This window comes from Cannabis sativa, chromosome 4, assembly GCF_029168945.1.
Source record: "Cannabis sativa cultivar Pink pepper isolate KNU-18-1 chromosome 4, ASM2916894v1, whole genome shotgun sequence".
Lineage (NCBI taxonomy): Eukaryota > Viridiplantae > Streptophyta > Magnoliopsida > Rosales > Cannabaceae > Cannabis > Cannabis sativa.
This window is the reverse complement of record NC_083604.1, coordinates 5,138,320-5,251,557: the sequence shown is the minus strand read 5'-3', so window position 1 is coordinate 5,251,557 and position 113,238 is coordinate 5,138,320. Positions and strand designations below refer to the sequence as shown.

The following is a 113,238-nucleotide window of genomic DNA, read 5'->3' as shown; positions in this document are numbered from 1 at the left end:
ATAATAAATACAACTAACAAATAAACTAAACAAAAAAGGACTTGCTTTTTTTTTTTTTACTAAAAGAGTAAAGAATAATAATAATGATATATAATGATTTTTTTTTTTGAATCTATATATAACTTAAAAAAAAAACTAAATTATATTATACTAACTAAAAAGTTTTTTTTTTTATATAAACAAATAAAGAGAGACAAAAAAAAAATAAAATAAAACTACTATACTAACCTCTTGTAGCGCAGAAACCTCCCCGGCAACGGCGCCAAAAATTGATGTCGCCCAATTAGTTACACTGCGGTCGCGGTAGTAAACGGGCTATATGTCGTATCCACAGGGAGGAAAAATACACTCAAAAGGACAATTAGTAATTTTACAAGAATAAAATATGAACCTTGAATGTGATGAGAATATTGAGAAATGATTTTTAAAAAAAATTAAACAAGTAATTAAAATGAGAAGTGATCAGAAAATGATTATGGAAGACACAAGCTTTGTACATGCAATTATATTTTCCTAATAAAATTGATTCTTTAACCTCAACTATAATTCTACACCATTAATTATAGTTGGAAAATATGTATGATTAAGCTCACTAGAAAAATATGTTCTCTAATTAAATTAAAACTACTTCTAAAAATACTATCACATTATATAATTTAAATCGACAAAATACCATTGGCAGAATGCAGTAAAAATCATATAATATAATAAACACTCTAATAATTAATAGCCTAACTTACATAAGAAAAGCATGACTGAACTTATATAAAAGGTACTATTAAATTTAAAGTGCAATTAAGAAGAAGAGAAATTTAATATAACAAATGTGAAAATGAAGAACAAAGAAAATCAATATATTAGAAGAATAAAAATTGCATGAACTTACACTTGAGTCTTGCCAAAGAAATTAGCCTAGAAAAGGCATTGTCTTTACACCAAAATTAATAAAGTAAAATAAAGAAGAAGGAAAGAAAAAGATAAAATTTTGGTATAATAACTCTAGGTAAAATCTGATGCTTTTGGTTTCCTAAATGGTCCTATTTATAGAGCCTAACAAGTCCCATAACTAGCCAAACGTACACGGTTTAGTGGGAAAGAAAATGACTCCTAAAATGGGCAAAGAACGTGAGTCATTTTTATTGTTCGTGTGCTGAGAAAATGGATGACGTCGTGTGTGTACGTGGATAATCTGTTATGAGGGTGAATTTGACTCTACCAAGGAATTAATCATCTTGGATTGCACGGAAATTGGAGTCCCACGATTGATGCTTCAACAATGAGTTATTCACTTAAATTTGGATTGGGCCGATTGAAGCTTGCATGGGAAGTGATAATTTTCTTGGTGGGCCTTGACAAAAGAATCACATTAATTGTGTACAATAAGTTCACGCCAGCCACATATATTTCTATATGGATTGGAGAATAGAAATGCTTGGTCTTTGTTGTAGTTGGAGTTGATGTAATATGAAAATGGTCTTCAAATTTACATCACTTGGAACTTAATATTGTGGGCTTTGCATTTTAATTTTCCTTTTATCACTTTATCCAAATCTGAAAAATAACACAACAATTAAAACAAATTAAATATCTGCAACTAAAATAAATTTATCATTAAAACTATAAAATATTCAATTTGTATTAATCATATGTGCATAATTAAAGACATGAAATGTATAAATTTGAGCCTTAATCAGAAGTCAAAACACATTGACATCAAGTTCCTTGTTGTAAAAGAAAGGGTACAAAGTGGACAGATTTGTATAGAACACTTAGGTACAAACTCCATGATCGCAGACCCCCTTACTAAGGGTTTGCCACCCAAGGTCTTTCATGAGCACACTGCTCGTATGGGTGTTTTAGATTATGAGGATATCTAGATTCGGTGGGAGTTTGTCTTTAGTGTGTTTTATTTGTTTTATGAAACATGTGTATTTGGATATTTTTCTGATCAGAAATTATGTTATTCAGTTTATTTCACTTTGTACATTTAAGTTAAAGTTTTGATCTCCATAAAGTAAAGTAGGACCAATTGAAAATTGACATGAATAGATCACCATGCATGTAATTTTCATACCACATTATCATGATTGATCTATGTCATTTGGCTATGTTGATATATGTGACCATTGATGGGTTTAGTTGTGATTGATACAACGAAAATCGCTTTGATCCTATGTTGATATAGTTAATGGACGAGATTGCACATGCATATGGTTATGATGACAAAGTTATGAGCTCAATAAGGTTAACACATTTATATGTATACATATGTGACCAGTGGGAGATTGTTAGAATTTATTGGGGTCACAATTGTATATATAAAATGTGTGTTGGGTCATCAAATAAATAAGTCAAATTTATGTGGTCTATTTTGGAATAAAGTTTATGACTTAAGGGCATGATTGTCATGATTTTAATATGTGGATACCAATTAGACAATTTCTATATTGATGAGGGGCCAAATAGAAATAGTCAATAAATATTACCAACAGGTTTGTCTGTTGGTAATATAACGGGTAATGGTCCCCATTTGCATCGTATCTTTTCACTCTTGTATCCCCATCACCAAGAGAAAAACTTTCAGAGAAAGGTTTTGATGCAAATTGGAAGATCATACCAATAAAGATCATTTAAAGGTCGATTCTATGGACTCCGGTACGCTTCCGTTATTCCTTAATTTTATTGTTTGATTCTCTTGAATTAATTAGGGCTATATACAGATTTACAGTATTTCTAACACTTATACTTTTCGAAACAGTGAAGGAAGAGAGAGAGAGAGAGGGTGGCGGCTCAGAGAGAATTTTCTGAGAGAAAATTCTTTCAGAATAATGCTGGGAAAAGGTTGTACAGTTGTATGCAACTCTGAAGCCTTTGCCTTCTATTTATAGAAGACCACCAAGGGCTATGATTGACATTTGGAATTGAAAAAATCAAAGAGGAAAGGAAGCTAAGTGGTCGGCCTAGGCATTGTGGAAACAAGGCTTGCCACTTTTCCAACTTTCCTTTTCCTATACTGATAGTTTCCTGTTTTGTGAAAAACTGCCAATTCCATTGTTCAACCACATTAATGACAAATCTAATTATTTAATAATTAAAATTAATTATCAAATAATATATTATAATTTATTTTATTAATAATGAAACTAATTAAAGTTTCCTAATTAATAAATATGCCCTTCAAAATCTCTATTTACTGTTTTGCCCTTAATAAGTGATAAATTCTCAAATAGACAAGTCCATCTTGAGAATTTTTAATTGATTAATTAAAATCAATTAAATGAGTCTTACAAGTAATATCATCTCAACTAGTGAGGGGACCATGGGTCTATATATCCGAGCTTCCAATAAGCAGATCTAGAATTTACCACTTAAATTCACTGACTTATTAATTCTTCGTTGAATCCACACATAGAACTCAGAATTGCACTCTCAGTATATAGAATGCTCTATATGTTCCACCATATAGACACATTATTAGTTATCCATTGTTATAATCCTAATGTGATCAATGATCCTCTATATGGATGATCTACACTGTAAAGGGACTTAAATTACCGTAACACCCTACAATGTATTTTATCCTTAAAACACTTAACCCTGTATAAATGATATTTCAACTAAGTGAAATGAGTACTCAATCATTTATCTCGTTTGGTTAAGCTCGAAGGAAATCACCCTTTGCTTACTATTCGCCAGATAGAAGCTATAGATTCCATATTTATGTTAGCGCTCCCACTCAATCGCACTACCGTGTTCCCAAAATGTATGTATTGCCCAGACTAAAGATTTAGGCTTAACTAACAAATCAAAGAACACGAATAACACTCTTGAAATTAAGCTTAACCATATCAGGATTTCGATCGTGTGATCTAGGATCAACTTATGATATTGAATTGAATAGATGTTTACGGTAAGTTTCAAAATCTAATTCAAAGTTCAATATCGGTCCATTCCAATGCATACTCCATGCATCCAACCTGAGCTTTACTTTAACCTATGTTCTGGAAAGAACATAACATTTCTCCAAATGTAAGTAAACTCTGTTGTAGATTGTCATATCAGTGAAACCCAGTGTTCTGATAAATCTAGGAATACTTTATTCACATAGTCATGTTTATTTTCCACTGTGTTGACAACACAATAAACATGTTCAAGTATGTGAAAGGGGTTTGGATGAATTTATAAATCAAATAGACGAGCAATTGATTAAGTGAACCAAAACATACACAAGTGAATGAAAAATTACTTCTGCTACTTTATTGATATTGAATAATCTGGATTACATTGAAACAGAGTTTTATTTAGGGCATAAAACCCAACAGTTGCACCATCCTAATTGAGGTTGGGGTAAGATTCCCACTGTGAGACCGACTTTAGCCTTGCTTGGGTGGGATATCCTCCTTTCTTCTTTCATCTCTGGGAAGGTCTTGGAACTGGTTGGTCCCACCATATGCCCTTTCAGACAATATTTACTCATCGTTAAGATGATTGGGAGGCGATCTTGTTTGAGAAATAGTTAGGCCCACTAGGCGCAAAGTTTACCCACAGTCCCTGGGGCGTTGAGTCTCCTCTAAGACATGGGGACCTTTTCCCCGAAGTGGGTCATTTATGAGTGGCGATTCTTCCATTCTGGACCACCTCTTTCGTTGAACCTCCTAATCAGGTCATTCACCTCCCTATTGTAGTGGTTTAATTCTACTTGATGGGCTCGGAGGATCGCGACGTGCTGATCCATCCATTCCTAGAATTCGCATCTATGCTGGGCGAAAACATTGCCAACAACATCACGTGTTTCTTCTTTCTTGCGATGGAGGATGTTTTTATGATCATGGACTAGCCTTGTGACCTCTCTTAGCATGGCTAGCTCGGAATCATCTCCTAAGTCAACATAGGGCTCGTTGACACTAGGTTGGCCAACTCCAAGCTCAGTTTTTCCAGTGTATACTTGAGGCTAGTTCTTGTTAAAGGAACCCCTGTGGTACTTTGGGCAGGTTGTCTAGCATTGACCGGGATTTACCTGGTATTTATTGGATCTTGCCCGATATTAACTGGGCCTTCTGGTTAGAACCTCATAGACGGGTTTGCCCGAGGTGGTTGGGCAGGGTTGGCAGGATTGTCACTAGTGGGTGGAGCACGAACATTGGGGTCCACTATCATCAAATCTTGGGGTTCGGTGGACACGCTTCTCCCTGTCAAGACCATGGTAATCATCAGGTCAAAAGAGGTGAGATCTTCGTAAGAATATTGAAGCTTTCAATGAAAGCACCAAAATATTGACTAGAAAAATTGCCAATTGACTCAGAATCTAACAAACGTAGAGTAATCACCAATAAAGAGTTAGAAATAATAAATAAATAAAAAGAACACACAAAATTATAGAGGTTCGACCCCTTTAAATTTGGGTAATGACCTGCTCCCCTTTTTGTTGTATTAATTATGAGATAATACTGTGCAGATCACTAAGGAAGACAGAGGGAATTCCAACTATGGCTCTCAAGATGTTTACAGAGAATATTCAACAAAGTGCTCTTCGTGCGAGATTATGATTTCAGGTCCTTTCTCCTGTAAATTCATTCATTATTTATAGGGGAATGTTGTTACAATTGGCTCCATAAAAGGAGTGATCAAAAAGTAAATATTCCTATATTTTAGGAAGCAGATACGATCTCTTGAAACTCCTACAATCTCGGGTAGATTAGTCAAATTCGCATTTGTAGGACACAGTTAGAGATATTTGTGAAAGTTGTTTGAGGGAGAAATCAAGGCTTGTGTAGCTTTGTCCGACATTCCTGACGTTGTTTCTCCTGGTCAACATATTGGCTACACAACCAGGTCCTTTTCGAGACTTGTCTTTCCTGTGGGATTACTTGTGAAATATTCTTGCAAGGTGAGTCAATCTTCCCTCCTCTGGCTGGCATGTTAATGTCCCGGCCAAATGCTTCTTGGAAGGCAATCTTCAGACCATGGATACCAACCTCATATGGGATCTGCCAGGCATATTTCTGCTTAGAAATCTCCTGTCATATTAAGGGTCGGTTAAATTATGTCACATGTAAGTGTCACGTCAGATATGCAAACTTTAGGATAACAATACTGCTAATTTCTAGAGAAGTAGCATTAACGTAGGAAGGTGAAGCAGAAATAAGATGTTAAAAATGAGATAGAAACCTACTCTAAAGCGTAGAAACATAAATGTTTAATCGTTTATTAAGCCAGAGGTGAATAGAAATGTTAAAATATATTAGATAAGTTAAAATTTATAAATAGTTATATAGTTTGTAATACTTATATTTTTGTATATTTTTATACTACTAGTTGGGGTCTAACGTACTTCGCATGTCAGCTCGTAGTTCAAATAATTTTTTTTAAAAAAAAAAATCGTAGCATGATTTTATGTATTGGTCTTTATTTTATTTTTTGGTATTTTCTAGAAGTAAATAATAGCTTAATCATAGTAAATTAAGAGTCTAGTTATTGGAAATTTATGCAGAGACTAACTATGTTAGACACCACTCAAAGTGTTTTATCACTATTGATACAATTAAATATCAAATTCAATATGATTTAATATAAATTATATAATAATTTTTTTTCGTTAAATTGATTTAATATAATAATTGTTATAAAATATTCCTAACATGAATTATTACATAGAAAATATAAATTGATATTTTATTTACAAAAATACATCGATAAGGTAAAGACAACATTTATACCTTTTATGTGATTTTAATTACCAAAATACCATTTACACTATCATCACTTACACAATCAGACGATGGTTGCAGGGTGGTTGCGCGGTGGTTGCATCAGACGATAGTTGCAAGGTGGTTGGCCGAAGGTTGCACCAGACGAAGGTTTCAATTAGACGAAAGTTTCTGGGTGGTTGGCTGAAGGTTGCATTAGACGAAGGTTTCAATCAGACGAAATAACTGTTAGCAAAATGTTTAGGCAACTGTAATGCAACTGTTGTGAAACATTAAAAATCAGAACAGTGTTTCCACGTACATAACTCTATCAACATGTCTCTTAATGATTTAATATGAATAAATTCACCATTAGAAATTTAGAAAACAACAAAAATACACCAGGATAAATATTTTACTATAGTATTGATGCAATTTTTTTCGGATTATACTTGAGTTGGATTGTTTGGGAACTCCATTTCAATTTTTTGAGATATGTCTTTCATGGATCTAAAAATCGAAGTCAGGACATTAGTTTTATGCAAATTAAATTAGATTTTCAGTTGAATTTTAGTTTCGTAGTAGTTTTTCTACACATTTTTTATGAATTCGAAGCAGTCCCTGTTTTGATTGATTCTGGTCGTCTTCTTAGGTGAAGTCGCTGGAATTAATGGTGGTTCTCTTTCTGATTGAATTTTTTATTTCAGTTGCATTGGGTTGCTACGTAGTTGCACGATGGTTGCGCGATAGTTGCCCAGGAAGCATGGATCCTGGGTTGAAGGTGTGTGTAAGTGGTATTTGTGTAAAAAAATTTATTTGGGTTGTATATTTGTTTATTTGGCCAGCATAAAGTATTTTTGTAATACTGTTATTTTTTTTTGTTAAAACTGAAAAAAAAAAAAAAAAACCTTCTTAAAATGTCACCTCATAGTGGTGTTTAACGTGCTTAAAAATAATATTTTTTATCAAATTATCAAACAATGAATACATGTTAAGGATTTATGTTGGCTTCAACTATTATTAGCTATGTTTTCTTTAAGAAGAGATTTTTAGTTTTGGTTGTATTTTAATTGTTCTAAAATAAAAGGTACATTGTTCTTAAGTAATACACATTAATTTATTCTATTTGAGTGTCTACAAAAAAATACTTTCTATCAATATATATAAATACCAATAAATTGATAATGATCTTTCATTTTTTTTTAAATAATGAAAAATATAATTATTATAATTAAGTATTGGCCATGGTGGCCTGGTGGGGCTTATGCTTTGTCATATAGGTTCAAAAATTTGATCGAACTAATATATAGCATAGGTTTACCTGGTTGGGCTATGTCAAATTATAAATTGTAAATAGAGTTAATATTTATTTATTTACTTTTGATAAATTAAACAGAGTTGATAATCATCCTCATAATATATGAGCTGAAATTGTAGTAATCATCATCATCATGTGTCGACATTGGTAAATAGAGTTGATAATCGCTTAAAATTGAACTCATCGTGTCAATTAGTAGTCTGATAATAGAGTTAGTATGATTTAAAGTTTTGTGAAATTTACAGTAGTTTCACCCATATTTTCTCCTAGCTGTCGATAAAACTTAGTACACATAAATGAAAATTAAAATTTAAAAGGGTTGAAAAAATAAAGGAACTGTAACAGTGAATTCTATACACCCCTTTGAAAGTATTTCTTACATGGGTCAGCAGAAGGGGCTGAAAAATATGCATGAATTTCTATATCTGATTCTGATTGCAATAGATCAGAAAAAGAATAATAATTATATTAAAAAATAATGGTGTGTGTGTTTTGTTTTAATAATTTACTTGTAATTTTTTGTGGGGCTAAATAATAGGTGATAGACATGATAAAAACTCATGCCACAACATCGACTTGTCTTCTTGTCAATCGTGCATACAGGCCATCCTTGTGAAGAAGCTCCTTGTGATTGCCCATCTGTATGTGAAGCCACAACAGAATTAAGCCATTTTTTTGAAAATGAAAAAACTTATTTTCAAAATAATAATAATAATAAAGAAGGATAGAGAAACAAACCTCGACTACTTTACCGCTATCCATTACTATTATCCGATCAGCAGCTTGTATAGTTGAAAGCCTGTAGATTTGGGTGTGGAGTTGAGAGGAAATGTAAGCAAAAATTAGGACACAAAATAGATTATTAAAAACATACCTGTGAGCTATAATTATGACAGTCCTCTTTGATGCCATGTCACTTCTCATGGAGCGAAGAACACCCTAAAATACATTTGCAGGTAGGAATTAGTAGTGAAAAGAAAATGTGGAAGGTCACATACTAAATATGACTGGTCTCTTGCCAAGTTAGTATTGTACCTTGACATTGTGCTCACTTTCTGCATCGAGTGCACTGGTAGCTTCATCAAGGATTAATATGGATGGGTCCCTAAGAACTGCTCGCGCTATGGCTATTCGCTGCTTTTGCCCCCCACTTAGTAAATCATCATCAACTAATGTTTTGTAACCATTTGGTAGTGCTGAAATAAAATCATGTGCATATGCCTGCTTCGCGGCCAATTCAATGTCCTCCTGTGTTACATTTCTTGTACATCCATATCGAATGTTTGAACTGATATCCATACGGAATAGTTTGGGTTCCTGTTAAGGTCTTGCTGTAAGATAACAGCGAGATGCCAAATAATAAAATTCCATTAATGCTGGAAGCAAAATACAAACCTGTCCCACATATCCAATTCTTTCCCTCCACCACTTGACATCCAACTTTCGCAGGGAAATACCATCAATTAAAATCTGCGGTTAAAATAGCATAAATACTAATAATTATCTACACAAGCTGAATTAAAATGCATAAAAATATAGATAGTGGTTGATGATCATCCTTCTCATACTCTACATTGAGGTCTCGCATTAGGCCATAGTTGCAAAATTTTATCTCATTAAATTAAAGGAAGGAAACTTGAGAATTATATATTGTAATAACTAGCAGAGCTCTTGACTCCTCTTTTTTTTATTTAAATACTCCATATATATATATAGGTATATCACGATCTGCACTGCACAGAATCTTTATGCGGACCAATATTAATTTATTTGTTTGAAAATCATACAAATTTGCTCATGTACCAGGGACCAGATTCATATGCCAGAAATAACTTCATACATTCTTTTTGATATTATAGGCGTACAGGGCCTGAACAAAAATTACCTCACCACTTGTTGGCTCATAAAGACGGAGCAAAAGATTCACCAGAGTGCTTTTCCCACTTCCACTAAGACCAACCTAATAAATTGTGGACAAGCAGTCAGTGCTTATAGTCAGCAAAGAAGCACGTGACATTGACAATGTACCCAGAGAATACGCATTTTCTTACCAATGCAATCACTTCATTAGGTTTGACTGATATGTTGACATGTTGTAGTACAGGAACCTATTCAAACAACAGTTTGTTAGTTCTTTCACCATAAGAATCATTAAGGTTATGTTTGGAAGTTGGATTTTAGTGGGAAAAAAAAGTTAGAAAAATGTAGGGAAAGAAAAGTGAGGATGTGGAATATTAAAAAAAAAAATCAATATTTAATGTTTAGTATGGAAAATTGATTTTATTTTGATTTTTATTCTCCACACTTCTTTTCTCCTACATTTTTCCTACCTTTCTCTTTTCCCACCAAAATCCAACTTCCAAACATAGCCTAGAAAAAAATTCACAATCATACATCAAAGATGGAATCAGCTTGCCAGTAACACTATCATGTTCAAACAAACCATGCTATTACTTGCAAAGGTATGATCTTATCAAATTATGTTCTAAGCCCGCCCCAGTAAACTAGCTCTAAAGTGATAAAAATATAATAATCATTGCAACAGAAAGAATATGCTTAGGGAGGAAAAGAGCAAAGTCGTTACTAATTGCTCCCAATAAAATATTCCAATCACTTCAATAGAATGTTGATGGACCAGAGGTTTAGAAAGAAACAGTCAAGACTCAACTCCAGCTTAATAATTGCAATCTACCAGCATTCACGCACTTCATTTTGGTGGTAAAACATTTGCAACGACATCAAAAGTATGTGACAAATCAAAATTAAGATAGTGTAATTTTCTTCAAGTACTAAGACAGGAAAATTACCGTTGGCCTTGAAGCGTAATGAAAAGATACATTTGTAAAATCAATACACCCGATTAGCTTTTCCAGCGTTACACCTGTATTGTTTTGTTTATTAAACCAAATAAATCATAGAATATTTTTAATGAAAGAAAATATATGCACACACACACAAAATGTCTCTGTCTTGGCCAAGTAGATGTTCATATATCAAGAAAGAATGGAAAACAGGTAATTCAAAGTAACATGTCTAACAGGTAAGAGGTGAAATATCCACAAAGGTAGAATCACATTCTGGACAAAAGTTAACGAAAAGAAGAACAAAGATAAAAAGAGAAATCAAAGAAAACAATGAAGTTATAAGTTCAAGATGAAATTATATAACTGCAAGAGAATTTGCGATGAGTTTACAAATTGGTTACCTTCAGATATAAATTGGTCACTAGGTGATAGATCCATCAACTGGAAGACTTTTTCACTTGCACCAACAGATTGCATCAAAGAAGATAGATTATCACCCACCCACCATGTTGAATAAATCAACCATTCGCTGTATAATATAAACTTTGTAAGTTGCTCTGCTGTAATATGACCAGCTAGAATAGACATGCCTCCTACCAGCACAGCAATAACCTATAAAATTAAGTTTATTCAGTTAAAATTTAAAAGATGAGTCAACTGCTATAAATTTCAGATTTCAAACCAATTTTCAGCAAAGAACAACGGGTTCCCATGATACCGCATTTTGGTCCTAAGACATCACAGTGTCACACTGTTTCATCAGAACTGTCCTCTTGTGAGTGTATTTTTACAAAGCTTGTTTCTATTGAAGGTGCTCTTCCTCCATCTTATGAGTCTATTTGGAAATAAAGTGCTCCTATAAAGATTAAACTCTTTAGTTGGCCGCTGGTTTTGGACAAGCTGAACATCAAAAGGTTCTACAAGGTGTAAACCATCATTTACAATGTCTCCAACTTAGTGTTTTCTATATACTAATTTTGGCCTCACAATTGTTGAGTGTCAACATTTCTCAGGAAGGTTTGGGGTTTAATGGCACTGACGGAATAAAGAAGAAGCTGTTGGAATGTTACTGCTTTGATTGTTTATTGGTTATTATGACTAGGAGAAGCCCGGATACAGAAACACTCTAGAATATGATTAAATACCAGCTCACCCTTTGGATCCTTGCAATTCTAGTTCAATTTCTGAATAATGTAGCGATTGGATTACGCGGATGAAGCTAAGATGATACCTTGCCATCATCTGTAGTCTTTTTACATCATAATATTTTTTTTTTTAAAAAAAAAAGTATATAAAAGTGCTATCCATTAATTGATAGCAGCATAGTATAATTGATAGCAGCATAGTACCTAATATCCAATGGCTCTTAAAAATGTAGGAACGTATGGAATCATTGATGCACTCAACTTTAATTGACTATTTAACTTGGAAACTGTTAGCATATCCAAATTACACTATAATATACATTGCTAATTATCTTGAGGAGAATTTTGAAAACAAAAAGCAATCTTTCTAGTTTTGAGAGACAATAAATAGTCTATACCTGAGTTGAATGATAAAGAGTGTTGAAGCTCAAGTTCCAAATGCCATATGCAGCACTTTGCCGAAAGCTTATATCAGCCAACCTCCCAAGCCACTTATCATATCTATATGCATATATAAACAGTATATCTATGAGGACCTCCTTAAAATACTTGTAACATCTTGTTTAAGCTACATTCTGGCACACACTGTCTCATAGAAAGTACACTGACAAAAGCAAATCAACAAAAGGGCGAGATTATTATAGTATTTATTACCTTCCAAGTTCTTCTTTCTCTGTCCCATAAACACGAACAGTTCTCATCAAAGAAATTGTTTCTTGAGCAACCTGCAACAAAAAATGAAAAGAGGTGTTTTTGAGTCTCAAAGAGGTGCTCAAGCGTGCAATAATATTTAACAATAACCATTAATCAAACATGCCACAGTCATACCTCATTAGCAGAAGCAGTATATTCCTGAGTCAATTTCGCTGCCTTCTTCTGGTACCTACAAAAAAGGGCGTAGTTAATTTCGAAAAACTCAAAAATCCCTACTTGTTGAAAGAAACATAATTCACTTAAAAAATAAATAGAAGAGCATTTAATAAATTGGGAAAGAATTGCTACACAAGTGTGCACGCAATGGGGCTTTTTTTCCCCCTTCAAAATGTAAGTTCAATTTCTTCCCCAGCCTCATTCTCATAACCACAACTCAAAAAATATAAGAAAAACATATCTCACCGGCCATAAAGTAACATAACGGCTGCCAAAGTACAACATATCACCAATGTACATAAACCAAGAGGCCATGACAAGATTAGTAAGTAGATCATCGCACCTGCACCCTAACAGAGTATAATCGAAATTAATAATATGCATCTCAAACTAAATACAAACAAAAAAGATATAAATTGGAAGAAGGATAGAAACCTGAAGAACATTGCGAAAGATCAAATTGAGATCATATCCAATGACCCGTGATACTTGCTGACAATCTGCTCCAAGCCTACTTGTCAAATCACCGACTGTTTCAGAGTCAAAAAAGGATATATCCTACAATAGAGATACTAATCAAATAAATAAGAAAATGAATAACAAATCTAAACATAAATAGCTTATAGACAAGAAACTTGAATTTGGAATATTTTAGAACCTGACGAAGAAGAGCTGAATATAATGTTTCCCTCATTCTCTTAACCTACAGATGACATAGAAGCTCAACTTAATTAGAGAACGCAAAAGTAACTTATCATATGAACTTTCATAATAAGCCATGCCAACAGACTAATCATAAGAATTGTATTTGATCTTTGAAGTAATTTTACATTTATGTTAAATCATAAGAGAATAATCTACTATTCACAAATTTAATCAGACCAAGAGACAGAAACTCACGAGTATCATATTTGCAATGCCAAAAAAGCAACCTCGGAGACCGCTGGGGTTCGAATAAACAGAGCATAGTGTCAGCAGCTATGTCAGACATAAATTCATAGAGATGGCTAATGACTCAAATTCAAAATTTATATGCTGAACTATTAAAAAAGATCAACTCCATAACTACTTTTAGTGTAACTGATCTTTCAATTATTAACTAGATAGAAGAAAGAACGATTCCTAATTGCATAAAACAATGCGTAATGTAAATTAAGAAGTGAGATTTTGAGTTTCGACCATACAAGATCTTGACCTGCAAATTCCGGCAGTGACACATAACACAACCAAGAGCTTCACATTACGGTGGAACACCGGGATTTGGCCGCTCTGTGCGGTGAATATTGATGCCGTCAAGTAATGCGGTATTGAAATCTCCGAAAGCTGACCCAAAAGATATTCATACACAAAAATTAAAATAAAACCAATGAAGAAAAACACACAAACACAAAAGTGTGCTTGAAACTCACCGCCGCCACAATTAGGGTAGCAAAAGCCGCAAATATAACCCACCGGTCTTTCGAAACCAGCTCCCACATTCGTATGAGTGCCCGAGTCACAGTCACCGGCTCGGCCAACATCCTAATTTCGACATCATCATCATCCAACCTCCACCAGTTTCCACCGGGCAAGATTGACCTCACAAAATCCGTCCACCTCTGAAGCCACTCATTCCGGCTAACCACCTCTGTTTCCCGAAGTCCCTGCACATACTCGTCGGAGCCTTCGTGAACTGAGTAACCGTTGATCGATGCCGACTTAGTAAGCAGCAAGGGAACGCGTCTTCGATGAGATGAATGGATAGAGAGAATCAGTCGGAGCTTGGTAGTAGCAGAGGTGAAATGGAGATCTTTCTTCTGATGATTTCGAAAGAACGGTCTCGTGCAATGGAAAGAGGAGAGTAGGCGAGGTTGTGGATTGTATAGAACTAACGCCATTGTTGAAACTATTAAGCTTTGTTGTGAGAGAATAGGGTAAAAGAAAGCTAGGAGGTGGAACTGGCTTTGGGTTCGTCCATTGGCGAACCGGAGAGATTCTTGGGCGGAGCGTGAACCTAGTTTTGCTTATCGCTTTGCGAAACAAAGCTCCAAAAGACAAGGGAAGGAAGAGGACGTGTCTTTGAATTGGGCGCGTGGCAAAACTGGGACGACACGAGTACACGACGCCGCTTCTTGTATATCGGGGAAACGACATGTCGTTTTCCACCTAGTTTTGTTTGTTTGACCTTATCATGTTACAGAGACGAATACATATCGTGGCCGCAATAGATAACCAAACGAATACATTAATGACGCCACGCTTTCACTCTTAAGGAACTATTTTCTATTTATTTTAGAGATTATTTCACAAAAATATAAAAATAACAAAAAAAAATTATAAAAATACGTTTTTACGGAATTTTAAACAATTTTACGATTTTTTTGATTTTATTTACAGAAAATACAGTCTTTTTTTGTTGTAATCTTGTTAATTTGTTGTTGATTTTTTGTTATATGTATGTTATTTTTTGTTGTTATATGTAGTTTTCTTGTTTATTTTATGTTGTTTTCGTATTACTTTTTAAAAAGTCGTAAAAATGTAAAAAAAAACATTCTTTGAACGTAAAAATATAAATATTTTACAAAAAAATGATGCCTTATGTAATTATTCCTTTATTTTATGAGCATCAACACTTTTTATAAGTAAAGCCTTATGATTAACGATATTTTTTAAAGTTACTTTTTTAAATTATATAAGATTAAATTTATAATTGTACCGATAGTGATATAATAATAAGAAGAGTGCTAAGCACCATTGATGTCTTTTAGCACTTTTATTATTCCATTTTTGTTTTTTAAAAGGTATTTGTAACGCTCTAACAATTAGGCATGCTACGACAGTCAGTAATACAACCTAATCCGGCTAAACCGGAATGACTAGAAAGTAAGAACGGAAAAATTTAAACTTTTATTACAATGAAGTAAAAACTAACTTGTAATGATTTAAACTTTACAAACAATCCAAATATACAGGATCCCATAAAACTTTTCGTAAAATATTATAAATTATTTTACACGCCGGCCTAAGCGGCAAATTCGAGAATACAAAATATATCCACAGGGACCCAACTCGCTTAGTCTAGTCTGGCTCGAACATGTACAATACATCGCCAAGCTCCCGCACTCATGGCTGATTACTAACAGATTTACCATTTCCTGCATAGTAGAGCACTCGTGAGCCAAGCCCAGCAAAACAGTTAAATATCAATATACACGATAAAACATATAACAAGTATATCAATGCTACTGTACTTCTTGTCTATTTAGCATAAACCTTCATGTTACGCTCACACGCATATTTATGTCTGTGTGGCATAGACCCACGTGTTACGCTCACACGTTTATTTACAATAAGGCCTTATAATAGTTTATCTCGGTTCTGATTACAAAGTCTAACCTAATTATGCATTGCACGCATAATTCTTCATTTCAATATATATAACATGGCATAGTGTTCAAAATCATCTAATCACTAGAGTAATAATCCTAGGCCATATAACCACTCACTATAGGGTAATAACCCTAAGTCATATAACCGCTCACTTTAGGGTAATAACCATAATCTCGGTTCTCATTTAATCACAATCATAATATCAAACATGAGCGCCAACGCGCTTAACTTTACATGTTAACTACTGTCTTACCTGATGTTACAAGTACGTGGAGATTCCAAATCTGCGGGTGCTCCTGAACAAGTGTCGGTAATCATAGTCACAGTTTTTGAGACTCACAAATAGGGTTAATCCCTAAATTTATTTTCACATAATCATATAATTGGCATTCAAATACAAATAAACATATATAGCTCGGAACGAGCTTTCCAACGATATACAGAATATCATGAACGGAGTTCGGGTTGAAAAGTTATGAACAACTAAAGTTTAACAAGTAATCTCCCCAGAAAATATCCAGGCGGGCTACGGCACTCACCTAGCATGTCGCGGCTTCTAGGTAGAAAAACCCAGAATTCACACGAGCCGGCCATGGTGCCTGGGTTAAAAACCCAGAAATGCCAATGCAGCAACTCGAATTTCAAGCCCAAAACACACCAAACTCTTACCAAAGCATGCTCAACTCAAATAAACATTTCAATAATTCCAACCCACAATATGAGAGAACTAAAAGCAAAAAATCAAACTTTAACAACATCAATATATACAATTCAACCAACAAGTTGTTCTCAAAATCCATGGTATAGAACTCAAAAATCAAGCTCTAAAAATTCATAACCCAAACCTATAGCTTCAAATAAAAATTCCAGAAATTAAATCACAACTTCACTCTTAAAAAATCCTAGATAGTCTAGATGTAAAACACAAGTACATCTACAGACTCAATCAACCAAGAAATCATTATTTTACTCCAATTCACACCAACATGCATCTACATCACAAATGAACATCAAAACACATATAACATTTCAATATATTCAGCCCTTAAACTTTGAATTAAAACATTGGAATAACTAGGTAAGAAGCTTACCACAATTTCCAAGCTTCTAAGACCAACTCACACCAAAACCAACTCTAATTCAAGCAAAATTCCAAGATTGATAAAATTGAAGAAAGATGAGTAAAGAGAAAGAGAGAGAATCCGTTATGGGGCTGAAGAAACCAGAAAATACATATCAATTCTAATAAAATCTACTTTTGTTGAAAATATGGTAAAATGGTCAAATGACCATAGTGCCCTCCAAGGCCAAAATAAGCTTACACATGCATCAAGGGTATAATTGTCATAAATTATATACACACACAATATTTTTAGATTATTCCTTTATCAAATAAATGCCAAAATAAAATCCCAAAAATATATTTCGGGCCCCGAACCCGGTTCGGCCTAAAATACTTTATTGTGACTCTACAGCGTAGACTTGTCAAATAATACCTGTAGATGGACAGAACAAATATACTATATAATAATATAGTCCATAAACACGATATAACATTAAAATTACGGTTTTACCCTTATCTGGTCATAAATACGGAAATATCCCTGACTCACCAATGGGGTCTTAAAATGTCACCAATCAATATAATTCCATATATTAAATTATATAATAATATAATTATATATTAGGCTAATTAGCAATTTTTTTCCTTGAATTTTGACATGTACTAAATTATGCCCCCTGAACTTTTTTGGCCGTTAAGAATTTCCCTCGAACTATTAAGATTGTTAAATTTAGGCTAATTAGTAATTTCCCCCCCCCCCCCCGAACTTTGACATGTACTAAATCGTGCCCCCTGAACTTTTTTGGCTGTAAAAATTCCCCTTGAACTATTGAAATTGTTAAATTTAATGACTTTTGTCTAATTTTAGTAAAAAAAATTCTAACATGGATGAAAGTTCAAGGGGCATTATTTAGTATCAAAGTTTGAGGGGCATGATTTGGTAGATATCAAAGTCTGGGGAGCATGGTTTAGTACATAAACAATCACTGAAACAGTAAAATTGAATGAAATTAGACAAGGGTCCTTAAATTTAACAATCTCAATAGTTCAGGGGGAATTTCAAACGGCCAAAAAAGTTCAGGGGCACGATTTAGTACATGTCAAAGTTCGGGGGGAAAAATTACTAATTAGCCTTAAATTTAAGGACTTTTATCTAGTTTTAGTATAGAAATTCTAACATGGATGAAAGTTCATGGGGCATGATTTAGTACATATCAAAATTTGAGGGGCATGATTCGGTAGATATCAAAGTTTGGGGAGCATGGTTTAGCACATAACAATCACTGAAACAGTAAAATTGAATGAAATTAGATAAAATACCTTAAATTTAACAATCTTAATTGTTCAGGGGGAATTTTTGACGGCCAAAAAAGTTCAGGGGGCATGATTTAGTACATGTCAAAGTTCGGGGGGAAAAATTACTAATTAGCCTATATATTAATACACATTTAACTAGTTAGGGTTTGCTAATTTGATTTCTTAACCTTAAGGTATTACAATATTGTCAAGGATTAATTTTGGTTGTTGACCTCACTTTTAGTCAATGACAGTTAGTCAAGTTAAAACAATTAGATAAAGTAAATAATAGAAAGCAAAAAACAATAAGTAAATAGAATACTAGAATTTCTAGAGGTTCGGCCCGTGATAATGGTAATATCCTACTCTCCTTTAGTTGTATTGACTTGAGTGACAAAGAATGAAAGATTCTCTCTCAAACTAAAATTCAGTATTTTTTTTTTCTTTTAAATAATCCTAAACACCACTTTCGTAAGGCCCAAAACTTAGAGAAAATTAGAGCATGTTTGGTATTGTTTTTTGTTTTTTGTTTTCAAAAAATTATTTTTAGAAATGAGAACTAAAAATAGTTTTTGAAGTTTTTAAAAAGGAATAATTACATAAGACACTATTTTTTGTAAAATATTTACATTTTTACGTTCAAAGAATGTTTTTTTACATTTTTACGGTTTTTCAAAAAATAACACGAAAACAACATAAAATCAACAAGAAAACAACATAAAAGTAACATGAAAATAACATGAAAATAACAACAAAAAAACAACAAAAAATAACATACATATAACAAAGAATTAACAACAAATGAACAAAATTTCAACATAAAAAGACCGTATTTTATGTAAATAAAATCAGAAAAATCGTAAAAATATTTAAAATTCCGTGAAACTGCATTTTTGTTATTTTTTTATTGTTTTTGTGCATTTGTGAAATTTACCCTTTTAAAAACAAGTCATATTTGGTTAGTGTTTTTCAAAAACAATATTGACCAAAAGTGAATTGGTTTTTAAAACAGAAAACAACATTTTGTTGTTTTCAAAATTCTTGTTTTTTGTAACTTTGTTTTCTGAAAACTGTTTTAAAAAAACAAGGCCAAACAAGTCAAATTGATTTCAAAAAATAATTTTCTGTTTTTAAAAACAAAAAACAGTTTTTTAGTTATGATGACAAACATGCACTTACATTGTATACCAATTTTACTTTACTTGTTTTAATTTTTACCTTCATTTTTATATTTTTTTAGATATACTCACTTTTATGGATAATGTCCCCATTAGACCCATTAGGTTATGTAAATTATATGCTATACTTAAGTAGATAGTGATGGTATATTAAGCAATCCACTCAAAAAAATGGATATATTTTAATAATAAAACAATATGAAAGTATTTTTGATTAATGGATAAAAAAAAGAGAAAATTACATCTAGAAACGAAAATTTGAAAAATATATTACAAGTAACGTTAACGGTTTTAAGTGTTAAATATACCTTTAGTTTTACAATTTTTTTTGGCAGGTATATACTTAGGTACGCTGCCCTTCTTTTTTTTTTTTCATTTTGTATGTATAAGCTAGCTTTTTTTTTTATTATCTAAACATTCATCTACCTCATTTATATTATTTTTCTTTTTATTTATTTATTTATTTTTTTTACTTTTTCTTTTAATGACATGACATTAACATATCTTTTTTATTTCATTCTAGTGTATTTTTTATTTTTAATGTGTATGTTATTAACAGTTTATGATTTAATAGTATTTTTAGCTATAGTTTTGGTTGGTATACTAATTAGTTTCTGTTGTATTAACAGTTTATGATTTAGTAGTATTTTTTACTATAGTTTTGGTTGGTATACTAATTAGTTTCTGTTGTATTTGTTTTTTATTAAGTAGATTTTTTCTAGGTTTGTGCTTGATCAATGTAATACTGTTGTATTACTTTTTATTCTTATGTTAACTATTTCAGAATAAAATTTACTTGTTAGTTTCTTTTTAGTTGCTTGGGAGTATATCTATGATTAGGTGTTTTTGATTCGATTAAGCACTTATATATATTATTTTCTGAGTTTTGTGCCTTAATGCTCCTTTTCTTGACCACCATAAAAACTATGTTGGATTTAATTTAATAAAGAAATAAACAAAAGAGATTCTATTTTGATAGAATATTCACCAACATAATGATGGTTTCCTATTTGTTGCAATTAATTGTTTTTTCTATTTTGATTTCATCATTCTTTTTTATCTAGCTTTATATTAAAATAAAGAAACTGTTTTATTGTTTTTAATATTATGAAAGTAATACCGATGCATTACTTTTTATTTTTAAGTTCATTATTTCAGAATACAGTTTACTTGTTAGTTTCTTTTTAAATGTTTAATTTCAGAGAATTGAAGTTTTTGTGTAGCTTTAATGGTGGAGAGCTTCGACGAATTTTAATGGCAGTCCAGTAGCTTCGACTGAGTTGTTAGAAGAGCTTCAACGGTGGAGATTCGAATAGTGAAAAATTCTAATTTGAGATTGTTTAAATTTGTTTGATTTCAGAGAATTGAAGCTTTTGAGTAGCTTTAATGGTGGATTTAGTTGCCATGTTCCACAGACATGATTGGAGAGCTTTGATGATCTAGTTATGATTTCGAAGCTTCGACGATAGAGTTTGGATTTGGTTGATTGAAGCTTTTCTTTCTTTTTTTTTTTTTTTTTGTTATGTGATGAATATATATTGCTCGGTAAGAGTGTGATGCACACCGTTTTGGGCAAACGATGGTTGCCTGAAAATTCTGGGCTGCCATTTTTTTCAGTTGGTTTTGAGTTTTTTTCGAATTTTCGGTAAGCATATACATATATAGGATGTTTTATTTTTTTATCGTTATATGTAAGATATTTTTGATAATTACGTATATAACTAAAAATTTACCCTAAAGAAAAAGGTATTATTCAATTTATTCCCACAACTTATCCAAATACAAGAGAATCAGAAGCCCAAACTTTAAAGAGGCCAGCCCAAGAAGCCTAATTCCTTCGTTGCACCCGTCTCAATAGAACGAAACCCCAAACCCTAAGGGCAAAACGGTAAACTCATATCAGTCCATGCTCCTCAAATCCCATCTTCACACATAAATCTCTCCATTGCTCCATCTTCTCTCAGCCGCCGAAACCCTAGGAGAGAAGGTTCAGAGAGAGAGTTCAGAAATGACTACCCGATTCAAGAAGAACAGGAAGAAGCGTGGTCACGTCAGTGCCGGTCATGGAAGAGTAGGCAAGCACAGAAAGCATCCTGGAGGTCGTGGTAACGCTGGAGGTATGCACCACCACCGGATCCTCTTCGACAAGTACCATCCTGGTTACTTCGGTAAGGTCGGTATGAGATACTTCCACAAGCTTCGCAACAAATTCTACTCTCCAATCGTCAACATCGACAGGCTCTGGTCTATGGTGCCTCAGGAGGTGAAGGACAAGGCTACCAAGGATAACGTTCCCTTGATCGATGTGACTCAGTTTGGTTACTTCAAGGTTTTGGGAAAGGGTGCTTTGCCTGAGAATCAACCTGTTGTAGTCAAGGCCAAGCTCATTTCCAAGATCGCCGAGAAGAAGATTAAGGCTGCCGGCGGCGCTGTCCTTCTCACTGCTTAGGTTTGCATAATTATTTTTCTCCAGAGTAGAAGTTTTGGGTTTTATCTGTTTTTATTTTATTTTTTTTCGTTGTAATTTTTGGTTTTATAAGACTTATTTTGTCTACATTTTAAATTATATCTTGAAGAGCTTTTAACAATGGATATTTCTTGCTTATGCAATCGTTACAATTGATCTTTTTCATCGATGCAGTAGATAACCCAATTCGTGATATTTAGTTTTCTTTAACAATAATTATTGTTTGTCTTTGAAAATGGGTTCGATAATAATTGTTTTTTGATGATAAACTTTTGAACTTTGGTAGAATAGAGTTTTTCTAGTAATATGTTCATATGAATTAAAATAGAATCATTTCTGTTAGACAGTCATGTTATTTCCAATTGAAGATTTAGCAATGCTACAACTTTTAATTTTCAGAAATATAAGTTAATATGGATGAGTTTATGCGTTCGTTTGGAATATTAGGTATTAAATTGAATTGTATTTTATGCAATATTTTTATGTAAAACTATATGTGGTATTAATTTTTATGGACACCTAAATATATAATATTTTATTATAAATTAAATTTTAACATAGTATTATATAAAAATATGATATATAATCCAATTCAATATAATACAATACAATACGACCTAATACGGCGTTCCAAACGAGCCCTATATAAACGTTTGTTATTCTTTCTTGGAATTAAGGTGGCTTTTGATTTGATGGAATGGAATGTTAAGAAAATATTTTTCATTCCTTTCTTTGGTTGCATGTTAAAGTATTGGAATCTCTAGAATGACACTAGAGAGGAAATACCATTCCAATACCTGATAAAATCTAATAATTTTTTTTATACATTTTAAATTTTATTTTATTTCTATTCTTATTTTTATTTTATAATTGATGACAATCCAATAACGGATTATATGTGCTGTGAAGTTCTCAATTGGAAAGAGTGTTGAAAATTTACTATACCAGGCCATCTTCTATAGGATTTCAAGCTTGGTTTTTGGTAGGGTAAATGTTTAGTTAATATTTTTCTATCCGAGTACGCTGTTATAGTTTAGATACTTATAGCAAGTTTTGTATAGTGTTTTAAAAACATTACTTTAAAATAAACATAAACAATTTTAAAAGAGTTAGTCTTTGAAATACAGTTTCCTAAAATAATCTATTGGAAGAAATGAGAGTAAAAACTGTTTGGAAAGCTATTTAGTTGGATTTAAGTGTAATTACTTAATTTTTTTAAAGGAATGAAATATTTATTAATAGTCAACTGTATAAAGCAGAGTCAAGAACTCATAGCATACCAAGGGAAGAGCTAATCTAGTGAGATCATGAACTATAAACTATAGTGTTGGTAGACTTGTTACAATGATAAAATCCATAAACATTAAAATTACTACATAGGGATAAAAAGGGGTGTTTTATGTCAAAGGAAGGCAAGCTAATAGGGGTAATTGGTGCAATTGAGCTGCCATGGAAGAATCATGGAAGAAAGCAGAAAAGGTTTTCAAGAGTTGATGAGAGAGGGAGATAGAAAATTAAACCTAGGTCAATTTGATACCAGTTGAGAAATTGAGAGAATGAGTTTTTAGGTGGCGTTTGGTTGGAGGTAACAAAATGGGAAAAAAACAATTTTTATTCTATTATTTTGTTTGGTTGCAATTTAAAGTATTAGAATGTCATTCTATTAAAATGATTTTTTCATCATTGTAGTAGAATGACTATTTTATTTTGAAATAGAAGAAAAGATCATTTCAATGCTTCAAAAGCATAGGATCAAACCATGTAAGACAACAATAGCTTCAACAGCAGGAGGAGAAATCAATGCTTGAACGGGATTTGCTATGGACACCAAGCGAACATGAAGGTGGTCGTGAACCACTGCCCCACAACCCACCCGATGGTGACCCACAAAGAAACATGTAAAAATCAATGTTTTCGTAAAAGAATAATAATGTACCAAACGAGGCCTTGAATATTGAGGCTAGAACAACCCAAAGTATATGAAATGTAGTCTCAAGGCTGCATTACACAACAAACAACTACCATTAGACTTAGACAGAGAGAAAGAGAGAGTGAGAGAGAGTAAGAAGATCAAGGTTATGGTGTCATGATGGGTTGAGGAGCTCAAGTATTGAGTGTTGAAGAGTCATTGTGTCTTAGATCGTTCTTTGTGATTAAGAGTCATTGTGTCTTAGATCGTTCTTTGTGATTCTGTACATTAATTGGTGTTTGTAATTAGTTGATTCATAGTAAAGAAACTTCTTAGTGAAAACTGGAGTAGGACTCAAATTGAGATCCAAACCAAAATAAATTTATTGTGTTTTCTCTCTTATTTTTCTGATTTTTATTGATTTAAGTTTCTATTGATTTTGGCCAACTTATTTGCAATGTGTTTGATCATTGTTCTTGTTTGAGTTGGGGTTGTTTAATCACAACAAAAGGGAATACTACTTTTATATATATATATATATATATATATCTATTCTATATAAAGTGTGCATATATAACTGAATACTTGGTTTATGAGAAATTCATAGGTGATTTTTTATTTATATTAAAAATAAAATAGTTTATTATTAATGTTGACCGAGGTTTTCGGCAACTAATAAAATATGAATATAATAATGAGCTGTAAGAAAGCGAGATGAAGACTTTTTACGTGGTTGGGGCGTTAATGAGCCTTAGTCCACGAGCCACTGATATTTATGGATGTCTTTAATACAGATCTTACACTTGGGAGAATGTTTCTCTCTTTAATACAAAGAATGTTCTTGGTGAGTTTTTTCTCTGTTTGCTCTTAAGCAGCCAAGATTCTCCGACCCCATTAAATGAGCTTTGAGGGGGTATTTATAGTGTTTTAGTGGGGCAATCCCTAGAATTGTACTTACACATGTGTCTGTAAGTATCCATAAAGTTGGGCATTTCCGATGAATATACCATGGGTGATGCATGGTCAAATCCCTAGGTGCTGTAGGGTTTTTATGGAGAATGTCCTTTTTGTCTTATGATTGACGTGACTCTTCGCAGAGTAGCCGTCGCTAGACTTAAATGATCATTACTGTAGCGCTGCGGTTTGGGGGATGTGCCGTCAGACTTTATTGCGTGTACAGTCCCAACACGCTTCCTCCCATGCAGCATTAAATGCGACTTGATGTCTCGGGAAAGACCTGACACATCCCGGAGTGCCCTAGAGCTATGCTCTCTTCCGGGAGTACCTTGTACTCCGGGTGTATCTTCCGGGACCCATGCGAATAATGCTTTCCTGGTGTCATTCAAAGACTTAACAGTTCTTCTCAAGTAATTTGATCCACGTGTCCCTTCCTGACTGGTCCACGTATATTGGGCGATTTTAGGAGCAACATTTACCCCCCAAGCCTTGTTTGCTTAGTAAAAAGAAACCAAGGCTTGTCAAAGTGTCTCCAGTTGACTCCTCGTTTCCCCAGCTCGAGTCTCGAGCGCGTGGGGGGCACATTAAATGATGGTATTTAATGCGACAATACGTTTGTTCGTAGGAATGTTTCCAGCCGCCTCCTCGGTCTTACGATACGACGTGGGGCGCGTGAAGGTGTGCCTAATAATGGCATTAAATGCAGTGATTCACTTTTGCAGAGGTCGATTCGTTTCACGCCCCATGTTTGATGCGGCGCATTGATGGTGTCAGACGGATACTCAAACGTTTGCACCGCCTTAATGGCGGATTGATCTGGCCCGTTGATCTGTTGGGAATTCGAATCGTGCGCTTCCCCAACCGTACGATTGGTAGGTGAAGACGCCTGTTCCTCATGCATTTTTGCCTATAAAAGCCACCACCTTTCCTTCATTTCGGTTACTTTCCATTCCTTACCATTTTTGCTTGAATTTCTCAGAGAGAAAATTTCCTCAAAGTAGCACAAACCGTCTTAACACTTGAACATTTTCTGTAATCTTCCAGTGTTCGATTTCGCCAGTGCTTCTCAACTCTCGCTCAACCATACCCAGTACCCCCAGTTCAACAATCATCTGTAAGTTTTTCGCATCTTTAGACACTAGCATGCTTACATTTATTTTGTTTGTTTTCTGGGTTCGTACTCAGAGATTTCTGGAGTGTGAGTGTTTGAGCTCTTTGAGTTCTGCTCTTACGTTTCACTGTATTAGTTGTAGTTGTGCAGTTTTGTTTGAAGAAGGCCGTGTATCCTTCGTTTAGCATTTGCTTAGGGCATAGGAAGACCTTTTCTTTTCCTTTTTGCAAAACCACTTTTACTGTGATTTTACTGCACCCGACACTTGTTCAGGGATTCTCTTTCGAGTTTCCCAGGTGACACGTGTCCGGAGGGGGCCTCTTTCCAGCGGTTAGGGGACCCCCACTCCCTTTTTTTCTGGTTTAGGGTTTGATATGGGGCCTAACTGCTGGGTTTTTTCTTTTCGCTTTTCTCAGAGCATATCATGTCTGCTTCTGGCTCAAAGTCCTCGAAGAAGAAGGGGAAGAGTATTGCCACCCTGGAGGAGGTTTCTCTGGGACCTGTTGCCCAGGAAGGGTACAAGTCCCGCGCCACTGGCTGGGAGGCGGCCGAGCTTCGATCGACCCTGACCTGCCCTCACCAGCTGGAGAACATCATTAACGTAGCTGGAATCAAACCCTCTACTTCAGGGACCTTCCACCGGCCTCCCCGTGACTCGGAGACACCCAACCTCAACTATGATGGCTTCGGGGCTTGGAGTCAGACCCATCTGATGGCCGGTGCTATGCTCCCGCTCCAGGACTATTTTGTTGATTTTCTTGTATTTGTCGGCCTTGCGCCATACCAACTTATTCCTCAAGCATACCGCCTGCTCTCAGGCTTATTTATTTTTTATGCCGCACGCGGCTGGGGGTCTCCCAGCCCGGCGGAGATTTTGTATTTTTACGAACTTGTATCCGTCCCCAAGAAAGGGGACAAACTTAAGGACGGTTTTTATGGGTTCCGGATCCACCCTGCTAACGAAGGGGTGGTTCCGTATAATAGGCAGACTCATGTTAAGGAGTACCGCCACCGATTCTTCTTCTCCTCCGGTTTTAGGGCCGTGGACCATCCGGAGCTGCTCACGGAGTGGGTGCGGATCCCACCTTACCAGCGGACGCTCACCACTCAGGCGTTCCTTCGAAGGGCCCAAGCCTTCGCCTCTTACGACCATGCCGATCTTGACGTCGGGGGCTTGGTCACCACGGAGAATTGTAGAAAGGCCAAACTTATCCTTTCTCACCAATCCGTGGATGACTCCAACCTTTCCAAGGTTATCTGCCCTAACGTGAGGGCGCCAGTCGCGGAGAAGGCCTTCCGGGATGAGCTTATTGCTACGGCAGAGAAGAAGTACCAAGATTATCTCTACCGGAAGGCCCAGGAGAAGGCGTATTCCAGTGCCCAGGCTGCCTCTGGGAGAGGGCTCCGTGTGGGGAGCCCGGTGGTGCGGAGGAGCCAAGCCATCGGCGGGAAGTCCGAGGCAAAATTTTTTGACAAGATTCTTCAAGAAGAGATTGGAGGTCCTTCCGCCGGGGGACCTCTTCGTCTTGAAGGTTCTTCCGAGAACCAGACTTCCCGGCCTCAGCCTTCAGTCCCCGAACCAAACTCGGCGCTCCCCGGGTGCTAGCACTTCGAGTGGCCGGTGGTAAGTCTCCTTTGATAATTCAATATGTCCCTTCAGTTGATGAATATACCAGTCGTAGGCCCATAGGGTTCGACGAGCGTCTCCGTAGGTTTAAGATGCCGTCGACCCGGTGGGGGGATCATTTGAAGGAGTTTTATTTTACAAACTTAGGAGATTACCTAGGTCGGTCCCGGATGGGCCCCGGCCCTCCGGAACCTATTCCCTTAAGTCCGTCGGCTTACATAGCATCCAGCTGGTTTCGGCCCTCGGACAGTTATCTTGGAGATGATGCTGCCAGCATTAAAGTTCAGGACTTTGCTAGGGCCGAACTAGGGAGTCCGGGTAGGAGTAGTTTATTTGCTGCACCTCTTTGTAAGTAGCTTCTCACGGACTTTTAACACTTGCTTGCTTTATTGGAACAGGTACCTCCATGGATGCCATCCTGGAACGGCTGGCTGGGGTCCATACTCCGGTGGCTCCTCCGGCCTTCACCCCCTCTCCCCCGGCCCCTTCCTTGAAGGTTTCTTCCGGCGCACCTCCCGAAACCATCGACTTGGTGGATGACGAGGAGGTGCTTCCGGGAGAAGGCCAGGGGAAAGGGTGGGACTTCTCGGAGGAAGCCGCCGGGGGTGCTGGAGACCCTCAAGCTCTCCCAGTGGTAGCAGAGGAGGACGAGGAGGAGTCTGAAGTGGCTCTGATCCGCAAGCGCAAGGGCAAGATGATCGCCCAAGACGAACCGAAGAGGCCTCGGAGGGCCGATACTCCCGCTCATGGCCTAGACGGCGGGGTGTCTCCGATGGAGGAAAATCCTGCTCCTCCTCGCATTGAGCTTACCCCGATTCCGGGGGATGAGGCAAGGCAGGAGCTTCGCATAGCCAAGCACAACTACGCTATGGACGAGTACTCCCGGGGATATGCCGATGTGGAGGCCCTTAGGAGAATTCTGCGAGCGGAGGTTGAGGCGAGCATTAACCATCCGGACTATCATGATCCGTGGAACCTCAACCTGGATCCTTTGGCAGACTGGTTCCGTCCCCTCCTAGGGCCCACTCTGGCTCCTTTTGCTGCGGAAATGACCGGGGAGTTCGCCTCTCAGCTTACACGCTGTGCGCCCAAGCGGTTTGCCACTTGTGCTTCCCTGAACTCTATCTTCCAAGTCCAGGACCTCAGCCATTCCCTCACAGTGGTAAGTACTTTGCCACTCCTTACGTTTCCTTTTTGGTGTTTGTATTTTGTTTTCTTCCTTTGAGGAATTTTTCCTTACATCCCGTTATGGTTCAGCTTGCAGCTGAGGCTGGTCGCCTCTCCAAGAACATCATAAGCCATGGCTTCGCTCTGTCCGATTTTGGGGACATGAACGACGTCAAGAAGGTCCTCCAAGACCTTACTGCGGAGAGGCAGATCTACCAGGAGGCCGCCGAGCGCCAGGAAGCAGCGGCCAAGGCTAAGGAAGAGAGGGCCAAGGCCAGGGAGGAGGAGGCCACCCGGAGGGAGGCTCAGGCGGAGGACATGATCCAGGCCGAGGCCCAGCGGAGAGGTAGGATGGAGGCCCATCATCAGGAGGAGTTAAGGGCTCAAACCGAGGCTGCCGAGAAGGCTAGGCGGGACCTTCGGGAGGCCAGGGAGGCTTTGGACGAAATGGCCGCTAAGGTGAGGTCTCTAGAGGAGACTCACCAGTCGGATATTGAATCCAAGGCCGCTCTGGCTGCGGAGTTGAAGGAGCTTCGGGACTATAAAGATCAGTCTATTAGGAAGGCCAAGAGGGCCGAGCTCCTTTCTCCCGTCTCCTGTGCCCGGTGCCCGAAGCGCTTTGATGATGGTGTCTACATGGCTTGGGCCACCAACGATCAGAGTATCAAGCTTTCTTTCTATCCCAAACCCGAGGACATGATTGCCAAATTTCGGGAGAAGAAGAAGAGACTTGATGCCGAGCTTGAGGCACGGATCGGACCTCGTCTTCCGCCGCGGGCTGACTGAGCTGCCCTATTATTGACCCAGATTGTACCCGTTCTTTTCATAACTCTTTTTTTTTTCTTTGTACATACTTGCTGCTGCCTTAGAACAGTTTACTTACAGGCGGCAGCCTTTATTTAAAGGGGAGACAATTTAAGGCCTGTCCCCGGGCCATTTATATGTGTATGACCTAACCTTCGGGTTAGGATATTTTATTATATTCTTTTTTTTTATATATATATATGTGCGCTCTTTTTTCCACACTTTATATATTTCAACCTGTCCTTTGGCTCAGGATTTCATACTTACGCCTTTTATTTTTTGCGCATGTTTTTGACCTGCCCTTTGGGTCAGGATATTTTACTTAGCTTAACCTGCCCTTTGGGTCAGGATGTTTTACTTAGCTTGACCTGCCCTTTGGGTCAGGATGTTTTACTTAGCTTGTTTTTGTTTGTCCGTGCGGTATACCCTAGTACCCCCCTGAGTGGCATAGAAACTTTGTTTTTAAGGCACTCAGTTTTATTTAATATAGAGGAGGCATACATTTGGACGGTACAAACCCTTTGAACAAAAGCTAAGTTTAATTCGCTACTGGTAGTATTTTCTGAGGTGATCGGCATTCCAGGCTCTTGGGACAGTAGTTCCGTCCATTCTTTTCAGTTTGTAAGTGCCAGAGCCGATCTCGTCCTCGATTTCATATGGTCCTTCCCAATTTGGTCCAAGTACCCCCACTCCGGGTTCTTGGGTGGCTGGGAAGACCCTTCTTAGGACCATGTCACCGATAGCAAATTTTCTGTTTTTAACCTTGGAGTTAAAATATTTGGTCACCTTCTTTTGATAAGCGGCCATCCGTATTTGGGACTCATCCCGGAGTTCTTCGACTTGATCCAGAGCTTCTTGGAGCAGGGCCTGATTGGTGGCCGGATCATAAGTCGTTCTCCTGTGGGATGGGAATAATGTTTCCACCGGGACCATTGCTTCACACCCGTATGCCATTGAGAACGGCGAGTGACCGGTTGTGGTTCGGGGTCGTCCGTAGGCCCACAATACCCTTGGCAATTCTTCGGGCCGGTTATTTTTACGGACGGCGGCTTCTTTTTCAAGGTGACCTTTAGGATCTTATTGACTGCCTCCGCCTGGCCGTTTGTTTGAGGCCGGGCTACCGCGGAGAAGCTTTTCACTACTCCGTGTCGGTTGCAGAAGTCAGTAAATTCCTCGCAATCAAATTGCTTTCCATTGTCTGAGACTATTTTGTGAGGTAAGCCGTATCGACACACTATGTTTTTGACAACAAAGTCCAACGCCTTCTTAGCGGTTATTGTCTTCATAGGCTCAGCCTCTGTCCATTTGGTGAAGTAGTCTACTGCTACTATTGCATACTTTACTCCTCCTTTTCCCGTAGGTAGAGACCCGATGAGATCTATGCCCCGCACCGCGAAGGGCCGGGGGCTTGTCATCGCCGTGATCTCATTTGGAGGAGCTCTCGGTATGTTCGCGTACCTTTGGCACGAGTCACACTTTTGGACATAGTCTATACAATCTTTTTTCATTGTTGGCCGAAGTATCCCTGCCTCAATATTTTCTTTGAGAGGCCGGGTCCTCCCGTATGATCTCCACAGAACCCTTCGTGGACCTCCAGCATGATTTGTCTAGCTTCAGGGTCCGATACACACCTTAAATAAGGCATGCTGAGTCCTCTCCGGTAGAGAATTTGGTCCATCATTACATAACGGTGAGCCTGATACTGAATTTTTCGAGACAGTGCCCTCTCTTGGGGCAACTCACCTGTGGTTATGTATTTTATGATGGGGACCATCCAGCTGGGTTCTTGCCCAACCGTTTGTGTGGTCTCTTTTATTTTGATGCTTGGCTCTGCCAAGCGTTCCACGGGTACTACCCCTAGCTCTTCGATCTCACTATCCGAGGCTAACTTAGCCAGACAGTCCGCATGAGCGTTCTTTTCTCGGGGGATTCTTTCTATTTTATAGTCCGTGAACTCGTGGAGCAGTTCTCGGACTATTGTTACGTACGCGACCATTCTTTCGCCGCGGGTTTGGTATTCTCCGGATACTTGGTTTACGACCAGCTGAGAATCGCTGTAGACTTCCACCCTTTTGGCTCCTACAGCTTTAGCCAATTTTAGCCCTGCTATTAGGGCCTCATACTCGGCTTCATTATTCGAAGCTGTGAAGTTGAATCGGAGTGCTGCCTGGAGCCGCAACCCAGTGGGTGATATCATAGCTACTCCGGCTCCCGAACCGTTTTCGTTTGAAGCTCCATCCACGAATACTCTCCAAGTGGGAATGGGTGGCTCCGGGGTATTGGCTGTTGCCTCGGCTTCATTACATTCGGTGATGAAGTCTGCCAAGGCTTGGCCTTTTACAGAAATCCGAGGCACGTAATGCAAGTCAAACTGACTCAGTTCCATTGCCCATTTGAGGAGTCTTCCGGAGGCTTCAGGTTTCTGGAGGACTTGCCGGAGTGGATGATTGGTCAAAACTCTGATTGGATGGGCTTGGAAGTATGGTCTCAACTTCCGTGATGCCATCAGGAGGCAGAATACTAGCTTTTCGATGACCGAGTACCTTGTCTCGGCCCCTATCATGCGTTTACTTACATAGTACACGGGATGCTGGATCTTTTCTTCCTCCCGGACCAATGCAGCACTGACCGCATGTTCGGAGACGGCCAAGTAAAGGAACAGGTCTTCTCCAAGGACGGGCTTTGATAGGATAGGAGGTTTGGCCATATGGTCTTTTAACCTTTTGAATGCCTCTTCGCATTCGTCCGTCCATTCGAACTTTTGGCATTTCTTCAGTATATTGAAGAAGGGTATGCACTTGTCCGTGGATCGTGAGATAAAACGGCTCAACGCGGCCACCTTTCCGGTCAAACTTTGCACGTCCTTATGCTTCTTGGGGGACGGCATGTCCAAGAGAGCTTGGATTTTCTCCGGGTTCGCCTCGATCCCCCTTTGGCTAACTATGAAGCCCAGGAATTTTCCCGACTTGACTCCGAAGGTACACTTCTTCGGATTGAGCTTCATGCCGTATCTCCGGACGACTTCGAAACATTCTTCTAAGTCGTCTGCATGGCTATTGCATGCTTTGGATTTGACGAGCATGTCGTCTACATATACTTCCATGTTTCGTCCCAGGAGGCTTTTAAACATCCGGTTAACCATTCTTTGATAGGTTGCTCCGGCGTTTTTCAGTCCGAAAGGCATGACTAGGTAACAGTATACCCCCTTATCGGTCCTGAAGCTAGTGCACTCCTGGTCTGCCGTATGCATCTTTATTTGATTGTACCCAGCATAGGCATCCATGAAAGATAGCAGTTTAAATCCGGAGGTGGCGTCCACCATCTGGTCAATCCTGGGCAGCGGAAAGCAGTCCTTTGGGCAGGCTTTGTTTAGATCTGTGAAATCTATGCAAACCCGCCAAGTTCCGTTCGGCTTGGGCACCAGGACCGGATTGGCCAGCCATTCCGGATAGTATACGTCGCGGATCATGCTGTTGGACAAAAGTTTATCCACCTCTTTCTCTAAGGCCTCGGCTTTCGCCGAGTCGAGCGGGCGTCTCTTTTGTTGTATAGGAGGCATGTCCGGGTTGACGTTGAGGACATGGGTGATGACATGAGGGCTGATGCCGGTCATGTCCTCTTGGCGCCATGCAAAAACATCAATGGCGCCCTTCAGTGTTTTTATTATTTTATCCTTTTCCTCCGGATCTAGGCCTCTCCCTATCCGGAGTACTTTGGTGGAGTCGTCGTCGCACACTGGTATCTCTTCGACGTCCTCCATTGGTTCTACGACCCTTTCGGATCCTATACGAGGATCCAACTCGTCTTCTTCAGCCTTCTCTACTTCAGGGGGCCCCCGGACCATGAGCACTGGCAAGTGGGTGGCAACGTTGTAACATTGCCTGGCCTCTCCTTGGTTTCCCCTCACCGTTCCGACTCCGGCTTCCTGGGTAGGAAATTTTAGGCATAGGTGTCGGATAGAAGTTATTGCACCAAAGTCGACGAGGGCCGGTCGGCCTAAGATTGCGTTGTAAGCTGTTGGACAGTCTACCACCACGAAGGTGCAATACTTAAACGTGCTCTGTGGAGTGTCCGGGCACAGGGTAACTGGGAGCCTGACTTTTCCCATCGGGATTAGAGTTGTCCCGTTAAACCCTGTGAGCTGCGATCCGCTAGGAGAGAGGTCCCGGTCGGTCAACCCTATCGCAGTGAAGGCCTCTTTGAAGAGCAAGTTCACGGAGCTTCCATTATCAATCAGGACCCTGGCCACCACTTTATTTGCAATGGGGGTCTCTATGACCAGCGGGTCGTGATGAGGAAAACGCACCGTCTTGGCGTCTTCTTCCGTGAACGTTATGGGTTGGTCCATTAGCCGAGGCCTTTGAGCTGGGAGTTGAGTGACCTCCCATACTTCACTGTGCCTTGCGGCCTCGGCATATCTCTTTCGCTCCTTTCGAGTGTTTCCTCCGATATGGGGACCTCCGGAGATCATGGCTACCCGTCCATTAGGCCGGGGCGGTAGTCCGGGTATATGCTGGGTGTCACCTGCGGGAGCAGCTGGAGGCAATACTCCTGCTGTACCCCCTGGTGTTCCCGAAGGCATGCCCCCGGTCACCTGCCCCGGGTTAAGGTGGGGTAACCTATTCTTGATCCACTCATAGAGGTGGCCCAACCGGATCAGATTCTCAATCTCATCTTTGAGATTTTTACACTCGTTGGTGCTGTGGCCAATGTCGTTATGATATTCGCACCTCTTGCTCGGATCTCTCCGGGAGCTGTCCCTGTACAATGGCTGGGGTCTCCGGTAATGCGTATTCTGCCTTGTGGCAAAATAGACACGTTCCTGAGAGTCCGTGAGCTCTGTGTACTGGGTGTATTGGGGTGTGTACCCCTTCTTTTGGCGCTTCTCTCCCGTTCGGGTGCTGCCCTTGGAAGACCTCTTGCTTCTAGACCCTTGAGTAGGGCCTGTTAAGCTGGCGGTTGGGGCAGCCTGTGAAGGAGCCCGTCCATTCACCCCGGACGGATTGCCGTAATGGGAAGATGCCGGGGGCAGAGCTTGGCCTTGGCTGTACCCGGGAGTGGCAGAAAACTGTATGCCACTAACCGGAGGGGTCGCGGTCGGGACAGTACCCGAGGGCGATACTCCTGGCATGTATCCTGCCATCCCGGTTGGATAATAGCCTCCGTAAGCCACGATCTGGGCTTCTTCGAGGTTAATATATTTTTGGACTCGCTTCTGGAAGTCCTGAAGGCTAGCAGCGCCTTCTTGCTGTAATTCGTTCCAGAAGGGAGTCCCAGTACGGATTCCTGCTTGGAGAAGCGCAAGCTGTTGTCCGTCGTCAACCTTCTTGGTCTTCGAGGCTTCCTCTCGGAACCTCTTGATGTAATTTTTCAAAGTCTCGGTGGGTAGTTGCTTGATGTTAGTCAAGGCACTAACTTCCAAATTGACCTTCCTGGCGGCGACAAATTGTCTCCGGAAGTTGGTTTGGAGTTTGTTCCAACATCCCACCGATCCTGGTTCTAGTTTCTTGAACCACTCCTCCGCCGAACCGCTCAGAGTGAGGGGGAAGCATAGGCACTTGGCGTCATTGCTGACCCGCATGACTGTCATGACTCGGTTGAATCGTGACAGGTGATCACTGGGGTCGGAGTTCCCAGTATATGCCGCCATTTCGGGCATTTTGAAGTTTTTAGGGAGCTCCGCCTCCAGGATATGCTTGGCGCAGGGCTCCCGGTCCTCACTGTCCGAGTCGGAGTCATCTCCCTTCTGCCTTCGGGAGACTCGGGCAATATCTTTTCGAAGGCTGGCAAGCTCTGCCATAATCCCTTCGTTTACAGTACCCGAGGAGACTTCGGGTCTGTACCTTTTTTGATCAAGGTGATCCCGGAGGTCACCTTGATTCCCATTGATTTGATTTCTCAAATCAACGGGTGGACATCTCTGTCCTCCTCTTCCTCTACCCCCCGGTTCCTGGTGCACGGAAACGCTCTTTCGGTCCCCTCGATCCTGAGGGCCAAGACTCCCTCTTTGGGGCTTGCCCCTCTGCGGACCTTTCCCTTTAGGGAAATCTGAGCGGACCTTGCGCGGATCCTGCGCCTTTTTCTTCCGACCAGGGGCAGAAGTAGGGTTCTTTGTTTGGTTTTCCTCAGCGGGGTGCCTTATAGGGCTAGGTTCCCTAGGCCTTTGTTGCTGGGAATTGGGCGAAGACGTAGCTGGCTCCCCATCGAGTCCAGCGGCCATTGCCTTGGGGTGTACGTGAATGCCAGCTGCCTCCATGGCTTTTTGCATGGCTAGCATCACCTCATGCATCTTTTGATTTTGCACTTTTTGAGCCTCGATCTCAGCTTCGTGATCGATGGCTTTTTGTCTGAGGAGCACCAGCTCTTGGTAGCTTCCATCATCGTAAGCGTATTCGTCGAGGTGTTCCTCATGGTTTTCATCTGGAACTTCTTCCTCGGACTCCTCTGCTGCCCTTGAGGCTACATCCTCTTCGTTGGGATCTTGAGCGTCTTCTAGAGGGCGAGGGTGACGTGTAGCTCTTGTCTCCACCATTGTTGTGAAGTTAAATGCTTGTTGCGAAGCAGCTTTCCTCAGCTCTCAATGAAAGCACCAAAATGTTGACCGAGGTTTTCGGCAACTAATAAAATATGAATATAATAATGAGCTGTAAGAAAGCGAGATGAAGACTTTTTACGTGGTTGGGGCGTTAATGAGCCTTAGTCCACGAGCCACTGATATTTATGGATGTCTTTAATACAGATCTTACACTTGGGAGAATGTTTCTCTCTTTAATACAAAGAATGTCCTTGGTGAGTTTTTTCTCTGTTTGCTCTTAAGCAGCCAAGATTCTCCGACCCCATTAAATGAGCTTTGAGGGGGTATTTATAGTGTTTTAGTGGGGCAATCCCTAGAATTGTACTTACACATGTGTCTGTAAGTATCCATAAAGTTGGGCATTTCCGATGAATATACCATGGGTGATGCATGGTCAAATCCCTAGGTGCTGTAGGGTTTTTATGGAGAATGTCCTTTTTGTCTTATGATTGACGTGACTCTTCGCAGAGTAGCCGTCGCTAGACTTAAATGATCATTACTGTAGCGCTGCGGTTTGGGGGATGTGCCGTCAGACTTTATTGCGTGTACAGTCCCAACACGCTTCCTCCCATGCAGCATTAAATGCGACTTGATGTCTCGGGAAAGACCTGACACATCCCGGAGTGCCCTAGAGCTATGCTCTCTTCCGGGAGTACCTTGTACTCCGGGTGTATCTTCCGGGACCCATGCGAATAATGCTTTCCTGGTGTCATTCAAAGACTTAACAGTTCTTCTCAAGTAATTTGATCCACGTGTCCCTTCCTGACTGGTCCACGTATATTGGGCGATTTTAGGAGCAACAATTAAAAATAAAATAGTTTATGAGATAAAAGATCCATGTACTTGAAATATACAATTAATGAGCATTACTCTTTGATCATAATGTGTTTTCATGGCTGAAAACCTCACTAATCTCTATCATTTGATATCAAATAAAATAAAATTATCATGATGTATACATTATGGTTATTTAATGAGTAATTAGTGTGTTAAAATTGTCAAGCTGATATTTAGAATTGTTTATAATTGAATTATTTTTTTGTCAAAATTAATATTAAGTATATTTATATGTTTATAGGTTTATCTATTTTCTCTTAGATCAATCATGCTCATATAGCAAAAAAATCATACTCATATAGACATGTTATTTTCATTTTGTAATTTAGATCTTCTTAGTCATTATTTAGTTCACTTAACCTTTTCCGATTATGGTAACTGAAATTTTGTTTCTTTTAGGTACTCTATTACAAAGATTTGTATTACATGTATTATTTATTTTGGACTATGAGGAGGTGGATTTCTTTATTGGGAAACATATAGCGTGACAAATTATTGTTCATATATTGAATAATTATTTTTGATTAATGAGATTCATAAATATAACTGTGTATATTGAATTCTTTATTCAAATAATTATTTTTGATTTTTACGTGATTATTTATTGCTCATATATCTAGAACCCTATTGGATTAAAGTTAAGATTATAAGATTAATTAATTTGTGATTTCTTCCTATACACATAATAATAATAATCTCACCTAATAACTAATAATATTTTTTCTTTAATTTTTAATTGTATCACTTTCAAATAACATAAAAAAAAAACTAGCATAAAATTTAATATACGTGCCTCGCACGTAGCTTTTTGCTAGTATTAATATATATATGTATATAAAGTTACGTGTGAGGCACGTATACTAAATTTTATGCTAGGTTTTTTAGTGTTATTTGAAAGTGATACGATTAAAAATTAAAAAAAAATATTATTAGTTATTAGGTGAGATTATTATTATATTTATCTAAATATTATAGTTTATAATGTTGTCAATTAAAAGTGAATACCGAATGCAATATATTAGTATTTAAGAAAGCTTGATGATTTAAATATGTTCTTAAGTTAATCCAAAAATAAACTAAAAATTAATGTTCCAATTATGTTGTGAGGATGTAGGAGCATTGAATACACACTGATCTAGCTCAGCATCTTCTCTTGCTTGAATTATTTGTGTTTCCAAATCTGGCAAATCTCCAAGTGAACGAAAGAATATAGAATACGGATTGATTCGAAGGATATTCATAAGTTGAGTTGTAACAGATGGATCCAGTCTGCATTTTGAATCATTAAGTCGGTTCTCCAATTCATTCTCGGTGTCGTAAAAATATAGTTGCAGATTAGAGGGACGTCCATCATGTGGTAGTAAATTATTGATTGTGTGATAGATTTGCCCTTGGCTTCGGAAAGTATATATTCCTTTATTCCTTCGACACATCGATTTGTCGTAAGTAACTCCCATTGATGTAAAAGCAAATTTATTGTTGTAAGTTCGAATGTATGTTCGAAAATGTGTAGATTCTTTGCTACTGGAAGTAAACAATTCATAAAGTTCATTCGGCACATCGTTTGTTGCGAGATAAATTTTTCCATCGGCACAACAAAAGCCTGTTGTTTCATAAATGAAACGCTTTGCTTTGCAATGTTTGCATCAAGGGACGGATGGTAGAGAAAATGCTTCAGATGGCACCTCTTTTAGCAATTGACGAAATCGAGTTGAGGAATGAAGATGGAGACCTTTTTTATTGTAAAAAAATAATTAGGTATCAAATTCCAACTCACATAACATATTGATTTTAATTATAAATTGAAAGTGTCCCTTACCCCTACGAGGTCTTGTTATTCTTTTATTGTAGGTTGGTCCCACAACAAATTCATTTGGGTTCTGATTATATATATTAATATTAATCAAAACAACATCCAAAATAATCATATGGAGTTTCATCGCGTGAAGGAAGTAGCAAAGTTTTGAAAAAAAAAATATGGGTCAAACGCAAATCTGATTGAAATTGACATTGCCCGAAGATGATGAATTTACAAATGAATTAGTTTCACAATCGACATTGGAAGAAACATTATCTCCACAAGAAGATTCATCTTCATTAATGGTGGTGTGAGTAGTATCATTTCGCAGTCTTTTTGATGATTGTTGAAGAATATCTTCTTCAACAATACTTTCATAGTCAGAAAGAAAATTTGGATGTTGTTGACTTGACGTTGCCGTATTCTCGACAATATATGTGTGAAGATCAATATGATTGGGATTACTACTTACACTAATCGAATTGATCTTCAATGCTTTTTGTTTAGCATATCTCTCTTTATTTTTTTTACATATTTCTTTCTTTTTTTCGATTGGAAAATCTTTATATGGAATCCTCTTTGAAGGTTCTCTGTCACGATCTTGTAAAATTAAATTATGAACATTAATTTCATATGTATTAGTTTCTCTTAAACAAAACACATTTTTAAGTTTTAGGTATTTTGTGTATGTCATCTTACCATGTGTCATTATGCTAATGCAGAAAATATATGTTTAAATTGTAAGAATCCAATCTACACAAGTAAAAAAAGATGGTGTAATAAAGTAATTGCAGACATTAAATTTAAATAATAATAATTCAGAAAATCCATACTTACATGAAACGGTTAGATCAAAAAAGAAAAACTCTATATGATTAAATATAGTATAGAGTTTTATTTTTGAATAAAGATAAATATCACTTACTGCTAGAGAGATGCATGATGAAGATATATTCTTCTTACAAGAAACAAATGAAGAAGCGATGAATATTAACATTAAAATTTCATATTTATCTTTATTCAAAAAAAAAAAAATTGATAAAAAAAATATGATATTAAAGTGATGAATATTAACATTACTGGGAGAATAAGCAGAGAGAAAAATCTAGAGAAGAATAGAAGTGGTGTAACGGCCAACAAAAAAAATTAGAGGGTATATGATTCTGTTATATATATTGGGATGGAAAAGAAGAGAGAAGAGATGAGATATAAATGGGTTTTGGGTTGATGAGATATTCTCAGCTAGCTCTAATATAAATTAGAATAGGAATGTCCAAATTGTAATAGAAAAATCAATACATTACAACAGTAAAAACCCAATCGTATTGATATAGTAAATGTACAACAGCGAAAATCCAATCTTATTTTTTGGATTTAATGGGATTCAAAAACCCAATTGTTATTTGGGTTTTCAAGATTTGATAATTCGACCCATAAATTGAAATGCTTTCTTTATTTTCCACGTAAAAAGATTTGCGGAAGAAGTAATCAAACATCAAGAAAAGAAATTAAATCCAATAAAAAGACAATACAATAATCGTGTTAATGTTCATGTAAATATCCCTAATAAAGAAATTGATCGATAAATATCCTTCTGGCCACTCTGAAAACCCATCTGATCGATAAACATCAATCAAACATGTGAATTTTTGTTTATTTTATCTAGAGTATAATATTCTATAATATTTATTGTGAGTTTGGGACTAATAGTTACATATATCATACATAAATATTCTATAGAATATTATTATAGATTATTATACTTTAGATAAACAAAAGTGGAAACTAAAAAGTTGGTAATTACAAAAATACCGGCTGAGAAAACGGAAACCACCATTCTCAACCATTTTTCTTCGTGACCAGCCGCAGCTTGTTCGTGACCCAGCGATCCAACCCCAACAACCCATTCTCAACCATTTTTCTTCCAAATCCAGCAAAATCAAAATCTAAAAAAATGTAGAACTCCTAGGAAACCAGCTGAATCCCGAAAATCCAAAATCAAAAACGAAAAGGGAAAAAAAAAAAACCAGGAAACCTCCATTGATGTACAAAAAAAACTCAAAAACAACAATCATTCAACAAAGAAATCGCGATCAGAGGAGAAGAACCGAGTAGAAGGAGAGCTGGAAATCAAAGAAACTCACCCATGATTGAATCAGAAGGACAATTGAAGGTAAACAAATTTTTTCATGAACGTGGAAAAAAAATTTTAGTGTAGATGAATAGAAATTTGATATTAATTGATGAAAACCGGATTAAATTGAAAAAATAATGAAATATTGATGAATCTGAGAAAAAAACAACAACGGTTTGCATGAAAATAAACATTAAGGCATATAAATAGTTGCTACAGTGTTTTATTCTGAAACTGTTGTTTACAAGTTGTTTTACAGTGGAATAATAGTTGTTTGGGATCTAGAAACTGGAAAATATGAATCTACTGTTATTAATTGGTGATCAGTTTTGAAATAGTTGTTTGATAGTTGATTTAACCTATATAAATAGTCGGTCAGATGAAAGTGTTAGATGCATAAGTTATTGTTGGAAATAGTTGTTTATTGGTTGTTTTGACAGATTAAAATAGTTGTTTGCAACTACAAAAACTGAACCAAGTAAATAATTTACATTATTTCAGGAAACGGAACCATTACAAATATTGGTGCAGAGCAATGGGCATTGGGATGACAACAGAAACTATGTTGATTATGAATCAAGTGGAGAATTAATTTCGACCAAGTGCACTTTTGAGGAACTAAAGAGAATAATGATGGAAGAACTCCAATGCAACCATGAATCAACACAACTACAACTGAAATATCAACTGAAGGAAGGAGGCCAACCACTACACATCAAGGATGACAAAAGTCTGTTGTTCTACATAAAGCTATTAACGAAGGAGGTTGATTTCACAAGGTACCCATTGTGTGTGAACAAAACCAGTAACACGGCACCACCTAACCAAACAATGGTGTGGAACAATATGATCATGGAATCGTATGAGAACAACGCAGCACAGGAAGACTTGCAGCAACCTGGAAACAACACGGCAACAACTTCCAAGCAACAACTATCTGCGCAGACGATGGGATCTGGTGAAGTTGATGCATTTTTCCTAGAAACAGTAACAGTGTCATCAGAATCAACCATACAACAACCAGACAACAACAGAGAAAAAACTACAGCAGTAGATGAATATTTTGACTTCACCGACTATGCAAAGCTTGTGGCTGCAGAAATGGTACAGCAACTAGAAAACAACCAGGAAGAAGAAGAGGAAGTGGACAACACAGAAATGATGATCATCAATGACAAACGACATGAAACAATAGAGAAGGGGCAAATTTACAAGGACAAAGAAACATTGATAAGTACACTATGCTACTTTGCAATCAAGAAGACATTTCAATACAAAGTAGTGAAATCTTGCACAAAAGAATACAACATAGTGTGTTTGGACACAAACTGCAAATGGAGTTTAAAGGCTACAAAAATGGAAACACAGAAACATTCATAATAAGGAGCTACGAAGAAGAACACACATGTGCAGTTACAATTAGATTTGGAGATCAACGACAAGCTACATCAAAGTTGATAGCAGACTTTGTAAAACCAAAATTCTTGAACTCCGAAAACAAAGTGCAGCCACTGCGTACATAAAGACAGAAATGAAAGACAAATACGGAATAAAGATGAATTACATGAAAGCATGGCGTAGTAAAGAGCGAGCACAAACCCAGCTACATGGAAATGCTAAAGAGTCGTACAATCTCTTGCCTAGATACCTGTACATGCTACAGAAAACAAATCCAGGTAAAAAAAAATTTAAAAATTTTACTTTGATAATATTTGTGGAAAAACAAGCTTGTTTTTGAGTTGTTATTTCGTTGAGTACATGTTGTGTGAAACAATCCTGTTTGATTAAAATTCAGGAACATTAATAGACATAGAGAAAGATGATGATGACAGTTTCAAATATGCATTTGTTGCATTAAATGCTGCTATAAAAGGTTGGCCAAACTGCAAACCAATCATCGTGGTAGACGGTACATTCCTAAAGGCCGCGTATGGAGGCACGTTGCTCACTGCCAACACACAAGATGCAATCTAAAATTTTTCCACTAGCATACTGCATAGTTGATTCTGAGAACGATAAATCGTGGGAGTGGTTCTTAAAAAAAATAAGAGAAGCATTCGGGGTTCGAGAATGTCAATGCCTAATATCAGACAGACATGAAAGCATCATCAAAGCAACTAGGAAAGTTGTTCCCCGAAATAACACATGGCTACTGCATCTTCCACCTCTTGTCGAACCTCAAAACAAAATTCAAGAAAAATGCAAAGCATTTCGTAGTGCCATTCTTTGCACCGCAAAAGCTTACACGAAATGGAGTTTGAATTCCATATGAGGGAGCTAGACAACTTGGATAAGCGCATAAGACCGTACCTGGAGAAAATTGGCCATGAAAAATGGTCAAGGTATCATTCAGAAAACAACAGGTGAAAACTAATAAGGAGGATAAAATTAATGATATGTTCACCTATTTATAGCGTTGTATTTGCGTTGTTTTTGCGTTGCGTTTGAGTTTTTTTCCAAAAGTAGAACTATGACAGAAACTGTCCAAATTGTAGGTACTCTACCATGACATCAAACATAGCTGAGGCACTGAACTCAGCAAATTTAGCAAAGAAGGGAAACACCGGTGACAACATTAATGGAGTGCTTCGAGGGCACAAATGCAAGAGTGGACATACAATAATAGAAAGGAGGCACAAAAATGCACAACAAGGCTGACACCATCATCTGAGAAAAAACTCATAGGGAACTATGTACAGTCATTGCGACTAACAGTAAGTTCAGATTATCGTTCGCATAAAGCAAAATTAAAACAGTTGTGTTTGCATAGTTTTTTGGTTGTTTTAAAGTTGGTTTAAAACTTGCAGGTGAAACCAGCAAACCAGAACCTGTTTGATGTGATAGATGAAGACAGAACAAGAATAGTAAACTTGAAGGAGAAGACGTGCACATGCAATAGATTTCAAAAAGATGAAATGCCATGTAACCATGCAGTCGCCGTCATGAAGGACTTGAACATAAACACATACAACTACTGTGCACAATACTACACATCAAAAGCATGGCTGCAAACATATGAAGAAACAGTATACCCAGTTGGAAACGTAAGAGAATGGGAACTTCCAGATTTTTTTGAAGAAATCATAGTGTTGCCTCCAAAGGAGAGAATCAAGTCTGGAAGGCCGAGGAAAAGAAGAATGGCAGCAGCTTGGGAAACAAAGAAACAAAACAAGTGTGGCAAGTGTGGACAAAAGGGACATAACAAAAAGACCTGCAGAAGAATTACAGCATAGAAGTGGAAACAACTACACATCAACCAAAAAACAACTATATTAAAACATTTAGAAAACACATACTGCATATTACGATTGGTTGTTACATACATTTTTTTATTGTGATTTTTTATGTGGAGAGATATTGATAATAGGAAATTGGTATTATTATCATTAATATACAAAAGAACATCAAATATTATAGATAACTAATTAAATGAGTGGAAGAAGGTTGAAATTAATAAGAAGGAAAAATAAACTACATAAAGTGATTACAAATGCAATTTAGTTGTTTATCAGATGGTTGTAATAAGGTTGTTAATAGTATGCTGTCATGAGTAAGAGTAAATATAAAGATTAAAAATCCAAAAATATGAACAAATTAAAAACCAATTCCAATTAAGAAAAAAACATGATAGAAACAACAACTTGTCTATGATTATGAACATAATCTGGTAATAGAAAAAACAAAAGCTACATAAAAAAAGTAGTATTTCCAACAACAACCGATAGATAACTAAGACAAATTCTTCTTTGGACCCTTTGGAGGAGCCTCATCTTCACTATCAATAAATTCCACTTCTTTCATGCGAGCATACTTATAGAACAACACAGCAAGCCTATCACGGTGTTTCTCAACATCAAATATGGGAGGAATCGGTTTCATATCAATAAAGTATTCGGCGAACGATGCAACGAAACAACCACAAATCAACTGCAAAACAACCAAAAAACAACAGCAGAAAAACTTAGAAAAGGAAAATAACATTACAAATTTTAAAAACATTTGAAAATAAAAAATAAAAACAACTTACTTAGAGGTTTGTTGAGGCAAACCATCAACCTTAACAACTTCGAAAGGGTCTAAACAAATCGGTTTGTTTTCCTTTTTGAACTCATCAAACAAAGCAAAAAAGTGGGGCAACAACACCGCAAATGGCTGACAAGCTTTGATAGCAGCACTATCTTTCATAGCAGTCGACAAGGAGTTGTACATGTACACACGCCTTTCCTCAATATTCAATCGACCAAGAATCCAATGTGATTCAGTCTCCATATGGATGATAAAGAAAACATGATCGCACAAATGCCAAGGGGAACCACATAACATTTTTCTACCTCTTATATAATCAGCAATGGCATGCTGGGCAGTTATCAAAGAAAGATTTTTTTTCTGTGCAATAAATTTTTCATACAAAGCATGAATGGTTTTGAAGAATAAGCAATCGGTGGTTGTGAACTTAACCTTTGGCTCCTTTGCATACTTTCCTTTTTTACGTAGATAGTAAAAAATGATGTCCAGATGCTGAACAAAAAAAAATGATAAATGTTGGAAAATCAGAAAATGAATTATATTTCAACAACTTAAAAACAACCAACAAACAACATGAATAAAACTATAGACTGAAATTTTTGAAAAAAATCAAAAGAAAAAATAAATTAACTTACAGAATTAGTCAAACATTGGCCAGGATATGCAAGCTTGTGGAACCACATCTTGGTTGCAACATCTTCCACGCCAAAACGAAAAGGGGGAACAATCTTATCCTTACCCTTCAAGTAAACCTTCTCCTTATCATGCCTAACATTTTTAAAAAAAAAAGTGAAACATAAATAGTAAAGTAAAAAACAAAAAATACAAAAAAACAACAAAGGTGCTGAAAATAAACACTTACGGATCTTTCTTCGATCGGCGTCCTTCACCAAGCCACAAGTCAAAATCAATCTCGTCTTTATGTTCTACATCTTCACCAATCTTATCATCGAGAGGACACAACCCAGCCACATACTTAACAACTCCATAACCAGAACCATCTTTAGAACTAGAAATGGAAGAGTCATACTCCATAAACGGAGACGTCAGCGCTATGGGTTTCTTAGATTTCCTCTTGTCAACAAGAGGAGTTTCTTCAACGGGAATTGGGTCATCTTCAAGTTCAATGTTAGAATCAACATTGAGACCTGTTGCACCCATCTAATATATTTTTTCCACAAAAATGAAAGAAAATAGACAGTGTTAAACACAAAAAGTATGAAGAAACTAAAAAACAACCAAAAAAAAAAAATATACCTCAAAACAAACAAGACGACGATCCGTAACCTCAACATTTTCAGAAACTGAAATCTGTTTACAAGGATCACCACCAATTCCATCTGAAGACATCTGTTTATATATGGTATTAAAAAGGAATTAGAGCATGGTTAAAAAATAACAACCTTTACACAACCGAAAAACAACACAAAAGCAACATTACCATAAGCTCAACTGCTTTTACCCCGGATGAACAAATAGCCTCAACATCTATTTGAGTAGGGCCGTCATTGAAATCAACGAAATTCTTTATACAGAAAATAAAGGAAAAAGAAAATGGAAAAAAGTGAAGTTATTTTTTGTGAAATACTTGAACAACGAAAAAAAAACTACATAACAAAATAAAAACAACAAGTAAAATAATAAGACCAACAATAAATTCCGAACAACAAAATCTACAAACACAGCCATATAAATAACATAATAAATACAAATAAATAGTCTGAAAATAGTTGCAAATTTCTGAAAAATAAAACATAACAAGAGACATAACAATAACATAGAATTACAAGAGCACTACCTAAAACGGACTTACAACAAAATAAACCACACAAAGTAACTAAAACCTAGTTACATTGTCTACTTATCTACCTTCTCCTCACTATCAGTGGCATCATCATCACTGCCATTATCATTTTTTTCTTTTGAGTCAGAATCTTCATCGGGTTGATCATCCTTCTCTTCACCTTCACTACCCTCCCCTTCGTCATCACCCATAACATTCTCTTCTTCATTTTCATCAGTTTCTTCAGATTCATTTAAATCAAAATCTGCTTCATCACCACCTCCATCATCATCATTGGAAGAGTCACTGCCTTTTTCCTATATTGAAATTACATATTAAATTAGTATGAAACAACTTAAAAAAAACAGAAAAACAACTATTGAAAAACTAAAATACCTTGGCATAGGAATCGGCAAAAACAGTAGAAAACTGTGTCTGCATTGAAGCCATCTGAGCACCAAAAGAAACAAACTGTGCAGACACAAACTCTTTCAACTCAACCAAATCAGATGAAATCTTCGTCGGGAAGTATGCAACGAATCGATCTTGACCTCCAACCCATGAAATTTCTCAGAAAAGGCCTCAAGCTTGACAGAAATGTCACTCTGAGCAACAGTTGGCTCTTCGGGGACAGGAAGACTCTTGTAAGAGTTGAAGTCGGTGTCGAACTTGAAACTGCCCAGTTTCAAAGCTTTGAACTCACCAGCCGTGGGCCTCATATTTGAAAGTTGCAGCTGACCAAAAAACACCAAAATTAAAATTTCAATTATAAAGATTAATAATAATAAAAAACAACACAAAAACAACTACTGAAAAACCAAATTACAACAAACAGATATACCTTATCTTTGGAAACATCAAAGATAGTAGTCTTCAAAACTTTGAAAGTAGGTTGACTATTGCATGTCCACTGAGTGATCCTTGGAATACGAGAGCTTTCCTTTTGGCAGTACTTACCTTTCATGTACTTACAACACTCGTAGAACCAAACTTGTAGAACATGAGGACAACCAATCAGAGTGTAAAAAACACTCGGCCTCTTTCCCGAACTCTTTGCCTTCCTAACCCCGTCAACCCAACTATCAAGCTTACCCTTCAATGAGGAAATAGTCAATTCAAAAGAACTCCGGCCCCAAGCAAATTCATTGTACCTCCCACTATCTACAACATCTAAAATAGACTTGGGTACATTTTTATGCTTAGTGCCACTAAGCAAGAACCACTCCACGAAATACAAAACTGCCAACTTCACAAAGATCCTCATCGAATCACCCCACCTCTTGGTGGTAAAACATTCCCTAACAGATTCCTTAGTGATGAGGACGAAGTTGGCCAATATCTTTCACAAAGACTATTAACATCTTGCTTAAAATCTAAGACACTACAATCACCTTCACAAGCCTAACCCGGAATCAATGCAAATTCCTCAATGCTAAACCTAAGCCTAACACCGCGTATCATAACCCACAACTCAGCATCATTAGGTTGCTGAACCTCTCGGAGCAACAACCCATGAAACACTTGGGGTTGAACTTTAAACTCGGGAAGGTCAAGGAAATGACCAAAACAGGTTTTTGAAAAGATTTCAAGCTGTACATCTGAAAGACAAGATTTAATGTTCTCTATCACCTGGAAAGTAGCAGTGGAAAAGGCTTTAGCAATGAACAGATTCTTCTGGTCATATATATAATCCCATTCCTGTAGCAATATAAACAAAATAAATCAGGACAAAAACAAAAAAAACTAAAAAAAAATAGAAAACAAATAATAAAAATAATATTTTTTTTTTTAAAAAAAGACACCTTAGCAGGATTTTTCTTTGGTAGGTCAAATCCTTCAACCTTCACTGAGGTCCTAGCATGGACCTGCAACAAAAAAGAAAAACAAAAGCAACAAATCTTAGATACAATAACAATGAATATATGAAAATGTAGTAACCAAATTACAGCCAATAAAAAACCTAAAAACAACGTTTTCCTAAACCCTTACAGTATGATAAATGTAAGAGATAAACAACTTTCAAAAAAACATAAACAACTAAAATAAAACAACACTGTACAAACTCGTTGTTATGAAATTTCGAAAATGGTAGTCGAAAATAGTAGTGTGACAAACAACCGAGAAAAAACTGACAATAAACATATACAAAACTAAAGAATAAACTGAAAGATCTGGTTGCAATTGAAATTAGTAAAATGCTTTTCAATACCAATAGTGTGTAAAACAACCGAAAACAAATTCACAAAAAACATATAACCAACGAATGGGGAAAAGCAACTCAAAACTGTGACAAAATACGAATTGAACTGGGTTTTTTTTCAACAACCAAACAACAAGTGAATAAAAACAACAAAACAACATCAACCACAATACAGGACAGAAATACATAAAGAACACAAAAAAAACATAAAAACATCCTAATAAACACCTAAACCAGTGACCTAAAAAGCTCATGTAAAAATTAACACAATAAAATGAAACCAAGCAAATTTAAATTACCTTTGATTTAACTTTGGGCTTTTGGTCCTCACCATGCACTTCATCCTCAAAATCGGAATCTGAGGAAACCTAGAACAAAAAATGGGGAAAACTTTAAATCATCAAATGAAACACCAGAAATAAAACAACCAGAAAAAAACTAAAGAAAAATTTAAAAACAACAAAGAGAAACTTACATCGCGTGCAGACTTGGAAATTTTTGCTCTCTTAGTCTTAGGAGCATCTACTTTAACAGGAAGGGCTCTTTTCTTAGAGGCCGATGTCTCTGGAACATCAGCCACTAAATTTTTAGCAATTTTTTTTAACCCCATTTTAGGTTCGACTTTGGAAGTAACAGCTGGAGCCTTCTTCGATTTTTTAGAAACTTTCTTCGCCGGAGATGGTGATTTCGAACCACTTCTAGTGGTTGCCATTTATATAGAGAAAAAATAGAGGAGGAAGACAATGTAGGTTGAGGAAAACGTGGGTGAGGGCTTGGAGAAGGTGATCGTGGGAAGAAAAAAATGGTTAGGGCTTGATAATGGTGATCGTGGGAAGCTCTGTTTGAAGAGTGGCTGAATAAGATAGATGAAAAATTCAAAAAAAAAAAAAAAGAAAGGATTTATGAGGTGGCGTGCGTGTACGTGTGTAAGGAAGAAGGGAAAGGTAAAATTGTAATTATTAAACTTTTTGAAAAGTAAAATTGAAAAATGTAAAAGTTAAAAATGTTTAAAAAACCGGGTAAGGATAAAAATGTAAAAAAGGTGTCAATTTTGACATGAGGTGTAAAAATCTCTAGAATATTATTATAGATTATTATACTTTAGATAAATATCTTTCTGGCCGTTTGAAGTTAGATATTTATGTTCATGTAAATATTCATATTAAGTGTATCCTCGTTTGTTTTACTAACTCATCTGATCGTTTCGTAATCAAATATTAATGGGATTTCTTTTATTTTTATTTTATTATTTTATTATATATAAATAATATTTTATTATTTTATTATATATAAATAAAAAACTACTTTTGAATTTCTCATAAACCAAGAATTCAATTATATAGGCACACTTTATATAGAATAGATATATATTATTATTATTATTATTATTTTTTATCTCTCATCACCTTAGTTGCTCATCCTCTTTTAGTTAATGTATTGCAGCAACAAATTATACTCAATAAATTAAATTTTATCATGATTTCTTTTTTAAGAATGTATTTTAATTATTTTATTTCATATAACTTTTTAAAATTATAGACATTACTTATATAATCAAAATGTATTTTATTTTTTTATTGTCTCCACGTGCAACCTTCCTAGTATTTAGATAAAGGTATACCAATTATTTAGGACATTTTGTATAATTTCAAAAGTTTTGCATTAGTTTATAATATTAAAAAAGTTAATTAAGATTTTTTTTTTCTGCTTTTGACCCATATAAAATCATGTCTCCTAAATTTTCAGCCTATTATTTTTTTTAATTATTGAAATCATTAAATTCAAGGGCTTATATTCAACTTTACTAATAAATGCTAACGTTGTGATTATCTATGTACCAAATTATACCCTTAAACTTTTATATATACTAAATCATATTCTTGAACTTTAATATATATCAAATTGTGTCTTCTAAATTTCTATCCATGCTACACGCTTGTTAGTAAAATTAAATAAAAATCTTTGAATTTAATAATGTCAATTATTTGGGTTTTTATCACCTGAAAAGTTAAATGGAGCATAATTTAATACATGTCAAAGTTCGAGTGAGAAAATTAAATTAAATTAATATTCTAAGACCATTTCTAATAAATAGTGTAAATATTTTATTAAATTTAATTCAAAAAATAAGTCAATACTATTTGATTTACAATTAGGCTTTAATACATTAAATATAAAATTAATTTAGAAAGTAAAAAAAAACTTTTTATTGAAGGGCAATTGTAAAATTTAGATGAAACATAATATTAATTTATTTTGTGGAATAGGATCTCATGTTAAAAAGTTGTGTGTCACATTGTGTTAAACCAATCTAAATTTTACACTTTAACTAATTTTTCATTTATTAAAATATGAATGTTCTCTATACAATATTTTTTTCCATTAAAAATCTCAAAATAATTAATGTCTCACAATAAAATTGGTTTAATATACTATGAAACACAATCTTCTACCAGAACATCTTATTCGACACAAATTTATAAATATAATTTTGAATGGTTAAGCGTGTACGACACATAATACATCGTCGTTCGGGAATTAAATAGTTAAGTGACGAAAATGTCCCTGGTTAGATGATTGGCAGAAGCTTTGATAAAAGAGCGGCACGAGTTGTTTTAGTCATTTTAGTGCCAACAAATTTGAATTGAAATTAGTATTTAGGGTTCCAAATTTCATTCTTTTATTTTTGGGATTTCATACTCTGTCTGGTTCGAGAGTTACAGTTCCAGTTCGAGTTCCAAAACTTGGTGCAGATCATTTTTGGGAGGGGAAAATCGCAATCCTTAATCAATTAACCTAGAAAGCCTTAGCTTCTACTGTGTTACCTGTACCGTATCTTTCAATCTCCGGTAAGTTCTCTCTCTCTCTACTGCGTTCAATTACTGATGAATGGAGGAAATGTGAGATGCATTGGATTTTAGTTGCTCAGCGAATTAGTTCCAATATTTCAGCTTTAACGTTTTATTGTTATGATGTAAACTGCGAAATCTAGATTCTTGCTTGACAGGTTGTTTAGCTCGGACTGTCTATTTGTTATTTATTATTGTTCTGTTTAATTTCCTTTTATTTTCGTATCGATTTCCCTGTGCAGTAAGTTGTTGATGTTTGAAACTTCCTTTGGCTGGAGGTGGATTCTTTTTCTTTTCTTTTTTTTTTTGAAATGTTTTAAGCATATACTCTTGGTGGGTTTTAGTTTTAGCTTAAATAATACAGCTCTTAATTTATTTGTTTTGGCCGAAATTTGTTCTTCATTTTTGGGGATGCTGTCAGGATTTCTTTCTTAAGCTTTCTGTTTTGGATTTGTTTAATCACTTCTATTAGTATGTGTTTGGTAAGAACCAAGTAACCAAGTTCAAGAAAATCAATAACACAGTAGCACACAGTAGTCAACCAGTAGCAACAACAATAGCAACAGTAGCAAATTAGTAGCCAAACAGTAGGAAAGTTATAGAAGATTGATATTGAATGTAAGAGAAAACATTACTCAATACATTGCATACCTTTTCTTTTTAGAAGATTGATATTTTCTCCTTTAAGACTACCCTCCCACACAAAGACCCATATACCTTTTTTATTTAATATATGCTAGCACTCCTAGGGCCTAACAGTCTTCTTTTTCCGTTTGTTTAGGATTAGTTTGATCCTTGACACTTAAATGGAAGGGAATTATAATCCGGATTTTTGCTATAATTTTAGAGTCTGGTTGGTAAGATGGAGAAATGGAAGGAGCAAGTGAGATGATGGAATTAAAGGATGGATTTGGAATAGAGTAGTTGTTTCATTTTATTGGTTTTTATGAGGGGGAGTCGGGATTGATCAGTTTAATCTTTTCTGTCTTCATATTTGAATTGATTATCTAAATCTTCTTATACCGAAACATAACAAAGAAAGAGTTCTCCCCTTGACTCTCCTTTAGTCCTCCCCTTCACTCTCCTTTTGTCCTCCCTTAGGCTTTGTAGCTCTTTCCCTAATCCTTATCTTCTCTCCTTTTTACTGAGTTTAATCTTAGTTTGGGATTGTTTACTCGCTAAACTAACGTTTTTGGTTCTTTTCTTATTGTCTATGGAAGTGCTGCAATGAATACTGAAACGAAATAAAATATCTAGATTTCTGGATTGTTTATTAAGTACTCTCTTAAAGCATACATCCGAAAATTGGATGTCATACTCATAGTCATAATTATGCCTTCTTCTTCTTTCTTTTTTTGGTCACTTATTTTTCAAAAAAAAAAATTCATTCCTTTTTTGTGGAAACTTGAAGGTGGGCTTAATCTTTTGTATTTGCTTCGCAGACAAAGTTTCCTCAAAGTAATAGAATGAGTACCACAGTACACAGAACTCCTAAATCAGGGAGGCAGTCATTGTTTTTCCAAGATTTGGCTTCACCTATTTCATCCCGGAGAGGAAAATTTTCAAGTTCAGGTCAGGCAGCTGCAGTATCTGCTTTGTGGCGTGAGAATTTTGGGGGCTCAGATCTTCCACCTCCTCCGAATTTCACCTTGGAAGACCGCTCAGATTTTTCTCCTGAATCAGGAATTCCAGATTATCCAGTTTCTCCTGAAGTCAGATCAGATCCCAGATCTCCTGGCCAAAGTTCTAGCCACGAGTATTTAACTCCAGTAAAAAACAAATCAGAGGCAAGCACTTCTGGTGCTTTGATGAGTGTACAGCAAAACCAACAGGGTTCAGGAGGTTTTAGTTGGTGGTCACCTTCAAAGAGTGGCAGTGAGCAAGATGGGAAAGGAAAGAGTTCACCTGTTGAGGGTGTTGTCCAGCCTGGTGCTTTGATCACCCTTCCACCCCCTAGGGAAGTTGCAAGGCCAGAGATGCAGAGAAATACTCTGCCAACTGCTAATCTCAATGAAGAAGAATGGGTTACTGTTTACGGGTATTGTTTTAGTTTCACCGTTTTGTCTTGATTTGATTGTTTGTTGCTTTACTTATCTATATTAGCACTATCCATTTTATCTTGGTGCCCATCTTCCTAAATAGTGAGAATTTTATTGACGCTACGCCATTGTGTATGCCTTGATTATCAATGTTCCCAGTTGATAATATACATGGGTATATTTATATATTTGACACACTAACGTATAGGCTTCTTATTCTTTATTCTCTTTCCAGATTTTCTCCAGCCGACACTAATTTTGTTCTTAGGGAGTTTGAGAAATGTGGCGTGATCTTAAAACATGTTCCCGGTCCTAGAGATGCTAACTGGATACACATCCTATATCAGGTTGTTCTTCTTTCTCATGCTATCCGTGTATACCAACATTTATATATTTTTACGAGTTTATACCATGGGCACGTAAGTGCAATTGATTTACTCTGAGATTCTCTTTATCTGCCTAAGCATTTATTTTTACTGAAGCTCGCCAATTGCTTACTTTGTTGTTTGAACAGAACCGATCTGATGCTCAGAAGGCACTCAGCAAGAACGGAATGCAAATTAATGGGATACTAATAGTAGGTGTTAAGCCATTGGATCCAATGCAGCGTCAGGCTTTGAATGATAGACTCAACACCCAAGGATTTATGACTCTACCCCCTCAGTCTTCTATCAAATCTGCAGAACTAAATTCATCCGGCAACCCTCCCAGGCCGTACTATCTTCAAAATGGTAATACCAGTGTGCGGCAGACTGGAGGCGCCATTGCTTCCCCGACAAAATCATTGGCAAACAAAATCATGGATTTGATGTTTGGAGTATAGCTACTCCTGTCACAAAATTTCATTTATATCAAGAGAACATATCGAATTTAATCGTTCCGGCTAATATGTTTCGGTAGGCAGTTTGGCTACTCACTGGATCCCGATTCTGTTCATCAGATCTTCACCTTTAATTTTTACACCTCCACCTTGGGGTTGCTGTTTGTTTGCGAGACATTACTGCCTGATATGATTGTTTCTATTATAAAACATTGATTGAGTTGAGTGGTTTTGTAGAATGTTATTGATATCCTAAAAAGTAGGAGCAATTTTTAAAAAGAAAAAAAAAAGTGCCATCAACAGAAAGCATATATGATTATTGTAACGGTTTGCTTTATTACAATCTTAAGAATTTAAATAAACATATGAGCCATAACATTTGGCTTTGGAAATTGACTACAACATCTTACGATTTTTCATTCATTTTTTTTGAAATGAAACTACTAGGCCATTTTAGCAAGTAAATGTGCAGCAGGGGCATTGCCCTCCCTCATGCCTAACATGTAAAAAACCAGTAAAATTCAAACTCTCACCAGCTGCAGAGACTATCTCTGATTTAAGTTCAAAGTGGGAGACATTGAGAGTTCTTGCAAGCCAAGCACCTAGAAGCCATTGCATTCACTGATAATGGGAGAGGCCACCACTCAGCCCCCACAAATCGATTGATTCTCATCTCTACCAATGGCACCAATGGCGTTGTTCTCCATATCCGGGGCAGCATCGGTATTGATGTTGGCTCTCTTTAGGGGTGCCCCATTTAAAGTTCCTCTCGTGCTTCTTCTCATAGAGATAGTCATTAGCCCATTCAGGGAGAAGAAAACTGGGCGCAATGCAATTTTTAAATTTACCTTTTCTTATTTTTCCCAAACAATTTTTCACAACAATCAATAGCAAGATAATCCTCCCACAATATTATCGTTTAATTACTGAAATGATCAATCTTCATAAGTTTGATTAAGTAAACAGCAGGATCCCAAAGTTTTGAAGTTTTCTTGCATCACAATTTCATTCATCACCTCTGTTCGTGTTTTCATTGCTAAAGTTGAAATGAGAACTCAGGCACCAGACCAGTAAAATTGGTCCAAGCATATAGGCTGTGTTCAAAGAGTTTGAATAATATTGTCCATTAGACAAATTAACATTCATTTTGTGTATTATACTAAATATTTGAATCAATAAAACTACTTCTCCTGCAATACCAAGAAAATAGTTTGACAAAGAAATTACAAAACTATAGCAATTCTGCTAATGGTAACTTCTACGGGTCAAATTCACACATTCTAAACATGTAAACACTTCAAGCAAAGTAGGCGCAATCACCTCAACAAGATTGACCCCCAAGAGCAAGTTACAATACATACCTATACTCTAGAAAATAACTTCCTAGTTTTCTTCTCTGAATCATCACAGTGTACTACTACGATAATCATCAATGGTTTGTTTCATTTGATCCAACTGCAACACCACATAATCCAGTTTCTTGCAACAAATCTCATTGGCTATTCTCGAACTGTAATCACACTTCTCAAATGGACGATAATCACATGCGCTCTTGATTTCTTCTCTCAATGCCACTTGGATATCCTGATTTAAAAACCAACAAAAATGTCATAATTTTCGTTCTCGATTTTGAAGCAATCAGCCTACACCAGAGCTCAAAGCATATATGAAATACTATAAACTCAACTGGTTTATACTCACTTTCTTCTTCTACGTTAAAAACTAAATCACAGAGACCAAATGATCGAAACAAAACATAGTCTATCAACATTACAAACAAGTATAGGTCATGTTATCTGACATGGTAGCTACAATGGGACATTCAGAATTCAGGGGTTTCACTTCTTCTACAGCTAATCTATAATGAGATGTACAATGAATAAAGATAAGAAAAGAGTCTCCACGATTCATGTGTCTACTTATACAGTTTGATTCCTACTCTGTAGTACTTCAACCAATACCCCTCACTTAAAAATAGTGATACAAATTATGAGGCAAAATGTCAAACAGTTTGCAGACTCATCAAACATTCCATAAAAACATCTACTTGTTTTGCAAAATCTCAAAATTATGATTTTTTTTTTTCAAATTATAATGCAACCCGTTTTTCACCCCCTCAAATCCCAATCCCCAACCTCAATTTCAGAAAAAATCCCAAATCATTACGATTTCAAAAAAAAAAAAAATAAATAAATAAAAAGATGAAATATGGACAAACCTTGATCATTTGCATGAACTCGCGGCAATGGTTGTTGACGAACTCCTTTCTGGGACCGGTGGGGTTGGAAAGCTCGTCCATGACTCCGGCAGCAAGTTCCAAAACCCTAACGATTCTCTGTACAAATAGAGTCAAATTAATAAAAATCAATTGTTAAAATTCTGTGCCCTAAAAAAACAATTTAAGCTTGATTTTGATATTAGAAGGATCATGGAATTATTTGAATACCTTCTCCACATTTTGAAGTCTCTGCAACGACGTGTTCTGTGTCTGGGAATCCATGTGTGAAGTTGATTGGGTTTGATACTGATTCCAAATTGAAACCAAAACGAGATAGCAAAGAGAAACACTGACGAGACGAGATTAGTAAATTCCGGTCACTACAAGAACGACAACTATTTGTTAAAAACGACATCCATTTGCTAAACGACCTAAAATATGTTTTAGAGATTTTTTCATTTATACATTTTGAATTATTTGAAGTAGTTTATAGTGTCCAAAATCTTGCCGGCATCATCTGCATTTGATAAGATAAGTTTTCTCTTTTCATATAAAATGAATATTATTAATTTATCTTTTCTCAGTTTGTTGGGAATTGATGTTATTTTGTTAGTATTTTTTTGCAGGTTGTTTTTCAGTTGTTCAGGCAGAATGTTTGATATTACTTGTAGCATTGGATTGGACTCTTACTGTGAGATTTTCTTTACATTTTGATGATTATGATTGTTTAGTGATTGTATATGCGTTTTCTAAACGTTCTTCTTTCCTCAATGAACTTGGTTTCTTATTTGAGGATTTAACTAGTTTGATGTCCAATTTTCCTAGAGTATCCCTAATCCATGTTCGTTGAACAGCCAATAGGGTTGCCCATAGATTAGCTCGGCATGCTCTTTGGATGGATAGAGAACTAGTATGGTTTTTTGAGATTCCTTCTTTTATTGGGATTTCTTAAAACTTAAAGTTTGTATGACATTATGATTTTTTTTTTTCAATGAAGTTATTCATTGCTACAAAAAAATAGAACAATTCAACTCAAATCGTAAATATATATATAGAGTGATTCTCTAAATATTAAAACGATAACAAATGATATCAACCAACAATCTGTCACTTAATGTAATTAGTTATAATGATAGTTAAGTGAGGTGTCTTGTTAGTTATTTTTCTGTTATATTAGTTTGTATCGTTTTAGTTCGTTTTTGTATAACTAAAACTTAGTATAAATAAAGGTCTCTAGCTAACCATATTGGTTAAGTTTTTCTTAGCATTTTTCTTATTAGGCTTTGTCTCTGACTCTGCTTTTGTCTCTGTTTTTTTTTTTATTCTGTTTTTGCCATTGATAAGCTTCTACCAATGATAATTTATATATAAATACAAAGGAAAGCACAAAATAAGTTTAGGTGGCATCTTTGATTTTTTTTATTCTACTTTTAAAATTTTTAAAATTTTTTCTATTTTATTTAGAAAACAACTACAAAAATACATGGAACTAAATGTCCCACATTGTTTATAAATGATGTAGGCATCATCCATGTAGCTTATAAATATTATTCAATTTATGCCATATTAATTCATCGAAAAGTATACCCTAATTTTATTTATGGGTGGTTGATTAATTTCTTACCCTATAAGTTTTTATTATTTTATTTTTAATGTCTTATAATTTTTTATCTTTCATCTAATATATATTTCATTATTTATATTTTTAAAAGTAATTATTTAATAAATATTTAATTTATACGTTTTTTTTTTATATTTGATGTAATATATAATAATAATAATAATAATAATAATAATAATAATAATAATAATAATATACAATATATTATAAGTTAATTTTATTTTAAGATTTTATATATATAATTCTATATTTTTATTAGCCCAACAAAAATTCAAACTAAATTATTTTAAATGAAATTAAACATTATTTTTTTTTCTCAATATATAAAGAAAAAATATAAATCAAATGAGATGTCATGAACATTTTATTATTATTTATCTATTAATATTTTATCTATTTTATAAGGAAAATTTCACTATTTGACCCTAATAAAACATCCCATATCAAAATTTATACCCTCCTTTAATTTGTACAAAATAATTCTACTATTCCTCATTTCTACCCAAAATACCCCTCAAATTTAATTTTCCTATTCTCTATCTCTCTTTCTGTCCTTCCCTCTCTTTCCCTCTCTCTCTCTCTCTCTCTCTCTCTCTCTCTCTCTCTCTCTCTCTCTCTCTCTCTCTCTCTCTCTGTCGTTCCCTTTCTCTCTCTGTCGTTCCCTCTTCCCTCTTCGACTTCGACCCAACAACGCACGACGACGACCAAATGACCCAACAACGCACCACCACGACCACGACCCCACTCCGTCCATCCACCCACGACCCCGACCCAACCCTCATTTTCTCTTTCTCTCTCTCTCTCTCGGTCAGTAGCCAAATCGACCCATGCCCGTCGAAACCACCATGAACCACCACAGAACGTCGCCACCACCACCACCTGTGATCGTCGACACCGAACAGAGGCCATCGCCACCACTACGAGCAGGACCCGTGACCACCACCACGAATTGCATTCAAAGGTAAGTGTTTTTTTTGAAAAAAAAATATATTTTTCATAGATTTGGATGCCAATTATTGCATGTTATTGAGATTAGTGGAATTTATGTAGATTTTGTGCTCTTTAGGTTGTAGATGTTGGTGTTTCAATGGTATATGTGATTGTTACAGGGGTTATCGATGATATGTCGATAGAATATCGATAGGATGTCAATGGTTTTGGTGTTTGTGCTGTATTGCTGTTGTTGTATGTCGATAGGATATCGCTTGTATGTCGATAGGATGTTAAGAGAATTGGTGTCTGTTTGTATTGTATTGATGTTTTCGTATGTCGATAGAATTCGTGTGTATGTCGATAGGATGTCGACTAAGGGTTGAGTTTATTTTTTGCCCTTAATTGTCGACAACTTGTCGACAGTATGTCGATGTGTTGTCGACAGTTTTAGGAAATTGCGTATAAGTTTGTATTGTCGACTGAATGTCGACAGGATGTCGATATTTTATCGACATGCTGTGAAATTGTTGCCCGATTAAAATTGTCGACTGAATGTCGATAGGATGTCGATATTTTGTCGACATAATTGAATTGTGTTTGCTTTTGATAATGTCGACATAATGTCGACGGCATGTCGATATAATGTCGACATGTTTTTAAATTTTTTTGGCAACTTTATTTATTTGTTTTTTGTTTTTTCAGATGGCTTCCAGACTCATAATTCCAGCACCCGAGCATTTTACTGGCCGCGTGACATATAGAGGCACCGGAATTTTTGCAAAAATCAAAGCTCGGTTTGAGGAGTTCAATCTGAATAAAACGGTGAAGGAAAGCCGTTTCAGCAACTTTTGGAATGCCGTACCCTTGACATTCTCGTCGGTGTTATTTCACCAGCTGATGCTCCACAAAATGAAAGTTGATGCTCAGGAAGAGTTGAGGATGCGGTTTTACGTTGGTCGGAAGGAGGTCAGATTCGTAGTGCTTGAGTTTGCACTCATTACAGGCCTGGACTTCTCCTCGGGGCCAACAGAAGAGGAGAAGGCTACGCAGGTTGCTCACTCAGGGTTAGACCGATTGATCAACAAATATTTCAACCGGTCTGATAGTGTGAAGACAGAAGCACTCCAAGATAGGTTCACAAACTGTCAGAACCCGGGAGACTTGTACAAGCTTGGCTTGTGCTTGTTTGTGGAGTCAGTGCTTCTGGGCCGCGAGGCAAACACGCTGATTACGCCTCACATACTTAGATATGTTGAAGACCTCGAGTTCTTCTTCCGGATTCCTTGGGGGAAGCACTCATTCGCCAGACTCATGCACTCGCTTCAAAAAGACATGTTGAAACAGAAGGCCAACTACGAGAAGAAGCTGAGTTCGGATGTTCAGCATGAGTGCAAATACACAACTTATGGTGTTTCACCTGCAGTACAATATTGGGCGTATGAGGCCATTTTGGAGGTTGGGAAGAGGTATGACACGAATCACGGGATTTGGTTTCCCAGAATGCTTAGCTGGACGAGCAAGGGCGATATTGGGAAGAAAGACGTCAGTGCATTATTTTCTAGACGGGTATGAATTTCACTTATGTTCAGAATAATTATTTAGCATAAATGCTTATAATAAATGCTAAATGGTTTTATTCTGACATTTTTTGAACCATAAACAGAATCTTGAAGTGGTGAAGGGGCTACTTCCACGGACAGAGGAGGAGGCATTTGTGAGGACCATATCTTACGATGGTGTAGAGAACTTGGTTGATGATGGTGTGGATGACACAGAGGCTGAGGCAGGTAGTCAGGTACCAGAGACTCAGGTACCAGACACTCAGGAAACACACTCAGGTACCAATTTTCGGAACTTTTTTTTTTTATGACTTGATTTTTTATTGTTTTTGTTCTGTGATATTTGTTACATTGTGGAATTATCGTATGCTTACCGTATTTTTTTGGTATATATTTTTTCAGGCCACTGGTTCAGACCCTCAGCCCAGTGCACCATCTTCATCAGGCGTTCGTGGTGCCGAGTACACTGATTTAGTGGCGAGGTTGGATAGGATTGAGGCTGACACTCAGGGTCTGTACGCTGCTCATGTCGAGCTGAAGAAGGCATACGAGACCAGCCATGTAGAGCTGAAGGGTGGTCAGAACGTAATTATGGAGCAACTCAGAAACATATTGGCCATGTTGAATCGTCCGCCAACGACAGCTTCAGCACCGGAGGCCCCAGCAGATCCATCTACCCCATCACCAGCTGCATCACCCCCACTAGAAGAGGAGGAGGTCCCCCCTGACGGGTACGATCCTTATGAGGGAGCTCCAGCGACTCCCATCGATACAGGTGTTATCCATGTACATGACACCGAGTCCCAGGGTGAGATTCTGTCGATAGAGGCACAACCTGCAGTGGTTAAGAGTCGGAAGAGGAAGAGAAATCCTCCTGTATAGTTCCGTGACTACACGGAGACGAAGAAGAGACATAGGCCATCTTCGACGTTTGATCCCTTGGCGCCACCAGATGAGCAATTGTTAGTTACTTTCCGAAAGTGGTGTGTTGGACTCATTCCGAACCACCGACTTCGGGATTTGAGAAGTGGTGATTACGGTCCATCATTCTTTTGGAAGCTGCTGACACCAAAGGAATGGCTTACAGATGACGTAAGTAAAGTATTTTATAATATTACTTCACTTTACAACTTTATGTGCAATTAATATATTTTTTTGTCTAACTGACTTTTCCCTTTATATGCGGCATATAGATGCAGCAATGCATATGCTGAGGAGGCGACGCACCGACTATCCACTGACATTTTCTCAGAAGGGTATCATTCTCTCCACATTCGTGACCACCATGATCAGCAGTGCATGGACGAACCACAGGGGTCTGAGGAGAAACTTTATGTGGGAGGATTATATCCTGGAGTACTGCAGAGGGGTTCATAAGGTATTGTTTTAGTAAGATTTTAAATGTTGAACTATGATTATAACTTCGATTGTTAATTGTTTGGGAGGATTATTATGGTTTGTTAATTGTTTCATTGTTCTCCGTAATTACAGAACTAGTTCTTTTCGAGATGGATGGGTAACGAGTATATTTACTTCATTCTGCATCTTCCTGAGGCAAGGCACTAGGTCACAGTTGAAGTTGACATGGAGCTGTGGAAAATTAATGTCTACGACTATGATTCCAGCGTCTGTCATTGGACCGCCATGGAACCTGTCCTGAAGACTTGGGAAGAACTGCTGCCCTCGCTAATCCTTGCAACCGGGGAATTTCCACGTAACAACCACATCATGGCGTTAACTAACAGGGACATCACGGTGCTTCCAAAAATGCATTCGACTGGAGCCACTCACGACTTAGTTCCGAAGGCAACAACCAGGTACATAGCGATAAAAAAGTACTATAGTATTAAAATATGTTTTACGTTAGACTAACTTTACATTTTATTTTGCATTTAGTGGTGATTGTGGCGTCTATTGTATTGAGTATGTGGAGCATCTCATGATGCAACGTAGATTGACCGATGTGACGCCAGGCCGGATTAATATGTTTCGTGAACGGTGGTGTGTTGATTTATTTTACCAAAATGTCGGCTGATTATATGTGTAATTATTGGGACATTGTATATTTTGTGTAATTAACATTACAGTTATGTATATATAGACTTTCTCTTCGTTCAAATTTTGATAATTATTCGTGGTTTCAAATATAAAATATCGATATTATTCAACAAAAATAACTATTAAACCTAAAAATAATTAAAATATTAAAAAAATATTCAACCTCGACATTATTTTAAAGCAGTTTCGAACCTTGAATAGAAAACATGTTATTACAACGAATAAGTACACTACGCCTCAAATGCGGGCTTTGCATGTTGCTCTGTTGTGGCCTGAACTGCCACAGCGGCTGCAATTTCGAGGTACAGAACCTTTTTTATCACCAGACGGGAAACGGTTCTCCCGTCTTCTTCCAGCATTGCTTTTTCTTGGACGACCTACAAGCTTTTTTTCCACAGGTACCCCAACTTTCATATTTTTGATGTATTCTGGGAGAACCCAATCATCCTCGTCACCAGCAAGATTGATGGTATCATCGTAAATCTTCTTCCACGTTTCTTTTGAATAATAAGGTGAGCAAAGCGTGTACACACTTGTGTTCGTTTTCAATGCCGCGGCACATGCATGAAGGCAAGGGAGTTTCAATAACGTGAACACGCCGCAGGTGCATGTTCTTTCAACTAGATTCACATCACCACCTCTTTCATCGTTAGGTCCCCTACCAACGTTATACAAATTGGCTCCATTTCGTTGGACGCGCCTGTACCTTGCATTTTCATGAATTTTTACCAAGTTTTTTTCAAAGAGCGTGGCCAAAGGGGTGGTACATTTGTCAGCATTTTTGAGGCAATCAGCGAACCACGATTGCAGTGTGAACATGATAAATTTAACCAAAGTAGTTATTGGATATTTCCTGAACTCTTCTGTGACACTATTGAAGCTTTCAGCAGCGTTGCTCGTCATGATGTTGTATCTATCGCCCAAACAATAAGGGTGAGCCCACTTCTCAAACCCTATACTCTCCACATATGCAGCAATGGCCGGATTCATCTTTCTAAGCTTCTCGAACTCTCTATCACATTCAGTCTTCGACCATGCGTAAGCAACATTATATATTTGGTTGTGAAAAGCATTAGTCTTGAACTTGGCGTTCACGTTCATAACAATGTGGTGATAGCATGCACAGTGGACTGCTTCGGGAAAAACGAGTTCAACAGCATGATCAATGCTTTGATGCCTATCTGACACAAACACTAAGTTCTCAACCACGCCAAATGCTACCCTCAACTTCTGTATGCCACAACAACTAACATTATACCGCCGTACTTCGTCTTCAAGAAGGTGCCATCGATACTCAAAACAGGACGACAAAAAGAAAAGCCCCTTCTACATGCACCGAGTGATATAAAACAATACTTGAACCGCTCATCCTCTAAGTACAAGTCAGTAATGGTACCTGGATTCTTCTATTCCAGCATGTACAAGTACCCAGGAAGCTTCATGTATGAAAACTCAGGCGTACCCCTAGCATACGTAAATCCCATCTCCCTGCACCTCCACGGCTTCACATAACTCATCTGGATACCATAGTTGTCAAACATGTCCCTCTGTATGTCTTTAGCCTTGTACTTAGTTCCATATTGGGTGTACTTCCCCTTAATAAGGTGGCCAACTACCCATGATGCTGCTTGACGGTGATCTGAACGTCTCGCATTCAAGTTACATGTGTGTTCATTGTGAAATACAGTGACCTCAAAGTTGTCAGAATGCATCTTCTTCCTCCCCCTCAATCTCCATTTACAATCTGAAGCCTTGCATGTAACGTACAACATATCAGGGGATGACTTCTTCACCATCCACTCAAAATTGTTATTAAGTGCAAACCTACCCACTACTTGTCTCAGTTCTTCCTTGTTTTCATAAAAATTACCAAGCTCTATCACCCCTGCTTCCTTACTTTGTAAACAAGTAGTTAGCTCATGATTTTCCATTATATCTTCCTTTGTCCACATAGGAGCTTTGAACTTGGTACAAACTTCAAAAGAGGAGAACGTTGAGAAGGTTGCATGACGAGCATGAGCATGTTCTTCAGTTCTGCCTTGTCGACTACTGCTAGTTCCAGGTGTAGTGCGATTTTCACTACGAGGTTGTCGTTCTCGCTGTGTACCTTGGTTACTTGGTACACACTCTAACCTCAACGAAGGTCCTGCTACGACTTCATCGACTGCCAAATCATGTTCATCGTCCATATTCAAATCTACAATAGGATCGTTATTGTAGAAGGTTGTATCGAACTCTTCAAATTGATGAAATCCTGTCGCTTCTTGTTCTTGCTCTACATTGGTCGGAACCTCCTCATTCACACCAATCCCAACATCTGTTTCGGGAACGCAAGACCCTACCACACTCCGAGGGAGAGGATTAGTAGGCGGCGTAGGCTCCGAATTCCCAACTTTTCTCACCTTGGTCACGAATAATGGCATAAACTCTGTATTTGACATTGTTGCCCTCATCTCTAAGAACGTTCTCAGTTGGCGTTCTCTCTTAATAACCTCTGGCGCAACCATTTGTCCCTTCATTTACAAGGAACAAATCTCCAACTTTAAATCATACGCTACCGGATCAACTTCCAACTCTTCATATAAAATTTGTCGCAGTTCTTGTAGGGTTGTCTCAGTTGTAACTGTCAACGTCAAGCTGCTATTTGCTTTGTAAATCCAATTATAATTCTCACATAACCAAACACCATCGTACGATACAACAAGAAACACTTTTTCTCGTGCAATTGCAAACCAAACAAACAAGATGAGTAAAGGAAAAAACACCAAAAAAAAAATCGACATCACATCGATATTAATCGACATAATGTCGATAACAACAACAACAGAAAATATGACACTAATTGTCGACATAATATCGACATAACGTCGACAACTATACCAAGCATGCTCGTCATCGATATATCATCGACATCATATCGATATATTCTCCCAAAGGAATTTGCATGACAGACGCGTGTACAATGGTAATTAATCCATTCCTATGTCGACAAACAATCGACATAGTATCGACATTCAATCGACAAACACACACTGCATGCGTTTCATGTTTTACGGTTACACATTTAATGTTAATAAATTTTACCTACGTTCCCAATAACCCTTCCCAACTGCCACGTTGCATGTCAGACACGTGTCCTATCGACAAGCTATCGACATGACGTCGACATGGTATCGACAAATAAGTTAGTCGTGCCATTAAATTGGCATGTTGTCGACATCATATCGACATAGTGTCGATATTCAGTTGATAAATCCACCATTTCATGCGTTTCACCTGTACAGTTACACATTTAATGACCATTCAATTTTCCTACATGCCCAACATGTATACTGCTCTATAAAAGCAAATCCCTTTCTTATTCATAAGTGCTCTTGTCTTCTACTTCTCTCTTACTCTTAAATTTTTTTCTTATTCTTAAGTTCTAAATATGGCACCAAGAAAGAACAAGGGCAAATTCCCCATCTTAACTCCTGAAGAGCTGAAGCAGGCGGATGATGGCATAATTACTCCTGAAATGCAGAAAGTTTTTGACGCCGATTGAGCTTTCGAAAGAGAACGAAATCGTAACGAGTTCAGGTTCATGCAACTTGAAAGAGCATTTTGCAAAACTGGTGTATGGCCGGCTCCACCACCAGGGTTCCCCGAAGGATGCCGTCGTTGCAAACTAGGCATCTTTAACGGTAAACCGGTGAAGCCTGGAACATTATGCAAGTATTGCAAGGCTCACCCACAAGCCAAAGAATTTTTTTAAAAATAATTTGTTATGTTATGGCTTGTGGTGAGTTTTATTTAATGTTTGTTTTTTTTTTATGTACTTTATTTTCTGTTTTTTTTAATGTTTTTTTATGTTACGTTTTTATGTTATTTTAATGTTATGTTATGTTTTATTTATGGCTTTTTTCATTTGCATCGATATAATGTCGACATGGTGTCGACAAAATATCGACAATTTCTGAAGAAAAGATGAATGCTTTTTGTCGACATGCTATCGACAAACTGTCGACAAAATGTCGATAAATTGTAAGTAATATGTTGGTTGCTTAAGGTCGACATGCTATCGACATACTGTCGACATCACGTCGATAATGGTCATCACTGACCTTTCCTCGTGTAATCATCGACAAACCATCGATAAGTGATCGATGTATCATCGATAACAACTGGAAAACTAAAATTTCGACTGAAAACCAGATCTGCCAGATCTCAACAATTTCAGACCAAAAAATAACAGTTGCAACAAATACGACACATATAACAATTTTAAACTACATAAAGTCTAACAAAATGCTTAAAACACAACTTACCCATTATAATGGTGTAAGATTCTTGAGTGATATTGGGTTGTGCTTTGGTTTTCCACCAACACCCACCGAGAAACAACCATTCAAGAGGGAAAAGAGAAAGGGACGAGAGAGTGGGACGGACAGAGAGAAATTTTTTGAGAAGTTTTTTCAGTTTTTTCTAGAGAGAGAGTGGTGCACGAGAGAGAGGGAAGAGAGAGAGAAAGACCAATTTTATTTTATTTTTTTTGAAAAAAAAGGGTAAAATGGAAAGTTCATGTAATCAATGGACTAAATTTGTACAAATTTAGGGAGGGTATAAATTTTGATATGGCTTGTATTATTAAGGCTAAAAAGTGAAATTTCCCTTTTATAATGTGTCTTCTAAGTAATATATATATTTTGTAAAAGTTTCACATTGTTTACATATGTGAGTATTATACTTATTAACTACAAGTAAACACAATATATATTATATTTCATTAAAAAATACTACAAGTAAAATATTTCTTCATTCACACTGATTTGTCCAAAAATTAATATTGTTTCTCTTTTGTAAAGGCAATTGAATACCTTACCCAATTAATTTTATATATTTATATATAAATATATATTCAATTGATCAACTTTATATAAATATCCAAAAATTAATTTTTTTTTTCTATAGATTTGATTATTTTTTTCTATTTACTTATAATATTTGTGATTTTTTTTATTTCATAATTACTTTGAATATGCATCTTAATTAGTTTATGTATATATACATCTTAATTGAGTTTAAAAAATGTGGCACTAAGAAAGAGAAGAAACAAAAATATTCATCAATTAAAATAATAATATTAGTCTAACTTAAAAAAATTGATACAAACAATTAATATTATAAATAATAATAGTAATAAAAAGGATAACAAATTATGATTCATTAATTTAATGAATTGTTGCAACAAAAAATTAATAAATAATATTTTAAAATATCTACCTCTCATTCAATAAAAACGTTAAAAATTTACAATGTTTAAATTATTAATACTTAAATTAATATTATTATATAAGTAAAAAAACTATAAAAATATTTAATTTAAATATATATGAACAAAAAATTAAGTTTTGCTATAAATGAATAAATAAAAAATTGATAATTATTTTAATTACAGAAAAATTTATACCATTATAACATTTGATTCATTTAAAAAAATTATATTTTTAATAGCTTTTAATTATTATAAATAACGTTATTCGAAATGTGCTTTTATTTTTATTGTATTATGATTAATATTTGTGCTAATCACAAATAAAAGAAATTTTACGTAAATATATTATATAGTTTTATATTATTCATAAAAATTATAAAATAGTATCAGACTGAATTGAGATTTTATTCGTAACTAAAAATTAATTTTTTTAACGTAAAATTTTAAACAAATTATTAAAACCGCGCGAAGCGCAGATCTATTCCCTAGTTTCACAATAAAAGAAATGTAAACTACAATAAATAATGAAAACGACACAGTAATAACATTTATAGTTCATTCAATATATTTTAATTAATAATTATTATAGAAGATCACAAAAATATTTACAACGAGATAATACTAAACACTAATATCTAAGAATATTAGTATTCTTTTTTCTTTCTTTAAATGAAAAAGGGAAATTTGCGACAAAAGTCTCCAAAAAGATCACTTTGATGCACATTAGTCTCCTACCTTCAAAAATAGCGGTCTCAAGGTCACACTTTTTATTTGTCTGTTAGTCTTAATTTTAAAAGAGCCGTTTATTTTTTTTTTTAAATTGCCACGTGTCAAAATATTATTGGTCCAAATTATTATTTTAATTTTAAAAAATAAAAATAAATAAATTATTTAAAAATATTTTTTTCCTTTTTCTTTTTCTTTTCTTCTTTATTCTTCTTCGTCTGTCTTCTTCATCTCCACTCCAGCACCGATTCACCCCAACCTGCTTCCATGTGTTACGGTCCTTCAGATTTTATTTGGCCATGTGTTACGGTCAGCAGCGATCGTTCTCCAGAGACGAAAACCTAACCCCTTCTCGGACCCTTCAATCGCCCACCGATAATGCCCTAATTGTCCAGAATCTACGAGATCGTCTTGCCGAGACTGAGGCGCGCCTGGCAAGGGCCAGGGCTCGAGAGGCCGAGCTGAGCCGCTGCCTCAATGAGATGAAGCGCTTCGTCTCCGTCATGGAGATCCTTGAGATCTACCTCAAGCGACGTTTCCGAGAGCAACAAGATGACGTTGTCTGCTTATTCTCTCCGCCAGTGCCGCATTCTTGAAATTGCATTTATCTCCTCGGTGATTTCCTTACTAAACCCTCGTTCACATCATAAATATATTTTCTTTTTCTAATGCCATTTTGATTTTTTTTTTCATTTGTTTATTTTTATTCACTATATAGTTTAATGGGGTCTTTTTTTTTGTTTTGACATAAATTGGTAGAAACTTGTGCTTGATTTGATTATACTACTTTGGTGATTCAGTTTGAACATAATTTTATAGGTTTTAGTTCTATTCTATAGTGAATTGATCATGGAGTCATATATTCCTGACAAGGAAATCTGAGATTTAGGGTTTAGGTCGAAAGGGAGAGACGGCATAATTTTTGTTGCAGGCCGGAGGGGAGAGGGATGACACGTAGGTGGAGAGAGAATTTCTGGGCTTGGACGCTTAGGAATGGTTGAGTTGAGGTTTAGCTAGTGGCTCAGAGTGATTTTCGGCGAAGAAGATGGATGTTTAAGATTGAGATGGTGCGGCTGAGAGATCAAGAGGGTGGCTGGTGAGTTTTGGTGGTTGGTTGACAAGATGGGAGCAGGTTGGGGGTGAATCGGTGCTGGAGTGGAGATGAAGAAGACAGACGAAGAAGAATAAAGAAGAAAAGAAAAAAAAGAAAAAAAAATCATTTTTAAATAATTTATTTATTTATTTTTATTTTTTAAAATTAAAATAATAATTTGGACCAATAATATTTTGACACGTGGCAATTAAAAAAAAGTAAACGGCTCAGTTGAAATTAGGACTAACAGACAAATAAAAAGTGTGACCTTGAGGACTATTGCCGCTATTTTTGAAGGTTGTGGACTAATCTGCATCAAAGTGATATTTTTAGAGACTTTTACCGCAAATTTCCTAATAAAAAATAACAATTCGTTTTTCAACAGAGAAATAAAATCAGTTAGTAAACTAGTTGCTACTAGTTTTTTTTTTTTTAATAATAAATATGCAAAGCATTGATTCTTATAAACAAACCAATAATGAAATGAAACCAGCATACAATTCGTACAATTTTAGGGATTGTTGGCTTCGTAACTTAAAAAAATGTTTTCAGTTTTAAAAATAGAAAACAAATTTTAAAAGTAATAAAAGTTATTTGGCCATTTTTTTTAAAAATTAATAAGCGTTGCTTGGTCAAATTTTTTAAAAAGTGAGTTTTAAAAAACTAGAAAATAAAAAGAATTAAAATGTTATTTTTTATTTTCAAAAATATTTTTTTTTGTCTGACATATTATATTTTATATTTTGACTCACACACACGGACCCTAGTACCGAAACCAGATTCGAACTTCGACTTGGACCCCGAACCCCAAACCCTAACTCGGACCCTGGGCCCCAGACCCCGGCCTGTAACCGGACCCCGACCTGTACTCGAACCCCAACCCAGCTCCCAGATCCCAACTCGGACCAGGACACCGAACCTCGACCCGAACCCTGATCCGAAATTGGACCCCAGACCTCGAACCCCGAATTGGATCTCACCCAGACTCGGACCCAAGACCCCCGACTCGGACCCGGATCCAGACCTTGACCCGGATCCAGACCTTGACCCGGACCCAAGACCCCTGACTTGGACCCAAACCCCTAACTTGGACCTAGACCCCAGACCTCGAATCGGATCCCGAAACAAGACCCGAACTCGAACCTACACTCGGACAACGAACCCAGACCCAGACCCCGGACCCTGAACCTCGAACCCCAGACTCGAACCCAATACCCGGACCCGGACCTGGACCTGGACCCAAGATCCCAGACCACGACCCAAACTCGAACCTCGGACCTGAACCCAAACCGGGACCTAGATCCTAGACCCTGACCTAGATCGGGACCTAGATCTCAGACCCTAGACCCGGACCTAAACCCATACTTGGATCCCGGACCCAGACTCGGCCAAGGACCTTGGACCTAGCCTCGGGTTTTGGATCCACGTTTAGGTTCAGGTCCGGGTTTGGGTCCGAGGTTAGGGTTCGGGGTCCGGGTCCAAGGTTGGGGTCCGGGTCCAAGGTTAGGGTCCGGGTCTGAGTTTGGGTTTGGGGTCGGTGTCCAAGTTTGGTGTCTGAGTCCGGGTCTGGGGTCGGGGTCCAAGTCTGGGGCCGGGTCTGAGTTCAGGCTGGGGTCTAAGTTCAGTTCGAGTCGAGTCCGGGGTAGGATGGGTTCATGTCATGGAATGGTGTAGAATATTAAGTTTTTTTTTAGTAAGAAAAAAATCTAAAAATAGTTTTAAAAAATTTGTGCCAAACACTATTAAAATTTTAAAATGACAAAAAAATATTTTTTGTTTTCACTTTTGTAAACATAATTCTAAAAACTAAAAACACAGTCAAACAATCTCTTAGTTTTCATGTATTCATTATCTACATAATTTGCTATAGCTTGGTAAAGTGTTTTGATTTGAACCGAGGATTGAAAAACTGAAACTGAAAACACAGTCAAACAATCTCTTAGTTGAACCGAGGATTGAAATTAACTCAATCATTCACCTTTGTTCTAAGTTTCCATAATGTATGATATATATTCTTTGGTAGTTGCATTTGTGAATTGGCATCAAGAAGGACCTTTTGGAAGTCTTATTTTGATTAAAGCACTCTAAATACTCTCTACTTTTAAAGTAATGTTACTTTGAGTCTTAAATTCCCATGGATCACATTTAAATACTCACTACCTTTAAATAAAGCATTGGCTATTTTCAATGACAAATTCACAATAATCATTTGAGTGAATGCTCAACTCTTCTCTTTAGGCTTTAGTACTTGTTACTTTGTGGCACCAAAACCTTCACCAAGCTGTGTGATAGATCTCATGTGATGAAACTCACAAAATAAATTTGTGGGGTAGTGTAAGAAAAATTGTAGTAAGACAAACAACTTAATCTTTTGCTTGGAGAGGTTAAGAAACAGATTGTTTTTCATTTCTTTCATTTAAATCATTTGTAAAATTGTTGCAGAAAATTGGCTCAAGCAAATTGGCCAGACTGCCCATATAATAAAATACTCTCCCTAGCAAATTGATAAAACTGCCTATAGTCATATCTTTTTCACTTGATCTGCATTGCTCTGTAACTAGCCTCCCCACTTTTTTATTCTGTCTCCAGCTAAAGATGCCTGCATTTCATTAGTCTCAAGTTATATCTGCATGTTTTTATTACTATTTTTTTACAATTGAAGTATCTAAATCATCCATTATTCATTGTGAGTAAAGAGCCCTCTTTAAACAATGAAAATAACTAACCTCTTTGTTCCAATTGGTTCTATACACAATCCAGAATATAACAGCAGTCTGTAGTACAGTCCCTGCCAACATTCCATACCAAATTCCCTGGGAAGTTATACACGAGATCAAGAAAAATGAGAGCGTTGATCAGTTCTTCTACTCGAGAAAGATAAAACTAATATAATTATAAGGTATATGACTTTCAAGTTTCAAGCAACATTGAGAAAAATATAAGTTACTTATACCGTGATACCCATGTTGAGTTTGTAGCCTAATATTAGGCCCAAAGGGATTCCAAACACATAATAGCAAGCAATATTCACATAAGCCACTGCAGCTTGCCAACCAGCTCCAATGGCAACCCCTGAGTTTGCATGATCAAAATGAAAAAAGCTAATAAGGGGTGTATGTTGATATACAGTTCTCATCTAAATGAACAGTGACAAATGAAATATATGATGGTAACTAGACAAGCAACTTACCAGAGAGTGTGGGTTGAATGTTGTTGATAACAATAGAAAAAGCAAGCACTGGTGTGAGATCCTTGACTACATTCTGAACCTCAGTGTCAATGGAAAATATGGTGGGGTATTGATTCCGTGAGACCATGAGGAGAAGTGCTAAGAGAAGACCACAGATAAATGAGGTTATTACTGCCACCACCACTGAGAATTTCGCTGTTCTTGGGTGAGCTGCCCCTAACTCGTTTGATACCCTCACACTATAGTATAAACCATTTTAAAGTACCCAACATCACAATTTATAATTAATTAACAATTTTTCATATTATTTATTAAATCAAAATATATAAAATTTAATATTAAAATACATCAATAAATGTGGTGCGGTCTAGTATTTGGCACCTTTGAAGTGCCTCAAGCATTTCTCATCACTAATATGTAGTTTTGTTCAGGAGGAAAGTAATTATGTGATTCTTTTTTAATGCATGAAAATCCAAGTCACTAATCATCCTAGTTCTGTATAAATTTACCTAATGGCTGCATTCACGCCTACGGATACCATGATTGTCCAGTCCAATATGTTCATGCTGCAAATTAGCCATTAATTAGTTTGAAGAACATAATTTTATGCAAGAATAATCCATGAATATTGTGAAAAGAACAATAAATATGAAGATAAAGATACAAATTACAAGATTGTTACATGTTTGTGGTATTATTCCTTAAACTCGTCAACAATGATTCGGTTAGTTAGTTATTCTTTAACTAACTTAACAGTCAATTATGACAGCTTGCATATTGGGTTCTTTGGCCAATATAAAGTGAACTACCCCTCTCATTTTAAGAGAGAGAATCACAAAAGAAGAAACACAAGAATAAGGGCAAGAAGTAGAGAGACACAACACATTAGAGAGAGAAGTTAGAGTGAGAAATGGAGAGAGAAAGCTGGGATTGGAAAATTGTATTGAGCAACATTGTTGATTATGTTGGCTCGGGTTAGTGAGTTAATGAGTGTTGAGGGATTGTAATTTCCTTGTAGTTCCTGAGATTGATATTTCTAATTCTCATTATCAATAAAGATTGGTAGCAATGCTTTCAAACAGGAATATGACCAAGTTTACATTGAACTTAAGATCGGAACTAGTATAAATCTCTTGTGTTATTGTGTCTGACAGCTATTTAGATTCATCTGTGTTATATTTTTCTAGTTTAATGTGTTTGCTGGTTTTTTGTTCTTGATTTGTTTGTTTTGATTTAAATTTTATTTATTTAAGTAAGATTTTGAATTTAGAATTACAAAGATTAATTTCTATAGTGAAATTTCTTACAAAATGGATATAGAGACTTAATAGTAAATTGCTAGTAGCTAATGTCTATTTAGTATAAATTTATAGTGTCATTGATGATTCATTTGTGAGAATGACACTACAAATTTATATTAAATTAGACACTATTATAAATTTACTATTAAAGCCCTATACCCTTTGATGTAGCAGAGATGGTGAATGTTGATAAACTCGTCTTTAAGCAATCGCCCTTCAAAACATGGTAACAAACAATCATGCTCTTTTATAACTCGTCAATTTGATTGCGTAATTCTTTTATTGAAAAAAAGTATATATCACTCATCAATTTGCACTTATTTTAAACAAAAATTATAATAAGTAAAAGAGTAATTTACGGAAAAAATACTTAAGTTTAATTCTCACTTAAATAAATATTTAAGTTTATTTTTTAGGGGTAATAATACTTAAATTATATTAGTATATTTATATTAATTTTTTAATTAATAATACTTAGGTAAATTATTATTAAATGTTAAGTTATTATTCACGTGTCATTTTTTTATTAGTATATTTAAATTATTTTTTTAAAAAAATAAACATTCATGACCTGGACCAATTAAAAATTGTCATGTGACAATTTACTTAATATTTAACAATCAGGTTTTAGAAATATAATTGCCGTCAAAAATTAAATTTATTTATTTATTTATAACTATAAGTTAAAATTAAATATTTATACTACAAATTAGTCTAAATAAAAAAGATAAAATATTTAAATTTTATTTTAAATATTGTAAATTATTCATAATTTTTTAAAATTTTAAAAAAGATTCTAATTAACTACATTTAACCATAAAAAATATAAAAAATAAGATTTAAACTAAAAAGTCTTTTGGATGGTGAAATGTATAGTAGATGTACCCAAACACGTTTTTAGTGTGTACTATAAATTTTTGTAAAAATATTTGTGAGTTCTTTTTATTATTATTATTTTTGTGTATATCATTAAATAAAAAAAATATTTAATTTTTTAAGTGGGGGCTTTAGCTAGTGTCCATATTTGTCAAGGTTGTTTTTGGAAACGATCAAAAATCCAAGAGAAGTAATATATTTAATTGGTATTATATATTTTTTCTTTGAGGGCTTTAATTGGTATTATATTAGGAGGCGTTTGGTTAGGAGGAATGAAAATATATGAATAAGAATGAGAATGGGAATAGAAATAGGAATGGAATAAAATTTAAAATACATAAAAAAAATTGATAAAAAAATCATTAAATTTTTTTTCTTGTTACATTGGAATGGTCATTCCTTTCTTTTTAAAATGGAATAGCCATTCTACCAAAATGGTGGAAAGAGCATTCCATTAGAATGTCATTCTAATACTTTAAAATACAACCAAACAAAGAAATGGAATAAAAATTATTTCCATTCCATTTTAGTACCTCCAATCAAACGCCACCTTAGTTCTTTAAAATTTATATTTCATATAGTAATTGTAACTTGTGTGCACTATCTTATAAATTATATATATAAATTATATATATGATAAAAGAAATGTGGTAGGTATAAGAATACCCACGTGGTATTTGATACTCCACATGTCTTTTTCTTTGCTCCTAAAAAAACTTGCGTGTACTCGTTTGCTCCTATTTTTTTTTATAAGTGACACTTGAAGCTTAATTAGTCGTATTTTTTAATATTTTTTTTAAATTATATAGAATTTATTATTTTAATTATATCAATTTAATTACACTAATTATAATATAACACTAAATAAAATATTAAACGCCCATAATATATTTTTAACCATTCTCATAAAATAAATATTGATTCCTTTGTCTGCGCGTCAATCGGTCACATACTGATACCCGGACATATTATTATTATTTGTCATCTTAAGTTACTTAATATTAATTATATTATATATTAAATAAAAATGTAATAACAATTTGTTATCTCACTTAAGATACCCTTAAATATATCAGCTAAGTATTATTATTTGACACCTATTTAGGACGCTCAAAACGGCCCCCATCTAGACTAGTTTTGATGACTTATCTAAATCTAATGCATTGAAAGTTTTTAATCATTTCTAATAAATTAATTAAGGGTAAATAGCAGCATAAGTACTTAAAGTTTTGAGTTTGTAGACAGCATAAACTCAATAATTTTTTTTAGTAGCATAAGTACCTAATGTTTGTAATTTTCTCTATTTTTGTTAGTACAGACTCCGTTTTAAATTTATTAAAAAAAAATTTGAAAGTAACTGATATTACATATTTTTCGTCCCCGCCAAATAATTTAAAATTTAAGTCTTATATGTGTCATGTTTAAGACAATAACAGAATCTGTACGGTTGAAACTTTAAAAAAATTACAGTTTTATAAATATTTGGTACTTATTCTACTAAAAAAATTATTAAGTTTATGCCGCTTACAAGTTTAATACTTATTGAAAAGCATTCAGAAGGTAGGTCCATTATCCATATATTTTATGTTTGACTATGTTGATTATTAGTAAAATCCAGTCAAAGGGTGTGATATACATGATAATATATTGTAATAAGTAAGTGCAAGGCAAGAATTACCATATCGACATCGCATCCACGGAAACTTGTGCGTTCTTGAGATACCCAGCAAACACAATAAGCACCATAAAATACCACAGCTCCAAACTGCCCAAGTATTCTAAATATCAGAATTACAAATAGTTATATTTATTTTGTGTATAATATTGAAAAAATAAATAAACATGTTGTTTTTCTTTTAAACCATCACATTTTCGCCTCATTTCTTTATTCAATTGCATTTCATTTAACCTAAATTCCAAGAGTATATTACCTTAAACATTTAAATATTAATTTTAAAATTACATATTAGACATGTAATCTAAAAAAAAAACAATTTACAGAAATGAATGAAATGCAACAAATGAAGAAATTTATAATTAAAAAATAATTTAGCAGGAAAAAATGGCATAATAGAATTTGACTAACCAAAGCATTACGGCAGAAGCGAATGAAAGTTTAACAAAACCCCAAAGATTGTGAAAAGCCTTCCATGAAAAACCAGACCAAGCTTCACCACAAGTCCCACTAAGGATGTAAATGAACTGAGCCACCACTATGAACCACCACGACGTGTTCATAACCACGGCGGCTCCCACCAAACCCCACCCGAGCTTCAGCATAAAAAGCCAGCTGAAAAACGTGTGGAGAACCAGAGCAATCGCCGCAATTGCCGACATGACCAGTATTTTGCTCTGCGACTGTAAGAACTTGGTAATCGGAAAGTTCAACGCGTAGGCGAAGATCTCCGGAAGCACATACAGACAATAAAGACCAGTCGCCTTCGAAATCTCCGGCGTTTGTCCTATCAGTAACAAAATCGGCTCTGCAAATATGTAGAACAGACTCAATATCAAACCTGTTACGAATAAGACGATCCATGATCTCTGCATATAGATCCCCAACATATTCAGCTGACCGGCCCCAAATGCTTGCCCGCATAGCGTTTCCAATGCGCTACCCATTCCGAGCTTAATCAATTCAATCAATACTCAAATTCAAATTCAAAATCAATTTTATGTTAATTTTTTTTATCTATACATAAATAAATTCGCGTACCAATACTCCAAAAGTGAAGCCGGAGATGACGAAATTCTGGACAGAAACGGCGGCAAGTTCAAGGGTGCCGAGTTGGCCGGAAAATATTTGAGTGATAGCTCCAAGGGAGTATTGACAAACGGAGGTGAAAATGGCGGGACCGGCGATGTACCATAGCTTCTTCGTTTCGATAGTAAATTCTTTGAAGAAACTAGGAACGTCATTAATGGGCTGGATGTCGTCAACGTCGGCGATGAATGAGGAAGTGAAAGAAGCAGAGGTAGGTCTACTTCCATGGCCTCCGCCGCCTAAGCTATGGAGAAGAGGATTCCTGTTATCCTCCATTAATGACTTCTGAAAGAATAGTCTGTTTTCAGAATCGCCAAAACAGTATTTATAATAATTCATATTTAATGCAATATTTGTACTTAAAATTATATAAGGTATTAAAATAATAATAATATTTTAATATAAATTTAAATTGAAAATAATATTATATAAAATAATACGACAGCTTACCTATCCAATCCATATATTATATTATATAATTAAATGTACTAGCTAAAAAATTAATTATATGAAGTTGTTGATGAAATAAATGTGACCTGCACTTGATTGTTGATTTGATACCCATTGCTTTGAATTTATTATGAAGTTGGTAATTAATAATGAAGATTGATAACATCTCTTTACACTTTTTACACGTTACACCAAAATTTTATGAGATGATGATAAATTCTTGTTAATTTTATTTTTTACATTTTTTTATTTGATAAAAATATTTTATTTTATTCTTTAATTAATTTCAGTTATAATTTATAATAGGGGCTTTTTCATTTTTACACTTCAAAACAGTTTTTTTTTTTTTTTTTGGCATTTTTACAAAATTTTACATAGAAATCCCTATTGCAACTAGCGCTACAACCTAAATTGCAACAAAAAATCGTACAGAAACTCCTATTGCAACTAGCGCTGCAACCACTTTAGAAACCTAAACCGTAAATTTTAAAAAAAAAAAAAATTAAAAAAAATAGTATATAAGGTAGTTTCCCTTTATAATATATATTTTTTATTTAATTTAAAATAATAAAAGTAAAATATGTGTCAATCTTTTTCTATTTTTAGAAAGTTTGACAATATATTCTTCTTTTAAGTTTTAAATAAAATTATTTATTTATTTCTTTTCTAACTTATTATTTTTAATTATTTCTGATTAAATATTGAAGCTTTATTGTGTGATGAGGCTTAAAGAGGAAAAAATGAAAGTGATCCTCATTAAAATCAAAGAAAGGATCTTGCTTTTATAGTCTACAGATAAAGAACCACTTAAGGCTTGCTCAAGTGGTCATAGGAGGGTGTGTGTGTTGAAAGTCCTGGTTCGAGTCCCAAGTAATGCATTGTAATGTATAAACGCTTAATTCAAAGAAAAAGTCTACAAACAATGCAAATTGAATGTTTATTTTACAAAACCTTATTATATGGGCTTAGGTCGGTTTACACCGTGTATTAGAAAAAGAGTAGGGTCGATTTAGACCGTATTGGCTACTAGGATTAGATTAACTCTTTCTCCTTTGATCATATGTTGTAAATCTTTTAAAAAAAAAGTCTTTATTCCGTAGAAAATAAGGTGTTCACCTATTTTACTATATTCAATGTCTTTGTAATTGTTTTGAGTCATCAAACAAGTCTACAAGAAGGAAGAACGAAGTGCATAGAAGGTTTTTCAAGTCTTGCTTTGGGACTCTTCAAGCATATCGAAGGGAGTTCCAGTTCTTGGAGTTTCAGCAATGTTTATTTTCAAGGTGGAATACAACAAGTTTGCGACATATAATTCGAGAGAGAGTCTATTTTTGAGATATTACTAATGAATCTTATCTCTCTGCGGTGCTCCATGAACTACTAGCAATATGTGAAGATTACTGATACCACGTATAAAAACTTTATATTTTTTAATTTACTACACTTTAGTAATTCTTTACTAGTTTGATGGTTTGTAGTTACACAATCTTGATTTGTAACTATAGAATATCTGTTAGAGTATATTAATTTTATTATTCCACATTTAATTAATTGATCGATTAAATAATAAGTTAGCAATTATAAAATACGAAATTTTAATGCTAAAGGCAAAGGAAGAAAATAGAAATGCCAATGGAAATAAGAGTTTTTTTATTAATACATTTCAAAGTTTTTTTTTTTATTATTACGGAAATTCACATAGCAATTTACTAAGAAATTAACAGAGTAATTTAAATCGCAATTCAAATCCACATAGAAATAACCTAAACTGAAAAAATAAAAAAAAAATAGAAAATATTATATGAAATGATTCTCCATAAAAATATTAGTATTAAAAATTTATAAATATATTTTTTGATATTTTTCATGAAAATTTAAGAAAATTTAGGTTTGATTATTGAAGTTGCCCTTACTCATTAAGTCATTAATGTAGAGTTCAACTTGAACATAACACCAAAAACTTGTTTGCTTGAGTCTATTGATAATTTACACTTCTTTAATAAGTAATAATAAATAATATAATTCATATGATAATAATTTAGATAGCAAAATCAATAGTGTGTTAGGTTGATTTTGACATAGATATAAGACAGATATTTTATTTTAATATTTAATATTATATATATTTGGGAGTTGAATGAGGTCATGAGATTGGGGGAGTTGTGTTTGTTGGGTTTTATGCCCTAAATAAAACTCATTTCAGTATAATCAGATTTACTTATTAATAAATTAGATCAGAAATAACATTTAATGTTGCATAGTTCACATGATTTATTTCATGATTATTTACATAATGTATGAATTCTATTTAAGTCCAGAACATATCAATTTGTTAATGATTATAGTGTTGTCAACACAGTGGAATATAATCTTAATTATATGTTCGAAAGTTTATTCCCTGATTTGTCAGTTCACTGGATTTAGACTGACATGATAATCAGCGATAGGTATTCTTACACCTTAGATAAGTGTTATGTCCTTTCCAGGGCATTGGCAAAGTTTACAGCATCGGATGTATGGAGTATACATCAGAAGGGGCCGATATTGAACTTTGATTAGATTTGTTAAAATTTACCGTAATATCTATTCAATTCAATATCACCTGTTGATCCTAGATCAAATGATCTTAATCCTGATATGTTTAGGTTCGATCTCAAGAGTATTATACATGTTCTTTGATTTGTTAGTTAAGCCTACTTTTAGGTCAGGGTGATACGTACATTTTGGGAACATGATAGTATAATTGAGTGGGAGCGCTAACATAAATATGGAATCTATAACTTCTATAGGAATTTAGAAGTGAAACGATGATATCCTTCGAGCTTGGCTAAACAGAGATAAATGGTGGAGGTCTCATTTCACTTCGCTGAAATATCATTTATACGGAGCTAAGTGTTTTAAGGATAAAATACATTGAAGGTGTAACGGTAACTTAGTGCCTATTCAATGTAGATCATCTATTAGAGGGTCATTGATCACATTAGGATTATAACAATGGATAACTAATGACGCATCTATATCGTGGAACATATAGATCGTTTTATATACTGAGAGTGCAATTCTAAGTTCTATGCGTGGATTCAACGAAGAATTAATAAGTCAGTAAATTTAAGATATAAATTCTTGATCTGCTTATTGGAAGCTCGGATATATAGACCCATGGTCCCCATACTAGTTGAGACCATACTGCTTGTAAGACTCAGTTAATTGATTTTGATTAATCAATTATAATTCTAAAGTTAGACTATGTCTAGTTTATGAATTTTCACTAAGCAAGGGCGAAATTGTAAAGAAAAGAGATTCTAAGTTTATTTATTAATTAAGAGACTTTATATGTCTAATTAATAAATATATTAAATGACAATATTATTTAATAATTAATTTTTAGTTATTAAATAATTAGAATTGGCATTTAAATGGTTGAATTAGAAAATTAGCGTTTTTGAGAAAATGAGATGCAGAAATGATAAAACAGCAAAATTGCATAAGTGAGGCCCATTATCCAAAGCCCAGGCCGGTCACTATTGTAGAATTTTATCATTTATTTTTCCATTATTTCAATGCCAAATAATTCTAACTTAAACCTAGGTGGTTACCTATTAAAAAATAATGATGGCTCTCATTCACACTTAACTCTGTCAGATGAAAGTTGAGCCTCCTATTCTATACATAGCCGCCACTTCCCTTCTCTCTTCTTTTCTTCTCTAAATTTCAAAATCCTTGAGTGAATGAGTGAGTGCCCACACACATCAAGTGGTATCTCAATCATAGTATGTAAGACTATAGGAGATTTCAACCAACAAGAAGGAGATTCAGCATCAAAGGAAGGAGAGAAAGAGATCTAGGTTCAAATCTTGGTGATGCTCTGCTACAGAAAGGAATCAAGGGCTAGAGATCTGAACAGAAGGAGTCATTATATTTCGCTGCACCCAATGTAAGGTAAACTAAACTTTATATGTGTTTATTTCATTGTTTTAGAATTCATATTAGGATGTTAATAAAACATACTTGTTAATAAATCTAAATCCTGGTAAAATATTTCCAACAGTGTTATATATTAATATCACTTTACAATATTTATCAAAAAAAATATCACTTCACAATATGGTACTAATTTTTTTTTTTTTAAGAAAAATGAATAATTCCATTAAAAAAGGCACGAAGCTAAAGAGATCCTGAGATCAATACAAGTATAAACAATTTAAAATAAGTTGGACGGAAGACCCGGCATCAAACTTGAGAAGTTTTTGATGTAAGAGCAAATTTAACTAAAGAATGAGCAAGAACATTACTAGCTCGGTTACAATGAAGAATTTATTCTACTTTTTGAACATAATTCCCACTTTTTGAATAGAAGTCCAACGTGTAACAACTAGGAGTGTTCATCAAACCGCCCGCACCGCACCACATCACAAAAAAAATGCGGTTTGAAATTCTTTGCGGTGTGGTCGCAGTTTGAATTTTTCCTAAACTGCGCGGTGCGGTTTGCGGTTTTGAATTGTTAATATACGGTTCAAACTGCACCGCACCGCATATTATAAAAATACCAATTTTTATATTTATTTAGGTCCAATATATGAATGCCTAACCTAAGTCCACTAATTATTGTATTGTTAAAACTTGAAACTTTTTTTTTTCATATTTATTTTCAAGCCTTATGGTATTTTTGACAAGTGTTGCTCAAACTTTGTTGTATTTGTGATAGTTTAATTATTTAATGATAGTCCAAACTGCAAAAACTGCATAAACTACACCGCACCATTTTTTGCGGTTTTTTAATTTCGCGGTGTGGGTGCAGTTTGAGAAATTAAAAAAACCGCATGTGCGGGTTGGTTTGAAAAAATTGTTAAAAACTACACCACTCGCACCGCGAACACCCCTAGTAATAACCACTCATTATCTTCCAGTAACACTAAGGCCTTAGTGTCGCGACCTGTGTTTGCGAGTAGATATTTTTATGATTTTTGTGTAAACACGGGCCTCGACCCTAACTTCTAATGTCGAGGCATCAACCCCCTTATTTTGGCCAGTGAGCTCTTTATGAATTTCTGCCTCAACTCTAAGGTCCAGTGTTGAGACGCGCCCATGCCTTGATCAAAATTGACCTTCTCTATCAAATTTTGGCATTTTAATACCCTGACATGAAATTTTAGCGGTGAGGCGCTCCTCTACAATTTTTAATTTCTTCACCTCAAGACTTCCAATCGCACTGAAATTTTTGAATTTTTTTCTTGAATGAATTTTCTGGTGCTCTTGCCCTGATAGTTATTTATTTGACATTTTCTCATATTCTTTTCAATATTTCTCAATTTTTCTTCTACATTAAACCTGAAAAATAACATTTACCAAAAGCATAAAATTACACAAAACAAGAGTAAACTTACTTAAAAACACCCTAAAATTAACCTAAAAATAATACTAATAAAAACCTAACATTAACATATCAATAAGAGAGGTATTAGTGTACATGGAGCTACATTGAATACCGACGAATATAAGTTTGGCAACATAGTTAAGTATGGATTGACTCTATCACATCGGTATAATTAAAATACTAGTATAGGCAAATATTATGGTCAATCATATTGTCGTAAGAAAGTTCCAGACTTAGTATGCGTTGGATGCGGGATAGGATCGTGATTAGGTGTATGAGCGCCTGGTTACGATCCGGTTATATGTTTATGTTATTTCTTTTTTACTGAGTCTGTCGACTCACATATATTATTTACATGTGTAAGTAAAGGCAAGACAAAAGCTAAACAACAGTGAATTCTGACGGATTGGATCTGCCTTAGGGTCTTTGTTTAAAACATGACAAATTACATGATGACTGATTTGATTCACATCAGAATGGCTCTATGCCAACACATCACTGTTCTTCTTCACAATTGATAAGATTTTCTCTCTTACAACAAGAGGCAAATTCTTCCTTATTTTGATAATTTGGTAGGATCTTCATCGTTGATGCACACTTTTTCTACCTCTTCCATTGGTTCGATAATTCTTTTCACCTTGACTCATGCGTGGATCTAATTCATCTTCGTCCTAGATTACCTCCTCCATTATTTTAATTAGTATGTTTTTAATTATTCAAAATTTTATAGCTAAAATTAATAATAAATTAGTTTACAAAATCACACACATTGACATTCCTAAGTAGCTAATGTGTTATATCATAGTCTGAAATTGAACTTATTATGATAAGCTAATTTACCAAATCATACACATGACATTCTTAGGTAGTTAATGCATTATATCATAGTTTAAAATCGAGTTTATTATTATAAGCTAGTTTACAAAATTACACACATGACATTTCTAAGTAGTTAATGCGTTATATCATACTCTAAAATTGAACTTATTATTATAAGCTAGTTTACAAAATCACACACATGACATCCCTTATTCCTAAGTAATTAATGTGTTATATCAGTCGTTGTAGAAGTGTATAGGGTCTCTAAATTTGCATCCAAGGAACAACCTGATGCTCTGAAAAGCGTCTGATGGTGCTTTACCTACTCATGATAAACTTATTTTCTCTCTTATAAGGATTGCTTGTTGTGCAGTGAATCAGAAGAAAGTGTTGATCATCACTTTTGGCGATGCCCTCTGGCTTGTGCAGTGTGGTATGGAGGATATGGTGAGGACGGATGACTTGGATGAGCAAGATACTTCTACGATTCTGAGAAAGTTGGTGAATTCGATCCCCACATAGAAGGGAAGATAATTTTTTTACTTACACTATGTTTGGTAGAGGGGAGAGAAGGATGGAGGGAGAAGGGTGGAGGGAGAGGGATAGAGGGGTTGGAGAATTCTTTTGTTTGGCAAGAGAGAGAAGAAGGGAGAGGAGAGATGGAAGGAGAGGGTCTCTCTCCAAACATATTATTTTTAATCCCTCTTAACATGGGGGAATTCAAGAAAAAGACAAAAGAAATTATACAAAATATCTTTTCTACCTTTGAAAAAAGGGTAAATACCATTTTGGACCCTGTATTTTGCAAAAGTTACAGATTGGACCCTGTGTTTTGTTAAATGACAAAATGGACCCTGTATTTTCTAAAATAGTAAAAATAGGACCCTGAGCTTAATTTTTGACAACTTTTTTTTTAATACAACCAACTTGAAGACAATGCTTAATACGAACAGATACAAAAAATGTAAACAGTTTTGTCATAGCACTTTTAGATCGGATTATAATTAAATTTTATTTTAACAAAAAATCAATTCAGGGTCCTATTTGTACTATTTTAGAAAATACAAGGTCCATTTTATCATTTAACAAAACACAGGGTCCAATTGGTAACTTTTGCAAAACAGAGGGTCCAAAATGGTATTTACCCTTGAAAAAATAATATATAATTGTATTAAAAATGATAAAATAGTAATTTTAATATTTATTTTACTCTCCATCCTTCCACATATACTCCTAACACCAAACAACACAAAGGAGAACAAATATCTTCTCCATCCCTCCTACTTCCCATCCTTTCTACACTCTCCATCCATCCTACTCTCTCCTTCCTACCAAACATAGCCTTATACTTCTCGTGTGACGGAATTCATATGGAGAGTAGAAACCAGACGTTAATTAAGGATGATAGAGTTGATCCTTATGGTTTGATTGCTCAGACTGAATAAAGATCCTTCAAATTTTCCAAACCGGATGACATTGATTAAGGCTTGCTCCCTAGTGATATGTGTTGTTGGCACTACTTCAAAAATACATGATTTGTGTTTATTTGTGGATGCTTCTTTCAAGAGAGTTATATGGGGTTGGTTGTTGTGCCTTTGGCCAAATGTCTAGTGGCAGAGGTCTTAACTCTACAAAGTTTCCTCATTGGACTATTGATGGCTCTTTGTTCTCTGTTCCTTAAGATTGTTGTGAGTTTTAGATTTGCAATTTCAGTTTTGTTAAGAGACATCTCTTGTATTTTGTGAACAATCTAGTTGGTGAAGCTAAAATCAACATATCAAGTTTGAGGACTTCAGTGGGGAGGGGAGGGATCATATCTTTGGATTCCCTTTAGTTCTAGTTTGTTAATGAAAGTGTTAGAGAATAATGAATGATGAAAAAATAAAATTAAAACCTCTTTAATTTTCTTTTTCAACTCTAATATTCAAGCCAAAGAAATAAAAACAATAATAATAATAATGATAACTTATTGGGAGAAATAAATATGACATAAAGCAGAGTAGTGTAGACTTTATTTTTCAACATCATGAGATTCAGAATGGGCTCCTCCTCCCCATCTCCTTATCCTGTTTTCAGCTTTAGAAGCCTGTATTTTTCATTCATACCACACATTTGAGCTAAATGATTTACTATCTTTTGATTATATTATTTTCTCCACACACACACATATATATATATTCATAAATAGTTGATTTTGATATAAAATTATATTAAATAATAATATTTTTTTAAAAAAAGAAACAATATAAATATTATATAGGATTACCTCTTTGCTCCAATTGGTTTTGTAAACCATCCAAAAGAGAATACAAGTTTGGAGCACTGTTCCAGACAGCATTCCATACCAAATTCCCTGAAATTTATATACGAAATTATAGGCAACAAAATGCTTCAATATTATTTTAGACTTTAACAATGTCAAAATAATATACATCTTCAATAAAATAATAAAAAGAGAAAAATCTAATCATACAATTTTTAAGAACGCTATAGAAAATTAGATGATATATAATGCTCACTTTGCTTTTTTTTTAGAAACTAGAAAAAGTGCATAGTATAAACTGGGATTCCCAATTCGTGCATGTATCTATTGTTACATTTGGAATATATTAAGTCATTATTTTTTTTAACATGATTCAGGGTACGTAATAAAATTGAACAATTTTTGTTCCAAACAATTATTGAGTTGATAACCATGTTGCAAGATTAATATATTAAGGAATTGTCATAAATATTTACATAGTTTTAGTAAATCCTTATAGGTTATGTGTAGTGATATTTAATAAATTTGTAATATAATTAGTATCAGATGTAGAGATTATAATTTTGTTTATAATAAAATTCTAAACATGATTACTTACCCTCACACCCATGTCGAGCTTGTAGCCCAATAAGAGGCCCAATGGGATTCCAAAAATATAGTAACAAGCAACGTTGACATAAGCCACAACTGCTTGCCACCCAGCTCCAATTGCAACCCCTGATTTTCCATTAAAATTAGTATATTCATATATTTAAAAGGGTCAAATTATATACTATATTGTAGAATATTAGATTAATTATTATTATAATTACCAGATAAAACAGGTTGAATGTCGTTGATGATAATACAAGTGGCTAGGACAGGTGTGAGTTGCCTCACAAGAGCTTTAACATCATTATCAGTTGAAAATAAAGAAGGATATTGATTTCGTGTGAGTATGAGAATTAGTGATAGCACCAATCCAAATATGAAGGAAGTTACTACTGCCACCACCATTGATATCTTTGCTCTTCTTGGATGAGCTGCTCCTAGCTCATTTGAAACTCTCACACTGCATTTATTTACTTTATAATTAATGTTAGAATAATGTGCAAGATTGAGCATTGTTATTAGGTACTAGTGGTGCCTAACACCTTTGCGACATGTCGTGTTGCGATTGGCTAGCGATACTCTCTAAAAGCTATTGTATTAAATTATATGGGACCCGATACTTAGTTGGACCAATAGCGATATTGACACATAGATACCACTAGTGCCCTTTAGCATTTCTCAATAGGCTAATTAGCAATTTCTTCCCCTGAACTTTGACATGTACTAAATCATGCCTCTTGAACTTTTTTGATTGTTAAAAATTCCTCATGAACTTTGACATGTACTAAATCATGCCTCTTGAACTTTTTTGGCTGTTAAAAATTCCCCCTGAACTATTAAGATTGTTAGATTTAAGGACTTTTATCTAATTTTAGTAAAAAAAATTCTAACATGGATGAAAGTTCAGGGGGCATGATTTAGTACATATTAAAGTTTGAGGGAAATGATTTGGTAGATATCAAAGTCTTGGGAGCATGGTTTAGTACATAAACAATCACTGAAACAGTAAAATTGACTGAAATTAACAAAAGTCCTTAAATTTAATAATCTCAATAGTTCAGGGAGAATTTTTAACGGCCAAAAAAATTCAGGGAGCATAATTTAGTATATGTCAAAGTTCGAGAAAAAAAATTGCTAATTAACCTTCTCAATATGATTAATATATGGCGGAGTGTATAATATAGAGTGTAGGGTTCTATTCTATAGCAGAACAAATTAGGCAGTCTTTCAAAGTAATTGTGTGAAAAAGAGAATATTTTTATAAATATTTAAAATGGCAAAAAATTGAAAAAAAAAATACAGATATGTTAACATAAAAGCAACGTGAAAGAAAAAAAAAATACAAATAAAAAACATGTAAAAAAAAGCAAAATCTGTACGAAAAAGTAAAAGAAAAATAATATATTTTTAGATACTTCGCGTAAAGATTATAAAAAAAAATTAATTATTGAGCTCCTGTTCTAACGATATTTTTGAAAATTACTAATTTTTTTTTTATATTTTCTTAATTATTTTTTATTTTTTTTGGATTTTAAATTGGGTGGATCTTAAGTACAAGCTTGACCCATCTTAACTCAAAACAAGCCTAAAAATTAATAATAAATAAAGGAATTCATAGTAGGTTTCTACCATTACTATTTTTTTTGGATAGATACATTTACACTTTTGATCTTATTTTTCCTTGAAATGTTGTTAAAGCTGATATTAAAAAAATAACAATTTAGAACTAAAAACTAAATCTCAAAGAACAATCAAAAGTGTGTTAGACTTTTATTTGGGCCTACATTAAATTTTATTGGTTTTATTAAAACTTGGGTTGATTGGATAGTTCTTTGCTGTGTTAGCCCATATTGTTGGTGATCAATTGCTAATGGGCTTAGCATCTGTGTGTAAAATCTAGGTGAAGCAGAAGTGTGGGCTTTTCTAGTTGACTGATGCCTTTGATGAGCAGGCCCAGCCCAACTAGGGTTTTGTAGCTAAGTCCCCTCCCTAACTCTATAAATACATATTGTCTCATCACAATTGTATCCCTTTTGATAATCAGATAAATAAACTGCTTCTGATTTAGAGATCTAGGGAGGAAGACTTAGTTGATAGTATTGCACTATCAAATTGGAGTAACTGCTGTGGATCAAACAGAGATAATTACTATGGATTAATCAGGTACACATACCTAATTATTATATATTATACTATTGTGTTCTATGTTATATACAAATAGATCTTGGGTATATTATTAATTTTCTAACACGTGGTATCAGATTGCTATTGTATATGATTTAGAACCTATAATTTTTATAACAATTAATACGTATATGTTACTTTTTTTTTTTTCAATTACATATTAATTTCGTTATTATTTTATGTTGAATTTTTTATTTTTCGATCTTAAAAGTTTAGGAATTTATTCCTCATTAAATTCTCTTTCTTTTGATATATTACTTGCATAAAATCATTGAGTAAATTATGAGAATTTTAAGATTAAACTTTTAGGGTTTATATATTTTCTTTATGAAATTAATTTTGTGTTTTTCAATTCTATTGATTATAATCTGAAATTAATTGTACATATCTCATCAATCATTGATTTAAAATGTTTCTAAAAGTTTAATTTCCGAATTGGATCAAATTTTCGGGTTACTTTGCTTCTTTAGTTTTTGGATTAGTTTTAATTTAGATCTACTTAAGTTTATGTGTTGTTACATGAAATTAATACCATAGATCTATTAGAAATCGTAAACCAATCAAAATCCCTCTTTTTCCCGTCCGTTTCGTCACTTTTTTGGCCGGAATTTCGTCCCGACCCGCTCGGGTCTGAACCGGGTCGCACAAAACCCATTTTTTCAGCCATGGAGGTTGCTGGAGGTTGAAGACAACCTGCTGGGACGAAGCCCACTCGCGGCTGCCGGAGAGTGAGAGAGAGTGAGGTAGTTTCGTGACTCCGTTTTCGACGATTCTTTTTTTCAACATTATTAGAATTTGATTTCTGAATTTTTGGTGATTTTTAATTAATTTTTTGACGCCGTTTAATAATTATTATTATTTTAATGATAATTATGCAGTTAAAAAATTATTAAAAATATTTTTTGATGATTTTTCGAAATCTGTCGATCATAGAAAATTTTTTGGGTTTCTTCTTGTTCCGTATGACATAGTCACTCTCTTATTTGATTTATCTTGACTATGTAATCTCCACCAATATTCTTTATTTCACATTTTTCCATTATTTGTTGTTCTAAAATTTTAAAACTTGATTGTTTGATGTAAAAATAATGTGTTATGGTGGACACTTTATTTTTTATTATCAATATATTACAAGCAATTTATATATAACTTTTTGAAATTTGGTTGAAAATTATTAAATTTTTAATGATTATTTTATCACCAAATTTGATATGTTATAGAAAATATTTATTTTGGTTGGCTATATGTGTAATTACTTGCCCAAAGGTAGTAGTTATATATATTAGTTCACATTCCATGAAGTGAGTTAATATTAAATGTGTATATTTTAATTATTTGCCCAAAGGTAATAATTTAAATATATAAATTTATTATTATTTTTTGCTTGAATTAATACATATTTTTAAGAAATTTATTTGCCCAAAGGTAATAAAATTCTTAAATGATATGTATTTTTTTCTTTGTTGTTAACTTCATGAAGGTAGATCATGTGTGTGTTATATTCTAACCCCAAAGGGGAGTTTATAATGGCCAGTTGACTCTACAATATTTTCTAATGCATTGCTCATATTGCTTATTCAAGTTTTAATTTTTGGATTTTTTGGTCTCCTTTCTGAGAACATTAATAACGTTTTCATCTGAATTCTGAATGCTTCAACTTTAAGACATGGAAACGAGATGTGAAAATTGCTTTAGGCATAATAGATTTGGACTTATGCCTTCGAGAAGAAAAATCTGCTGATCTTATACTAATATCAGAATTGTTGCCCAAAAAATTCTTCATGCACAATGGAAAAATTCAAATCATTTTAGTCTCATTGCTATGAAACGTTTAATTCCTGAACATCTTTTGGTGGTTTGCCAAACACCACAAATGCTAATGAGTTTTTCAATGCTGTAGAAAAACTATATGACACTGGTGAAAACGCTGAAGTTGGACATCTTATGGATAAAATGACAACCATTCAGTTTGATAAATCAAAGGAGTGCTAGATTTTATTTTGAAAATTATTATTCTTCAATCCGAGTTGAAAGATCATAATATTTCTTTTCCCGACTTTTACACTATTCTTCAAGTTCTTCATGCACTTCCTGCCTCTTTTAGATTTATCAAGACACCCTAAACACTTATAGTAAAACATGGAGTTTTAGTGATCTAATTTCTCATTGTGTAGCTGAAACAAGCAAGCTAACAAAATGAAAAGAATGAGTCTTCTCACTTTGTTTCTCAACTCAAGCCCAACAAAGGATAAAGAAAATATGAAAAGAAGCAACCACAACCAGAGGCTAAGGGATCTCAGAAGATAAGTGAGAGGAAGTCAAAGCTTAAAGTGGCACTTATGTTGGAGTTGATGTTATCTATATTGGCACACTTATTCTTGAATTACAGTTTAGTGTTCAGATTGTTTTGACCAGTACTTTCTTGATTCCTACTTTTAAAGTAATTCAGTTTCGCTTCCGCTTTTAGTTAAACAATGATTTTCTTTTCGTTTTACCAATTATAGTGTTAATATTATGTTTGACTCCGAATAATTGGAAACTGTTTTTACTTTGATAGTCTTTTCAAATTATCATTAACTTCATTAGCTTCCTTTTTCAATGCTGTGACTATTGTGGGTAAGAAATCTTATATTAAGATAACATCCTTATTATTATGGCACGATATATCGGGTCATATTTCTAAAGAAAGAATTGATCGATTCCTTCTAGCTAAAATTCTTCCTCCTGTTGAAGTTTCTGGTTGGAATACTTGTGCTGATTGTACTTGTGAAAAATTGACTAAAATAAGAAAGCAGACTGCTAACTATAGTCACTCTTTATAAGAGATTATCCACAATGACATCAGTGGACCTTATTCCACCACGTTGTGTAGAAACAAGTATTTTATAACTTTTATCGATATTTTTTTTCTTCTTTCTTCTTATGGTCTCACTTACCTGATCAAAAACGATCCAACGCTTTTGATAAAGTCAAAATCTTTCGAAATGTTCTTGAGAAATAATTGGGTAGAGTCATAAAATTTGTTCATTTTCATCGCGGAGGAGAATATTCTGGTTGTTATTCAGAATCTAAACAACACATGAGGCCTTTTGCTGAATATTTTCCAAAAAAAATTGTGTAGTTTCTCAATACAATATGTCAGCTTCACTGAGCAAAATGGCGTTGCTAAAAGGAAAAATCGCACTCTCATGGATATGGTTAGAAGTATGATGCGTAGATCAAATCTTCCAGAGTTTTTTATGGGGTGAAGCACTTATGACTGCAACTTATATTTTAAATCGTGTTCCGAGTAAATCTGTTCTCAAAACCCCTTTTAAGTTGTGGACTGGGCAGAAGCCTAGTCTGAATCATCTTCGTGTATGGGGTTGTCCAGCTGAAGTAAAGATTTATGATCCTAATTTGAAAAAGTTAGATCCGAGAACAAATCGTTGTTATTTCATTAGTTATCCAATGCGCTCAAAAGGCTATCGATTTTACTGTCCTACTCGTGGTACGCGAATTCCTTCAACATCTGTTGAAATGGGGGAGTCATCTAAAGGAATTTGTATTCCTATGTCATTTTCAAGAGATGATAATAGTAGTCTCAATCCTACTCCAATTGGTAATGCTCCCATTGTTGATGAATTCATTGCTCCCGATATCGAAGATGATGAGGGTTCTATTATTGATGAAGGGTCTATTAATGAAGAAGCTCCTGTTGTTAATGAAGATCCTGTTATTGAAGAAGTTCCAATTGTGGAATATGTCATTCAAAATGATGGTCAACAAATAGAGGTTATTCTAGAAGTACCTCCTATATGGAGATCTCAAAGACAAAAGATGTCAATAAGGTGTGATGATAATTTTATTTACCTTGGAGAAGGTGAATGTGATCTTGGTCATTTTGTGGAACCTCTTACTTATAGTGAAGAACTTAATTGTCCACATTCTTCAAAATGGATAGAAGCTATGGATGATGAGATTAAGTTCATGGACAAAAATAATGTATATGTGAAAGTTAGTTCTATTACCTGATGGTTTCAAACCAATAGGTTGTAAGTGGATTTTAAAAACTAAAAGGGATAAAAAGGGACAGATTGAAAGGTTTAAAGCGTGTTTAGTGGCTAAAGGTTTACTCAAAGAGAAGGTATTGATTACACTGAAACTTTCTCACCTGTTTCCACTAAAGATTCATTCAGAATTATTATGGCCTTAGTTGCGCATTTTGATTTAGAGTTGCATCAAATGGATGTTAAAACTGCTTTTCTGAATGGAGAATTGAATGAGGAAGTCTATATGTCTCAACCTGAAGGCTTCGAGGAAAATGGAAATGAAAACTTGGTTTGCAAGTTAAAACGATCCATTTATGGTCTCAAACAGGCATCTCGCCAGTGGTACTTGAAGTTTGACAAGGTTGTGACATCGTTTGGTTTTGTAGAGAACAAGTTTGAGTAGTGTATTTATATGAAGATCAGTGGGAGTCATCATATTTTTCTTGTTCTTTATGTAGACGATATTTTACTTGCCAGCAGTGATTTGTCATTAGTAAATGAGACCAAAAGTTTTCTGTCTACTAATTTTGATATGAAAGATCTTGGAGAGGCATCTTATGTTTTGGGGATTGAGATCCATCGTGACAGGAATCGAAAAGTTCTTGGCTTAGCTCAAGAAGCTTACGTTAATCGTGTGCTCAAAAGGTTCAACATGGATTTGTGTAAAGCTGGTTTCGTTCCTATTCTGAAAGGGATAAATTTACTAAGCAACATTGTCCCAAGAACGACTTAAAAAGAGAAGAAATGAAGAATATCCCATATGCAAGTGCAGTAGGGAGTTTGATGTATGCTTAGGTTTGCACTAGACCTGATATTGCTTTTATGGTCGATGTTCTTAGGAGATATTTATCTGATCCTGGCCATGATCATTAGGTTGCAGCCAATAAAGTTTTGAGATATTTGCATAGAACGAAGAGTTTTATGCTTGTGTATAAGCATGTCAACAATCTTTAAGTTGTTGGTTATTCAGATTCAGATTTTGGTGGTTATGTAGATGATTTAAAGTCAACTTCTTGCTATATTTTCACTTTTGTTGGTGCTGCTATTTCTTGAAAAAATGTTAAATAGACTTTAATCGTATCATCTACTATGTATGTTAAATTTGTTGCATGTTATGGAGCATCTTTGCAAGCTTTATGGTTAAAGAATTTGATTTTAGAGATACGACTAGTTGATCCTATTTCCTCTCCTATACTAATCTATTGTGATAATAGTATTGTTGTTTTCTTTTCAAAGAATAATGAGATTAGTAGTGCTTCCAAATATAAGGAAATAAAGTATCTCACTATTAAAGACTTGGTTAAGAAAGGAGACATTATGATAGAATATTGAAAGACCAAGTTGATGTTTGCAGATCCTCTAACCAAAGGATTAAGTGCCATATTGTTTGATAAACATGTTTTTGATATAGGCATTTTATAATCTTTTGTTCCTCTGGGTTAGTGGGAGTTTCTTGCTTTATCTTTTGAGGTTACATTTATATGTAATTTACTTGTTGATGTTATGAACTACTTTGTGGGCCAATACTTTTTTTTATTATTGGATGTTTATGCTTTCAGTTAGGCTTTGTTATATTCTCGAGAATAATTGAATTGAAAGCATGTAGTTCATATCTTGTTGTGATCATTGTATTTTAAGTATATTTGCTTAATAACAATGATATGTTGTTGGCTTAATTTTTTAAGCAAGTTTAGTGACACTTACTTATTTTAAGTGGTGTATGATGAATTTCACTGACTTATTTATTAAGCATCACGGTATCAGTGAAATTGAGGACTGATAAGGATATTATGTTATTTTAAATTGATCACATGTTGAACATAAATCCTTACCACACTACTAGACTTATTGACCATGTCGATTTAATACTTTGGTATTTGTGATTATGAATGTCTTTTGTTGAGTTAAAAACAATATGACTGTCATAGTTCATTATCAAAGGTTAAATTGGACCGGTATGTTGAGATGCTATCAGAGAACTATCATTTTTAAAGTGGCCACAAATGTTTTCCTGTTGTTCAACCCATGAGTCGTTTTCAAACAAAATTATTTTAATATAATATATATATATATATGTATTAAAATTAATGTAGCTCAAGTGGGAGAATGTTAGACTTTTATTTGGGCTTACATTAAATTTTATTGGTTTTATTAAAACTTGGGTTGATTGGATAGTTCTTTGCTGTGTTAGCCCATATTGTTGGTGATCAATTGCTAATGGGCTTAGCATCTGTGTGTAAAATCTAGGTGAAGCAGAAGTGTGGGCTTTTCTAGTTGACCGATGCCTGAGCAGGCCCAGCCCAACTAGGGTTTTGTAGCTAAGTCCCCTCCCTAACTCTATAAATACATATTGTCTCATCACAATTGTATACCTTTTGATAATCAGATAAATAAACTGCTTCTGATTTAGAGATCTAGGGAGGAAGACTTAGTTGATAGTATTGCACTATCAAATTGGAGTAACTGCTGTGGATCAAACAGAGATAATTACTATGGATTAATCAGGTACACATACCTAATTATTATATATTATACTATTGTGTTCTATGTTATATACAAATAGATCTTGGATATATTATTAATTTTCTAACAAAGTGTGGTTTAGTATGCAAGATTGATTAGATTGGACTGGATTATAAATTATAATTGGAATATTGAATTATATTAGATTGAATTAAATATATTAATAATATAGGAAGGCTTAGTGGTGTGTCGACATATTCTAATTTTAACTTCAACAATTTTGGTATGAATAATATAAGAAGGCTTAGAACATGTTTGGTATTGTTTTCTGTTTTTTGTTTTAAAAAATTGTTTTTAGAAATGAGAACAAAAAATAGTTTTTGAAGTTTTTAAAACATAAGTCACGTTTGGTTAGTGATTTTTAAAAACAATATTGACCAAAAGTGAATTGGTTTTTAAAACAGAAAACAACATTTTTGTTGTTTTCAAAATTCTTGTTTTTTGTAACTTTGTTTTTTGAAAACTATTTTTAAAAAACAAGGCCAAACAAGCCAAATTATTTTTAAAAACAAAAAACAATTTTTTAGTTATGATGTCAAACATGCACTTAGTGAGTGGTGTGTCATTTAAATTTTAAATAATAGATTGAGGGGATATGAAAAATTGGAGACAAAAATGTGACCGACCTTATTGCTGCGTTAAACCCAAACGCTACCATTATGGTCCATCCTAATATATTCATGCTGCAAATGTAACCAAACAAAATTATTACTATATAATAAAATGATTTATTTATTAGGCACACACATAACATATTAATTTTAATTAGAATTATAATTAAGTTGTTTACCATATGGAGAGGGCATCCACTGAAACTTTTGCATTCTTTAGATATCCAGCAAAGAGGATGAGTGCCATAAAGTACCACACTTCCAAACTGAGTCAATTTAATGGTAAAAAGAAATAATCTTTATTAATTTTGATAATTAAATAAATTAACATAAAGTAGTGTACTATTTAGAAATGGGATAATATATTGATATTAGGCTTAAGATACCCACAACCATTTGTGACATGAGTGGTTATCCTTTTTTTTTAATATTTATAAAACTAAAATATGTGAGATTTAATAATAATTTGTATCAATCATGATATATTATTTTTAATGGAAAATTTGAATTTTCATACTTAAAATACCCTATAATTTTTCCCTTAAACGCATAGTTATTAAAATTGGTCATATATGACCACTTTACTAATTTCCCAAAACTACCCCTCACATTTCAAATCTCATCTCAGCCTCTCTCTTCCTCTCTCTCAACTAACCTACACTCACGTCAACCAACCCACGAAATCCCCAACCCGCAGCAGACGTCGTCGCTCAACCCACGACCGTCCACGGTGAACCCAGGACCATCGATGCTCAACCCCGGCCGTCAACGCTCAACCGACGACCACTCCGAGGCAACTCGAAGCGAAAATGGAATTCGGATCCGTCCGTGAATGGAGAAGAGGCGTTTCAGATCTGGGGAAGAAGATGGTGAAGGTCCGATGGTCCGACTTAGGGTCCGATGGTCCGATTGATAGTGTGCATCGGGCCAATGCATCGGACCCCTAAGTCAGTCCAATAAAGTCAGATCATCGGACCATCGGACCCCTAAGTCGGACAATCGGACCTTCACCATCTTCTTCACCATCGGATTAGGAGTTGGGTTCAATTGTTGTTCTGTGGTTATATACTTTTTCAGTATTAATCATAGAGAGAGACATCGATTAAGAATCAAACTGAGTTGTTTTTTTTTTCTTTGAGATTTCAATCTTAATCTCTGTGTTTTTAATTTTCCTTTAATATTGGTAGTGCGACTGTGTGGCTATAGCGTGTTGTATATTGCTTTCAGTGTTGTATATTTTGATAATTATAATATCTTTTCATTCATAAAAAACTTTGGAACCTGTTTCTAATATTTAAAAGTTATAATATCTTGTGAAAATTTAATCATTCTTTTTAAGAAAAAAAAATCAATAAATATCTCATCTTTACTTTGAATTGTATGGTTTTGATTTTATTTTGTCAAGGTTCCAACTAACAAATAATTCATCTATTTTTTCAGTGTTTAACAATTCAATGGAACTGAGTTGCAAAAAGAGAAAGATGAGAAAATATTATAAGCTAAAAAAGAAACGAAAACAGAGGAATGATAAGATTTGTTTGTTAAATATAATGTTTAACGATGATATTATGGTGGAAATATTTATTAAACTCCAAGATTGTGCCACTCAATTTCGATGTAGCATTGTTTGCAATCGTTGGTTCTCAATCATTAATTCTAATTATTATCGTCAACAACAAATAGTAAGACATCACTCTTTGTCCCAATGCATCGGACCAATCAATTTTTTTGGGGTCCGATGGTCCGATTGATAGTGTGCATCGGGCCAATGCATCGGACCCCTAAGTCGGACTATCGGACCATACAATCGGACCATCGGACGGACACCATCGGACCCCTAAGTCGGACCATTGGACCTTCACCATCTTTTTCCCAAGATCCGAAACGCCTCTTCTCCATTCAAGGACGGATCCGAATCCCATTTTCGCTTCGGGTCGCCTCGATCGCCGGTTGAGCGTTGACGGTTGGGGTTGAGCGTCGACGGTCCTAGGTTCACCGTGGACGGTCGTGGGTTGAGCGACGATGTCTGTTGCGGGTTGGGGATTTCGTGGGTTGGTTGCCGTGAGTGTAGGTAAGTTGTGAGAGAGGAAGAGAGATGCTGAGATGGGATTTGAAATGTGAGGGGTAGTTTTGGGAAATTAGTAAAGTGGTCATATATGACCAATTTTAATAACTATGCATTTAGGGAAAAAATTATAAGGTATTTTAAGTATGGAAATTCAAATTTCCCTTTTTAATTTGTAGTGATTAATTTGTACAATTTATGTGGAGGCACAAAATTAGTTGCCACTTGCGACTTGAAAATAAACCTCTCAAGTAGTTCAGTCCCCACTTCCCCACCCAACATAATAATGAGAACAATAGTATTTGTCAATAAAGTAAAATGATTATTTTATTGTATTTTAATATATAAATTTTTCAAAATTTTGTTTGGTCACGAGTTGACTGATTGTTATTATTATTATTATTATTATTATTATTATTATTATTATTATTATTCCCTTGGGGCTACACCACGATTGGATTAGACGAAGTAAAAGAGAAAATGATTTTCGCTTTATATAAAATCTTTTACAAATAAAAGAGAGAAATTGAATAAATGTTACATTTTTCGAATAAAGATAATGTGTATACAATTAAGCAATAATAATAATAATAATAATAATAATAATGTGTGTACGTACGTATTGTATTTTAGAAGTGGAAATTTTCCATGCACCCTATAAAAATACTAAAAGGTACACTTTGGTGCAAGTATTAATAAGAATACTTGATGACATAAGAAATATTTTAGCCCTGGTGCTAATGGTTCGATAAGGTGGCTGCGCTTCTGATAGACAATGGCGGTTGGAATATTAAAAAGTTAAACAATCTCTTTGATAAGAAGACTGTTTTTGCAATTCTAAAAGGGGGCAATCTGTCTGGCCAGAGAGATGATGGATGGATTTGAACTTTAGAAAGTAATGGTAAATTCTCGTGCAAGTTAGCATACCTGGCCCAAGCTGTTGATAGGGCTCCCCCTTGTGACGTTGCTCCTTCACATTGGAATAGGCTTTGGAATTGTAAGATCACAAAAAGGATGAAGACACTCTGGTGGTGTCTCCTGTCTAAGGCAATCCCAGTGCGAACTGAGATCTGTAAAATGTTTCCTATTGAAAATGTTACTTTTCCTCATTATGGGACAGAGAATGAATCTATTGAACATCTATTTCTCTCCTGTAACGTGGCTTTTCACTTGTGGAGGTCTTCTCCTTGGGGAATTTACCTAGTTTGTTGTACTGGAATTCGATTATGGGATTGGGTCAAATTCATTTAGGACCTTAAAAACAAGGGCATTAATGCAGATGAGGTGTTCCTTTATGCATCGCTAAACCGTGGACACTATCTGGCGGACCCGAAACGAAAAAGGTACATAATAATGGTCTGGTTGATGTTTATGAGTGTATAGACAATATTCGCTCCTCTTTTGCAGTTCACCATGCTTCTTTGTTCCCTTGCGTTCCACCGCGTTGGCTGGATGCCTGAAGTCCTCCCCCCAGGTAGGGTGATCTGGCCGGGTGCATACTTCTAAGCTGGATTTTGCTGATGCTTTATGTGGAGAAGCGGCGACTTGCTATCTTGCTTTGGATGTCGCAAAGCATAATGGAGTTAAGTTTATTATTGTCGAGAGTGAGTCGAGGGTAGTGATCAATGCTCTCAATAGAGAGGTTACCCGTTGGGAGATTGAGACCTATGTCTCTTTTTGTCTTAGATCTTCTCCTTATTTTGTTAGTTGTATTTTTAAGAATATTAGCAGAAACTATAATTTTGTTGTCCATCATGTGGCTCAGTGGGCGTTTACCCACCAAAGATTCGGTTGTATTCCGATTTCCTCTATCCTGGAACACCTATTTTGTAATGACCGTGAGGTCTAAATGCGTTTGATTTTAATATAAGTACGTTTTTCTTAAAAAAAAAATGACATAGATGTATTTTTAGTATTTTTTTAATTGATGTTTATTATTGGAATGAAAAATAATGTCAGAATGTCATGTCATATTATAGAATTCTTTACATCTTTTCTTTCTTATTTTTTATTATTATTTTATCATAAAGTAAGAAAATTTATTTATTTAATATATATATTTATAATATAAAGTAATTTAGGTCATAAATACTTAAGTTTAACTCTATGCTGTAAATAAGTACTTAAATTTAATTTTTGGCGACAATAATACCTAAGTCATAGTTCTGAAACTCTATAGGTATTTGATAAGATCATATCCAGCACACTATTTTTGGCAGGTATGAAGTCCATGTTCATAGTCGGGCACATTTTTGGCAAGTTTCCTTTCTAGTCTGATTTGCTGCTATAGAAACTCGATTCTGATGCTGCAAACAAGATTTTTTTTTAGAAAAGTTTGTACGTTATCGATTTTATAACTATTTCTAAGGTTACCATAATCTATAAATAGAACCTAGAGAACAACCAATCAGATCATCTCTTCAAGTTTTCACTTTTGTATATTTCTTATTTGTGAGGAGAGTGTTTTATGTGAGAACTTAGTTGTTCAGCTAGGTTTTAGTATTTTCTTAGTATGGTCTTAGGATCGATTTGAACAACTTGACTGAACAAGTGGAAAGTCTTCGAAAGAAGACTTGTTCAAGCCTTACTTCGAGAGGAAGTAAGCACTCACACATCAAAGTCGAAGGAAGTTCGCTGTTTGATGGTGTTTCAGAAATCAGATTCGTGAAGTGAATTACAAAGGATTACGACAAAGATTTAGAGGAAGTCTAAATTTGTTAAAGTCAATTGTCTTTGTAATTATTTAAGACTTTACTAATTAATTCCATTCTTTGGGTGTGACTCCGTGGACTAGGAGCGTTCGAAAGGACACTAATACCACGTATAATTCTCTTGTGTCAAGTGATTTTATTTTCTAGTGTTATTTTATTTCTAGTTTTGTTTCTGCAAAACTGTGTTCTATAATGATAGAATTATATTTTGCTGTTGCAGACTATTATAGTTGTATTTATACTGTTATTTTGTAAAAATTTATTGCCTTTCGCAAAAACAAGATTTTCAATTATTATTATTATTATTATTATTATTATTATTATTATTATTATTATTATTATTATTATTATTATTATTATTATTATTAGGCTAATTAGTAATTTTTCCCCCTGAACTTTGACATGTACTAAATCGTGCCCCCTGAACTTTTTTGATCGTTAAAAATTGGGTTTTTTTTTCATAAATGTACAACAAAAACAAAATAATTACAAAAAATGTGCAAAAAAAAATTATTTTAAAAATTTATACATTTTGAAAACTTATTACATGAAACCATACATTTTTAATATGTTTATTAAACCTCAAAATAAACAATTTCGTAAAATTAATTAAACAGATTTATAAAAATAAACAAGTTAAATATTTTTTTATTAAAAGATAAATGTTTATTATCTATTTTAGTATGAATTATTATAATTTAATAAGATTTTTTGTAATAAAATACAATATCAAAATTATAAACATTAATGTATATAAATATAAATCAATACTTAAAATTACTGAAAATAAACATGACACGTAGAGTAATATAATAAACATATGTGAATATTATTATTTTGTTTATTAAAGTAGTATGTTTAATAAATATAAAACAAAATAAACATATACATACAAAGTATTTTATATTATTAGTATGTTTATTATAATTGTAAGCATAAAGATAGATATAGTCAATTTATACTATACTAAAATAAGTATATTTTATTTCTATTGTTTCTATATATTGATTATTTACTAATGAGTTAGTGAACGAGTTTTCTATTGAAGTATAATTCTTACATCAAAAAATAAATAAACAAACGTAACTTTATAAATTCTAAAAATTATTTAATTAAAAAAAATAAACACGACACAATTAATAAACAAAGAAAAAGATAAAAATAAACAATTTTTTATATATATATTATTTATTTTCTAAAAAATTACTAAAAAAATAAACATAACACTCGTAGATACAATAAACTAATGTGAATATTATTATTTTGTTTATTGAATTAGTATGTTTAATTAATAGAAAATAAAATAAACACATATATAAAATATTTTATATTATTAGTATGTTTATTATAATTGTAAACATAAAAATAAACATAGCCAATAAACACATATATAAAATATTTTATATTATTAGTATGTTTATTATAATTGTAAACATAAAAATAAACATAACCAATATTACCATATATATACTAATCAATAATTATTACCATATATATATTATAAAAAAAATTGAAAAAAAGTTTTTAATTATATATAAAAGTGTATGAGAAAATGATAATAAATTTTTTTGCACATATTTTGTAATTAATTAAAATAATATATACAAAATTGTAAAATGCCCTTAAAAATTCCCCTCGAACTATTGAGATTGTTAAATTTAAGGACTTTTGTCTAATTTTAGTAAAAAATTCTAACATGGATGAAAGTTCAAGGAGCGTGATTTAGTACATATCAAAGTTTGAGGGGCATGATTTGGTAGATATTAAAGTATGGAGAGCATGATTTAGTACATAAATAATTAATGAAACAGTAAAATTGAATAAAATTAGACAAAAGTCCTTAAATTTAACAATCTCAATAATTCGAGGGGAATTTTTAACGGCCAAAAAAGTTCGCGGGCACAATTTACTACATGTCAAAGTTCAGAGGAAAAAATTACTAATTAGCCTTATTATTCTTATTATTATCATGATAAAATTACAGTAAAGTAGGCACACTAGACGACTTTTCATGTACTATGTTGTTTTTTCATATCAATCTATTATTATATCATATCATATGATGATGTTTTTTTTTGTTTAACTATCATATGATGATGTCGAGGATTACTATAATATTTTTATTTATTTATTTGGATTTTAACTAAATAACTTGAAAAATATGAAGAAAATAAATAATAAAAAAAAATCATTACCAGAGCATGACTGCCGAAGCCAGAGACAACCTAACAAAGCCCCATATATTCTGAAAAGCCAGCCATGAAAATCCAGACCAAGCTCCACCACAACTCCCACTAAACACATAAACCATCTGAGCCACCACAATGAACCACCACGAAAAATTCAACACCACGGCGGCTCCAACCAGTCCCCACCCAAGCTTCAACATTAAAAGCCAGCTAAAAAAGGTGTGAAGAACCAGAGCAACTGCAGCTATAACAGCCATCACCATGATCTTGCTCTGTGCCTGTAAAAACTTAGCTATAGGAAAATTCATAGCGTAAGCAAACAGCTGAGGAATCATCCAAAGAGCAAATCTCCCAGCTGCCTCTGAAATTTCCTCTGTTTGGCCAATTAATCTCAAAAGTTTCCCAGCAAATACATAAACAGAGCTCAATAAAGCTCCAGTAGTTAAAAGAATAACCCAAGATCTTTGAAGATAAACGCCCAACATATCAATCTGACCAGCCCCGAAAGCTTGCCCGCATAGAGTTTCAAGGGCGCTTCCCATTCCAAGCTGAGATCATCAATTCAATTAAATATCATAATTAATAATTAATTAACTCAAAGTTTGGTTTTTTATTTTTTATTTTTTGTAATTACCATGACGCCGAAGGAGAAGCCGGCGATGACGGAGTTTTCGACGGAGACGGCGGCGAGGGCGAGGGTGCTGACGTGTCCGGCGAAGAGTTGGGTGACGGCGCCGAGGGAGTAACGGCATACGGAGGTGAAAACTGCTGGGCCTGCTAAGTACCATAACTTCTTTGATTCGTAACAAAATTGTTTGAAGAATTCAGTGGCTCCGTCGATCGGAAGGGCATCGTTGGTTTTGTTAATGGTGTTTTGAGATTCTTCTTGGATTGTTCTGGAAGAGATAATCAATGGCTGTTCATTCTCATTCTCCATTTTATTGTATATGTTTTGTTTTTTCTTTCTGCTGAAAAGTACGTTGGTCGGGATTAGCTTAAATATATATAGTTAGTTATATACACTCAAGTAAAAAAAACTTTATTAATATATATGGGATGTTTGAATAATCTTGAATGAAAACAATTTACTTTATTTGTATTATTTTTATAACTTATAAATATAATTTTTTTTTTTATGGAATAGTATTTTAATAAGTGGCCAATATGTAATTAAAAAAAGTGTTATTTTTTAGGCTAAAATTTGACATGTGTTATCTTTTGTGCTAAATTTGATACAATTTTTAGCTTTAGTCAAATTTGACACACATTTCACATTATCATTAGAGTTAACTTTTAGCAAATCATTTAAAAAAAAATAGTAATACACCATATTTATAGCTCTCTATTGAAAATGCTCTAACTCACTTTGTGAAAAGTTATTCTAATAGTGTGCTAAAAGTTGAGCTAAATTTTTCACATAATAAAAATTAATCTAAATTTAGTTCAAAATATGGCATGATACAAAATTTGCGTTAGAATAAAAGCACTACTTCTATATTTATTTTTAATATTTTATTATTAAATTTACTTATTGCATTAAATTATAAACCTTTTATATTTATTTTTTATTATTTTATATAATAAAATTAATGATAAATATATTATTATTGTATATTTTTAATGAAATATATTGAACATCAAATTTTACACCAAGTTTTATAATTGTGCATTTGAGCACAATATTAAAAATTATGTAAATATATTACAAAGTCACTTTTTGTGTCAAATATAACATAATTTTTATATCTTTTATTGGAGATAGTCTTAGTGAATGAGTTGAATGATTGCTCCTCACTTCTATGTGGGTCTGCTCATGGCCAAATACCACAAAAAGAGTCATATCCTTATTATTTAGACTTTAAAGAACAATGTGAAAGAATGAGTTCTATATTATTGATTAAGCAACTGAATTACATATATACATGATTTAGCGGCTTAATTATTGTTAATCAAGAAAACAAACAATTTAATTCACCACTTGCTTAATGAATTTAACGAATGAACAAAAGCTAGCTAATTGAATGTAAAGCTTTTTTTTTTTTTTTTTGGAAGAACGATTAGTTCATTAAGAAGAGCTAAAGATGGGAACCACAGGGAAAATTCCCTCCCCTTGGACTACAGAGGCATTCACACTAGAAATTCTAGCATTTTTCGCCAATCCATCGACAAAAGATAGTTCACTACGATTAACATGAAAAAAAACTACACGAAACAAAGCTTTTAATTAAGTCTAAAATTGATAGAGACAAATTCAAAAAACGCCAATCCGGAATGCATCTCCCTTGATTTAAAACCTGTGTAACCATCAAAGAATCTGATAGCACATGAATCTCCTGCCACCCTTCAGAAGACGCCCATTGAAGTGCCCAAAAAACTGCTTTAGCTTCCGCCTCCAGGGCAGAGAAGGCAGTAGTGATTCAGAACTCATAGCCCATCTACCCGTTTCACCGTTAACTACCACCGCAGCAAGACCAGCTGCTCCTTCCTTCCAAGAGGCATCAGTCATCAAGACGATCGAGGCATTGCTGACTTTCCTGCAAGGATTAATAACAGTCGAAACAGGAACATCTGCAACAGAGGCCGAACTACAGAAGTCTTTCCATTGAGCAGCAACCTGTTGAAGGATTAAAGGGAGGAAAGCAGAGCTTCCTTTATAAAACAACTTGTTCCTTTCAGCCCAAACTGCACTAAAAAGACAGCCCATGTAATTGATTGCAGAACTTCGGTCAGAACTGGGAAATATGGCTATTAAGTTCTCCACATACTCCTGCATTGTCTCACCAGGAACATTAGTACAATAGATAGGAAACTCTCCCATTAACCAGAGAGTTTTGATCACATTACAGTCTCTAAATAAGTGGATACAGCTCTCCGTTTCATCACCACACAAGAGGCACTCCTTTTCATGAATGAACCCCAACTCGTCTCTAGTGGGAATTGCTCCGTTAAGCACTCTCCACATGAAAATAGAATTTCTCGGATGTATTCCTGGTTTCCAAATCATCTTCCATAAGTCTCTTGATGGATTAAATCTATACTTCTGGTTTGCAAAATAGGCACACTTGACTGAAAACCTTCCATTCTGAGTATCCCTCCAAACAATCTGATCCGAATGATTAATGGAAATCCTAGGAATGTCCAGGATTCGCCCCCCCAAGTCTTCACCAAAAATTTGAAGAACTAATTCCCTATGCCACACACCATCAGTGGAGATATCTGCAATAGTTCTTACTGTAATATGTCTTCTATTTAAACCATTCATCAAGTGATTGAACTCCATATAACTCATCCAAGGAATCCAAGGTTGAGTCCACAAATCTATGGATTGTCCACTAGCTGCAATTGCCATCGAACTAGGAAGGATAACGCTTCGAACCTCCAATAAATTCTTCCACAAGAACGAATCCGAACTTTTCAAAGGCACTGTCCAAAAGTTTTGAAGGTGACAATACTTACTTAAAAGGCATTGAACCCAAGGCTTTTTTTCCTTCTGCCCCAAGGCCCAAGCTAATTTAGCAAGTAACGCTTTATTCATGTCTTCGAAACGCCTCAATCCTAAACCCCCGGAGCTCTTAGGCTGACAAATCGCATCCCATGATTTCAAGGCCAAAAACCGAGACTTCTCCGAGTTACCAATCCACCAAAATCTTCTAACAAGGGCATCCAAATCTCTACAAACAGAAATGGGAATCTTGGTGGTAGACATATTGTAAATTGGCATAGAAGCCACCACCGATTTGATCAACACCAATCTCCCTGCATAAGACAAAAGTTTCATCCTCCAACCTTCTAATCTTTTCTTCATATTTGACTTTAGCTGCTGGTAGTCTTCCTTCTTCCTTCTTTTGAAAACAAAATGATTTCCCAAGTGTTTCTCATCCCCCTTGAGTTTGGCAATTTCAAGAGCATCTAAAGTTTCTTTCATTTTCTCAGGGGGCATATTCTTAGAAAAAAGAACACTCGATTTGGCTTTACTACAAGACTGACCTGACCACGCTTCATATTTTGAGAGACATCGAATGATAGTCTTCGCTTCCTCCACATTCGCACGGGTGAATAGAATCGTATCGTCAGCAAACATCAAATGAGAGATTGCAGGAGCCTCCCGAGAAATTTTAATACCATGAATTCTCCCAGCTTGTTGTTCCCGAATGATGAGTTTAGACAACACCTCTTGGCACAAAAGGAAAATAAAGGGAGATAGTGGATCGCCCTGACGAAGACCCCGTTGAGGAAAAAACTTTTTTAACGGGCTACCATTCAAGAGAACCGAGTAAGAAACACTGGTTATACACTCCATGATCAACTTCCGAAATCTCATATCAAAGCCATTTTGCTTAAGGACTTCATCAATGAACCCCCATTCCATTTTATCATATGCTTTATGCATATCCAACTTGATGGCCATAAGACCTCCTTTTCCACGCTTCTTCTTGATACAGTGAACCAGTTCTTGAGTTAGAATTGATGACTCCGCTATCCACCGGCCCGGAATAAAGGCCGATTGAAGAGGAGACACCAACTCATCCATCAAGGGGCGGAGCCGATTAGCCAAAATCTTTGCAATTACCTTATAATATAAATTACATAGACTAATAGGACGGAACTGCTCCATCTTAACCGGTTTGTCAATCTTCGGAATCAAGCAGAGGAAGGTGTGATTAAATCTAGGATCCATTGTACCCTTCTCAAAGAAATCCTTAACCATCGCAACCAAATTTGGACCAACAATATCCCAATACTTCCTATAAAAGCACCCCGAGAAACCATCCGGCCCTGGAGCTTTCAAAGGATGGAGGCTAAAAACCACTTGTTTAATCTCTTCACTAGAGGGAATGTCAACTAGCATATCATTACTTTCTCTAGTAACTCCATTCTCAATTAAACCCTCCAAATTGTCAAACAAAGTACTACCAGTAGATGAGAATAAATTCATGAAATAAGTGTTTGCAATCTCATTTACCTTCCTCCTTTGATCCCAAAGTCTCCCCTGATTGTCCTGAATCGCCCAAATCTGATTTCTTCTTCTTCTAATAGAGGCCGCAGCATGGAAAAACTTCGAGTTCCTGTCTCCAAGCTTTAACCAAATCTCTCTTGATTTTTGTCTCCAAACCTCTTCTTTTTTCTTCCAAACTTCCTCTAGTCTAAGTTGAATCTCTCTTTCCTCCATACACAAGTCAATAGAAGAGGGTTGGCATTGAATCCATTGAAGCCGTTTTTCCAGAGACTTAATAATCGATTCAAGTTCATTGAAATGCTTCTTCTTCCAAGATTGAAGACTTCTTCTAGTGTTGTCGAGATTCCGTAAGAGGTTTATATTTGAATCTGAACCCACTGAACACCAGGCATCTTCAATTGTTTCCTTACACGAATCAATCTTTGACCACGCCTCATAGAATCTGAAGGGAATAAAGCCTTTGGATCTGAACATTGAAGAGTCCAATAAGATGGGAGCATGATCCGAAACCGAAATGGGAAAATTAAGAACCCCTGCATTAGGATAGTTAATAACCCAATCAGTAGCTGCAATTGCTCTATCCAATCTTTCACGAATTAGGCCTCCATTGAATCTCTTGTTGTGCCATGTAAATTTACAACCCGTACATCGTAAATCCACACCTCCTGAGTTATCCAGAAAATCATTTAGCCATCTAAGATCACCATGAGTAACTCGACGCCCTCCCTGTTTTTCATCTCCATTAGCATTACAGTTTAAATCCCCAATGACAACCCAAGGTTCCACGCTATTGTCCACCAATGAATTCAACTTATTCCAAAAACTTCCTCTTTCATGTTCATACGGTGGACCATAAACAGAAAAAAAATTCCACCATTTGCTCTCCTGATCATCCCAAACTAGAGCTTCAAACATACCATTAAAGACATTAACAACATTCAAACGAACATCCCATTTCCACATCAAGCAAAAACCCCCATCAAGATTCACTGCTGGGATACTTTCCACATGACTAAAACCCAGTGTATTAGCTATATTCACCATCCTCTCCCTACCCAGCTTCGTTTCCATCAAGAAAATACAATCGGGGTTGTATTTTCGAACCCAAGCCCTTAAGGCTTGGACTGTCGAGTCCCTCGCGAGACCACGGCAGTTCCAAGATATGATTTTCATTGGGACGAGGGGGGCTTGATAAGGGCCGCCTCCTCGCCCATTGGAAAATTTTCCACAGTTTCTACTCTAACATCCACAAGATTCATCTCACCTTCTAAGTTTCTGATAGTACCCTGCAAATTCACCCCTGTCAAAGCCCTTGTCTGTCGTCTGCTTCCATTGTGATTGGAGGATTTCCTTCTTCTTTTATCCTTTTTCGTAGAGGAAGATGAAGCCTCTCCTTTACCCATTTTGAAAGTCGAAGTTGATGGATTAGGAGAGAAGGGATCCATCTTTGGTAATTCTTGAGAAAATTCCTTAGAGAGAATAGAATTCTTTGGATAATAAGGAATTAAAGTCAAACTTGCCTTCCTTTTACGTGGCTGGGGCAAGGGTGCACTTCATTAGTAACATCAAGAGGATCATGAAAAAGGGTTGGGCTGGGCTCAAACTTATCCACTTGGATTGGGCCCATCAATTCCTCTGCAAGACCAATCTCCTCTGCATAATCGGGCCAAGGGAAGTGAGTAACTTCAGGATGACAATGGGGTTGTCTTGATTTACAAACTTTCTCATGTGGGCCTTCAATCATTTGTTTGTAGGTTGGCCCATTGTTAGACATAATAGTAGTAATGACATTTCTGTCCCTCTCATTAGGAAGGGGCCTTGAAGAGTATTTCTTTATTATTTCTTCCTCTGTCAACTTCAAATTGATACCCTGAATAGGTCTCCTCCAGAAATTTAGGGATATGGAACGTGCACGCCTATCCCATTTTAGAGTTGCAGATTTCAAAATCAAATTTTCTGAAGGAGCATCCCTATTATCCCCTGGTTTAGAGATCTGATTGACTACTTTCAAATTCTTTCTAGAATTGGCACCTGAGTTGTTTTCCTGGATCCTGACCACTTTCCTCATCGGTTTGCTACGCCGGAGCTGCGATTCCTCTCGCTGGTGTGGCGGATGGGACGTGATCAGACTCTTCCCTTTCCCTTTATCCTGCTTCCCCCACTCCGTCGACTTCAAATGGCTATTAGCCATGGGGCCTGAAGCATTCCTAAAAACATTTAGTTGATTCATCGTATTGAAACAGCTAATGACCGCTGATTCTACTTTGATCCATGGTCCAAATGCTCTAACAGCTTTGCCTTCAGGAGGGAAAACATAGACTGTATCCCTAGCACAACTCTTTGCTTCATGACCGATTCTCCCACAGTTATAGCAAAAACAGGGAAGTTTGTAATATTTAAACTGAATCCATTCCTTTCTCCCTCTCATGATGTCCAAATAGAAACTGTACGAAAGCTGATTATACACATCAATCTCCACCTAAAACTTGAGAAAGCCTCTCCTTATAACCAGCTTTTGATCGATTGTATCACTGCCTTTGAACGTCCCAGCTTTGGCACCAATAGTCCGAACATTTGCCAAGTTCAGATAAGGTGTGGGTAGGCCTATGGCTTGTACCCAAAAAACAGTCTTACTCATATCAGCATTATACCAATCTCCGTCCTCCGGCCACTCCTTGATAATCAAAAGCTTACCATTGATTAACCAAGGCCGACTGTCAAGTATTTCAACACAGTCCTCCTCTAAATCAAAGAATATCCCCCAGAGGCCTTTCTTGAGGGTCTTGAACTTCCATAACCCCTTGAGTTTAGGCTTCCAAATATGGCTAAGGATGTCCTTAAGCCTGTTACGTGAAACACCAGTCCCTTCAAAGAAACTCACCATAACTCCTGTTCTAGTAACTTCCTCATTTAATTCGAAGTCCGGTTCAAGTTCTAATGTCATGGAGTTGAAAAAATCCTGACGCATTAATTCCATATCATCTTCTTCTCCCACGTTTCCTGCTGATTCACCCTGTTTCTGAGAAGCACTTACATTATCATCATGTATTGGTTCAGACTCCCCTGCATTAACTCCCTTAGGTATATCTGAGTCGTTAGGCATTGACTCATTCATGCCGTCAGGAATAATCTCATTAATGTCACCACCAACTTCCATTGCTTCCCCTCCCAGGGCACTATTCACAAACTCATTGTCAACACCTTCGCCCATATTTTCCACGTTTTCCATGAGAGTCCACAGAGACAGAACAAAAGAACACTTTTAAACAAATCACACAAAGAAAAAGTTGAAAAGAAAGCTAGGGAATGTAGAAAGTTTTGACAAGAAAGGTCAAGTTGGACTATCCAACACTCTCATACTGAGAGAGAAAAAAATACTTATTGAATGTAAAGCTTAATGACTAACATGTTAGCTCAACTGGACCTTTATCCTTAACAAGTTTTCTCAAACTGAGCGTGGTTAAACAAATCACACCAAATTTGTCTCTTAAAAAGAAAAACTTTGAATTAGAAATAGGCTTTGTTAGGAAATCAACTAGTTGATGATTGGTAGGGACATGTGTTAGGCTATTTTTAGCCTATGTTTTGGATCCAATTTATGTGCGTTTTTAGCTGTGTTGGGACGGAATTACGCTTGTTTTCTATGTTTTCAGGTTCTTTGGAATAAAAGAGGTTTCGGGTGCAGAAATTCGTTAAAAGACGTGCTGAGCCGAAGAAAACACAATTTTTGAGTAATTGTGCATATCTGGCCGCGGCTAAACACAACTTGGCCGCGGCTAGATCTCGAAGTTTTACAAGGCCACAGTCGCCGCGGCGATGAAGAGTCTCGCCGCGGCCATTTAAGAGATACAGAGAGCACCCTAATTTGCTATTATCTCGCCGCGGCGAGAGGAAGCTTGGCCGCGGCGAGATCCCGTACGGACTAGGGGCATTTTTGTCCATCGAACCCTAAATTTCAGTTATAAATAGAAAACTGCGATTGGAAGTCTGGGAGGCGATTTGGAACCCTAAAACACAGCAGAAAGAGGCAGGAAGAGCACAGAGAT

General features: G+C 35.2%; 11 protein-coding genes across 12 annotated transcripts; 5 read left to right on the top strand and 6 right to left on the bottom strand.

The window, feature by feature from the left end:
• Nucleotides 1–8,332: 8,332 nt before the first annotated feature.
• On the bottom strand, nucleotides 8,333–14,905 carry LOC115714041 (ABC transporter B family member 26, chloroplastic). The gene is made up of 18 exons (XM_030642558.2): nucleotides 14,233–14,905; nucleotides 14,019–14,146; nucleotides 13,724–13,766; nucleotides 13,482–13,526; nucleotides 13,259–13,381; nucleotides 13,070–13,173; nucleotides 12,782–12,836; nucleotides 12,608–12,678; nucleotides 12,352–12,454; nucleotides 11,210–11,420; nucleotides 10,812–10,885; nucleotides 10,056–10,112; nucleotides 9,890–9,964; nucleotides 9,400–9,474; nucleotides 9,040–9,321; nucleotides 8,879–8,943; nucleotides 8,743–8,803; nucleotides 8,333–8,643 (listed from the first exon to the last, which is right to left on the bottom strand). Exons 1-18 carry the CDS (start codon nucleotides 14,698–14,700, stop codon nucleotides 8,563–8,565), a joined length of 2,121 nt encoding a protein of 706 aa, XP_030498418.1. The 5' UTR covers nucleotides 14,701–14,905; the 3' UTR covers nucleotides 8,333–8,562.
• A 6,707-nt stretch (nucleotides 14,906–21,612) lies between these two features.
• On the top strand, nucleotides 21,613–22,361 carry LOC115714218 (large ribosomal subunit protein uL15x). Its single transcript, XM_030642810.2, has one exon. It carries the CDS (start codon nucleotides 21,738–21,740, stop codon nucleotides 22,176–22,178), a length of 441 nt encoding a protein of 146 aa, XP_030498670.1. The 5' UTR covers nucleotides 21,613–21,737; the 3' UTR covers nucleotides 22,179–22,361.
• An 18,022-nt stretch (nucleotides 22,362–40,383) lies between these two features.
• LOC133036630 (uncharacterized) lies at nucleotides 40,384–42,561 on the top strand. Its single transcript, XM_061113192.1, has 2 exons — nucleotides 40,384–41,153; nucleotides 41,616–42,561. Exons 1-2 carry the CDS (start codon nucleotides 41,127–41,129, stop codon nucleotides 42,492–42,494), a joined length of 906 nt encoding a protein of 301 aa, XP_060969175.1. The 5' UTR covers nucleotides 40,384–41,126; the 3' UTR covers nucleotides 42,495–42,561.
• A 77-nt stretch (nucleotides 42,562–42,638) lies between these two features.
• On the top strand, nucleotides 42,639–43,088 carry LOC133036740 (uncharacterized). Its single transcript, XM_061113470.1, has 2 exons — nucleotides 42,639–42,790; nucleotides 42,910–43,088. The coding sequence occupies exons 1-2, from the start codon at nucleotides 42,646–42,648 to the stop codon at nucleotides 43,086–43,088; spliced, it is 324 nt and encodes a 107-aa protein (XP_060969453.1). The 5' UTR covers nucleotides 42,639–42,645.
• Nucleotides 43,089–43,364: 276 nt separating this feature from the next.
• LOC133036739 (uncharacterized) lies at nucleotides 43,365–44,347 on the top strand. The gene is made up of 3 exons (XM_061113469.1): nucleotides 43,365–43,456; nucleotides 43,610–43,697; nucleotides 43,922–44,347. The coding sequence occupies exons 1-3, from the start codon at nucleotides 43,365–43,367 to the stop codon at nucleotides 44,345–44,347; spliced, it is 606 nt and encodes a 201-aa protein (XP_060969452.1).
• A 692-nt stretch (nucleotides 44,348–45,039) lies between these two features.
• Nucleotides 45,040–46,829, bottom strand: LOC133036738 (uncharacterized). The gene is made up of 6 exons (XM_061113468.1): nucleotides 46,788–46,829; nucleotides 46,582–46,665; nucleotides 46,398–46,490; nucleotides 46,003–46,301; nucleotides 45,776–45,908; nucleotides 45,040–45,632 (listed from the first exon to the last, which is right to left on the bottom strand). Exons 1-6 carry the CDS (start codon nucleotides 46,827–46,829, stop codon nucleotides 45,138–45,140), a joined length of 1,146 nt encoding a protein of 381 aa, XP_060969451.1. The 3' UTR covers nucleotides 45,040–45,137.
• Nucleotides 46,815–47,433, bottom strand: LOC133036629 (uncharacterized). Its single transcript, XM_061113191.1, has 2 exons — nucleotides 47,320–47,433; nucleotides 46,815–47,240 (listed from the first exon to the last, which is right to left on the bottom strand). Exons 1-2 carry the CDS (start codon nucleotides 47,371–47,373, stop codon nucleotides 46,998–47,000), a joined length of 297 nt encoding a protein of 98 aa, XP_060969174.1. The 5' UTR covers nucleotides 47,374–47,433; the 3' UTR covers nucleotides 46,815–46,997.
• Nucleotides 47,434–48,324: 891 nt separating this feature from the next.
• LOC133036737 (uncharacterized) lies at nucleotides 48,325–50,414 on the bottom strand. The gene is made up of 4 exons (XM_061113467.1): nucleotides 49,599–50,414; nucleotides 49,423–49,491; nucleotides 48,726–48,788; nucleotides 48,325–48,621 (listed from the first exon to the last, which is right to left on the bottom strand). The coding sequence occupies exons 1-4, from the start codon at nucleotides 49,833–49,835 to the stop codon at nucleotides 48,325–48,327; spliced, it is 666 nt and encodes a 221-aa protein (XP_060969450.1). The 5' UTR covers nucleotides 49,836–50,414.
• Nucleotides 50,415–51,747: 1,333 nt separating this feature from the next.
• On the top strand, nucleotides 51,748–55,137 carry LOC115713949 (nuclear pore complex protein NUP35). Its single transcript, XM_030642435.2, has 4 exons — nucleotides 51,748–51,972; nucleotides 53,415–54,010; nucleotides 54,247–54,358; nucleotides 54,526–55,137. Exons 2-4 carry the CDS (start codon nucleotides 53,439–53,441, stop codon nucleotides 54,832–54,834), a joined length of 993 nt encoding a protein of 330 aa, XP_030498295.2. The 5' UTR covers nucleotides 51,748–51,972; nucleotides 53,415–53,438; the 3' UTR covers nucleotides 54,835–55,137.
• A 784-nt stretch (nucleotides 55,138–55,921) lies between these two features.
• LOC115713950 (mediator of RNA polymerase II transcription subunit 11) lies at nucleotides 55,922–57,436 on the bottom strand. Its single transcript, XM_030642437.2, has 3 exons — nucleotides 57,278–57,436; nucleotides 57,050–57,166; nucleotides 55,922–56,415 (listed from the first exon to the last, which is right to left on the bottom strand). The coding sequence occupies exons 1-3, from the start codon at nucleotides 57,329–57,331 to the stop codon at nucleotides 56,236–56,238; spliced, it is 351 nt and encodes a 116-aa protein (XP_030498297.1). The 5' UTR covers nucleotides 57,332–57,436; the 3' UTR covers nucleotides 55,922–56,235.
• A 15,241-nt stretch (nucleotides 57,437–72,677) lies between these two features.
• Nucleotides 72,678–105,311, bottom strand: LOC115714210 (protein DETOXIFICATION 29). 2 transcript variants are annotated; one of them, XM_061114819.1, is made up of 15 exons: nucleotides 104,870–105,296; nucleotides 104,242–104,783; nucleotides 97,450–97,536; nucleotides 97,286–97,342; nucleotides 88,143–88,381; nucleotides 87,929–88,047; nucleotides 87,334–87,420; nucleotides 78,377–78,709; nucleotides 77,747–78,288; nucleotides 77,339–77,425; nucleotides 73,993–74,049; nucleotides 73,484–73,722; nucleotides 73,247–73,365; nucleotides 73,020–73,106; nucleotides 72,678–72,892 (listed from the first exon to the last, which is right to left on the bottom strand). In XM_061114819.1, exons 1-15 carry the CDS (start codon nucleotides 105,170–105,172, stop codon nucleotides 72,851–72,853), a joined length of 2,940 nt encoding a protein of 979 aa, XP_060970802.1. In that variant the 5' UTR covers nucleotides 105,173–105,296; the 3' UTR covers nucleotides 72,678–72,850. The 2 variants fall into 2 exon arrangements, with proteins under 2 accessions (XP_060970802.1, XP_060970803.1); XM_061114820.1 differs by lacking the exons at nucleotides 72,678–72,892; nucleotides 73,020–73,106; nucleotides 73,247–73,365; ... (3 more) ...; nucleotides 77,747–78,288; nucleotides 78,377–78,709 and adding an exon at nucleotides 86,935–87,153 and having other exon boundaries at nucleotides 104,870–105,311.
• Between the last annotated feature and the right edge of the window lie 7,927 nt (nucleotides 105,312–113,238).

Excerpts from the sequence above, each read along its gene's own strand:
- LOC115714041 (XM_030642558.2), bottom strand. The coding sequence starts at position 14,700 with ATGGCGTTAGTTCTATACAATCCACAACCTCGCCTACTCTCCTCTTTC. Across the intron at positions 13,382-13,481 it reads ATTCAGCTCTTCTTCGTCAG|GATATATCCTTTTTTGACTC; the intron begins GTTCTAAAATAT and ends TCTCTATTGTAG. Across the intron at positions 8,944-9,039 it reads AAAGTGAGCACAATGTCAAG|GGTGTTCTTCGCTCCATGAG; the intron begins GTACAATACTAA and ends AATGTATTTTAG.
- LOC115714218 (XM_030642810.2), top strand. The coding sequence starts at position 21,738 with ATGACTACCCGATTCAAGAAGAACAGGAAGAAGCGTGGTCACGTCAGT.
- LOC133036630 (XM_061113192.1), top strand. The coding sequence starts at position 41,127 with ATGATTGAATCAGAAGGACAATTGAAG. Across the intron at positions 41,154-41,615 it reads AATCAGAAGGACAATTGAAG|GAAACGGAACCATTACAAAT; the intron begins GTAAACAAATTT and ends ACATTATTTCAG.
- LOC133036740 (XM_061113470.1), top strand. The coding sequence starts at position 42,646 with ATGAAAGACAAATACGGAATAAAGATGAATTACATGAAAGCATGGCGT. Across the intron at positions 42,791-42,909 it reads GCTACAGAAAACAAATCCAG|GAACATTAATAGACATAGAG; the intron begins GTAAAAAAAAAT and ends ATTAAAATTCAG.
- LOC133036739 (XM_061113469.1), top strand. The coding sequence starts at position 43,365 with ATGGAGTTTGAATTCCATATGAGGGAGCTAGACAACTTGGATAAGCGC. Across the intron at positions 43,457-43,609 it reads GGCCATGAAAAATGGTCAAG|GTACTCTACCATGACATCAA; the intron begins GTATCATTCAGA and ends TCCAAATTGTAG. Across the intron at positions 43,698-43,921 it reads CCGGTGACAACATTAATGGA|GTGAAACCAGCAAACCAGAA; the intron begins GTGCTTCGAGGG and ends TAAAACTTGCAG.
- LOC133036738 (XM_061113468.1), bottom strand. The coding sequence starts at position 46,829 with ATGGCTGTGTTTGTAGATTTTGTTGTTCGGAATTTATTGTTG. Across the intron at positions 46,666-46,787 it reads TTGTTCGGAATTTATTGTTG|AATTTCGTTGATTTCAATGA; the intron begins GTCTTATTATTT and ends TTCTGTATAAAG. Across the intron at positions 46,302-46,397 it reads GTCGTCTTGTTTGTTTTGAG|ATGGGTGCAACAGGTCTCAA; the intron begins GTATATTTTTTT and ends AAAATATATTAG.
- LOC133036629 (XM_061113191.1), bottom strand. The coding sequence starts at position 47,373 with ATGGCTTCAATGCAGACACAGTTTTCTACTGTTTTTGCCGATTCCTAT. Across the intron at positions 47,241-47,319 it reads TTGCCGATTCCTATGCCAAG|GAAAAAGGCAGTGACTCTTC; the intron begins GTATTTTAGTTT and ends ATTTCAATATAG.
- LOC133036737 (XM_061113467.1), bottom strand. The coding sequence starts at position 49,835 with ATGGCAACCACTAGAAGTGGTTCGAAATCACCATCTCCGGCGAAGAAA. Across the intron at positions 48,789-49,422 it reads AGCCCAAAGTTAAATCAAAG|GTCCATGCTAGGACCTCAGT; the intron begins GTAATTTAAATT and ends TTTTTGTTGCAG. Across the intron at positions 48,622-48,725 it reads CAAAGAAAAATCCTGCTAAG|GAATGGGATTATATATATGA; the intron begins GTGTCTTTTTTT and ends ATATTGCTACAG.
- LOC115713949 (XM_030642435.2), top strand. The coding sequence starts at position 53,439 with ATGAGTACCACAGTACACAGAACTCCTAAATCAGGGAGGCAGTCATTG. Across the intron at positions 54,011-54,246 it reads GAATGGGTTACTGTTTACGG|ATTTTCTCCAGCCGACACTA; the intron begins GTATTGTTTTAG and ends TTCTCTTTCCAG. Across the intron at positions 54,359-54,525 it reads GGATACACATCCTATATCAG|AACCGATCTGATGCTCAGAA; the intron begins GTTGTTCTTCTT and ends TTGTTTGAACAG.
- LOC115713950 (XM_030642437.2), bottom strand. The coding sequence starts at position 57,331 with ATGGATTCCCAGACACAGAACACGTCGTTGCAGAGACTTCAAAATGTG. Across the intron at positions 57,167-57,277 it reads GACTTCAAAATGTGGAGAAG|AGAATCGTTAGGGTTTTGGA; the intron begins GTATTCAAATAA and ends CTATTTGTACAG. Across the intron at positions 56,416-57,049 it reads AGTTCATGCAAATGATCAAG|GATATCCAAGTGGCATTGAG; the intron begins GTTTGTCCATAT and ends TTTTTAAATCAG.
- LOC115714210 (XM_061114819.1), bottom strand. The coding sequence starts at position 105,172 with ATGGAGAATGAGAATGAACAGCCATTGATTATCTCTTCCAGAACAATC. Across the intron at positions 87,421-87,928 it reads AGCTCGACATGGGTGTGAGG|GGAATTTGGTATGGAATGCT; the intron begins GTAAGTAATCAT and ends TATAAATTTCAG. Across the intron at positions 73,107-73,246 it reads AACTCAACATGGGTATCACG|GGAATTTGGTATGGAATGTT; the intron begins GTATAAGTAACT and ends ATAACTTCCCAG.